Consider the following 124,548-nt stretch of genomic DNA (forward strand, 5'->3'; position numbering starts at 1 on the left):
TTGGATGGATTTTAATGTTGTCCATTAGAAAGTTTATTCCAGAAAAAAAAAAACAAAAAACAAAAAACCAAACCAACCAACCAAACAAAAAAAAAACAACCACATCAGCCTCTGTAGTTAACATGAGTTATGGTCTAGTATAGTTGTCTTAGGGAGTCTTAGCTAAACCTTTAGCTACATAGCCCAGAATGTTCCTCTGGACTTCTTCTTTGGAACTGGGTGGGAAAGAAGATGCGTCTCACTTCCAGAGTTCCCCTACCCCCAGGATATTCACTGAGTAAACACAAAAAGATCAAAACTGGGATGGATTGTCATGAGTTCTACACACTGTCTAGTGATGAGAGGTCCTGTTTTTGCCTTGAAAGTGTAATTTCCCTTTTCAGGAAAATGCAATTTGCCTTCCCATGAATGGGGAAAGTGTTGTAAAGCAGCAAAATTCACCTTCCCTCCTCTTTTGGCTTAGCATTTCTCTGCAGTGACAGAGCATTAAATACCAATCTGCCACAATGCCATTTTAAAATTTCTTGGTCCACAATCCCATCAAACCATAAGTGCTTACTAGTAAGTTGTTTGTAGCCAGGACATTTCAAGAAAGACAAAAGATATGAAAAAAATATAAGAGCTATGATGAGACTGCTCATCAGATGTTGGAATTTAACTTGAGGGCCCTTAGAAACTGAGAGTATCCACAGTAGGTTTTTAATAAGACTATGTCAAGTAAGCTTAGGAAGCAGAATGTACAGGAAAATCTTTGTACATGAGATTGCTGTCTGGCAGAAGGAAAGACAGACCTCACATTATGCTGTAGAACGATGCTGAGTAAATGGTAGCTACTAAACGACCATACAACAAGCACACATGGTACAGCAATCTAAAGCAACATTATGCAGCCATCTAATTATGAAAAGTTCAAAAAGCATCAGCTGAAATAACTGAATCATGCGAGATGATAGGACAGACAATAGGAGAACCTCCAATTGGATGGATAACAAGATCTAGCAGGCGTAGCACCAGGACATTCAGAAAAATATGGTTTATGAAGGAGGATGGTATAATCCTAGTGTGTAAATCCAGAAAGAAATGGGTGAAAGGTACAGGAAAAAACTCAAATGGAAGACAGAACAAAAGTGCAATTCTGAATAAGTGAGTTTGGGATTACACTAAGGAATTTAGTCATCTAAACTGTTTCTGCTGCTAGAACTGCATTTTAGACCTCAGTCCCAGCCTCTCTATGCCTCTTTTCCAGTTACAAAGAGGCTAATTTATCTTTTTCAAACTGACATGGTAGGGTCCTCAAATACTAAAGGAATTTCTGAGAGATGAAAAAACTACTTTTGTCAGAAAAGCTGAGACTAAAATGATCTTAAACAGAATGCATCTTATTTAATGATATTCAGTGAGGACACTGGTCTTGCCAGCACACTGCACCTTTTTTACTATTAAACCAGACTACCTGCAAGTAACCTTATTTTACTATAGGTTTACTGAAAAAAGCTGTTAAAAAAACTAATGAAGGTTGACGTATAGAGACAAACTGAATATTACTCATGTATAAGTATTTATGACAGGATGTGATAAATGCCTTATTTCTGGTGATAAAAGTAGGGATAGTTTTCCGAGCTTGAAACCTTCTGGTTAGGTATTTACACTCCAGGCTACAGACATGCTTACCTGATAGAGATTTAGTCTGTGGAAGCGTCTTCCTGTGAAGTATTGAGCCTCTCCTCAAAATTATTAAGAGTGGTTAAACATAAATGCCAGATAGGAAACATCAATGGGGGAACAAGATGCACAATTTAATCTTTAATGATCATTGAGTAGAGACTCAGGACTATCTAATCTGAGAGACTTTCTGGCTACTGGTAGGATATTGATTCATTATTATCTCAACAAAAAGAGCAAATTCCCATAACACCATGTGTGGCAATGTGGGATAGTAAAGTAGGAGCTAAATATTACCACTAATTACTCAGTGAGCAATAAAAAATATTACTCACTGGAAGTATCTATTGATGGCTTCAATTTCACTGGAGGTTTATAACATAACATATATGAAACAGCAGTAGGAGAAGTTATGCTGTACTGCACATATCAATTAGAGAGTGAAACAAGTTACATCAGCAAGGGTAATTTTGAACAAACATTCTTGACTTGAAATTTTAAACAAATATATTTTAAAATAGAAAGAATTATCTATAGTCATAGTAGCATAAATGCCTACTAATGTAATGTAATCTGCTTATGTTATATCAATACAGATCCAGTAACATTTTCAATTGCCTACATTTATGCAATAAAGTGTTCAACATCAGTCAATTAACAAAGTTTACTCCTGGCAGACAGGAAGAAATAAGGAAAGCAAACCTTAAAAAGGCTGAAGAAAAAAGGAGAAAGGCTTCACTGGGAGGAAAAAAGGGCAGACAGCAGGAGAAGAGTGTTTTCTGCAGAGTGGGACTGTCTCATAAATACTGATTGCAGAGAGCCAGCTAATAAATTCTTACCTGTGTTTCTGGAACCTGTAATTACAAAAAAAGATGTCATGTGGGGAAGATGAAGTGTTATTCCACAAATTATTGATAGTGACCTTTTTAGAGGATGAAGTTCTACATTAGATAAGGTGAGTCAAAACTCAGTGAAGTCACAGAGAAATTTCAGTTTTCCATCTGCTAGTGACAGGCCATGCTGTTATCATCACCTCCATATGCACACCCATACTACTGCTCTGTCTGCTTCCTCACACCATTTATTATCTCTAGCTTTGCATAGCTCCAGGGTCCTTGCATAAAGTTTTTGGTCACGTTTTATAGGAATCAAGTTATGGAGTACCTGTGCTGGGAACATCCCATAAACATTTTTTCCAACCATTTTGAGTCAAAGGCAAAAATTGTCATTGCACTTTTCATAATACCTGCTCACATATTTAGAGAGATCTCTAGAGATTTTTTTAAGAAAATCTAAAAGGTTGAACTTTGATCTCAATTGCTAGAAAACACACTGAATTAAAAAAGAAAAAACCAAACAACCCTTGTTTGTCATAAGTGATTTACAAAAGGACAAAAAATCACCTAGAAGGCCAAAAAATGTTTCTAAATTTAGGTATACATTAAGGAAAATGCACACAGTTTTATGAGGGAAAGAACAGGAAAGTTTCTGCCTCTTTTGTTATATCTGATGGGCTAATTTTGTGAATGTTTCCAAAGTTTGATTCCTGTTTTTAACTTTTAGGAAACTAGATCCAAGAACATCTAATTATTTTACTGAAAAAAATAGGGGTTTGCTCATGTAAGTTATGTTTTCTCATGTGATGCTTAACAATAAATTAATACTCTCTGTTTGAGAATGGATGTGTCTTGTGAGCAACCCAACAAAGAACTCAAAAGAATCTTCTCTTCAAAGTGAGATTGCAAAGGATCTCCTGAAGCTAGGTTCCTCACCTGAACCACCCAAAAAGGTGGGCAGGCCTTTCTAAGAGCTTACTTGCTCTGGACTTTCATCAGATACTTCCAGATCTCCATTTGTAAAAACTGATATACTCCAGGATATACTTGGAATTTACCCGTTTTTCAATAAACAGTTTGAAATTACCAATGGCTGTCATATCTAATAACATGACATTTTGGTTAATAGAACATTTGTTGGTATTCAAATCTCTCATATTTCTTATAAGTGCAATCTATTTGATGAAGTGAAATGAGGTACATATGCAATAAGATGTCACAGTTGGAAAAGGGGAATATTTTTAAGGTGCTCTAGAAGCCAAACACATTTATGAAATCTGATATATGTGAATTGACAGCATGCTACATTTACGAAAGACAACTTTTATTATGGAAGACACAAAAACTGTCTCCCACAGATACGTCTCTATGGTGTGCTAAAGCCATAGCCAAACAAACAAGGGTGGTAAGATTTTCTTGTAGGCAAAATGAATAGCTTGCGGCTGGTGCTTCCTGAAACAGTACACCAGGGATCTCTGTGCCACTGCTGAGTGGCATGTAGCAAAGCTTTCATAAAGTTATGAAATGCTTTGCAACTCACATGAATCACTCTTAAAATATTGTAAGGATTTGTATCTACTCATCTCTTTTGTCTGCATCCTTCAAACATTGTTAAGAGGAATGAACACTGGATGTGTAAGCATATGTAGGATTGGAAACATGAATAGGTATGAAATTTAGGATAGCAACGCCATTAATAAGTGCAAATCCTGACACAGATGACATGGTTCTTAGGCCTCCTGCTCCCTCCCCAACATCCCCTCGCACCCCACCCTCCTCCCCTAAACTCCTGTGTTATCCAAAGTCTGTGCCAAATAGCTTCAAAAAGACAGGAGTCTCATTGTCTGCTCTGGATGAGCAGGAACACCCATTTCACAAGGAGCTTCGAGCACTGGCTGTGCATTGCAAGAGGATGGCCCAGCTGCACCGTTTCCAGCAGCCTCAGGGCTTTGAAAATGGCAAGAGGAGCTGCGATTTCTGCAACACAGTCACACAGGGTCTTCCTGAGGACCTGCAGGGAGCAGCAGGGTACTCCTTATATGGGGACGTCACTGCTCCTGGAGGAAGCTTGGATACCTTAACTTTACTCCCTGTATGTGACATGGCAAGTCAGAGGTTATCAGAGAATCATAAAATAGTTTGGGTTTGGGAGGAACCTTAATGATCTTCTAGTTTTCCAACCCCCCTGCCCTGGCCAAGATCACCTGCCACTAGACCAGGTCGCTCAGAGCCCCGTCCAGCCTGGTCTTGCAGGCTAGCAGGAATCCACACCGTAACGTGTTGTGGGCAGATTATGAGGGTGTCATGCTCTGAGACTTCTTCACGGTCTGTCAGAAACACTGACCCGCGCACTTACCGAGGACGAGGAGGCTCAGTGAGCTCCAGCAGAGCCGGGGGGCGGCACCTCCGGCCATGCCCGCGGAGCTGGGCGCCTGTGCACACACCTGGGGCAGCCCCGCCAGCCCCGAGACCCTTCCCCCGTCCCGTCCCGTCCCGTCCCGTCCCGGTCCGTCCCGCCCCGTCCAGCGCACCCGCACGCCCCGGGGATTGGGGCTGCGCCTCGACCCGCCCCAGCCCGCACCGCGCAGCGCAGCGCACGCAGGGCGTGAGAGAGGTGCGGGCAGCTCCCAGCCCGCTCCTTCTCCTTCTCAGTGGCCGCTCCTTGTACTGCCCCGCTCCCGCCCGCCCACGGCCGCGGGAGGGCAGAGCCCGGCGCAGGATGGCCTCGCCGCCGGGCTGCCCGCTGCTCGGGGTGCTGCTCCTCGCCCTCTCCGCCGCGCAGCCGGGCCCCGGCGCCTCCCGCGGCACGGGGCTCAGCCTCCACCCGCCCTACTTCAACCTGGCGGCGGCCGCCCGCATCTGGGCCACGGCCACCTGCGGGGAGGCGACGGGCGGCGGCGGGCGGCCGCAGCTCTTCTGCAAGCTGGTGGGGGGCCCGGCCGCCGCCCCGCTGGGACGCGCCATCCAGGTAACCGGGCCGGGACCCCTTCCCCGCGCAGCGCCTCCGCAGCCCGCGCCGCATCCCCGGGGCGGGTGGGTGTGTGGGGGTGTGTGGGTGTGTGTCTTTCCGGGGGGGTCTGACGTGACCCTGCTGTGCGCGGTCTCGTTTCCTCCTGGTTGAGCGTGTGCCACGGGTATAGAAGGGGAGCGTGGGCCGGCGGGAGCCCGGGCAGGGAAGCGCCGGGTAGGATGGGAGGCTCTGCCCGCGCACCTGCCCTCAGGTGTCCCGGCACCTCCTGCAGCAATACACCCGCACACCCACACATCCACACACCCATACATCCACACACCCATACACCCGCACACCACCCCTCGGCCTCGGTGCCATGGGGCTGCGGCTGCTCGTCCCGTGGGGCACCTGGATGTGCTGCAGGGAGTGCCCAGGGTGGTGTTTTGTGGCCTCAGCGCGTGGCCCGTGGTCTGCGGTGTGCGGCGAGATCCTGCTGGGGGTAGACCAGCGAGCCTGGGGGAATGGATGGGACGGGACTTCACTGGCAGCTGCTGGCTGGAGGGCGGGCATGTATCTCTCTGCAGGCGGCCGTGAAAGAGGCTTGAGTCAAGTATTTTGTGGTGTTTTGGAAGCACTGAATGTGAAGCTTATCGTTTGTGCCTTGCCTCCACTGCTTGTGGAAGGAAGCCAGAGACTCTTTGGGACTCTGACAGGGAGTATAAGAGCAGAGGGCAGCGAGGCTCATTCTGTTCTTTCCTAGCATAGCACGAGATTACTACACGTGTTTTGTGCCAGTCACAAGAAAGATAACAATAAACTGCAAAACTTCTGGAAAAGGATTAATAGAAATATATCTTTCCTTTGGGAGAAACATGTATTTACACATTCATTAGAGGTTAAGGAAGGAGTAACAAATGCACAAAACTGTTGTACTGCGATAGATGCTTGGTATCTGTTTGATCAGAGCTTTGTTTAAAGAGGGGACTTTCCTGTAGCCTCAGACCTTCCAAAGTTATTTTAATTGAATTCTCACTTGGCGGGAGGAGAACCTGAAAGAAACCGCAATTTGAAAGGGATTTTGGAACTTTAAAGGTTCCACTGTCTGACTTCAGGCAATACAGAAAGCATACAAGTAAATTTTTAGCATCTTGAAAGAAGAGCTACTGTTTCAAAATCTTTTGAGTGTTTGTATGTTTAATAGTGAAATAACCCCTTAAATATGGTTTCAGAAGGGGTTGCAATGGATAGCAGAGTTGTTCTTCTCATTTTTAAATGAGAATAGGCACTCAAGAGAGGGGGGATGACTAAGAAGGTGCAGCATGTGTATTCCTTGCCATGTGCCAGAAGGGAGCGTGCAGCATCATGCAACCTGCCCTCACAGTTCATTGGGCAGCCACAACCAGCAGTGTGCTTTGCTCTGGACTTCCCTCTGCCATAATTCCCTGCCTCACAATGAAGTCTTCTTATATAGCTCTCTCTCTTTCTATTACTTTATATCTCTGTAGTGCTTTCAGTCATAAAAAAAGCTCAAAGTACTTTGGAGATGCTTACAGGCTGAGTAGTATACAGTTCTAGTAAAAAGGGAAACTGGGACACAGGTATTACATGCTTAAACTGAGGTTACCAAAAAAGGTTGTGATGATCAGGAAACTGCTCGGTTTGCTGTTTCTAACAAACTGAAATTTAGGCACCCATCCTTCCATACCGAATGCCAACACCCATGTGTAAAGTTGCCTGAAACAACCGTACCACCAGGTAAATTGTAAACCCATCAATCTCTCAGCGACTCTCTACAGCCCACTGCTGCAGTGAAATCTCAAGGTGACATACCTTGAAATATCAGAAATCACAGGGCGATAAAAATCAGCCAAAGCAAACATCATATAAACTTGTCAAGAAAGCGGAACGAAGCCTGCGTGTTGCTGCTGATGGTTTTTGTAGTTGTTCCTTTTATATACTAACACTCAACTGGAAATGAGGTTTTACTGTGTAAAGGAAGAGGGAGGCTAGAAAGGGGGGAATTCTTCTTAAATTTTAGACTTGCAGGTCCTAGGTTAGAGGGCTGTTTTGGTTCCTGACTGATTAAAGTTCCCAGAAGGACTAGTGATAGCTCAGCCCTGGCACAAGAAAGTGTGTTGTGCCTCTCGGAGTGCTTGTGTAAGCGCAGATACCGCAGCGTCTCTTTCCAGTTTTAACAAAGCCTCTTTGAGATACATAACATGAATGCTTCTGTGGTTTACCAGTAGTTGTTGTGGTTCAAGAAGGGCTGGAAAGTCTTTCCAAAGGCCAGGGAAATCCAGACGTGGAAAATGCACAATGTTCTCAAGCCGCCTCACCTCCCAAGTTCAAAGATGCTGTAAATAAGAGAATTCTTCTTTCATGGAAAATTGGAGAGAATTGCATTAAAATTTTACAGAACGTGAGCTTTCACAGAAGGATTTAAAATCAGCAGAAGTATTCAAGTGTTGTTTCTTAAGAGTGTGAGGGAAGGTCATGTGGCTTTTAAAAAGTGATAGATTTAATGGACACTGTGTTGTGCTGGTTCAAGTTCAAGTGATACCACACACTTGAGTCGCTCTCTTTTGGACTCTCTACAATGCTGGATTGCAGGAGTTGCTCTATGAATAGGGGAATTGGAAAGGAGGTGCAGAATGTAATCCTCATTCTGGCAAAGGGAGCAGACAGCTCTGTTGCCAGTGCTATCCAAAAATAAGGCAAAGAGAAGAGCAACCCCAGCATCATTTTCATCGCTCTGACTTTGGTTGTTCTTGTTCAGGTTGTCATTTAGTGACGTGTCTTTTAATGAAGCCTGTAATATCCAGCAAATTCAGAAAGAGCTTTTGGATGTTGTTTAGAGGTGGTCAGTGGAGGGGCCAGTCCCTTTGTGGGCAGCTCAACCAAGGCTCTTAAGGCAGTGCTGGACATACACTGTGGAAAGAGGTGGGTTTCCCTTATGTAGCACACTGGCATGTGGGACAATGACTTAATAAGAACGGTGTTGAGTGAAGAAATGCACAACAGTATAAAATATTTCAGCAGCTGATAGATAAGTGGCATGCCTGGTTTTGCCTGCCAGTCTGTCCACAGTGGTGTGCAGGCATGAGTTAAAGTCTAACTGCATACCTATCCTGCCCTGCCAGTGGGCACAGAGCTGCTAGGTATGAAATAGCGAACAAATCCTTCATTGTTGTCACTTTCTATACCTTACAGGTGAGACATTTTTGTCCCTCTGTGTCCCTGGTCCACACTAGCGTATTTCAGCAAACTTTCTTGCAGTTCCTGGTCTCTCCTTTGCTCAGGGGAAGCAGGGGAAAGGAGGGTAGCAAGGTCACCAGCAAATGCACACCTGCCTGTCTGATGAACTGCAGCCAAAATCAAACCAAGTTTCAAGGCCCAGTCTACTGGAATGGAGACGTGTCCTGTAGCAGCCAGGCTGAGCACGATGTGCCTGAGATCCTGCCAGTGAGAAGGAAAGCTGCTCTGTCCAATAATTTTTTTTCTTTCATTTTTGTTTTGTTGCCTAGTTGGCAGGGTTGCTGGAATGTAATTTAAATAACTGAAACTCCAGCTGTTGCAATGAACTTATTTGAATTATGTGCCCAAAAAGAGAAAGATGGTATCTTGAGTTCAGATCAAGTGCTCTCGTATACTGAAATCACATAAGTGCATGTAAATTAAACTCTTGTGTTTAATATTCCCCATTGTTTTCTTCTCATTCAACCTTTCTTTGAGGTTGTTTCCAGATCAGAGCTGAAACTGCTGTAACAGCAACTGTTTCCTATGTACTTACAGCCTGATCATTGTGAATGTAATTTAGATCTAAAGACTATGTTTCAAGCCCATTATAAAGCTATTTGGGGAAGCTTGCCCTGTTGTAACGTGTCAGAAGTCAGGTATGCATTTGTCAGAGAAGATGCTCTGATGTGGTAGCAACTGCAGTTGCCAGTGCATAGATTGATTTCTCAGGGCATGGATTATTTTGCAGATAATGACATGATGTTCTTTGTCGTCACTGCAGAAATTGGCAGCGTTGCCTGTAGCTAGCACGGGCTGATGTGTATCTGCTGCAGCAAACCACCTGAATCAGACAGAGTCCTGGCATATTGTAGTTTGTATTAAAGTCAGCCAAACCATCTTCTCTAACAGAGCTGGAGGAGAATCGTGTTGTAACATGACCCCAGCTGTAGTTAACCAACTTGTGTATATGAGTGTTTCGTCTCTGAATTGTCAAGAGTTAACCCCCCAGCCTGACTGGCATCAGCTGTACTGAATCAGAGGAGCTAATGGTAGCAATATCTTCTGGAAACTGCATCATATTCTGGGCTTTCTGGAAGAGAAGGATGAGGGCTATTGCTAGATGCAGATGCTGAAATTACTGCTATTGATGCAGAAACAATAAATTCAATAAACATCTATGTTTCATATTTGACAGGCACAGGATGGTATATTCATATCATATGAGATTGATGAAGTATTTTCCAGTCTGTTAATAACTATGGTCAATGTTGAATAAATTCTGCTAAACATCTTAAACTCACCGAGCTTGCAAGACTGCACCCAGGAGGAGTGTGAAAGTTCTTCTGTTACTTCTCTGTAAAGAGCAGACAAGTATGATTGCTCCAGTTACTTTATGCTGGTTAGTCTGACAAAAGTGACAAACATAACAATGGCTCGTATATAGGAATCTGTTAATTCTTAAAAGGTGGGGATGTGTTTCATGCCAGGAAGTGTGGATTGTGGAAAGAACAAAAGATTTGTCACATGCTTTTGATGATAACATATGCTTAGTTGATAAGGGAACATTTGCCCCATTCCCATTATTTTAAGCAGGAGTCTAACACAGTGTCAGCAGCTCACAGACTGATGGTTTAAGCAGCTGTCCTACTGAAGTTGCCATGGTGGGTGTACTGCCATTCAATGAAAATGTAATTTTTCTACAAAGATCTGTAGCTGGCACAGTTTAGCATTTTCACTGATTATCTCCACCTAGTGATTGGAATAAGAACTGAATGGAAGGCTAAAAAGATCCCTTAATTACTAATTTCAGCACTTCAGCACTAATCTTAGTAGACTGTAAAATGTGTTTTCTTGGAGATAAAAATAGTTTGTGGGGCAAGCCAAGATATGAAATCAAAAGACAATTAATTTCCCTGAAGTTTCTTCGTCATTGTTGTACAAAGAGCTTAAGAGACTCTCAAAGGGCATCTCTGGGTTGTGGCTTTAGTTGTGGACTGGAAATTGGGCAGTAACTTCTTCAAATGAAGATACAAGGGCATTCTTTAAAGGGAAGTTTAAAGGGAACAGTCTGTTGCATTTTCCACAAGTACGTATTGTTTAGAAAACTCTGATTCAGAATGTATTATAATGGCCTGAAACAAAATGAAAACAGTGTTATAAAATTCGAATACCAAACTTATAGCCAAGTAACAGAGATTTTTTGTAATGGTTTTATTTATACCAGGCTATGTGCATATGTGGATATTTCATGGTGTTTTAGAAGAATTGAGGATAATTTTTTGTTGTTCCTAATCCAGTTCTAAGAATCCTTATTTCACAGATTTCCTGCAGATACCGTTGTAGAAGTAATATAGGTAATTTCGCTGAAGTGCCAATAAATTAATAAAGATTTACTGTAGTTGCCTTAATTGAGATTCCTGAAGTTTTAGTTTGTAACATAAAAGTTAGTGTGCAGGAGTGTGTGTAGTTTAATTGCTTTTATTGCATGGGGAATAATTAATACATTAACAATTATGGTATATAAAGGAACAAAATTTAGCCCTATTTTTAGTCAAGATTCTAGCTCAGAATCTCCATTAACAACCATACGTGTCATCAGTGTGTAAGATGTTTGTCTGACACCATGTTTTTGATTGCTTGTGTTTCAGGGCCAGTATTGTGATTACTGCAATGCTGCTGATCCCAGCAAAGCTCACCCAATAACCAATGCCATTGATGGCACTGAGCGCTGGTGGCAAAGTCCCCCTCTATCCATGGGCTTGAAGTACAATGAAGTCAATGTCACTTTAGACCTGGGGCAGGTAAGTGCCTGATCTTTGGGGTGAGGTGTGATCCTTTCTTGCATTTGTGCATGTGCTTTGCAGTTGGGAGAGACTTTTGAGCTGATGATTTTTACTTCCTGACATCACAGCTTTTTTATCTGGTTTATGTTCTGTATTTTTTTACCAAGTTGACTGTATACTACATACAGTGATTATTTTCCTCTAGGAATTTTTATGGTGGGGGTTCTTGGCACCAGGTTCATGCAGATGTAGTGATGGTGTACTTTCTTGCACAGACCCTGTAACTCATTAATTTGAAGTGACATGGGGGAACCTCTTCATTGAAACTCAAGATCTGCCTTCTGTTCAATATTCCGCTTTTCCATGAGCTCGGAGAGAGAGATGCTTCATGATCTCTGTGCATGCACACATTTTGAGAATAATGTTTGGAGTCTGCTTTTGCCTCGGGGGTCCTTCTGGTTTCTCTGTCATCCAACAAGATCTTCAAGATAGACAGAAAAATACTGATAAGGTGGTCTAAAAGGGAAGGGACAGCAAAACCAGTGTAATATGAATTAGTAGTGGGACAGTAACAGGAACACCCATTATTTCCCTGCAAGTGATAGGCAAGTAGTTAAGAGCTAAGCCTCTGTATCTGTTTTTAAAGTCACAGGGATGGATTCTCAGCTGTCATAATTGGGTGCTGATCCAGTGAAGTTAGTTACACTGTGCAAGTTCACACCACATGAAAACGCGTGTTTATAAATATGTGTGTGGGCATTTGGACTGCCATAATTGTTTATTGATTGATTATATAAGACAGGATTTTTTTGAGTTGACCTTCAATTTAGTTGACAGTAAGGTGGGGGATAACTAAGAAAGTATTTCTTTGTGAGATTTAGCTGCCATTTTGCTGGGGATACAGGTATAACTTATTTTATATCTTGTCTTTCATAGTGTTCTAATACTCTGGTTCCTCCCATGGCTGGAATGGTTCTTGTTTTGAGGATATCTTTATTCAGTGTTTCTGTATCCAGTAGAGCTGCAGTGTAGAAATGCCATACTAAATTTCTTTTCCTGCTGTGCAGTTTTTACCTTCTTTGGAGGACCTGCTGACAGACACTTTACTTTTTATGTACTGAGTAGTTTTCTGAGAAACCTCTTTCCTTGAGAGAAGGGATATGAACTGGAAGGGATATGAACTGAGTGCCTTCTTTTCGTGGCACTCCTTGGACACCAGCAGTTATGTGTTAAGATTCTGGTAGTTGTTAAAGGATTTCTTAGAGAGAACATGTGTGTTTCTCATTACTCTGGTACTACTTGGAAAGATGACTCTGAATCCTCTTTCTTAAAAATGGATCCAAGACAAAGGTGAAAATTGCTCCTTGTTCTGTGATCAGGAATAAATCATTTTAGCTGGTGAATGGATGAGGATTTGGTAAGATTAATAAGATTTTTTTTCCCACTTCACAGACATTATCTCATATCTGCTTTCATCCAGTTAAACCTTAGCCTCAGGATTTGTTTGAAATTGAGAGTCACTTTTGACATTTTACTTAGTATTTTCACTCCCCAATTCATACAGTAGCACACAATTCTAATAATGAAGACCATTAAGTACTGTGACAGAATAAGTCTACTCAAGTGAACAGGTAAGCACTGAGACCCCAATTCACCCTACCCTATTTCACGGTCCTAAATATCAAGAACTTGGTGTGTCTTAATGATGCAGACATTCTTAGTAATTGACAGAGACAATTTTTCAGAGTGCAATTCCCTGTCCGTTGAGCTGAGATGAAGGTTTTTGGTTTTAAGGAAAAATAAATCTTCTTAAAGTTACATATGTATCTAAATACAGAACCACATACGGAAATATCAAAAAGATAACAGAAATGTAGTTTTCCTCACTAATTATTTGTTCTTTGTTTTGTTTTGTTGTTTTGTTTCTTTTTAATACAAGGCACTTTATTCTTTAGAAGACCAAAAAAAGGAGAAGTTTTTGGGTATGCAGAACATGACCAAGAGTAAGGTACAAATGCATGCAGGGAAGCAATGACTGAGTGTAAGCTGGTCATCAAGTATCCACAATTAGAGGAAGCAGGACATAGTGCAAAGTCAAAAGCTTTTAATTTTCTGCATTCCTGCCGTTATATCTTTATGACTGAGAGCAGAGTCCCAGCGGAGCCTCTTACCATGGTCTCACGACAATGTTTAATTGAATAGCTGGACCACAATGGAAGTTTTAGTGCTCATTACAGTGGAGTTGGAACAGAACACCCACCTGGTGCTGTTTCTGTATCACAAGGGCTTGGGTGATCTTGAAAGTCAAAATGCCTCCTGGCTGTTAAATCTGTTTGCAAGAAGAATGCTCATTTTGCTGTACTTCATAATATGAGAAAAAGCAAAAGCCTTAAAGCAAAACCCCTGCTTTACTTCCCTTTCTGACTTTCTGTACTATAGTTACATTTCTAATCAATCACACTCCTTCCGAATAACAATTACAATGTTGATCCCTGAGGCAGCCTCTTCTTTCTGTTAACATACCTGCTTACACTGTGGCTATTCCTGACTTGTTTGAAATATTTGTATCAAATGAAATCTCAGTTATTCCTCTAATTGGATATGTTTTTGCAATATGGTTTTCAACATATTTTAAACTTCTGAATCCAATATGTCTGACTGAATTTCATTGCCCTTCCCCTGACCCTTTGGATTGCTTAATTTCAGCAGGTGTGTCCTCATCTTTGGCTTGCTTAATGCCCAGCAGATACTACTGTAACACTCCTCCAGGTATTTTTCTGAGCTCTCTCTTCAGAAGAAGTGAAAGTTCAGGATAGCATATGATGAAAATGAAATGTCCAGCTACAAAAAGTAGTTCAAAGAAGTAGAGCCTATATATTTTATTGTTGCTTTTATTATGTATATTTTTTTAATGTTTGCTGTGCTTTTTGGCAATAATGTAGTGCTGAAAGACTCAGACTCAGTGAAGTCTTGTGCACTAATATGTTGAATAGTTTTTATGTAGTGATATTAATAGTCACTGTTGTAAATTAAAGGTACACAGTGAAATGCAACGTCCAAATTAGTACTTTTATTAGGGAGGAAGGGCAACTCAACCATAAATTTAAGCTAAGTGGTGTGGCCAGTGGAGAACTTAATGCTTTTATGTTTTCTACGTTAGAGTGCATAAACATTTCATAGATAGCCTCACAGTTTGGCAAATCTCTTGAGTTGTTTTTATATGGTAGACTCTAATTTTTATATTTGGTAGCAATCCTTTGATTTACAAACAAAATTTGTTATTTGGAATATTATTCAGCTTTGGCTGATTGTTGTGAACTAAAACCAATTGTTCTTAACTTATAAAAGACTTGCTTGATAACTCAAAATGTTTTTGAAGTTACATTTAATTTAAGTGTCATTCTGAAAAAGATAAAGTGTCCTGTGCTCACTTCTTCCATAGGGAGAAACGCTCAAGGTGGCGGGAAATTTATCACAAACTGCGTTGAAGTGGGCTCCCAAAAATAGTCATTGCACTCATTGTGCTTGGCTTCTGAAGACTTTGTATTGTGAGTGACCTTGAAATCAGACCCAGCTCTAGTGTGAAGTTGTATAACCTCTATAATAACACCTGGAAGTCCTACAGATCAGGGTATGAGAACCACTGCACAAGGCTTCTGCTGTGCTACAGAGCTGTACCTGCAGTGAGACAAAGCTCTTCCTCTGGAACTCCTTCACAGCTCTGAATCCACAGCAGCACTGAGCCCTGCTCTGCTGTTTTGGTTCACACTGGGGAGAAAAAGGCCTTTTAAGTCTGGGGAAGGTGCAATATTGTCCCTACAGCACACAAAAATGGAGATGCTTACAGCACAGAAGTGTTCCTTTGTATTAGAGAACTCTGGTTCTGAGTATTTCAGTGTGTGCAGGAAGCTGATTTGGGATCATGGTGCAGAACAGTATGCTTTGAAATTAGTAGTGATTTTTGGTTCATATCACAGGAAGGTGCATCTAGTTGTGAACTCTAGAGTTACACAACTTCATCTGATGAAATAAAAGCTGTCTAATAGAATCTTCTAAAAGTTGGATCACGTAATGCATGTTTCATTTATTCCTAGGTCACACTGCAAGCAACTCATTCAGAGTTGAGTTACCAGCCTTAATAAGGGAAATACCTAAAATACATTCTTTCTCGCTTATGTGTTTTCCTTTAAGTTGTAGTCAATGTGTTGTGATTTTTTTTAAGCCTTAATGAAAGACCTTTTCAATGGCTCAGCATTTTTTTTCTTGTGTTTGCATTAGCAGTTGCACATCATTGGTTTTAAAATGCATTTCTGATACTAATTTGATATTTTTCTGAAAATATATAGGAGAAAAACTTATAAGTCTTATTCTTCTTTGCTTTTCTGACTCTGTCTTCCTCTGGCTCTTCCTCAGCATCCCTTTGGGAAGGTCTTGGTTCCCACTTCCTGATCTCCCTTCCTTCCTTTGTGTCTGTAGTTCTGTTTCCCCCATCTTCCTTTCCATGCTCATTCCTACATGTTACTTAAATTTTGTGATATGTTGTTCTAAATACCTCTGTTTCAACCCAGTGTAGGAAAAGCAGAACCTCTGCTGGTTGCCTCTAATCCTTTGCCTCTAATCTTCCCAGTGCTGACAGTCCTACTGTGTTCCTTGTACATTGAACTGCAGCCCTCATAAGGAGACATTTATCTTCTGGACAACTGAGGGCTGAATCATAGAAATCCTTTGCATATCTCAATAGCTTCAGTGTTCTGTGGAGAAATAGGCCATATGTAAGAAATAATTACAAGCATTGAATTGGTCTTTGTCCAAATCCTAATGGAAAAGTGGCTGTATGAGAAATTTCAGGAAAATAACCAAGACTAACTGAGGTAGCTGCCTGCAGCCTTGGCAAAAAGACCAAAAACTGATTAAATGTGGTGAATGGACTATGCTTTCATCTCTGAACACAGTTCATCCTTCTAGAGTACTGCCCAATCTATGGAGGAAGAGCTTTTCCCTTCTGGTTCTGCCATCAACTGAGACAGAAAAAAGATCTCCAGATGTGTCTGGAGAGGCTTATTCACAGGCACTGACTTAGCTAACTAAAGACATCTTTCAGCATCGGTGACTAGTTAAAGGAAAGCATGGTGTGCATATAGCATGGCCAGGGATAACTGAACAACATTGAAAATCCTGTGCTTATTCCTGACTTCTGCACCCCAGACTGGGAAGCTGGAACACAAGGAATGACTTCAGCATGCTGTGCAGTAGGAGGGGACCTCTGCAGCCACTGTCACTCTCCATGCAGTGTAGTCATTGCTGTGTATATGTGTACTCAGTTGAGCTGGGTGGAACCCATTCAGTAGGTCTGATGCCTCTCAGGTACTACCCACGCAGGATTTTCTCTGCACCTCTGCTACAGCTATTTTTCCACATGCCCAGAAGAGTAGCTGGCAACTCCAGAAATGCTGGTCCAGCTCTCTCTAGTTGGCATTTTTTTGCCTCACCACTTATGTTACAAGATACATTATTGGGAATTGATGAATACTGACTGTCAGGAGTGCTTCATACAATATCTGGATCTACCAGTGTGCCTCAAGTCCTAATGAGATGTTTGAATAAAATGACTTCTTCCCTCTTTGCAGCATCAAGAAGTCAAAGCATTTAATTTTTAGCCAGAATATGAGTGATTTTTTCTTCATTTGGACAGATTGATGCTTTTGTGGTTTGGTCTCTTGAGAGAAAACAATGTTCAAGACCTTAAGGTTTCATTACACCAAGAAACCAATGGGCATTGCACATGCCAACCCAACGCAGTCGGTGGCACTAAGGTATGTTCTGGAGCAGGTGCTAAGCACAGTTCACATCCTTGAATCCCTCTCGTGCATCAGTCTCCCTTTGAAAAGCTTAATTTGTGTACTGAATCATATCAGATTTCTGTCTCTTCTGAGCAATCTGCAACACCAACCACATTATTCAAAATAATGAAAGAAACCTACAACAGCAACCATACCCTGTTGAGGGAAGTTTTGGTGACGCAGCTGTATCTACCAATAACAATCTGAGGAAACTTCACCCTGCTGGAAACAGATTGAAATTACATGAAGAAAGATCGCTGTGGTGTCTTTTTGAATGCATCTGAAGATCTACAGGATGCCTCAGATAGAAGGTCTGCCTGGATTGAATTCTTGCTCCTACCACATTAGAGGACTTTTTATTCTTCATGAGCCATAAAGGAAGAACAATATTTTCTTACAGAAGCAGCACACACAATGTCATGATTGTTTGGAACATAGTGTGTTTTTTTCTTTTGTGCTAGTTTATGTCCAGTGCTCATCTAACAAGTCATTTCGCTGTTTTAGTATTCTGGTTTGAGTTTGTGGTGTCAGGAATGGAGGAAAAGGTGCTATACTTTTATATATGCGTATCTAATTTTTATCCATTTTTAATGCTTTCTAGGATTCAAAAAAATCTTGGAAATTTCTCTACGTAAAGAGTTGTTTAAACCTTTAAGGAGAAAATAGAGAAAACATTTAAAACCAGTATTATTGAGAAATTTAGCATTGTCATGAGAATTCAATGGGTAGCAGGAAGTTTTCTTTCTGTTGGTTTGAAATAAGTAGTGTGCATGCTGTTAGATATCATTAATATTGTATCATTAACAATGATGTTATATTGTAGCTCTCAATCAATTTAAATGACCTCTTTTAATATAATCTTAAGTTCACCTGAAAGAGCTTTCAAAGAAATCTCTCTCTTCATAATGTAATATTGTTGATACGTAACAATGAATTTTAATTTACTTTCTCAAATGAGGAGGGCATTTTGTTCATTGTACTGGATGAGTTTTAAAAACGTTTTCTGGGTTTTCGTGAACCTTTAAGGCCATCAGCTGCTAGAACATTTTAAATCTGAATGAAACTGAATGAACAGGGAAAAGGTCATATCAGTGTGGAACTGATGAAATTCCAGCTGTTGATAATCAGTCAGGTTTGACCTATGATGCTCGATTACAGCATGATATGATGTTTGACTCTTACAGTAATACATCCTCATTCAAGCATGCATTTCCATTGCTGGAAACAAAATGCTTTTTCCACTTTCAAATTCAGTTCTTTATTCATACAAGAATATGGTCAGAATTTTGATTAAGTCCTATTTCTGGGATTTTTTATAGATTTCTTTTGCTATTATATAGTTACGCCAAAATGCTTACTTACAGTTTTAACATTCCTTTTGAGAGATGGTTGTTTTTTTAATGAAACAAATTTGGCTTAAAAGCAACCAAATAAACATTTTTTTAAAGAATTAAGGCAGTTTCTTTTTTTTTTCTTAGAACTAAATCACTGAAGGAAAACATTTATTTGAGTTTAGTCTGCCTTTTTTTCAGGGTAGGTCTTAGGTCAGGAACAAGATTTAAAATAGTGAAATGCCACCTTAGAATATGTGATTAAAATTGGCTTTAATGGTTGCTTTTCTAGGTCTTACGTCAGCAGGGTTGCTCTTTAATCTACAGATGGGATTTATTTGCTAAGACAAGGATTATTTTTTCTTCTGTTGTTGTCTGATAAGATCTGGAGAGAGATTATTCATCAGCTTGGTCAGTATTTAATCCTAGTGGAAGTTTAGATATTCAAGTGCCATTCTGCATCCTTGATCCAGGCCGAAACCAAATCACAGGCACAAATGCAAAGTCAAGAGCAGGACAGATGATAGGCATGGTGATTATGTTTTGGTGATATGTTTTCATCGACTAACACTAATTTAATTTTTATCAGACCTGTCCCTTTTACCGTTCTGAATGTGCCAGTACAAACCTGAGCAGTATTTCAAACTGAGAGATGTAAGGAGAGCATCATACAAATAGAAGGTTTTAATGTACAACAGTGCTGTGAAGTTGCCATGCTATTTTTTTTTCTTCCATTTTTTACTTGCATGGAAACATGCAAGGAGTGGTGCTGGGTGGCAGTTCTTTAAGCACTGGCAAACTTGCAGAGCTCCTGATATAATACACATTTTTAGGAGTACGTATATCATTGTTGTAATTACTCCACAATGTGACTACAAGAAGTGGAGTCCTGGAAAAGGCAGGACATTGTCTATATGCTTCCTTTATTTCCTCTTGAGCTTCTAAACCACTTGTCTTGGTTAAATCTGTATCAGTCAACACATGGAGTGTTATCAGCACTTGCTGACATGTATGTCAAGATGGGACTTCCAGAGATCTTGAGACAAAGAGGGAGTATATTGATGTTGCCTGCCAGTGCAAACCTGGTTTGAACATGTTTGCCCCTTGAAGAGGAAATGCCCCTTGAGAGATTCAGCTGAGAACACGAAGAACATGGGAACATGAAGCACTTCTTATTATTTTTAAGGAGTTTCAGAACTACTATGCTTTCCTAGAAGGATACTAATCTTTGCACTGAGTGGCTGTACCAGATGACAGGTAATGTCTGTATGGCCAATATCTCTACTCTGAAACTTGACAGTGAAGTAGCAGAAGTTACCAAACAAAGAGTATCAGAAACTCAGTAAGAGCAAATCTTGTCACTGTCCCCAGAGTATTTACCTATTAGTGAAAATGGCTAAAATCTGACTTTCCATCAGCAATTTGTGGGCATTACTCCACCTGTGCAGTCACAGAGCATAGGTTTGGGTTTTGCCATGGCTCTCTCAACAGAATGGCTGCCACTTACTGTGCTCTGTATGGTTGTCTAGTAAGTAATTTTTCCTATGGAGATAATGTCTTTTTCCTGATGTACCTGATTTAGTATCTCAGGAGGTGAAGCTGGTGCTTGTTGGGCTGTGTTAAATAACAGAGTAAATTTCAACACGAACAGAAAAGTTGGGTTGTTTTCCTCCCAGTTCTCTCTGCACTGACCTAAGTCAGCAACTTTCAGTAAAGCAGAAGTTTCTGAAATAGGTTGCAAGGTGCTGTACCTGCTGCAGTGGTGCCTTGGTGTGTGTGTAGAACAGGGGTTTGCCGTGGAGAGACGTTATACATACTACATTAAATGAATGCACAGCAAAAAATTTTCTCCTGAGATGTGAGGCATACCAGGAGAAAATGCTCCATGAAGTCACTGAGTTCCTCCCATTTTTCCAGGAGAAGGTTTTTACTTTCTACTGTGAATACAGTATGCAGATATTCAGAAGCTGATGTGTAAAATAGATGTGTGAGGATGGGGTTTGCATGTAGCCATAGGATTGTCGTGCAGAGCTTATTAGGGACAAGTATTTCCAGCTTTCTGTTTCACTGCATTATTCATAATTTGTATCTGCCTCTTGGTGGTCGCTGTTGGTGTGACAGCTATTGAATTGTTCCTGGCTGACAGCTGAATGGAGCAGGCATGCCAAAAGATGCTACTCCCAGTTCGTGGTTGAGAGCTTGTATGCACTTGTGGTTTGGAGTCCAATAAACTTTGCAAAGTATTAGCTTCAGGGTTCTGACATTTGTGAGGTATGAGCAGAGATAAACTGCTTGGTTGTATTTGATGTGGGGGCTCTGGCAGCAGTTACTTGACAAGCTGCTGACTGCAGTCTCCCCCATCAAAGTGAGAATCTCCTGCCAGCAGATGATCCTCAGTTGAGGTTGTTGGGGGGGAAATTCCAGTGCAGCTTCACTTGAATATTGAGTGTACCTCAGTATTGGTTTGCTTTTATTGACAGCTCCATCCATGTCATGGCTTAATTTCCAAATGGCCTTTAGAATCAATCTGTAATTAGCTTTTTATGTAAAGGTAATTTTTATTGATGTTCTGGTTTTTATGACTGTGGACTATCCCAAGAGGCTTATAGTAAGTCTTCCTGTCTGGTAAGATCCATTTCTTCTCTAGTGTTTGGGAGCCCTCTGTGTGATACACAATAAGCCCCTGAAGAAGCCAGATGAAACTCTTGGCCTTGGGAACCTTGAGCTGATGGAGCTCTTTAAGCCATTTCAGACACTGAATGAGCTACCAGTTACAAAAGTCTCTCTTGTGCTATTTGATACTCACAAACTCTGGGGTGGCTTCCTTCTGTTACTTGTAAAGTCTGTCAAGTAGCAAATTGTCTGGAAATAATCTTAACATGAAGGAGTGGGTGGCTGGGATTATTATCAATCAAAGGAGTCCCAGTGTAAAGGGTATTTGCATTTTTTTCTCACATGATTTTGGTATCCCTTAATTATTCCAATTATGTGATTGGAATGCATCACAAATGTACCAGGGTGCTGCAAAAGCAACTTGGTTGAGAGATATAACTTTTTCAGGTTGAGTACTGTACCCTTAAAACACCCAAGCAATCAGTCAGCTGCACAACAGACCTGTTCTGAAATGTAGGAGAGGGCATTTAACACAGTCCTCTTGCAGATGTCTTAATGTTCTTGAGCACATTGCCAGGTGAAATAGCCAGCTGAGAATCTGGCCTCTTATTTAAATGGGAATGAAACTGCAGAGAATACCTTTCTCCCTGTACACTAAAGAAAAAGTGCTTATTTGCATTAGTTTCATTATTGCTGTGCTTTTATAGAGTTCAAAAAAAGCTCCTGACAAGATCTATGTCTGTTCCGTTACCAGCTCTTCCATGTTGCCTATATTCTTATCAAGTTTGCAAATTCTCCTCGTCCAGATCTCTGGGTCTTGGAAAGATCTGTGGACTTTGGAAAAACTTACACTCCCTGGCAATATTTTGCTTGTAAGTATCAATCCTTGTGTCATTGGTCTTTTGGGGACAGGTTTCTTTAATAACTTTCTTAGTAGCAGCAAAATCAAATCGTGGGGCTTGCTGAAGATTTCACCCGTAGAGAAGGCAGTGAATGTTACATAGATTTATCTTTTCTTACATAGCCACTAGTGCTAGGAGTATGCAGGTATGGTATTTCGAAAGTGTAACTCAGCACATAAATATTTTTCACTTTCTTATAAATTTCTGATTTGTTTTGTTTCTCTTGTTTCTTGGATATGTCAGAACTTTGGTGTCCTTCATCCCTTGGGACCCTGGATTTTCTTGCAAAAATCAAAATGAAATGCAAATGCAAATTCTTAGAACATCTATATAGCTTTTTTTTTCTAGTGATGACATGAGGAATACTGTACCATGTCTTGTCAGGCACCATTGAATTGTTTAGGAAGAGAGATTATTGTTTTGAGGAATGTCTGTTACTCTGTGCTGAGTGACGCAATCATTATTATTACTCTATTATAGGGAGAATTTACCTGAAAGCATAGGGGATATCTCTCTGTTAATTTAAATTAGAATGATAGGGCCTATTTTATATAAAATTAATTTTGTTCTTGCTTGACTAGACTCGAAGGCAGATTGCTTGGAGCGCTTTGGAAAGGAAGCAAATCTTCCCGTGAGGGGGGACAGCGATGTCCTCTGCACCACCGAGTACTCTCGCATTCTGCCTCTTGAAAATGGAGAGGTGGGTGCTTTCAGGAAAGCCATGTGTGATGCTGGAAACAAACATCATTGATTTCAGAAGTTTGCTGGAGATTATTTTTTAGCTATGACTGCTTTAATCTCCCATCTAAACTTGAATCTCCATCTCCACTCTAAACCTCAGTGAGATTTTGGGAGCGTGACCTGACTCCTCCTAATTTTCACCATTCCCTATGGGGGTAGGGGCTGCTCAGGGAAACTTCTGTTGATATTTATCATAATCTGTGTACCTCCTATAGCCATGTGCATTTGAAGGTGTTGACTGAATTTTCTGAGTACTTCCAATGTGCGTGGAAAAACTTGGTACACCAGAATTACTCATGTGAGTAAAGGCTGCAGAAATAGGTATTTACCATTCAGGAATAAGTAGCTTTGCAAAAAAATCATATATATATATATATATATATATATATATATATATATATATATATATATATATATATATATAAAAGAAAGCTACATGTTTATAATATAATAAAAGCATTGCTTTGATTTTAGCCACTGTGGCTTGTGTTACTTGTAGGAACGTTAAACTCCTGGATGTGCTGATGGCTTCTCCTGGCATTCTGCTCTTATGCCTGATGTTCTTAGAATCCAGATCTGAACTCCTCAAGAGTTATCCAGAGTCTTGAGCAGATGTATCTACGTTTTCATATTAAAATAGAACTTGTTTGTTAAAGTATCTGTAAAATTTTCCTAATCAAATATTGTAAATAATAATTTCCACAGAAGAACAGTGCTGGTGCCATTCCTTATTACATGCTCTATGAGTTTTCCTGAAGGAATCATGCTGCATTTGAAACAATCATCATACCCTTGTTACATGCTTCAGAGTATAGGAGCCATTTGAAAATAGAAATCTGTTATTTGGATGGTTATAAATAAATTAAAGTCTTTTACTGAGCCCTGTACATACAAAATAGTTTGTTCATTCAATAGAGATTCATGATTGCTGAGCTGCTGGCAACTCTTTCTTTAAAAAATAAGAAAGTATTGCATCCCTTGTTTTGGAAGTCAGACAAACTTGCTTTTGTGTGGGGGGATTTTCTAAAGCAACACTGTGTACTTTCTTCCAGAGGACCATTAATATGCTCGCAGGCACTGAACCTGCTAACAATAATATTTTCCAGGAATGTTTATGCCTTGACCCAAAAATAAATGTGCTTTGGGAAAGAGCCAAAATCTGATGTTTTTAATCAAGCTAAACTTCCATTGACACTGTCAACTGTTCAGACAACTACTTGGAGCTATTCCTATTGGTTTTTCCTATTAAAATGTACTTTTTGCATGCTATACCCACTGTTTTCAAAACAGACAGGGCACATTTTTTTTTTTGTTTTTCTTTTTTTCTGATGTGTTGTATTGGTAATGAGAATACAGGAGACTAACAAGGCTAACACTATTTTTCCCAATATCCTGATTCCAGTATGAAATGCCTAGTTATTACTGCAAATATGTTCAAAAACAATAGTAAGTTTTTGGATTATTTTATTAATTCTGCTCTGTGCCGCTATTGACACTTCCAGTTGATATATTTTAACAAGTGTGCTTACTTTTTTGTTAGGTTGTAGTATCTTTGGTAAATGGCCGCCCAGGAGCAATAAACTTCACTTATTCCCGTGGTCTTCAAGAGTTCACAAAAGTAACAAACATCCGCCTCCGTTTTCTCAGAACTAATACTCTTCTTGGACACTTGATATCCAAGGCTCAGCGGGACCCCACTGTAACTCGTAGAGTAAGTACTGTTGTCACTGATGTGTAAATACTCAACAATCATACCCAGCATGTTAGGGACCAAAAAATGGTCTGAATGCTTTAAGTTTGCAACATCCTGACAATGAAATTTGCATTTGCCCTCTTTGAAATCCCAATATTTTTCTCCAGGTTTGTTTGAGGCAGGAAGGTAACTGGGCCAGCATGGATTTATGGGGGCAGTATTATTATTTATTTATTTAGGCAGTAATCATGAATGATTTTGTAACAGACCATTTTCATTCCCTGGTTTCTAATATGGGAGGAAGCTGAGTGCATCATGGGAGATATAAAGAGCCAAGGCAAAATTATTCTAAACTATCTTATGCAAAGCTGAAGAACTAAATCTCTTCAACTTTATTTGTCACTACTTCCTGATATTTATTCACAAAAGGTTTTCAGAAAATTGTACCTCTGAAGGAGCAGAAATCAAAGGCTGTACTTGAAAGTTGCAATCTTTCTACAAATGATATGAGATGCTTGGGCGTTTTCAGTGCATTTTGGGCTATCCAAGAGCTTGAAGGCCAAAGTTCCACTCACATTCAGTGGGAAAGGGATATAAGGAAATGCAGGGAACACCACACAGAAATTCATATACTTACAGAGATTTCAGACTTCATGTTGTATTGCTATTTTTAACCTTTTTATTTAAAATGAAGATTCGGTAACAATTGGAGGAAACCCTGGGGTGAGGCACCACACAAATGTGTGTGAGGGTTTCTGCACTGAAAAACATAAAGCTATTCCAGTTATTTGACAGCTCTCCCAGCAAGTGCCCTTACTGCCTTAAGAAAATTTTAAGACATTGCTCACAGGCAGATGTAAATGCAGTTTACCTGGCAAGCAGCACAGCTGTAGTGTGAGGAATTTCTGGTGTTATCCTGGCCATGGGGTGTAGGACAGATAAATGAAATCTCAAGTGTTTTATTAAATTCCTAAAGGAGAGTGCAAATATTTTATCACAGACACCTTCTGAGTCTAGCAAATCTGATGTTGATAATTCTGCAATGCACAATGCAAGCAAGGGAAGATCTATACATGCTTCTTGTGCTTGTTCCACAGTATTACTACAGCATAAAGGACATCAGTATTGGTGGTCGATGTGTTTGCCATGGCCATGCTGAAGAATGTAGTCCAAGGAGTGCTGAGAACCAACACCGGTAAGTAAATGGAGCCTGACATTTATCTGAGAAAAAGAACACAGGAGTGCTTGCAAATGACCTTTTGTTATTATAGAATTATGTAGTTGTGCGGGGATTTTTTCCTTTATATTTAAAAAAAGTAGAACCTGCTAATGGTTGCCAACAAAACATGTCAAGAGTGATTGTATGTGAAATATAATAATAGAAAATCTTTGGTTTGGTTTTTCATTTTAATTGAAATACAAGTTTGACAGATTGAGTAATTTCTTATAAACACATAGTTCTTTGTGGAAAACATGAGTTGGTATTGCCTTCTTACAATTAGAAGTCCAACTCAGGAACAAAATCAGTCAACTTCATGGAAATATTGCTCACTGTAACTGAGCTCATGAAAGATCCAGTGGCTTTAGATCATTACTGGAAAAACATAAAAACAAACTGAATGGGCTATTCCCTTTCCCTGTCAATTTTGTGACCTCTACGTTGATTTCACAGGGAGTTAGATCAGGCTTCTTGGCTTGCCTGCTACAGGGAAGTAACTGAATAATCAGCCTGTCTCAAACATATTTTAAAGGTTTTGTGAGAGTTGTTGCTCTTATCCATGACATCATTAAAACAAACTTTTATCAGGAAGATGCAATATTTTCAGTTGTGTTTTAATGAAGAATGAGTGGGGGAGGTGGGTGCCTCCATTCCATGTCTCTGTGCTAGAGAAAAATAAGTAAAGAAGGTGAGAAATCTATGCAAATAAGATGATGATACTGGAAAGTTTTATTGCCCCAGTGTTATTAGTCTACATACATAAGAGAAAAATGTTGTAAAAGGCCTCCTGAGTCCCAAGGCCTTTGCTGCTCCTGGGATTCAGTTGCTATGCAGGATGTAAGATCTAGTTCATAATTACAGCCTGCCCTTTAAGTAGGCTGTTCAGCTAAATAAATCAAAAACCTTCTTACATTTTATTGGTGAATAGTGTGCACTATCTTAAAAATAACAGGATCAAGTTATGATCTTGTTTTATTAAAAACATTGATAATACCATTGTAAACAAAGCATAATGGAAAAATTATGAAGGCATGCATTCAAAGGTGATAAATATTTTGATTGCTGCAGGCCAACAAACTTGAGACTTGGAATGAAATTAAAACAAGATACATCCTAAGTGATTGTATATCAGCTGGATTTAATAATCTACAATAGTTTCATAACCAGTCTATTGAATCCAATTATAAACATTTTCTATAAGTAATATGTTCTAATAAACTCATAATCACATGATTAAAGTAATCAATCTTGAAGAATTTTAGGGATGTGAGGTTTATGTCCTGTCCTTTTCATACATAGTCTTGGACTGCAGTAAAACGAAGAAAAACCAATTATTTTTTATTTAAAAATTTAATAAATTTTAAGCCCAGATTCATAAAGAGACTTTTATTTCTGTAGGTTTCAGTGTGAATGTCAGCATAACACTTGTGGGGAAACCTGTGATCACTGCTGCCCTGGATATAATCAGAAACAGTGGCAACCTGCAACAGCTGGGAGCACAAACATATGTGAACGTGAGTAGCCAAAAAGATGATGGGTTAAAAGAGGTACTGACAAGAGCATGGGAATTAGCTGTAGCACACATGTTCATGGAACATAACCTGCATGCTTTAACACCTATTTTTTTCTGTATGGAGAAAAAGCTTTCCATACAGAAATAAAGAATCAAAAATGCAGTGATTATTATTTATGTGCTTCCTTCTTATTAAACAGTGAAAGTAATATGTTGTGTGAGAATATGACATGAGAAAAGTAGAAGACTTTTTGTAGAACATTGAGTCAACATTTCTCCCCAGTCATAGCTGTCTGCTGACAGACTGTGGATCTCCAAGCAGAGCAGAGGCCACAGGCATCTTGTACAGTTACAAAATGTTCCTTTCCATCACCTGGCCTCTTGGTGCTCAGATTGCAGAGAGGTTGCTCAAGGCTGCCACTGCTTACAGGTGCTTGAGGTGCCCTCCCTTCTCAGGCTGAGAGCTGCCCCTCACTGACCGTGTGCCAGTGACACAAAGCCACATTGTGGTGGGCAATCCTGGTGATTCCACACTTGTGTTCCACACTTCCTATCCTTTTATTTGGGTGTTTGGAGGACGTTAGCCCTACAGACTGAGTAGTCAAGCTGGAGAAGCCCATTCATTTGCCTTTCTCCTACTTTCCCTGTGTTTCATTCTTAATAAAAGCAACAGCATGGACGCTCCTTTGGTGGTGGGTTTGTACTGTCACACATGGGTGTTTTGCATTCCCCTGGGCAGAAGCCAGGTGGGGTGGTACACAGCTTTGCAGCCTCTGTGCACAACCATTTCCTTTGTGTCTGGCCCAATCTATTTTTCTCATCTGCCTTTCCTGAGAGTAGCATAGCCAGTGGGTACAAACTCTTGACAGAAGAACCTTATTTGAAAGCCAGAGAGGTGTACTTATATAATTACTCTGAGGAATAAAGAGATGACTTGTTTAATTAAGACTTGGGAGGGGGGAAGGAGGTTATGTGTGATTAAAATGTTTGATAGGAGGTAGGCATGTTGGGACACAATTTTTGAACCATATTTGAAACCTCATTTAAGTCCCCCTCTTTAAAAGGAAAACATTTTTTGCCAGAAGAGAGACAGACAAAGAGCATAAATAATGTCATGCTTTTTAAAAGAATGAGTGTATAGAAGATCTACAAGATTGTGAGCCAAAACCACTTCATTTCTAACTACCTCTGAAAATATATCCTTTTTAGTATGGATTGCTCCTAGCGGTTTGAGGTAATTTGTTGAGAGCATTTGCCAGGTGCAGGCCTCTTTAGCTGGCAGCCAGTAGTGAAGGAATTAAAACAACTTTATTCAGCTTTCCAGATGCCTGAGGTTCCTTGAGAGAAGCTGGTTGAAAGAAGTTGGTTGAAGCTTGCAGGGATCAGCCCAACATTTTGCTGTGAGCTTCCCAATATGTATTGATCAGCAAATGGCCCAAAGTAGTGAAAAAGTGCCTGATGAAGTAGAAGGAGTTTCTATTCCCCTATGACTGAAAGTGCTGTTACTGTAATCAGAGCAAATAATTTCCCATTGCTGTTAGAAGACATAGCTGAGCTGTAGCTCACAGAGGTTTTATTTACATTGTAATTATACATATATATTATATTCTCTTTTTTTCCTTTTCAGACTTAATATCTTGAGCCAGCATCTCATTTGTGTAATGTTTTATTTTCTTGAAGAATTTTATGAGTAATAAAACCCAAAGGCTTTAGGTTAAGGAGGCTATTAATACATCCTGGTCAGGGAACCCAGTTTTGAACCCAGTCCAGTTCTTGTCAGCAGACCATAGGGAGCCGGGTGGCAGGGCACCTCCTCAGCTGTGTGGTTGGTAATTTCTAGTAAAAGGCTTCCTTATCCACAGCTCTTAAGACAAAAAAGACATAGAGAGAATGCAGACCATGATCCAAAACTGGATCCAAAACTGAAAAGAAACCTTTTCTCTTGTCTGTATGATCATCTAGCAAGACATGGAAAAGCAGTTGTCTCTGAGTTGTGCTCCCAGTTTTGCCAGGATATTGGAATAGTGTTTGGAAGAATTACCTCCTATATGCTTCCCTCATCCTGAAGAAGGGCCAGAGGCCTTAGCTTCTGTAACCCATTGCCTTCCAGAGTATTGTGATCCATGATCCAGATGAAGGGAGTGTTTCCCTGAATGTGAAGTAATAGGTTTATCAAGTCATATCTTCAGGAATTTCCTGGGAAGGTAATTTCCTGTAGTTAAAAGATCAGCTAGCGCCCAGATTCTTGGGAAACCTTTTTTTGTTACCTGCATTCTTTCAAAAAAATTCCCATTTTCCCTTCCAGTGAAGAAGAAAGATCTGATCAGAAAAAAAAAAGAGGACATGGCATGAATTTATGACCCTTTGGTTTATTCTATTTGTTTGTTATTATGGTTGCTTTCTACTCAGAATTGTATTGTAGCCAAGTTTGCTGATATATTTGTATCTACAGCTGAATGAGAGCTCTTTGGTGTAGGTCTTTCTATATACATTTAAATATACACATTTAAATGTGTATTTCTTATCTGTAATTGTTAATTTTAAATAAAGGTTTAGTGCACATGGCATCAGTCCAGATGTATTTTTGAGACATAAAAAACCCCATTTGTACATATTTTAGATACTTTGAAATAAACTGTTGTGGCCATTCTTCTGGAGCTTCCTAGTTCTGCATTTATACCTAACTATATAGTTTTGAGATGGTACAACTGTTACCTTCTCTGGTAAGACTAGCTGCATGTCTTCTTCATGTCTACATTAGTGTACTATGTTTCTGGTATGAAAATCCAGTTGTTTATAGTTACATATGTGTATTTGAGTATACTCCAGCATGCCTGAGTGAGATAAGAAAAATCTTACCTTCTTTTGCACCTCTGCTGGAGGTAAGTGGTGGAGATTGCTGAATTCCAGCATTATAAAGAAAGATGACTTGGAATTTTACTTTTTCAGCCTGCAATTGCCATGGACATGCCACTGATTGCTACTATGATGCTGACATTGATCAGCGTCGAGAAAGTTTAAACATCCATGGGCATTATGAAGGTGGAGGAGTCTGCGTTAACTGCCAGGTAAAAAGGTGATCATTTTGATCAGTTTTAAAAATGTTCACACCAGTAGTTTTGGGTCTGACCTGTCCCAGATAGGCCCATTTCTCTGATGGTGTTACTGCTTGTACTCAAAGTGTGGAAAAAGGTGCATGAAAGTAATTTACCTTGTTCAACATTGCTTGGTAATGTGTAAAAGACAGAAAAAAATTGTTTTTATGCTCAGTCCTGTGTGATCAAAATAAAACCACACAATCAAAGCAAACAATTTAATCAGCTATAAAAATTCCCTTTCCTATTGTTACAAACTCTGCCATTTCCCTGCTTAACAGAAGGAAGTAAAATTAATCAAATAAAATGCCAGCTCAGGCCAGCTGGTTCCTTACTGCAGCAAAACACAGAGGGCTCTATCTCATCAGCAGAAAAAGAAGGAGGATCTAGACTATACCAAGATGAAAAGTTATAGATACTGAGAAAGCACAGATCCACAGAAGAGCCCTCTGGAATCCTTTAAGATTAGTGCTCCACTCAGACCAAGGCTAGATGCAAAATTATATCTGGTTGCACTGAGAAACAATCAGTTGAATTCTGCACATTTCTGAGGATGCACTTTTACACACACTCTGGGTAATCTTTAACAGCACTTAATCACACTCCTGTTCAGTAGGAATTTTCCCAATTGCAGCTTGTGATAGTTGGCTTTTGGGCTTGTGCAGTGCTTATGTGAGAAGAGTTGGTTCTGACTTTTGTGTAGAGGAAAGATGCCTTAGGTAGAGGAAAACGGCCATAAGCACCTTCCCCTTCCACACCTACCAGTCATTCCCACAGTTTCCCCTGAAAACTGAGGGGTTGAGCTCCATAACTATCTTAGAGGCTCCTTTGGATTGAATCAAAAGTTGTAAATTTGGAATCAGAGACTTTACACTGTGTCTGTCATAAATGGAGAACACATTCTTGAAAAGAACAAGAATTTCTTTCATTCTGATTTTGTTCTGCTCTGGCAAGGGTTATGAGGAATGATCAAATAAGACTCTAATAAAGATCTAATCTTGGCCTTATCTCTGCTTGTAGTAGGACTGAACTATTTGACCTCCTGAGGTCCCTTACAACCTGAGTCATTCATTAGTTCAGTGATCTTGTGGTTGAATAAATCCAGAGTAACTTGGAAGTCTGTCTTCCTTTTGTTGTCAAGTCATCTGATGCATGACAAGCAGCTGACCAGAATTTTGCATTACAGGAAAATTATAATCATTTCTATGTTCCTGTGAAATCTATGAGCCATGATTTATGTATTACCATGCTGTGTATTTTAAAATATAGCTGTATTTATGCAACAAAAAAGGTGAATATCCAGTGTAGAGTATGTTTTCCACATTCTTGCCACAATATAATCCAATATTGTCCAAAAGGCAGTCAGAAGAGAGTAGTGTTATTTTTACTAACATGAGTAGAAGAAATGTTCTTTGTCTTCCAGCTGACATTTTTGTGGAGAACTTTGTTCATGCAGTCTAGTAAGATTTACCATGTTGGTCCTTTCTGTCAGCTCTTTGTTCATGAAAGAGCATTTATTTTAATACTGCTTCAAAGACAGAAAATAGCAAAATTAGTCTAAATCTACAAATCCTAGTTATATGACTGATTCAAATTGTTTGCAATTAATTTTGTGGAAATTGAGTTTGATTAAATAGGTTTACCATAAATCCAATTATAGCTTTATTTTTGTTTGTTTTTTTGTTTGTGGGTTTTTTGTTTGTTTGTTTTTTGTTTGTTCTCATTGGCAAAGTGCATGAATTCTAGTTTACTTTTTTTGTTTGTGTCAGGGGAAAGGAAAGTTTTAGGAATGGATGCCTGAATGAGGAAGTGATATAACTGAAGTGTTGCATACAAAGATAGAATCAGTTTCTTTAGAGTATGATGACAAAGGAGCTCTGGAAATCATGCAATCCTACTCAGAGTAGGTCTAATTAGATCAGGTTGCTCAGGAACTCGTTCCTCCAATCTTTGAGCACCTCCAGAGATTGGAATGCCACAACTACTCATGGTAACCTGTCAGTGTTTGACTGCCTGCATGACAAATTTTTTCCCTAATATATAATTGAAATTTTCTATGTTCCAATATGTGCCTGTTGCCTCTCATCCTTTTGATGTGCACATCTGATAGGAGTCTGAGTCCATCCCCTCTGTATTCTCCGATCTTGTAGTTGTTGGTAGCAATAAATTCACCCTTCTCTTCTTAAGGCTGAAGAAACCCAACCACTTCAGCTTCTTCTTGGATGTCATGTGCTTCAGTCCCTCACCACCTGTGTGAGTCTGCCCACAGCACCTGTCATTGTATCACAGAGGTCCATGAGGTTGATTTGGGAATATTTTGCCCTGAGTAAACTTCGCTGGATATGTCCCATCACCTTCCTGTCCTTTTTGCATTCTAAATTTCTGGATTTCCTTTCTTGCTACTCCTGTACTCCTGTAATCTTTCTTTATTGCACTTCACTTTCCTTGCTAGTTTTAACTCTGCTAAGCTTTGGCTTTCCTAACTCCACTATTGCATATCTGCGCAATGTCTTTGTATTGCCACCAAGTAGCCTGTCCCCACTTCCACCCACCACCAGAATTTGAGATCAATCAGGAACTCTACATTTCTCTGCACTGGCCTTCTGACATGCTTGCATGTTGGAAAAAACTGTTCAAGTTCTAAGGAGGCTGTCCATGAGAATCAGCTGTCACTCTTGGTCCCCTTTTCCACCCAGGACACTTTCACACAGGATCTTGCCAAGCAGTTTTCTGAGCAAGGACAAACCTGCTTTTCAGAAACCCAGAACTGTAATTCTGCTATTTGTCTTGTTTGCTTGTCTTTCATACATTCAAAATAACTTCTGGATTACTTGCACCCTGCTGCATTGTCCTTCTGCCATCTTCCCCAAAGCTCTCTCTGGGCTGGGGCCACTGATGTGCCACTGGAGTGAGCAGTGATGAAGAAGATGCAGAGTCCTGAGTGCCCTGCTCATGAACTGCTCACCAGTCCATCCAGGAAATTCTGTGTCCCTGCTCAGCCCTGAATTGCAACACTCCCTAAGGAGGAACTAAACAGGGAGTGGGAGCTGGGGGAAATGTTTTGGTTGCTTCAGGGCAGAGCTTCCTGCTCTGGTTCCCTGGCTCTCATGTCTGTGAGCTCATCAGGGTGCCTCATGACCATGACTGACTCTACTTGTGCTTGCCATCACTTCTATAGTTCAGATTACTTAGGGCTTGTTTTTGTTGTTGGATTTTTTGGTTGTTGGTGTGGTTTTTTGTTGTTTTTTTTTTTTTTTTCTGGTGTGCTTAAACCACATATTTATAGAGACTTGCATACTTTTCTAGTGGAAAAATCTATTTTGTTCTGGCTGTTCAGTTTTTGGTTTTTTTTTATAAGGAGATATTTTTCCAAAGATTTTTTTTTAATGGGAGGAGGGGTTTATAGTGCTTTAGAGAAAAAATTCAGCTGCTTTATGTGAGAATGCCATGATTTAGAACCCTGTAGAGAACAGGTGGTTAAAGAACACCACATGATGATTGATTCTTTATTGCGGTCATATTCCATTTCCCCCCCCCCCCTTCTTAGCTGTATATAGAAACAGTGTAAAGGATGTTATTGTTTCTTAATTCTTCCAAGTTCCTCTCTTTATCTTGTATTATCCTTTTGTTTTGCTTTGCACAGCATAACACAGCTGGGATTAACTGTGAGAAGTGTGCCAAAGGTTATTATCGTCCTTACGGGGTTCCAGTGAGCGCTCCCGATGGTTGTATACGTGAGTCCTTCTCTGTGGAGTATCTTCTCCTGGTGGCTTGAGGGGTTTGGGCTATAATCAAGGCATAGGATGCATCTTTTAGGGAGGAAGAAATGAAAGAGTGGGCAGAAGATGTTGGAGAAGAGCTACAAACTAATTTCTGTGTCACTTTAAACATTTTAAATGATATTCTTCTCAATTTATATGTCACATGGCCATATTCAGAACATCAGAAAGATAGATAATAGGCTAGAAAAGGGTACAGAGGAGATAGGATCATGGAAACCTGGGATGCTGCTACACACCCCACAGTGGGGAGGATCTCAGGACCCCTAGGAAGCCTTTCTCATCTCCTGTTCTCATGATCTTGTTTATCTTAGCTCTCTGATGTACATATGAACTATCCTTTGACCTTGGTCACTTGAAAATTTTATTCTGTAGCTCAAGAGGACCCAAGGATCACTACTCTGATCTTAAGCGGTGCTGAACCCATTGACTCATAAGTGATGAAATAGAGTAATTACTAATAGAACATTTGAAAAAGAACTGAGTATAGGTAAGAGGAAAGTGTTGGATTACAAACAGGCTGAAAGAACTGTGTGACAGGTAGGAGGAAACTACAGTAATGTTGTGTTTGGGGATTGAAAGGAGTGAGAAGTCAACAGTGCTGTGGTCATAAATGAAAGTGGGTAGTGTGGTGCTTAGCCTAGGCCATGGATAAAGATGAGTGGTTCCCTCAGAAAAATTGCTGTAGGGCTGTGGGAGAACAACATGCAGCATTTGGAATTACAATCTTCTAAACGCTCTAAAAAAAATAAAGGGCTTTGCTTTTAAGGGACATATTGGTGATATGTAAGTACTTGGGGAATGCTAATTCTTTAAATAACGAGTCATTCACATCTACAGGTTTGTTGTTATAATGCCATTGTGTGCTGCTGAAAAAGGCAGATTGATTATTTTCCGAAGTGTGCCTAATTGCTGGTACTTTTACTTAGCCTGCAGCTGTAACTTGGAGCATGCAGACGGCTGTGAGGAAGGGTCTGGCCGCTGTTTCTGTAAGCAAAATTTCCAGGGAGATCACTGTGAGCGCTGTGCTGATGGATTCTATGGTTATCCACTTTGTGTCTGTAAGTATACAAGTAAAACTGCCTCTTTTTCCGTATTTTAAATGTGCATCAAAGAATTAATGGTTTTCATTGCTCTTGGTTAAAAAAAAAATCTGGTATTTCAGCTTCACATGTTTATGTGTTCTCATAATCAGTTGTTACAATACCGAAGAGAGTCAGGTTTATTTAACCAAATGATAGTGACTTGAAAAACAGAGATTGTGCTGCATTCTCACAATTCTGAAATAATTTGAGATTTCTAGTTTGCAGCCTATCCTCAGTGAGTCGTGAACTCCTGTCCTAAGACCCTGAACAAAATGTTTAAATGTGTCAGGATTTTTAGGGATAAAGACCACCAGCACAGAGAAGTAGAACATGACTGCAATGACAGAGAGGGTAGAAAATGGGTATGTGTTTTCCTTGAGACCTCCTAGGATTTGGAACTTGCATTCTGATAAATAGTGTTTTTACCATAAAAAAATACGTATGAAATTACAGAGCAGAAAATGTAGCATTGGCATTCCTGGATAAAAGCTTCCAACTCCAAGAAAAGGTTGTAGAAATGCATCAGTGGGATGCTTTGTGCCTTCATGAAATAGACATGTGTTTCAGACCGCTGATAAAAAGCAAGTGTTGATCTGGGACAAGATCTGATGTCTGACTAGAAGAGAGTACCACAATAGAAACACGAGAAGAGGGAAAACAGTACAAAACAAAGGAAAAGACCCCAAAAAACCCTGTGAAAATTGAATGTTGTTTGAATTCAATAGCTGTGATATAATACTATCAGTACACTGCATTCTAGATTGTCACATCTCATACATCTTCTTGGTTGAAATCTGATATTTTTAAATTAGTTTAGCTCAGGCAGGCATTGATCTAAGTCCCACTGATGTTTGTAGCTCATTGATTTCAGATCCCATCTCAATGCAAGAATGTTTAAGAATGGGAAAGACAACCCAGCAATCTGGAGGACTCTCAAATAAAAGCTCCTAAGATATACACGTCATAAATTATGGCAGTTGATGTAGCAAGAGGTAATGCCACAGAGAAGGAGATGGACCTTCAGCTGGAAGCAGGAAATGTGAAATAAATATGAAGATCCTTAGATAATTCTCACAATGCTGTGTAGTCTAAGAAAGCATTCCACACAAAAGGATAAGGAGCAGGAAAGCAACCTGGTGGTATTTCCAGATGGTGTCTGGCCCTTCATACTGTGTTTTCAAGAAGGGAACTTTGTATCTGAACTGGGAATCAAAAGTGCAATGTCTCTTACCTCTTTCCTAAGAAAACTAAGCTGAAGTTGGTTATTAGAGTTATATGAACATAATGCTCTCTGTGTTGATGGTAGATGACTTCATTGTCATGCTTTTCGATTAAATTAATGTGCTTATTTTCAAATGCTCCTCATTATTCCTTTTGTTTTAAAGATACTCCTGTATATCCTTCTACGTCTTCAGTTCCAAGTGATGCTGTGGCTGGTGACATAATAGGCAAGTTCTTGTTGGTTTTTCCCCATTTCACTGTTTTTCCCTATGTTACTATTTTTCACTGTTTCAGTGATGCCTGATTTTGCAGAATCAATCATAGAATCATTAAGTTGATTTTTAGGTAGTAATTTTGCCTCTGTTGGTATTTATCTTTCAAGAGTACCTTTGTTCTTGCCAGAAGTTTATCATATTGTCATGTTTATACCAAGCACTTTAGTGGGCTAGCTCCAGAAAGAGTTATGGATCAAAATAACTTCGGCCAGCCTCCGGCAAACATCTGCAGGGAGGGCTGACCATCTTGTTTGGTGCACTTAAGAACAGATTCATCAAGACTTTCTGACATGTACAACTTTCTGACACGGCAACCACTGCTTTATGGTGTAAATCTCTTTCTTGATGCTAACTCTGGCTCTGCCTCTGGATTGTCCTCTCTCACCTGGCAAATTGTACATTCCCCTTGGCAGTGAAGGACTTTGATTTCTAAGAAAGCTTCATATTTCTTGCTTAGCCCACTGCAAAGCTGCCTGAAATCCATACAATGATTCCCTTGGCAGGCTTATATTTTTTAGCCTAGATATATAAATATATATCGTACTGCACAGTAGAGGCATCATCACAACTAGCACTTAATCCCTTGCATTCTTATAATGCACTTCACCTTTGTACAGCATCCAGAATAGTTCTCCTGATAGGCCTCTGGGTATACTGTGTTGCATATCCCCTTCTCTCACAAATTTTTAAAAGGAAGAAGAAAAAAAACTCCAAAGGAAGGTGAATAAATATAACAGGAGAAAACAGATCTTGAGCCCTTTACACTTTCAACGAGCAGGATCTGAATTTGAAGGCATAAGAAAGGTAGCTGCCTCTAAGTGGAAGTTTCAGTAGAAGTTGTAAATTTGTGCTGTTGGACTAAGCACAATTACAGATTGTGGGGTTTTTTTGAATGAGGTTTTGCACGTAGGGCTCACACAAGGTATTTTTGTTCAAGATTAATATTTACTAAATACTCATCTGTTTTTCTCTGAAAAAGACAAGGAATTTTGGGATTATATGCACTAACTTTGCTTTTTTCTTTTCCTTTCCTGTTTTAAATAGAAGGAGGCTGCAAACCAGGGTATTTTGGCCCCCAGTGTCTGCGTAAGTGATGTAGTTTCATTGACACTTGGAGCCTGTGGTCCAGGATAAATGCCAACCTTTGGCTTCCAAGGGAAATAAGAACTTTTAGATCATAATACTGCAAATGTTTTCTTTGCAAATGTGCTCTTCAGCGTGCCAGTGCCACGGTGCAGGAGTGCTGGGCAGTGACTGTGACGGAAGTACCGGGCAGTGCAGATGTCGAGCTGGGTTTGGGGGTTTTTCCTGTGATACCTGTGCAGCTGGCTATTTTCAGTACCCCTTCTGCCACGGTAAGCCAAACATTGCCTTTTGGCAAGCATATCCAAAACAACAAAACCCCAAGTTTTTTACTGAAGGATGAAGTTATTTTGCCATGGAGATGTATTCCTAACAGGCTCTACCAAAATTCACACAAATCAAAGAAGAATAATGTGATGAGGGGAGATTTTGATCTAAAAATATCTAAAAATGCCCGTTTCCTTGGTTGCTGTCTGCTGTTTGATGTAGCTGCCAGACTCTAGTTTGTGTTAGGATTTAATAACATTGATTAAATTTAGAATAACTTTGGAAATATTTCTGTTACTTAACCTTGTTTTTTGTTTTTTTAAATTACATTTAGTATGAGTTTGCAGCCTCACTTTGATGCACCAAGCTACCCTATCTAGTCAATATTAGAAAACTGACTGGTTTTGAACATTAATAGCTGTCTCCGTGCTGTCTTTTTAGGCAATTTATTCTCCACTCCCACCTGAGATTGTAAACCTAAACCATAAATTGTTTTACTTCAGTCCCAGAAATTATGAAACAACTTTCAATAGTTGGCAAACCACTTGGGATTGATAAATCAGATTCTCAGTGGGGCCAGTGTAGTGCTTTGACACCGATAATTGAACTTTGAGCCAGCTTCATTGCTCTTTCATTAATGCTTTCCTTGTTCCTGAATTGTTACAGATGTGAACAGTCAATAAAATTTTTTATGAATCCATATAAATACGTTGGGAAAATTGCCATCCTGTTGAGCATCAGGGAGCAGGGAGTTGCTTTTACAATTCTTTTGTTTTATGTATTTTTATTTCAAGAAAGATAAAAGAAGAGAGCCTGTACAGAGGCTGCCTCTGTAATACCTTTTCTCGTTGGCAGTGTGTGAATGTAACTTGCTGGGTACCCAGCCCGAAGTGTGCGATTTTCTTGGGAGGTGTCTTTGTCGTCCAGGGGTCGCTGGATTTCAGTGTGACAGCTGCCAGCCTGGCCATCACTCCTTCCCTGTCTGTCAAGGTAAGGTTGCTGATTGAGTGTACAGCATCAAACAGTCCCCTGGAAAAGCAGACAGCACTGCTTTCCAGGACAGCAGCCAAAGCAATGTTCACAGCAGCAAATGGGCAACTCCCTCTTGTGCTCTACACTGAAATCCTCATGTATTTTAATTCTCCAATTTCAGGCCTTATTTTTCTCTCATGGTCAGAATGTTTGATGTATCCTCAGTCAGCACAGCTGTCTTACTAGTAACCAAAGCATTTGAGAGCTGTTCTCACATGGAGGCCCACAGGAACAGGGGACACTTTACTGCTGAGGATCCAGCACAGTGGAACTGTGAAGCACTGGTCTGCTCTTTTTTCTGCTTTTTCTGCTTGTTTGGTACCAAAGTTTGGTACCTTGTAAAAGGTGTGTTCTGTAAATCTGAAAATCTGAAGCTTTCATTTTGGTTTCTCATGGTGGTTTCTCACTCATTTTTAGATCATCTGACAGGAGCTAACCCAACCCATGTCCACATAGGGATGAAACATGAAAGATCTCTATGGAGTTTCCCATCAAGGACTAGCCTGCTTTTTTGCAAGACAAGGAGATTAATGGAATATAACTTTTGAGTATTAATAGTGGTCCTGTGTGTATACAAGGACTCCCATCAAGTCCTACTTGGCCCTAGGTTTTGTCTGCCTTTAAAGTGAATGAAAGAGGGGCCCCTTAATCCTTAGTGATTTTTCCAATGAGAAAGAATAAAGAATGTTGCAAGTTCTGGTATGTGCTTTCCTGTACTGATTAACAAGATTTATGTATAATATTATTATTTGCTTTCTTCTCTCTAGTTATTTTTGGCTGTTGGCTACATCAGTCTTCTTCCTTTGGGCTTATACAGTTGTTTATCTCCTATAAAGGGACCACAGAATTCTTTTTTCCCTCATGCCCTGGTTTCAGCTGGGGTAGAGTTAATTTTATTCCTAGTACTGTGTGCAGTGCTGTGTTTTACCTTTTTTCCCAATTCTTCTCCCCATCCCATGGGTGGGGTGCGAGTGGCTGTGTGTACCTCTTTGCCAGATGGGGTTAAACTGTGGCACCTTGCTAAGATAGACTGTGTTGTGTTACCAAACACAATGGGTGAAATGAAGAAACACCACATGATTGTGGGTTTTATGGTCTGGAGTAGATTAACATTTTTAATGAAAAACATAAAATTAGGATTCTGCATTGGTACACACTGTTCAGTGGTTTTAAAATAAACTTTATTTTTTCCCTAGAGCAAAATCAAGTAGTGATCTTAAAGCAAATCAAACCCATATTGAATATGTTTGATCTTTGAACACCAAAAGCTGAAAAGAGACAGAAAAGCTTAAAAGAGCATACAAAAACAAATTGTAAAACACAGATAAAAATAGTTGAAAACACAGTCAGTGGGATTACTCAGAACTGCTGCAGTTCACAGTTTGTTCAGTTAAAATGAGCTGCCATGGGTTTAAACATAAATTAACACAGCATGCTGCAAGCTGTGGGGGAAAGTGAGCATCCCAACCTGCTGCTTCTGTAAGGAATTGTCATCTTCAAAAGGGAGACAGATCTAAAGTTTTTGGGCTGTTTTGACTAGAACTAATCTCTCTGGTCTTGACTTGTTGAACTCAATAGAAGCTTTATTCAAATAAACTGATATCAAAACAAAGCCTTTAAACAAAACACTAATGCTAAAATTTGGAGAGAATGCAATATAATAGTCAAATGATGGGGGATGCTAGTGTAGGTGTTGTTCTTGGAAGCTTCAAGTTTGTGTTTCTCTTATACTAACTTCCTAGCAAGCCCTGTGTCTTTCCAAGCATCTTTAAAGTAAACACAGCAAAGTCAGATGTCTTCAACTGCAGCAGAAAGAGGAACCAAAAGGGGGAATCAGAAACATGAACGTGTAACAAGAAGACAGCTTTTGCTTTATATTTCTGTCAGTCACCCATTTCTGCCAGTCTTAACATCCAAGTGGTTAACCACAGCACTTCATCTGGTACCTGGGACAGCTGCCCATTCCTGTACCTGTGAAGTGTGACCCTGTGGAACATTCCAGCATCATCTCAAGAAAAGAGCAGGTCTTGGCTTTAGCTGTTAGCCCAAGATAGTGGTAATTTAATGAGAAGTTCACTCTTATAGTTGACAACATGCTTTGAGTACATTTTTTGAAGATTTTTTAAAGTATTTTTTCATGTGGTGTTCTTCCCAAATGTAAGATGGATTTATGTCCCTTACATGTGTTTTGCAAGGCATCAAACTGAATCTCTTAGCTGTGTGTTACAGAACTGCAAGAACCAAGATCATCAGGGGTTGAGGAGACAACTACAGAATAACCATCTGTTTTGGGGTATTTAGTTTTGGTGGTAAAATTATGGTTTATCTGGTTTTCTGAACGTAAATGATTGATTTGCATTCAAAGACAAGTTTTTTGTCAATTTCTAGATTTAGATATGTATCTGGTTTTTTTCCCCCTTTGTGCAGAATGCAGTTGTGATGGTGTTGGCTCACTGGGGAATACATGTGGTCCTGGAGGGCAGTGTCTGTGTCGTAGTAACTATGCTGGGCTGAGATGTGATCGGTGTGCTCCAGGATATTACAGCTATCCCAACTGCTTGCGTGAGTAAAAGCCTTCCCTACTTTTTTAGGAAGGGAAATGGGAAGGGTTTTCCTTCCTATTTCTCAACACAGGAGAAAATAAATCTTCTCAAATATATTTCCACTTAAAAGATTGACATTTTGATGGCTCAGGAACTTTAAGAAGATATCTGTCAGTTCCATAGCTTAGTGTTCTATTTTTCCAAGTGACTGCTTTGCATACAAACCCAAATACTATAAATGAGGCTAAATACACATGTTAAAAATCATTATTAAAGGTTTCTGCTGTCTTGGAGTTTAAGGTATTTGAGTCTCCCCAAGGTAACCTTATTAAAAAGCCCTTTCAAGCTCACACCTGCTACACTATGCATCTGCAGTGCTGCATTCCACAGCTCTTTTTTCAGAAGATCTTTCAATGTGTTTGTTTTATAAAGGTATCGGCAACAAGTGTGACCCTGCAGGTAGCGTTGGTTCTCACTCTGTAAGTATTCTGCCACTGCAGCTTACAGTGCATGTTCATCATTTGTGTGCCTTTGCTGAACACATTCAGCTCATTGCTCAAGCCCTGAAGCCTGCAATTCTAAAAGAATTGCACGAGCTTGTTTGAAGAGTAGGAGTGGAAATAAGATTTGTGTTTTGTTCTTTGATCATACCAGGGCAAAACCTTGTCAAGGGTGGGGGGTTTTTATCTTACACATATAGAATATGGATACTGTTTATGTCCTTTTGGTATACTCTTAACACTAACACATGCATGAAGATATAAGCCTGTGCATGTCTCAAAGACCTTCTGGGTCTGGGTTGCAACAGGCCTTTCAGCATCAAACTATTGGAAAATCATTACATCTTTGTTGCCATTCCACTATTATTGTTATTAATATAATAATGATTATTAGTAGCTGCATATTGCCAGAAATTATAGGCACTGTTAAATGTGTAGCAAAGACCACCTAGCGGGTGAGTCTGATGGATGGTAGGGGTACCTGTGTAGGCTTCTGTATAGAGCTACCAATAAAGAAAAGATTAAATACAACAAAGAATTAGTATTTTTAAGGAAATTGGGGTTTATTCTTTGTGCAAACCAGTTAATGCTTTGGACTAGTTCTAGTAAGTCTATAAAAGAATTGGAAGGTACATCCTTTGGGACCCTTAGAATAAATCAGCTGCATAAAGAATATGCAGGGTGGAACAATTCTGTGCTGACAGTATGAGACAGAAAAATTTGAATTTCTGAATTTCTGAATCAGCCTGAGATCCATGTATCTGTAAACATCAGCAAACTGTATGAGCTCTTAACAATGTTAGGTTTTTCTTAGTAGAAAAAGAGCAGTAAGTTTTTTATGAAGCACATTAATCCATATTAGCTCCTTTGTGCTGACAGGGATATTGTCAATGTCTCCAGCATGTTGAAGGTCCTACCTGCAGTAAATGCAAACCCTTGTACTGGAACCTGGCCAAAGAAAACCCCGAGGGATGTACAGGTATTGCTTCGTGGCATATTTCTCTGGCTTATGAAATGTAGTCCTCTTTAATCTCTGACACTGTCTGTGGTGCTCTTTGTGACTTTCACAACCCTTGTTAACAGCGTGTTTCTCATGCTGCTTAATTGTAACACCAAATTATCATAATTTCAGGCTGTAATTTCATGGGTGTTTGCCTGGTGCTGAACGAGGGTGTGCTCTGAAGTTACAGTGATGTTCACTTCATATGGAGTGAAAGAGGATTTTTTACCTGTAACTCTGAAATCAGAATTTGACTCATTGTTTTGAGAATAAAAGTACTTTTTCCCTTCATACTATTTCATAGCTTGGAGTATAAAGCCTTCGTGTGGCCTCAGGGTGTGACAAATCTATTATGGTTTATAGCTGCATAATAACCTATTATTGTCAATGTTTTCCAACAGGGAGTGTGTGTTTCTCAGGCAGATAATAATAATAAATTAAAATTAAAAAGGGTAAAGACCAAAAATATCTTTAAAGGTTCTCTCCAACTGTTTCCTTTGGAACAGATTCCACCAAAACAGCCACTTAGGACAAGTAGCTTTAGACCTGATAATGATGTCATTGTATTTTTTACTTTAGATCTCTAAATGCTAAACAGCTCCTCAAATACTAAGTACTACACTTTCCATGTAATTCTCTGCTTTCAGTCACAGAGTCAATACTGTGTTTCTCCAAACTTCTGGGTCAGCACAGTTCCTCCCTGCAATATTTTCTCCATTTCTATTTCATCTGGAGAGTTGATTTGATCCCAGAGTGGCACTGCAGAATGGAAGGTGCCAGTCAGGCTGGAAGACACAGTTTTGTATCAATTGTCTGAATGTTTCTAAGAAAGAAAAAAAATTGTAAATTCAAACTCAATATATTGTGTTTTTGTCAAATACAAGTTAAATAACTTTAAAACACACCAGTAAATCACACATATTTCGAAGTCCTCACACTTTCTCCTCCTCTTTTTCTTCCCACCTTATACCAGTATCTTGTCTGCTGTTCTCAAGTTCAGAGAATAAAATTCACTCAAAATTACAGATTCAGGGTGGTGGGGGTTTTCCCTGTAAAGTATGACAAAAAGATGAAATGCAAGGTGTCTTTTTTTTTTTTCCATCTGTTCAGCATGCCAGTGTGATGTGAGTGGAACGCTAAGTGGAGTTGGAGAATGTCAGCAGGTAAAGTGAAATTAAAAGAAGGATATTAATTAAAATGATTACTGTAAAGATAAAGTATTCTAACATTAGTAGAAAATCTTACTAATGTTTATTGCTTTTGAACAAAAATAGCTAGTTTTATATATCAAAGGATCAATTTTACACATCCTAGGGATGTATAAAGTTTTAAAAAAAATTTTTCTTATTGAGTTTATATATTTTCTAGTCTGTTTCTGAAGATGATAAATGTCCAGATAATGTTGCTGTTTTTGTTGTTTTGGGGGGCTTTCTAGTTTGTTTGTTTGTTTGTTTTTTGTTTGGTTGCTTTTTTTTTTTAATTAAGAAAGTTTTTCCTCTTTAGAATTGGAGGGAATTCAGAATATTGAGAGATTAAAGTTATGGAAAGGTACTGAAACATTTTTTTATGAAATTTATTTTCTTCACAGGAAAGTGGGCATTGCTACTGCAAAACTAATGTTTGTGGAGATTTCTGTGACACTTGTGAAACTGGTTATTATGCTCTTGAAAAAAAGAATTATTTTGGCTGCCAAGGTAAAATGAATGAAAGACATCTCTAGTGGAACATTTGCACTTAGCACAGACGTCTTTAGAATTCCCTAGGCTGTACTCTTAGAAGGGGGATACTTGAATTACTCATGTGCACTGCATTTTGCACTGGTGCTGTTGCTGTAACCTTGCTTGTGACTCCTCTTTTGCCTTTCAGCAGGAGAAGGAACAAGGCAGATGTTACCACTGTGCTTCCCAGTCATTTTGTGCATGCCTTACAAAACAGGGTGCTTTTAGACTATGACATAAATCTTCTTTAGGAACACTTGGCCTTTCAATCCAGCTTGACATTTTTTTACATACTTGTTTATATTATTGTTTATATGTAAACATACATGTTTATATTATTATTATATATTGTTCTATCTCATTACTAGAGGTGTCCTTTAGTTTGTGCCACAAGTCCTGTCTCCTGTAGAAAGTCATTCAATATTGTTGTCCAGTGTCAATTGGAAATACGTATATTATATGAACACATACGTTGCAGTTTTGTCAGATAGATTAAATATTGGGGTGCCAGACTTAAAAAAATTAACATTTTGCAATTTTTATAAGTTAGGTTTTAGATTTTGTTGTTTGTGGGTTTTTTAAAAATAATTATTCTTTGTGATGTTGCTGCAGAAATTCTGACTTGCTATAAAAAAGTTTGAATAGCAGTTCTTCAAAACATCGGACATGCATTTAGCAATGTGGCAGGATGTATTATTTGAGGGTTTTTTTAAAGTTAGTTTTGTCGCATTCTAAGGAGAAATTCAAAAGAAAACGGGCACAAACACAGGAAGCTCAAAATAATTGCAGGTTGTGCAGGTTATTAAGTTGCATTGGAAAGGGAGGAGGAAACGAGTCATTAATGGTGCTTAATTAGGTGAAGCCGTGGTGTGTTTTCTGACAACTTTTATCACTCTTTATCTGACTGGGCTCTGCTCTTGGCCTGCCAGGCTGCCAGTGTGATGTTGGAGGGTCCCTGAGCCCAGCCTGCTCCCAGACCTCGGGCAGCTGCCGGTGCCGGGCGCACGTCGTGGGCACGACTTGTCGGGAGTGAGTCCAGCTGGAGCTCCTGGCACAGCTTCAGCACACTTCTCTTCACACTGCCCTTATGAGTCCCTTGTTACACTTTCATGTGACATTCTGGATTGGTTGATAGCTAACTTGGTATTAGTTTTCCTGGGTAGTTTCCTTCCTATACTTTGGTAAGATTTTCTGACTTGTTTCCTTAGATAACCTATACTAGTTTTGCAATAATCACGCGTATGTATCTATATATCTATCAAGAGTTGTATAGGAAGAAGTATGAAAGCTGTAAAAGCTTCTGGAAAGAAAATTCTCCTTGCATCCCTCTTACCAGCTGTCTTGAATCTATGAACTACTGTCAGAATTCCTCAGTCATCAGTAGATCACCTCCCTTTCACTGCTTTTTGCCCTTAGATGTAGGTAATAAATGACTGGTAATTCTTTGCTGATTTGTTGTGGGATTTTTTCCTCCTTTAAAGGCCTGAACAAAACTATTTTTTTCCTGATCTGCACCACATGAAGTTTGAGATTGAAGATGGTACTACTGTCCAAGGAGAGAAAATTCGGTTTGGCTATGATCCTCAGGAATTTCCTAGCTTCAGTTGGAGAGGATATGCACAGATGTCCTCTATACAAGTAAGCTGGTATTTCACTCAAGACTTTGGGGTGAAAATGAAAACAGAAGTGCGTGGCACATATGTCTTTATAATACTGCTATGTGTGTGGAAGGTCATGGAAAAAAGACAGAAAAAAGGACAGGATCTGACTAATCCAAACCCTTTGGCACTATGTTGCTATTTGAATTAGTGAGAGTTGGTGGTTTTGTCAGGTCATTTGCACGTTGCTTATGCAAATACTCTTCTTCAGAAATGGTCTTTGAGGGGTTTTTTTGTTTGTTTGTTCATTTCATTGGGGTTTTTTTTGTGTGTGTGTGAGAGAGAGAGCTGTGAAGAAGGAACTTAGAACTTTAAGGTCTGTGATACTAAGTGCAGAATTTCTCTTCATGCCAAGAACAGTTGGAACAGCAGAAGTTTGTTGCTTGGCTAAATAATTTGAATTGCACAGCTCCATGACATTCTGTGTCCATTATTATGAGTGACATCTTCACATTACAGCAAACAAGAAAATGTGTGGTTCAGTAAAGGAAGCTGTGAGCAGGGGAGTACTGGCTACATTTATTTGAGTTTCATGACAGTTTACGAATAAACTAAGCAACAGCTGAGGGAATAAGTAAATCACAGGTAGAAAGTCACCATAATTTCTCTGAAAAGGGCTTTTCTGACTTTGGATTGAACTGCTGATCAAATGAAGCAGAATTTTGAAACAGTAGATTTGGATAATAAATGGAATTTGTTCACTCATCTTGAAAGTAGTGCTTTGGTATAGCCATGTCCAGGGTCCTTTTGTCCAGGGACTAATGAATCACCATAGCATGGGACAAAAGCACGTCACCATTGCACAATGATTTACTTTATGTTCTTCATTTTTCAGTCTTTCCTCTTTTCTTGTTTTGGTCTTGGGTTTTTTTTTTAATCCCTGACAGTTTTTGAACTTTGAGTATCACTCCACATTCACAAATGAAGGCAACTCTTCAGTATCTGTGATTTCTTAATGCCTGCTTTCTAATTCAGCTGCTTTTTGCATTTCTTTTCTAGGGGCATTTTGTATAGGCTTTTTGTTCTGTTCTCAGATGTGGGAAACAGAGAAAACATTTGCATTTGTGGAAGCAGAGTGGACTACAGTGGTGGGGAGGTCACTGTGCCACAAGTAGCTTGGAAAGGGACAGCAAGTAGATTGTGATGGGTGAACTGGTGGGAACTGGATAGTGAGGAGAGCTTTAGGATTTAGGATGGAAAGAAAGAAACCAAACCCATGAGAATGCACCATGGTGGTGGTGGGAAAAACAATCTTGTTTTTTCTTAATCCACCACTGACCCTTAACATGTCTCTTTAGTTTTTCGGGGAAAAAAAAAACTGCAGAGAATTTTGTTGATCTGGAGGTGTCAGTTCAGCCCCAGGACAAGGACAGCATTCCTGGTATTGCAGCTCTAAGCAACTGTAGGATCTGGTAGAGGAACAGAAGTTTCAGTGGCAGTCTGAGGTATCTGCGTGATGTGGGATCTCAGACTAGCATCAATGACTGTGGCCTGTTCCTTGGAAAGGCAGGGATATCGACAGCCCTTGATACCATATGCCTCCTTTATGGCATGAGTGGGGAGAATACCAGTAAAATACTGTTGGTGTGTCACACTAACATGTTAGTTCAGCCATTCTGTGTCCTTCTGGGTCAGCTGGTATTCAACAGGAGTTTTATTTCACTGGAGACTTTGTTCTATGCTCTTTTGTAAGCTGCCTATGCCTTTTTGTCTTTGCCAAGTGGTTTTTCTTTCTCTGGGTGCTAGTAACAAGTAATATACTTTCCATTCCTCCTTTTCCCCTTTCTTTTTATTTTTCCCAGCCAGAGGTGGTTGTGCCTATCACTGTGGCTTCCGCTAAGCTCTTCCATCTAGTCCTCCACTATGTCAGCCTGGGCTCAAAAAGCTCTAAAGGGAAGATCTCAGTTGCTGAGGGAAAACATTTGGGCACTAATTATACTTGTAAGTGATTAATTTTCTCACTAGGCTTGCCTGTCTTCCTCTGTCATACACCAGCATTGCCATTCCAGTATATACTTATCTGCATGTGCCTTTTTCTTGTAGGACTTTAGTCTGGTGCTTGCATGGCTTCTAAGTGTTCCTCAGCTCATCATTTTATGGCCGTTTTTGTTTATTAACTTCCATTTTTCAGAATGAAGTGAGGATAACTTTGAATGTGGAAAAATCCAACCTCTACTTATTTCGTATGATCCTGAGGTATATTAACCCTGGAGATGAAACATTACCTGGTCACATATCTGCTTGTCAGTCTCAGCCTGGAGCAGGTAGGTGCAATGCAGCAATGCAACAGCTCAGATGAATGTTAAATCAGAGAAGGCTTTCCAAGGTTCACCCGAGTCAAGTCTTTAATGTTGCTTAAAAGGCATCACTTTTAACAGTGACAGTGCTTTTGTGCTTCTCCTTGTATATTTTTGCTGTCTAATTGATGTGGTTGTGTTTGCATGAAACCCCTGCATACAGCAGTAATCAACATTTGTTTCTCCAAATGTTTGGCACACTAAGTACTCAGTCCTTTACTTTCTTTGGTTTGCTTGCCTTTAATATTCAAGTTTTAAATGTGGCTTTTCCCTTCATTCAATGAGTAAGATTTGTTTAAAATTATGAACCCAGTCTACCAAGTTAGTTCTGATTACAGACCTCAAAAACATATGATTCCCTTCAGGCCCTGATAAAAGATAAGTACTCCATATCCTTTGTATGGTAGGGGAATACCAAGCCCATATGCAGAATTATGTCTTAACTATTCCTGCCTTGCTGAGAGGAGTAAAGTTATAGATCCCTTTAGAAATTCAAGTAAGACAAAACTGAAGACTTCACAGACACCAATCAGCAGAGTAGCAGAAGTTTGTGGTCACCACTGGCTTCTAATGACTGGGAGACAGGGTACCAGACTTTGTCTGTGTCCCAGGTCTTCAAAGAGGAAACCTTTAATATTCATAACAGCTGATCCTCATGACAAGTATTTGACAAAGCATACCACAACTGTTTCTGTAGTATATAGAGTCATAGAATGGTTGGGGTTGGAAAGGGTCTTAAAGATCATCCAGTTCCAACCCCCTGCCATGGGCAGAGACACGTTCCACTAGACCAGGTTGCTTAGGACTCCATCCATCTTGGCCTTGAACACTGCCAGGGATGGAGCATCCACAACTGGCCCATCATCTCTGCCTAGAAGTTATCTGTCTGTAAGTAAACATTTTAGATGCTACTGAGAACCTCCAATACATTAAATATTTGACTTAAAGTCACAAGAGAATATGAAATGTGTCAGCTGAACATATTGAGTCAGTGAAGAGAGAGGCTGAATGGAAAATTATGGAAGGGGAAACCGAAAAACTGACCATTTTCAGAATATTGCAAAACTCGTCATTACAGGGGCAGAGCTGCTTTTCTGTATCAATTTGCTCAAGAGTAATAAGAATGAAAACAGCAACTACTGTGTCTTGTTGAGTGCATTGCTAATGCATATTGACTGAAAAGCATTGATCAGCTCCTGCTAAAGTTTAATGGACCAAATTATCAGTCCAGCTCACTAAGCAGGTGGAGAAATTTTACAGTCACGTATGTTTTTTACTTGATTTTTTTTTTTTTTCTGGCAGGGGCTGCTCAGAGCAAAGAGTTTGTCTTCCCGCCCAGCAAGGAGCCAGCTTTTATCACAATCCCAGGAAAAAGCTCCACAGAGCCTTTCGTACTGGCTCCAGGCATGTGGACTGTCAGCATAATGGCAGAGGAAGTCCTCTTGGTAAGAAAACAATTGAGGAAAACAACTGCTTGAAAATTGTCATGAAGTTACTACTCTGGAGTTGTTTACTGGGAAGAGCCCTGCAAGCAAGTGAAATTCAGCATTAGTGAAAGGAACAGAATACAATTATGAAAATTTACACTTTGGCCTCTTATTTCTTCTCCAACTTTCACCTGCTCTAATTTTTCTTCTCCTCACAGACTTTCAGTCTGTCTGGAATCTGTACCTTCAAATGAAAAGGCATTATTAACATACAGCACCAAGCATAAATGCTCACAAAAATTAGTAATTTTTACATATTAGATGTGGTGTATAGAGCTTAGTTCAGCCAAGGCCTTAGTTTCTTGGCAAAAAATCATCGTAAGAGAATTGTAAGATGAGCTGCATTATGAGCAGGTCAATTTCTGACTGCTTTTATCCTCCTATCTTTTCTCTCCTTTCATTCACTGAAAACCTGAAAAATTCTCTAGGAGCAGTTCTAAGAAACTGCTAGAGAAAGAGAAATTGTTTGAGAAATTATTTGTTAAATATGTATGATCACAAAGACAGCATACTGAAATTCTTATTTTGTACAGGGATAAAAAGTAGTGTCTCTAGTCATTAAGCCTGGGGCTGTGTTAAATTTATGGAATATCACATGAAGTCTTAGGAAGGAGCTTGCAAACATATTTCTTCCTGAAAGTGACAGTATTATTGTGCTGGGTTTTTTCACTACTACCTTTGAAAAGCTGTATGTTAATTATCTTAGCCCATAATGTTCTCACATTAACAGCTATTATACTTAAGCTCTAATTTATTAATTTAAGTAAGCAAGGCAAAACAAAAACTTACCAGCTTTTGAAGCACATCTTAATAGGTTACATGGAGAATTTTAATCGAGTCACCTGGGATACGTGAATCTCCTGCGTGGAGTCACCCAGAGTTGAGTTGTGTGCTTGTGGATTGCACTCATGGATGAGAGCTGCAGGCACCTGGCTGTGTGTTACTGAGCTGCAGGGAAACTTCAGTGCACTGTCTTGTTCAACACGTGATGGGAGGGTGGCTTTAGAGTTTCCCTGAACGCAGGGCAGATGCCTTCATACCATCTTTCACAAATTACAGGGTTAGGGAAACACATTCTGATGTTTCTGGCCCAAGTAGTAACAGAAAAAAAGCCCCACCCACATCTTGCAGATACCCTCTGTACAAATTGTTTATGTGATTGATTTCGTTCATTGTTACATTATGAAAGCCTGGAGATGTTCTTTTTGTAATTGTTCGCATGCTTTAGCATTTGTTATCTTCTTTGTTTTTAGGATTATCTGGTGCTGTTACCTAGTGATTACTATGAGGCATCCCTACTGCAGATCCCAGTTACAGAGCCTTGCACACATCCCAGGCCTGCTTCAGCAGAACAGTCAGTAGATATGCTGCAGCATAAACCAGATAAACCAGTGCCTTGGTTTATTTTGTTATCAGCCTGCTGCACTTGAAAACAATAATAATCCTGTGTCTTGTTTTTTGGTTTGTTTTCTTTTTTTGTTTGTTTGTTTGTTTGTTTTTGTCTGTAAGCTGCTTGCTCTATCAGCATTTGCCTCTGGGCAGATTTTCCTGTGTCCTTGGCTCAGAGGCAGTGCATTTCAGACATGGGGGAGAATCCAGAAGAATACCTGTGCGACAGCCAGCTCCCAGTCAGCCAGTGATGGCCCATATCAGTGGAAGAGAGGTCAGATTCCTGCCTGCTAACTGCAGTCCCATATGTGCTGTTGACCATAAACCTACCTGACTAAAATTGTTGCAGATTTACAGTGCAAGATTTTCAGATCTTTACACATACCTAAAACTGACTCTGCACCAAGGTCTGCATTTTACACAAAACTATGTAAAAGTCTCAGTTTAGGCAGATTTACACTGTGACTGGAGTGGACATTCTGCTCTGGCAAAAGCATTTCATTAAATAAAAATCCTTCTTCTTTTGGCATACTTTAGGCTTGTTCAGAAGAAATGACATGATGATTTGTCAGCAGAAATGGCATACATACATCACTCTAAATCTTTTTTTTTCTTAAGTAGCTACAGTTAGCAAACAAAAATGTTTCCTTTACCGAAGAACAAACAGAAGCTATTATGCCACTACTGTAGGTCCTTTGAAAGCAAAACATGTTTTATGAAATGAGAAGATCTACTAGAATTGTGTTTGGCAAAAAGGAAGGTATTTTATCAAGTATGTGATAGTGATGTAAAATTATTATGGCCTCTATTACTGTGCTTGGATAATTCTTTTAAAAATATCATGTACAGCAAGAATACATGCCACAGGCTCTAGTGCTTCATCACTGATGCATGTGCAAAATTTACTGGTACGAATAATTGTAGTGAAGTCAAGAGGGCTGTTGACAGAATTATTTACACATTTAAGTGTAGCCTAAGGAAATAATGAGAAATAACTGTTTAAATTTGAAAATAATTATGTAGTCAACTGAAGCAAAACCTTTGCAACCACAGCAGTTAACTTCTTAGAAGTATTTTGCATCAAATATTGTGTTAACCACTTTGTGCAAGTAACCTAAAAGAAAATCTTGATGCTTCAAAGTGTTATTATTTGCTGGAGAAGATGCTTTCAGTCCTTGTAGGGAATCAAAATACAGCATTACTATAGTTTCCTGGAAATATTTTTTTGGTGGAGAAGTAAAAACAGTTTTTGTATGTTGTTAAGGATAGCTTAGAGATTATGGCGACTAATATTTCTTCCCTTTCTGCTGGGGAGAGGAGAAATAATTATATAGTAATTTCCCAGGGTTATTTTACAGCTTTCCTAGAACTGTTATAATGCAGCTGTTTCTTGAACTTGTTTGACTCTTGTTAGAGGACGAAGTGATATTTTATAAGCATTGCTTGCGTTCTTCTGGGTGTCTTCTGTTGAGACACTGCAGGACTGGCCCTGGACTAATGCTGACCACTCAAAAGAGCAGGAAATGGGAACTTCCTGCAAGAAAGAGGATTGAAAGATTTAACTGGTTTTTTTATATTTTTTCAATTATTTTGACCCAGGTCAATTTAGAGATGACCATAAGTGTTCCTCAAGTTGGTCGCTATGTTCTGGTTTTTGAATATGCCAACGAAGAGGATCAGATGAACACAGCAGAGGTAACAGTGCATAGCCCTGGACCTGTCACCGAAGGCAGAGTGAGAATATACAATTGTAAATACAGGTAAGAAATTTGGGAATAGTCACTAAATTATTAAATAACCATTTGGAATGTAATTATACTTTTTATATATTAGGATCCATTTTGCCATGTAGATTGCTCAAATTCTAGGGTGATTTAAAAGCAAGTGCAGGGTTCTGTGGATTTTCTAGAGGTTTTTAATTTTCTTTGTGCAATCAGCTCATTATATTTTGCTACTGCTTCAATGAATTGTTTTCCTATGCAAAGGGTTATTTTTTATATACCTTCTTAAATCCTTATAAACTATTAATCTAGAAGTCCAGTGGAAGAGCCTCACTGTTGGCTGCAGATGCCTACACTGTTTTGCTTTAGTTAAAAGTGTGTCCAAGGGCTTTGGCTATAAAAAATGTAGCAGCCAGTTTTACAAGGGTATTCCCACTGTTTCTAACAAGATTTGCTGAAGCAGAAGTATGAAGGTCTCTGAAATTCTGCCTGTAGTCATCCTCTGGCTGTTAGGCTGTAGGCAAGGTCTTCAGCCAAATAATTCTTTATCCTTGTTGACTGATAAGGTTACTGCAGATGTTTCCTGAGTGAGATTGTCTTTAACACTTGAGCATCTCAGCTTATTTTGAGCCCTTGGGAGAGCCTATGCAGTACCAGGGGACTACATACATGCATCCTTTACTCCCATGAGCCAACTGTTTGGCAGAATGGAGGCTTACGGATATTCAGGATGAAACTGCTCAGTAAGAAAAGTCATTTTCATCAGCATGTTTGTGATACAGAGCACAGCCATGTGGAGCAGTGACCTTGTCAGGTTATTGCTGGGGAAAGCTCTTATTTTAGCCTGTTACGTAACACTTTGAGCCCCAAGCTTCTTACTATAAATCTTCCATTTTATTGGTTTTTTGGTGTTTTTATTCCCACCAAAACACCCACATTTTTTCCCACATTTTATGGACTGGTTTTGAACATAGTTGCTCATTTATATGACACATTAGAAACATGTTCATGGAAAGAAAGCCTTTGCTGCTTTAATGTAGCAATGCAGCAAATCCCTTCTGCAGACATTCTGCAAGAACTGAAGGGTCACATTGTGAGTGAGGTGCTGTGTCATCTTTCCCAAACAGGAAGGTGCAAGTTTCTTCTTGCATATAAAAAATAAACCAAGCAATGACATAGTGAAGTGCATGTAGATAACAGTATCGTAATATATTGTGCCAGACTTTCTGACAGCTCAGTGAGCTTGAATATTCCAAATAAAACATGGTAAGAGAATAAAACATCACAGGCTTTCAGCAAATCACGAATAAGGGACCAATATTTCTCTAGAATTACATGTCCCTAACCCTGAGCTGACCTTTTTTCTGGTCTATGCTTTAAACAAGAGCAAAACTTCCACATTCTCTGGTTTGTAGAGGAGGCAAACCTGTTTCTTCCACTTGCATTGAGGAGTATCTCAGTGTACAGAAAAACTTCCTAAGATCAGGCCTTTCCCAGTTGCCACTGTGTGTGTGCAAGAGATGCTGATTCACATCCTCAGTGGCACATGGCAGTAGGGGAAAGGAGCAACTGGTGTGTGCTGGCACCTCAAGGAGCACAGCCCAGGCAGGAGATTGTTACTTACACACCGTGTTACACAGTGAGAAAATGTCTGCAGGTAGCATCTTTGTGTAGCAGTCTGTCCACATCCTGCTTAAGCCAGTAGATCAAAGGGGTGTCTTGAGCTGAGCTCTGGAGGCTTCAGCTCCAACCCACCCAGGATAAGCAGCGTTTGCACGTGGTGGATCCTGTGTCTCTCTGGCAAGGACAGTGCATGGTCTGCAGTGGCCACAGGCAGAGCACACACAGTTAGTTGAGATCCAACAGGAGGGCTAGGTGCTGTGGCTAGCCAACAGCCAGGCAGTGAAGCTAGGTGACAGCCTAAACAACGTGGCAGTACCAGCAGGCTCATCCTTAATCCTGCTTTGTGTCTCAGTTTCCTTTGTCGCAGCGTTGTAGTTGATGACAAGAATCGCATTGCGACCCATGACCTTCTAGCAGACACAAAGATACATCTTAAGGCATTATCAAGTAATTTTCTCCTGGTAAGTTGACATTTTCTTTTCCCTTTGGTAATACTTGTTCCTTGATTGGGTAAACAAAGATATTTGCATCCCTATTTTCACATTCTGAAAGGTAAAGTGTGAAATTATATATATTAGATACTTGACTAAACATGCTTTTTACATATCCCAAAATGCTGAGGCATTGTCAGTGAGTTTCAAAGACAAACAGAACTTTGCCTGTATTGGCAAGATTTTTTCCAGCTTTCTTGTGCTTTATTTCAGCTCCCCTTTCTCTTCTACAAGTAAACTTTAATAGCTTTTATACCTATTTTTTTAAATTTCCTTTTTTATCTTTCATTTTTCCTAAATCCTCAAAACCCAGGGGTTTCCTGTTTCTCTTACAAAATTCAGGTAATAAATGCACTTACTAGTCATGTAGCTTTTAGGTATTTTAAATTAAAAGCCTTCACTGACCTCTTTTGGCCACACCAGGAAAACACTTTTCTGGAGACTGAATTTTCTTACATGTTGTTTCTGTTTTCTGTTTTAGAAACAAAAGGTTTGTTAAAATCTAGAGCTCCAACCAGCTAGTAACAACTATTAGGACTAACATGGTTTCTTCATTTCATGAGTCAGTGTAAACTAATACCTTTTAGATTTTCTGTTAGCTTTCAGCAGCAACTGCTGTGCTAACAAGAACCAATCTTCACAATCTTTAATTGTCAAGGCTGCACTTAGCAAAAGATGGGAAGGGGGAAAAGAAGTGCTTTTGGTATGTAGACACTAAACATGACATCAGTGGCAGCAGTTTTGGGGTTAAAGACGCTCATGTGTTCCCTTCATGCAGAGCAGAGAGGCAGATGGGAACCACCTCTAGTGCTGGAGACATCTGGCCTGAATAAAGGGGAAAAGGGGTTCTTGAGGCCATCTGTCAGGAGAGGTTCTTACAGCTTGATAGTCTTTATCTCACACTGGTGAAAACAAGCACAAGCTGTCTAAACCAGACCACACTTGGCTCTCACCTCTTAGCCACTCGTGAAGTGCTGTTCAAAGCTTCAGTGTGTGCCCTTGTTCTGCTGCACTGGCCTGGAGCCCCTGTGGGTTGTTACATACAGGACAGGCAAAGTGTTGGCTGCCCAGGAAAAGGGATTTTTAGCACTCTGCTTTGTAGCTTGTAAAGGTTTTTTCTGCTGCTTACTACTTTTAAAACACAGGCTGAACCCCCTTAGGACATGCTTCAAAATTAAATCACATTGCATTATAATGAATTCTCCTTATATAATTTTTACTTACGTTCCTACTTGGTGCTAGCTATCTTATTGTTTGTTGGACATCTTCATCTCCTTCTCAAGTAGTTCATAGATAAGTTGTGTAACTTTTGCATATTACTGTACTTTCTTATATTAGTGGATACTCTTGTGTCTACCCACAAGCTTTCCCTTATGTCCTTACCACCCTGGGTACAGCAGGACTACCACAAATTCATTTGTTCATATCTACTTTTTTACTTTTAGTTAAAATAAAAAATCCCATATGAGGTCTTGCTTCTTTTTGAAGTGAATTCTGAATCCTGGGAGAGAAATCCTGGTGTCACTGAAACTCACTCCCATGGACTTTGCACAAGTGTTTGTGCCTGTATTTGATAAAGTCTGGGAGTTCCCCCAGGGTCCAAAAGTGTCTAACACCACAAATGAGGGCTACCTCTCTACATTCCTTGCCTTGCTTCTCAGCCTTTGAGCTGGTCTTCTGTCTTTCCCTTTACCACACATATATACTTACCTTTTAGTTATTTCCCTGCTGAACAGCTAATATTCCCTTGACAAGGATGGAAAAATGCTATTTAACCCAGAGGTATTGAGGTGAAGGAAGGTAAAGGGGTCCAAAATCTTGTGGGAGGTCCATGACAGAACATGGCTTTGGTTTCCTATCTCCCCATGCTAAAATTAGGCTTCATCCTTCTTGTTCAGGCCTGGCCCTGTTATTTATGATATTAATTATTAATTGTGCCTTGTGCTTGCTTTTCAGCACAAGGTTTGCATTATACCAGCTGAAGAATTTTCTCCAGAATACGTGGATCCTAAAGTACAGTGCATAGCTGCTTACAGGAGTAACAGTGATGGAAGGTAACTTGCTTGGTTTTATCTTCCTGTTATCTGAGAACAACCTTGAAAGGTAGAATAAATGTTTTTTTAAATTCTTTTGAGTGAAGCTTTGCTTAGTGACTCACAGGTGATTTGTAGGCCACTTCTGTAAAGTAGTCTTTATAAAGAAGCTAAAATGTTAGTATTAATCTAGACAGTCTTTGCACAGAATTTAGATGATAACAGCATTTTCCTGGCCCATCTGAACTACCCAGTGCTGATGTGTAAGAAAACATGCATCTTTCACATGCCATCCAGTATGATAGGTGTCCAAGCTGGAAAATCATTCCTGCTTTAGTGGCCTGAAATGCTTTCTGTTCTATGTAGGATTTTCTTCTGCATGTTACTGCTTCAGCTGTCCCAAAATGTCTTTGTGTGGGATGTGACTGCTCTTTTGGTCACAAATCCACCCGCTCAACTTGGCAGCATCAAATTATTCAACATGTAAACTCCTGCTTCCCAAACAAGCCATTCCCTTTTTCCTGTCATCATGAGGCCCTTAGGGTAGGTGTGCCCTCATCATTCACATCACACAGTAATACCAGCTGATCCTTCTTCTCCATCATACTTTATAGGGCCAGTAATTAGGGGACTCATGTACTGCTTGGTTGATCCAGGCTGACAGCTCTCTTCTTGCTGTGAAGATCTGAACCTGGACCTTGCCTTCCCAAGTGGTTTGGGTTCCACAGAGCATCTTCTCTGTCCTGCTGAAGCTCTTCCCCTCCCCATCTTTTGTTCTTCGCAACAGAGAGGAACTGTCACTGCAGTTTCCAAATTAGGGACCTCCACATTTCAGTGCCTGTTGCACTCCCCAGAATGTGCCTCGTGATGCTTACTCCTAAGGTTTTCTTCCTACTCATCTAGCAGTGGGAAGGGTCTCAAAATAAAAGTAAATGTAATTTGCAGGATTTAAGAGGCAAAAAGAGTTGGTGATTTGGTCTAACAGTTTTCCAAATGGTAGCTTCTAATATAATGGCTGAATTGAAACAGAAAGCAGAAAAATCTGAATAGTAAATTGGATAAAAACATGTGACTGTGCTTGGCTTCCAAGAATGCATAGCATTGAATCACAGCTTTAATTCTCCTGTTCAGTGTTACCACCAACAGCAGCTTTTTAGACTGAAGATGCTTGTCCTTGCACCCAAGTTATTTTGCAAATACAGGCATTTATATTTTGAGTAAAACAAGGAGAGAGGATGGGTGAAAAACATGATTCAAAATAAAACTAATGTAGAAACTTACTTATTTTACTTAGGGTTTGTGTTGGGTTATTTTTTAAAACTATTGTTACATTTGCATAGTTTACTGTAGGTTTTTGTTTAGTTTTGTGGATTTAATTTTTTTTTTATTGCTATCTTGCTGCATTTTTGCTTTCCTGAAAGTGTTTAATTTCATCAAGTTGAAAAATGCAAAGGTTTGGCTGAGATGAACAGTATTGTAAATGGATGCTGCACCTGCTTTCCCACACAGGCCTGGCAAATACATCTCAGTTCTGGCCCTGAAACATACTTGGCATTCCAGTTCTGGGCCTGTCTTGAGCAAAGATTAATCATTGTCTGTTTGAGTACTTACTAGAAGTGAACAAATACAACCAGAAAACCCAAAAATGTTTTATCCTGCCGTCTTGGAAAATTCTTCTCTCAATCCCAGAATTAAATATGCCAAGGAAGAAATAGTTAAACACAGCAGTGAATGAATAAGGATGCTTTCAAGGAGTACTGTTATTTATTTTGGCTCCAATTCTACAAATATTTGAGTATATACTTGACTTCTAAGTACTTAAGTAGTCCCATTGACTTCAGTGGGAAAACTTGAATGTTTAAAGGATACACCTATGTAAATATTTGTAGAATAGAGAATTCAATATTAGTACAGGTTCTGGTGAATGTAACTAACTGGATTAACTAAAATGTATTTAATTTTTAGTGCTCCAAATTCCCTTAAGTTTCCTCTTCCTTAGCAAATTCTTTCCACTGAAACTTAAAGTTATGGAAATCTTGTGTGAATAAAATCGGTTAATACATTAAAAGTGTAGACACTTTCCCCTTAATAAGTTAAATTTATAAGTTAAATTGTTTTCATTTACTTTCTGAACATTCACAAAGAATCCAAATAACCAAACAGGGGTTATTATTGCCTTATCAATTTCCATACAGTCTAATACACTGACTTTTGTAAGTCAGCAGCTTTTCCTGTTATGATTAAAACCTTCTCCTGGCCTCAAGGATAATTACTGTGGTTCTGTGTTTAGTGCAGCATGCATTCCCTCAGTTTTTGAAACTCCACCAGGAGCTTTGGTTTTGGATGCATTCATAGATGGGAAGATTTCCGAAGTACAGGAGAATATACTCCATGATCCATTGAGTGACACTTTACCTGCTGGTTCAGTTCATGGAGTCACCTTGACACCATTACAGGTACCTCATATTTTGAAAACTGTTTGGCAAGTCACAAGGTATGTCCTTAGTAAAATTAAATAGATAAAACACTGTAAGAGAATCAAAATTGGATGATGTGATATGATGAAAATGTTGCAAACTGAGTAAGCCACAGAGACAATTTAAAGGTAGGGGCAGGGGGAGACCCCAAGTACCAGCTTACCAGCTTCTTTCTGAGCTACACAACAGTCTCACAGACTGCAGAATGTTAAATGTGCTTGGCAGGCAAACAGAGCTTGCAGTTGGAATGCCATGTTCCTTGAAGAAACTGAACTTGCTGAGAGATGCTAAGCCCCCTCTCTTTCACTGCAGGTAGAGGGCAGTGAGCACAGCTGATAAGCCCAAGAATGTTTCACAAAACAAATCTATTCTGTGATTCAATACCAGAGCTGCTCTTGTTTCTCCAGAGCCAGATCACCTTGAGTGGCAGAGTGCCTCGCTTGGGCAGATATGTGTTTGTGGTACATTTCTATCAGCCGGCACACCCAGTGTTCTCTGTGCAAGTTCATGTGACTGCAGGACATGTGTGGTCAGGTAGGCATCTGAATTTGACCTTAACCCTTTACTTTCTCAGCATTTTGGGATATGGGATATGGAGCTGTTGAGCTGTGATATGAGCTGTGTTGGGTTGACCCTCGATGGACACCAGGTGCCCACCAAAGCCGCTCTGTCACTCCCCTCCTCAGCTGGACAGGGGAGAGCAAATATAGCAAAAGGCATGTGGGAGGAGATAAGGACATGGAGAGATCACTCACCAGTAACCAATATGGACAAAACAGACTTGATCTGGGGAAATTAGCTTAATTTATTACCAATCAAATCAGATCAGGATAATGAGAACTAAAGCCAAAGCTTCAAACACTTCCTTCCACCTTTCCCTTTTTCCTGGGCTCAGCTTTATGCCCAATTTCCTCCAAACTCCTCCCACTGAATGGCACATAGGTACAGAGAATGTGGGCTGTACTCAGTTCATCACAGGCTGCCTCTGTTCCTTCCTCCTCAGTGGGGAACAGCTCACGGTCTTCCCATGCTTTAGTGTGGGATCCCTCACATGGGAGACAGTCCTACACCAACTTCTCCAGCATGAGTCATTCTCCTGGGCTGCAGTTCTTCACTAACTGCTCCAGTGTGGGTCCCTTCCACGGGGTCACAAGGCCTGCCAGAAGCCTGCTCCAGGGTGGGATTCTCAGAGGTTCATAGACCCCATTTGGGCATCCACCTGCTCTTGTGTGGCTCTCCTCCACAGGCTGCAGGTGGATCTCAGCTCCAGCACCTGGATCACCTTGTCGCTTTCCTTCACTGACCTTGGTGACTGCGGAGTTGTTTCTCTTGCATGTTCTCACTCTTCTCTCTGCCTGTACCTGCTGTTGAGCTGGGATTTTTCCCCTTTCTTAAATATGTTATTCCAGAGGTGTTACCATGGTCAGGCACAGCCTTGGCCAGTGTTGGGTCTGTCTTGGAGCCAGCTGGCATAGGCTCTGTTGGACATGGCAGAACTTCTTACAGATTTTCATAGAACCCATCCCAGTAGCTCCTACAACCAAAACCTTCTCACATAAACCAAATATATTTTTTCTTCTAGGTATTTTCAATGCTTCATTCTGCCCTCATAATTCTGGCTGTCGGGTTCAGGTGATTGCAGCAAACCAAATTGAGCTTGACATTTCTGATCCCCTGGTCTCTGTTACAGTGATGATACCGGATGGAAGAACACTGGTTCTGGTACGTGTATTGCATAAATGTACTTGAAAATGTTATTCTCAGTTTCACCATTCATTTAAAGATAAAAGCAAAGATAAAAGCCAAAAAGAATAAATTTTTTAATGTTGTGTTTCAGATTTTTAGGATCTTTTGCACTGCTTTTGGTTTTATTTAAAATTTTTTAGAATCTCTGCACTGTTTTTGTTGTACACTGCTTGTAGCATCACAACTTTAAGGGCAGCATGCAAAGTTTATTTTCTTATTTTTTATTTTAAAATCTCAGATGTTTTGACAAAATCCAGAATGTATAATGAAGCAACATTTAAATATGTAAATGCATTAGCTTGTATATTTTTGTTTTTATCTGAAATGTACAATTTAGCTTTCTTATTGTTTTAAGGAAAATATCTTAGTTGTTCCAGCAGACACCTACAGTTACAAAATTCTTGACAAAAAGACAGTGGACAAGTCATTTGATTTTATCAGCCAATGTGGAGGAAACAGTTTTTATATTGAGTAAGCATCATTTTCTGAAAAAACTGAACATTGACAACAAACTGGGAATAATATTACTTTTAGTCTGCATTAAAGAGCTGTCTTAAATCCCTGTAATTGTGCTACATTGAAATGCTTTTCATGGCTTATACTAGCCCATTGAATTTCCATGAGTCATTTTCCCATTACTTTCTATTGCAAATGCAATGTAAAGGTAGAGCTTTATTGCTCACAGTACAAAAGAGGAAAGTCTATGTCATCTTCCTGTCTTTGGTATTTCCACCTTTGGTATTTTGCTTGGCATGTCTGAACTGATACAACTAATACGCACTTGCTATGAAAAACACCTCTTACCTGCATGTTCTTACCTGCTATTGACCCCAATTTAATTAAAGTATATCCTTGCATGTGTGCTGATGCCATCCTTATGTCAAACTGTTTGAAAGACAGAGCCCTAATTTACTGAACTGCTGCAAAGCGTTCCCATAACAATTCCCGAGTGCCAGCACTTACATGATTTATATTTCAATTTAAATAGCCCAGAACGATCCTCGCCCTTCTGTAAGGACTCTGTAAGGTCACTGGTGGCTTTCTACAGCAACGGAGCCCTGCCATGTGACTGCCACAGTGCAGGTGCCACGAGCCCTACGTGCAGCCCCCTGGGAGGGCAGTGTGCCTGCAGACCCAACGTCATCGGCCGCCGGTGCAGCCGATGCCAAACTGGCTACTACGGATTCCCGTTTTGCAAGTGTAAGTATGTGCTTGCACTCCTTCAGCTCCTGACCCAGCCACCTGCTTAATCCTCTGAGTTTACTGCAGATATACTGCAGGCTGACTTCTCTTTGGAGTGCCTGATCTGGTGGGAGGCTGGTCAAGCTGTTTTAGCTTCACATAGCATAGCTTTCAGTTTAAGGCAGAAGAAATCCCATTCTCCTAAAGCTCACTTAGCTCATGGTGAAGTCTGCCTTTGCATGTGTTGTCTGATCAGGTGTAGTAGGCTTACAGCTGGTTAAAATCCGTAGTGCCACTATTTCACTGAAATGGATTTTTTTTCTGCACTGACTGCTAAATCATTTCCAAGTTATTAATGTTTAAACCATTTTACACCTTCAAGCTTTTCCATAGATAATCAGAGACACAGCATTCCAAATTCCTCATATTCTGATGTTAGTAATAACAGATCCATAGATTACACCAATAGTCCTCAGCTGTTTTCAAAGATACTATACTAGATGTTTATAAACATTGCCTTATGAAAGTGGTACCCTTGACACCAAAACTACTTGTTTAATCCTTGGCAGTTTTGGCAAGTGATAAACAGTGTCTGTGGTGAAGTTAAGCAGCCAATCTGTGGAAAAGAACCAAACACTAAACCTGCTATTTGAAACTATTGTTGCAGTCACACAGTTGGTTTCTGTGACCCTGAACTTAAAACTAGTGAGAGAAAGGAGTCATGTTTTCTATACATAAAGGTTGTGTGCATTTGTTGCATATTCAATGAGAGCTGATTGTTGTAAGATGAAATGTGATTGATTTGTAGAACAATTTCTTTGATCTAGTATGCAACTGTGGGCAGCGTCTTTGTGATGACATGACTGGTAAATGCATTTGCCCTCCACGAACTGTGAAGCCAAAATGTGAAGTGTGTGAAAAATATTACTTCAGCTATCATCCCCTTGCTGGCTGCAAGAGCTGCAACTGCTCAGAAAAAGGAATTGTTGATGTGGCAAGCCCAGAATGTGATAAAACCACTGGGCAATGCAAGTAAGTTTGGGTTATATGTGTTATAAACAATTCATGAATGGTTTGCTTCAATGCTCTTTTCAGGTGTTTGGAGAGGGTATGGGAAATTTAAGTTATTCACTCTTCAGTGAGGAAAATGGATTTTATCCATTGTGAACAGTTGTAAACTAACCCAAGCTTTGTGGGTGATTGAGGTCTCTGTAATTATTCACATGCTTGCAGTTCCCCATCTTTCTGTTACCAGGTGCATGCCTTGAGTAATGCCCAGGTACATTTTCCAGCTGTAAATCTTCTTCCAGCTCTGCTTACCCATGTTTTACACCTTGGTGTACAGAGGGAGTAGTTCTGCACTGAAAGCAGAAAGAATAGCTGCAGAAGTCTAGTTCTATTGTGAGCATTTTTATCATTCAAAGTCAAATTCATTCCTGGTCAGTTCTGTGGCACTTTAAACTGTCACACTATTCAAAATCCGTGAACAATACTAACCTGCTGGTTCTTCTTTTTGGAGGTCATAAAGTTGTCTCATAGCCATGCAATCCCTTTGACTATCCACCTGCCTGCTCTTTTATTTTCCCTTCTTCTGCTCCATTCCTACCTCACTTATTGACTCTGTCCTCTGTGTTTGTTGATAAAGATGCAAACCAGGAATAAAAGGACGTCGTTGTGATCAGTGTGCTCCTGGAACTTATGGTTTCCCTAACTGTGTGCCATGTAGCTGTAACAGAGATGGAACAGAGGCAGATGTCTGCGATCCCCAGACAGGAATTTGTCTTTGCAAGGTCAGATAAATCAAATTACTTCTGCATTCACAAGCATCATTTGCACACCAGTGACTATTTAAAGTATAATGGGGTGAATAAAGTGAGTTTATCATTAAGTTTTCAGTAAAAATTAAATGTAGCTGTACAAAGCCATGACACTTTGCAGTATGTGCACAGATTATTGTGGGAATATTAAATACCATCTTTTAATGGCTTCAATATCTATCATTTGTACAGGTGGTCTTAGGTTTTGCAGGATGTTAGAGAGCTGCAGAGTAGATGCCCATTGAATCACTGAAGCAATCTGTACTCTGCACAGATCCACTTTATCCATCTGCATCTTGCCTTTTTGGATGTTAACCAAGTTCCATGCTTTTTTTAGCCATATTATGTCAGTTGACATTTTACCACATCATTATAGCTAGGAAATATTCTTTTGTTCTGATCTACATAATTAAATGTGATAAATGTGAACTTTCACAAGTGACCTTTTATATTGTGGGTTTGCAAAAGCCAGCAGGAGGGTTTTGGCAAGGAAGTTACCAGCTGTCTCTGACTAATATTTATTACTCAGTGGTTCACATTTCACATTATAAACTGGAAAGAAAGCTCATAAGATAGCCTCCAAGACAGCTTTGTTTGCATTTGGAATATAGTCTGTCCAGAATATCACATATTTTAATTTGTATCTATACATGTAAATACATAGTCTTTCAGAAGATTTGTTTCATGTGCAGGAAGCTTTGGGGACCTCAGCAAAGCAAAAAGAAAAGCACTGAAATTTTTTTGAACTATGACTTAACAGGAAAATGTTGAAGGTGCAGCATGTGACACTTGCAGACCAGGATCCTTTTATCTGAACCCTTCTAACCCCAGGGGCTGCACACCTTGCTTTTGTTTTGGGGCAACCAGCAACTGTCGTAGCACGGATCGTCGCAGAACCAAGGTGTACCAAAGATTTTTTTCTTTTCTATCATGGACTTTCTTTCTATCATGAACCTGTTCCATTAAGGAAATTCCAGATTTCTTCCAAAGTTGAACATGTATTTTGTTAGTTTCTAATGATGCAAAATATTCTCCAAGCAATTCTCCTAGTGAAGATTTAGTGCACCCTTCTTAAGATTAGGTGCAGTCTGAGAGTGCCATTCAGCAGAAATGGCCCTTTTCACTTGTTTGTTTACAAGTCACTAGTTGGACTGAAGTTGAGCTGGCCTTTATCTTGCTTGCTTTATCTTCAAAATCTGTGTCATCATTGAAGTCAATGATCTCCTTCAAGATGCTTTGATAAGCACATAACATTTTACGTGTCTGTATTATAGATGCATTCTTAAGAACTGTGTGACAGTTTCGACAGAGATTGTAAAAATTGTCTTTCTTCCCTCCCTGTAAAAGAGACATGACATCAAGCGTGAGAGACAAAGATTTTAGTAGTATAAATGGACGGTAAAAATGGCTGAAGACTGAAAAAAACCAAACAATAGCTGCTAAAAATAAAAGGCAAGAGAAAGGAAAAGAGGAGAGCCAGAATGGTGGATGAGAGTTTAGTTAAGGTTTAGACATAGACTAAATGAAATCCAGATTGTGCCCTTTACTGTTTTGAAGGAAAAGGCGAAAATGTGGCCTGAGTGAAATCAGTTGAAAATTTCCTCTAGTCATTACTTGTCCTCACCAAAAACTGTTTATGAAAACACTTCTATTTTTTTTATTTTTTTGCTCTGGCCAGTCAAAGGCAATCCACAAGAAGCCAGAACTGTTCGGGTACTTCATGCACACTATGCTGTCTTTCCTCCTTGATTAATTATTAGTCAATAATGATTAAAAAAAAGAGGCGTGGTCTTTCATGAAACAACAACCGTAAATATAAAATGTGCATTAAAGAGGCAGAATATTAGGCTACATTGCCTGCCTCTCCAAAATGTCATGCCATGTCCCCTCCCACACAGTTAACCTATTCCAAGCTCTGTCTTTGAGGTTGGTGCTCTGGGTTTGATTTTGTAATGGACTTGCTTTAAAAAGCATCTCCAAATTCTGTCCTTGGGTTTGTGTGCACAATTCCTAGTCTCTTGCAGAAGGCTGTGTCTTCCTGTGGCTGAAGTTAGAATTTAGTTTGGAGGTGACAAACCAATTGCCTGCATACCAAGTGTTTTTGGCACGTTTTCACATTTTCACTCTTTTTCTGAGGTCCTTGGAATATCCGTTGTTCAAAGGCTGGCTGTGAAGGGGTTGGATCTCATGCTAAGGGAATTACAGAGTCTAAACAATTTCTTCTCATTACTCGGTGCTGATAAAGTTTTAATAAAGAATGAGGCAAACTTTTGTTTCCTTTATGTGTTTTTCATTAGTTTGTGGATATGAGGAACTGGCGCTTGGAGGCAGTAGATGAAAATATGGATATTCCAGTCACTTTCAATCCAGTCAGTAACAGCGTAGTGGCTGATGTTCAAGAATTGCCAGCTTCTGTGCATAATTTGTACTGGAAAGCACCACCATCCTACCTGGGAGAGCGGGTAAATGCCACCTAACTCTTCTGTTCTAGTAAAATTTAATCATTTTTTTACCAGAATCATGGATAAAAAGTCTCACTCTTTTTTTTAGGTAAGTTTCTCTCTCTTCACTTGTTTCCATTACCTGTCATGCTAGGAATCACAACATTTTACTTCTGAGTACAGCTTTGAAATTAACTATTAACACAGAATTAATCCTATTTCTTGGTACCAGACAGGTCTTAATGTGAACAGCATGATCAAGAGCTCAGTGGTTCAAATGGCTCAAATGTCTCAAGCAGCTGGTAGCTTCAGCTGCTTCTCTGAAGCCTGGAACATGTAGAACTGCTCTAAAACCCAGAAAACATAGGGCTTGTCAATTCTTTAGATTCTCTAGAGTGTCTCCTGGGCTGATTTCCAAAAGAATTAAAGGTGATTATGTGCTCAGTGGCACACAAAAATCCCCCAACCCTTTGCTTTTGATATGTTGCTTGGGAAGAGCATCGACTGTTTTTCTACTCTTGTGTTCTTTGGGCTGCTTGCTGCTCTATCGACCCGTGCATGGGAGCAGCCTCCTGCTCATGGTTAATGCCATCAGCATTTCAGCCTGAGGATCACACCAACCAGGGGACTTTGTTAATGGTGACTTGCAGGTCCAGAGCCCCAGGTTCTCAGTCTTTGGAACTCTGACAGTGTCAATACTTCCCAGCCAGTTGTAGGACACACAGGCTTTTCAGATGTAATCCTGCTGACACACAAGAGAAAACAAATGGTGTAGACACCAAGACATGAAAAGATGGTACAATTTTTGAAGTTTCTCCTAGTCCTCATTTTAAAGACTAGAACAGCAGTATTTTTCCTCCTGCTGTCCTATGCTCAGAGCTGTATATATATATATCAGGTGAACAGCACATTTAGTTAGGGTGCTTTTCTGGTGATGTTATAAAGGCTCATATTTCAGTATCTACAAATAATTTTTGAAAGAAATTTCGTGTTAAAGCATACATTATCACCTGCAATGTTGAACCAAAAGAACTTTTATTGTTCCATAACAAGATATAAAGCCGGTAATAAGCCTTTCTAAACACAGCTATTAAGATCAGTGCTGAGTTTTATGTTGCATGGCAGACTATCTACCTAGGCCTGCCATTACTTGCTGTTATTTATGTTATGACAGCACTACAAATAAAATAGTTCTAGTTTAGGTCCTGCTTTTGCTGTATGCTATGTGTGTGTATTTTAGCACAGGCAGTACTGCAGTAATGAAAGTCCCACCAAAATGCTATCTAGCTGTGAGTTTACAGGTTCGTAAATTTAACAATTATTCTCGTTATTGTGTTTTGAAAATGTCAGGGTTTGGTCTGCTTCCAGTGATAAGATATATTTTTGAAAATATGAACAAGATCACTTCAGCTATTTTTCATTATGATGAGGTTATAAATACTGTTTTCCATTATCTGAAACCTTTTCACTGGTTCCACTGGAACATTTATATTTAGCAGAGTATATTTTCTATCTTTTCTCTGTCTTTTGTTTACGAAGTTAGAAGGTAATAAAATGTAAAATGTATGGCAGTATAGAAACTAAGAATAACTGAGACATTTGGATTGTGTTGTTCCCATTTTATTTTATATTTTAACATTCTGTTTAATAGACCACTCTTGACTTCAGAAAATAAATACAGAGGGTAGTTTGTAACACCAGTATTGTCTTAATAAAAAAAAAAGAAAAAGAAGTAATTTAACAGCCTCTCAAATGGTGCAGTTCTGAAACTTTTTAAACAGGAAATCAACTCTATTTTGAATTTTCTTATGGTTTTTTTAAAATAATTTATTTATACAGGGTGGTTTGATTGTGTTGGCAAGCTACAGCTAATGTTCCAAATGATGCTTTTGAAAATGCAGTTGGCTAAGGAGAATAGCATTAATTATGGAGCTGTGATCCAAGGAACAAATTTAGTGCTGAGATGTCAGTATTTTGTTTGTAATTCATCAGAGATGAATGTGCAAAGGGGTAGATTGAAGGCTGGTGGTTTACCTGTAGAAGAGCAGAACCTGACAAAGCAGTTCTTCCATGGCAAAACCAAGGATGAGATGTGAGGGCACATGAGAAAGGTGCAAACCAAAACAGGACATCCATGGCCTGATTTCACATGGTATTTACAAACCTTCCTTTGAGACTCTTCTTGGAACAAAAACTAGGCTGTGCCTGCAGGTTCCTTTGCTCCCAGGGTGTTTTGTAGTGGGTCCCTCATACGCACCCAGGGACATGCTGTGTTTGTCAGGTGATTCAGCCACATTCTGTCTGTTCTGGACAGCAGCTCCGTGTTCAGTTGGGTTTGAGGCCACCTGTGGTCACCTGTAGCTGGTTTTAGCTCAACTTGCAGGTTACAGACAGAGCTGCTTACAACAGAGCTGATACCAGTAGAAACCCTGTCCTGAACATAGAGTGAAGGAATCCTGAATGGATTCATGTTTGCAGTAAGTTTAGAAAATGCTCTCTTTAAACACAGGTAGTCTGCCTTCTTTTCATCCATGGCTATTCATGCAGTTCACTACCATTTTCACTGTCTGTTCCTGATGCACCAAATCTGTTCTGTACACTCAGGAAGAGCAATGTTCACGTAATGTGATTTCTCCATGACACAGATGGTGTGAACACAGGTATGGAAAAAACCCCCATGACGGAGGTAACTTTTCAGTCAACACTATCTGCTCGTATGACAGATACACACAGTAAACAAACTAGAAAGTAACTTCTTCCAAACAACGTTTTCATATTTTTTCAAAAGAACAAAGAGAAATGTATTATTTATAGTGCTGGAAGATGAGATAAACTGGAATTAAAATTTAAGTTAATATCAAGTAATAGTGCAGTAAGTATCTCTGGTCTTGTGCATTTTGTTACAGCTTTCTTCATATGGTGGCTTCCTAAGTTACCAAGTGAAATCTTTTGGCTTACCTAGTGAGGGCATGGTTCTTCTGGATAAGAAACCTGATATACGACTAACAGTAAGCTTTAAAAAATATTTTTTCTTATTAGCAATATGAATACCATGATTTTATGTTACTTAACAACTATTTTTTTTCTCTTATGATGCACTTAACTATTAAAACATTAACCTAACTGTTAAAAACATTAACTACTTCTATAAAAGTGATTTTACTGCATGTTGCTCAAAGCCATCAACACATCTGTCTCTGTTGCTGAAATAACATATCATTAGCATAACTGATTTGAGAGCAAGTAAAAAGATAAAACAGGATTTTCTCTGTAGAATATGCCTGTGTGAAAAAAAAAAATAATGCATTGCACACTTGTCAACAAGTATGGCCTCATCTCTGCAAAAGATGTCCTGGATTTCATGTGTAATTAATCTCATTTTCTGTGAGATTTTTTTTTTCAGCATAAAACCAGGCATAATTGTAAGGCTTCAAGGGCCTGAAATAAAAATGCAATTTAAGCTGACAGTTTTTTAATTTAACCACTTTAGAGCCAAAATTGAAATATTGAGATGTTTGTTGAAACTCTCAAGGGTGTGTTTTGTTTCCTCACACCATTAGAAATACTAATTCAATGTTCTAAGATTCTTATTGAGAAATGTACCTCGAAAGCTACTACCATAATACCTATAGTTGCTGGTGCATCAGGATGCAAAGGAGAGTGTTTCAAAATGCAGAATTATTTTAATACTAAAGTAATAGCTAGTTCTTGTGGAAGTTGATCAGCATTAATTTGTTTCTCTTGGTGTTTTACTTGAAAACATGGTTGGTATTAGGCAAAAGCAGTGAAAACCTTGCCAGCACTAGAACACAGTGCTCACTATACCACTTTCCTGAGAAAAAGACGTACAGTTTTCCTAGTATTACTTAGTTTTGATCCCCCAAAAACAGGATTAATGTGCTTCACCAAATTTTATTGCATCTGAACGCTTTCTCATAGCAAGCAGTGAAACAGCAATGTTATATCCTCATTCTCACACAGGGCCAGCAAATGGAAGTTGTTTATATGGATCCCAACAACCCTCTGCCTGATCGTCAATATTATGGCCGAGTGCGGCTGGCTGAGGTAAGAACTGAAAAAGGAATGGCCATTTCCTGTCCTTCCAGAGTCACATAAAAATACAGGCAGAATATGTGCAGAAATACCAAATACTTGGTAATGGTGATGAATATAAACTTAGCCACTGTAGACCTTAAACATAAAGAACATTTTTTATCTCTCTTTACTGCCGCATTGAACCTGGATTCTGACTAATGACACCTAATTTTCACACCTCTGGGTTGGGCATCTTGCCCAATGTAGCCCTTAGCACTCCCTCCAGGGCCAGTGGAGTAACACTGAATCAGTCCTCAATAAAAGGTGATTCATTGCAGCCACAGACTGTACTTAACAGGGATGGAATGTATTGTTACCTGTTTCCCTTGGTGTCTAGGTACCTAGTTTAGAATGGGATGTCCAACATTCAGGTAAGTGAATTCAGCAGGGATTATTCCTACCTTAAACCTGTGCTCAGAAGGTTGAACTGGGTTATTTATGTCATATGCAGACAAAAAAGGTGTTTCTTCAAGCCAAATTCCATTTTCAACAATGCTGTGTTTATTAGCAGTGAGAAAGCCCTGAAAGATTGAGTTTCTAGGACTTCACTTACTCTTAAAAATAAAAGCATTTTCCTTCACATTTTTATTGTTTGGTGGGTGATATCTCAAAGAAATTTGGATGACTGAAGAAGAACCTACAGGCTTCTTCACTTTTCAATACCTCAAAGCCATACTTACCTTGCACAGTCAAAGCTACATCCCTTTCTTTAAGCTCATTATTCTTTTTTCCACCCATCCTGTGTCTACTCTTCTGGACTCCACTACTCCACACCAATTGGCACTAGACAAATCTGTTCCATGGGTGTTTTCTCCCTTTTCCTGTCCTCTGGTCTTCTTTGAAGCTACTCTTTTAAGCAGCTACAGCGTTGTGCTCATTCTGTACCCCCCGTAATGCGCAGGGCAGCTTCAGACACGCCAGCAGCGGTAAACTGGTATCCCGAGAAGAACTGATGGTAATCCTGTCCAGGCTGGATGGCTTGCACATCCGAGCCCTTTACTTCACGGAGAGCCAGCGCCTGACGCTTGGGGAGGTCGGGCTGGAGGAAGCCACCAGCGAGGGCAGCGGCAGCATCGCGCACAGCGTGGAGATGTGCGCCTGCCCGCCGCAGTACGCTGGGGACTCGTGCCAGGTAGGGAACATCCTCCTCTGTACCGGGCCATTATCTTCTGTCTTTTGCCCACAGCTATATGTACTGGGTTAGTTAGAGGAGCAGCATGGTTGTTGAAGTAATTAAGCGTGCTTCCTTGTAAGACTGTGCACTTTCAATGGCTCAGGTGCTTTTCACTGTCTAAGAAGCACCGTGGGGTTATTCTACTCGTGATTGCTTTTATGGAGCTGCAAACGTGATCTTGCATATGTAAGGCACTATAATGAGGGATTCTTCTGTGATGCTCTCTGAGAGGCTGAATAATCTCTTACTTTAATGGAGAGAAGGTCAGAATTGACTTATTCGAAGTCTATGAGACCATACTCAGTAGAGAAGATTTTGACAGGGTCCAAGGGAAGTATCCTGAATCCAAATAATTCATGATACAATTTGTGTAGAAAAACATGTGAAATCTGAAATTAACATATTTGCAAAAAAATATTTGGACGTATGTTTATGAAAGATAGCGTAGGCTTTGCAAAGTAATACTATCAGCTGAAGACTGGAAATACAGGTGTATATACAGTCCCTGATGCAGTTCCTGTAGGTGTAATTCTTTTGGTTGTCACTTTGCTTAGCTTGGCTGTTACCATGTGTAAGCGCCTAATGCAGCAGAATAAAGCACCAGAGAGATAAGCAGTGTACAAAGTGCACAGAATATGAGGAATTACTCTCAGAAAATGGTTGAGCATTACCATGAAGTAGAAATTGCTGTACTAACCTTGCAAAAGCTTTTTGAATTGAGAATGAGTAATATCTAGGCTGGAGCAGCTGCAGAGAGACTGAACAAGGCCATATATGGCTGGCTTACATTTCATGTGTGCATCCATTGCTCAGGACAGATAATTCATCATCTGCAGAATAACTATTTTGGAATTTTTTTTATTTTTTCACACTTTTGTTGCTTTGTGCCACACACAAATTGATGAGCATTGACTGAAAGTTCTACTGCCATCCCATTGCTTTCTACATACTGCCTCGGTTAAACTAAGCTGTTGGGGCTTTTTTTTTTTAATGTAACCTGGTGAAAATACAAAGCCAAAGGAAGTGATCAAGACACTCACAGGGAAGCTCATAAGCCCTGTATGTTTATGCAGCATTACTCAGGCAGTGATTTACTGCTCTAATCACCAAGCTCTGTCTGGCTGCCTTAGGTGGGGAGGAGGTGATGCCTGCCACACCCCAATTTAGGTATATATTGAGCTACAGGAACTGCGGAGTTACTTGTTAACCTCAGGAACTGTACTGTGTGCTGAGCAACTTGACGCACAGATAAAGTTTAAAGGTGGGGCCCATCACAGCACAGAACCTCATTAATCTGAGTCAGAAGCTGGAGAAGAAGGGGGCGTAATAAGAGAAGGAGCAGTGAGCACCAAAGGGAGAGCAGCGAATGCTCACAGGGAAGCCAAAGTGTAATGATGGCCCAAGCACAGAGGCCAAGAAATGTAGGTTGGCTGGCTGTCACTTTAGTGTCCCTTGGGCATTGTCTAGCACAAGCTGTACAGCAGAGGCTCTCCAATCCCCACCTTCAGCAGAGAAGTCAGTGGCAACAAGTTCAAATGGATTTTTATCCGAGAGAGGTAATTTGCTCATTTTTTCTTCCTCGCTTCCTTCCTTCTTTCACTTTGACTCTAAATGAACTAATTTGGTAACAACTTCTATATTACTTAATGTAAAAGTAATGAGAAGATTAATCTTTTGTCTCAAAGTATTTTGCTAACAAAAGTGAGTTTAAGAGATTTATTTTAAATTGTTGTTTACTTAAAAACAATTATCCTAAAAAGCACTTGAAAGTGCCTAGAACTTTATCTTCATGTGGAATCAGTTTATCATTTGTGGGGAATCACAAATACTGCTTCATAAACAAAGCGCCCACATACTCCAAATGTGTCATTTTAAAGACAGCATAAATAGAAAAACAAAAGGCTATACAGATTTTTTTTTTTCCAAATGCAATTCGATGTGTTTTTTAAATGTCTCATTTATTTTTCTCTCCAAAAAGAGACTCTAAGTAAATGAAATTTATGTGCATTAGAGCATATATTTTACTTAGTCATGCTCTTTAATGTACTTCAAGCCCTGGTTTCTTCTGAAATTGTGTATATTGGCTCCCTATTGTTCAGGGAAAATATTCTCCCTTTAAAATATGTATCTGAAAACCTTCAGCTGTCTATTCTAAATTTAGTCCTTGCTCACACTGAAGTCAGTATTCAAAGCTGTTGATTATATTAGTATTCTGCATACTTTTTTTTTCTAATTATGCTACATGTAGAGAACACAGAGGTGCCAGTAGTTATTGTTTCGACAGCAGTAATTCAAATATTCCTTTTGAGATCTGCTTTGTGAGAGATGAGTATTTTGTTTTCCCTGTGGTAGTTCTATCACTGAAAAATTCTCTGGTTAATCCTGCCTCTGCATAAATACTTATACCTCCAAACGCTGAAATGTGATTTGTGACACAATCCCACAGACCCTTTGCTTTTCAGTTTGGTTCCATCAGTCTTGGTGGTGCACTTACTATGAGAAAAGATTTATGGCTTTAGAGTTCAACTGTCACTTGTTTTCTGAATGTTGTTGGGGCCAGACCCTGCCCGTGAGGCAGAGGCAAGGTACAGGTACAGCTCACAAGAACCTTGCTGGAGGCAGGAACCTGGGAGGTGCTGGCTTCGTGGGGAGCATGACTTTCTCCCCACTTCCATAAGCCTTTGATCCTCCTTGCACCACACCAGCTTAGTTCCTAGGGGGAAAAAGCTACAGAATAGAAAGGATAGACTGATGTCCAGTCATTTTCAGTGTGGTTGGTGCGCCCAGAGTATTCCAGGAGAAGATGGATGTGAATTTTTGATCTATATGCAGAAGGGCTTCATGTCCATGAGGAATTCCTTGTGATTTCCCTGCTCATGCCAAGCAAGAGCCTGGTTTTAACATATTAGTTACTTCTTCTCTTCTGTAGGCGAACAAACTTGACATCTCTTGCTTCATTCAGAATATCCCTCTGGTTCAGCTCCCTATTTAAATCCAGCTGTGATCTGATAGGCTGTGCTCATGCTCCTGTGCCCTCAATAGTTGGAACATTCTTCTCATGCTTCCCAGTCTCCAGGGCAAGCCTCTACTTATAAATTAGACCACTGTATGTTTTGTTACATCACCTAGTTATGTCTAGGTGTGGCTTTAGCTCTTGGTAAGACTAAACTGTGGAAGTCATGCTGAATGTATATAAAAGGTATCCAGAACTGTTTCCAAGGAATACACTGTAGTGAAATTATTATCAAGATACAACCACTAATTAGTATGTGAGATTTCCAGATGTTCTTCTTTAGATTCACACTAGTGTTCTCATACTCAAATATTTTTCTGTGGTTTAGAAATCATATTCTACACCTTTGTACATAGCCACAGGAAATGTATTTTTCTCTAAGGTTAGAGTCAAAGTGATTAAATCATCACTGTCAAAGTGTCTAAAGCACAGGGTTCAGATGAAACTTCTTCGTTTATGTTAATTGCTATTTACTGCATTGAAAAATTTAAACAACATTATGAGCTTAGGAGAGCTTGAAAGGAGTCTCATGCCTTCACTACTCATTGGAAATGGCAAACAGATTTAAAATACACTTCCTGTAACATGTAAAACTTTCTACCAATGCTCATCACTTTTTTTCCTTTCTTTTTGCTGTCCAGGAATGTGGCATTGGATTCTATCGTGAGAATAAAGGCTTATTTGCTGGACGCTGTGTGCCCTGCAACTGCAATGGAAATTCAAATAGATGTCAAGATGGTACTGGAAAATGTATGGTAAGTAATGAGCAACATTCAGTAAATTAATGGGAAGAAAAGGAGAAAAAAACATTTATCTTACTGCAGTATGGACCATACAGTATTGTTGAATTTCAAGCAACTAAGAATAATCCTTGTATGTCTCATTCTCTAAATTTTATATTGTTAATGAGCATAAGATGCATACACTTAAATGTACATTCAATGTAACTGTGGTTGATTGGAATAATTTGTGTCTTTGTCTTCAATTTTTTCTTTCCCCTGTAATTTTTGTTAGGTCCTGGTTACAAAAAACTCACCAAACTTGTACATAAGGAAACATTTGTAGTTATTTATAAAGAACATGGGTCTTATCCTGGCATATGCAGTCCTGAGCTTTATACAAATGTACTTGGATATGTTCATGTAATGATGACAAACAGCATGTTCATGCACAGCATAGGCTTTGCAGAATCTTGTTTAATCAGCTTCAGTGCATCTCCACTAGACATAGTCTACAGCTAGATGGGTTAAAATTATTGAATTAAATAAGATGAAATAAAAGTAATAGAAGTTAGATTAATTAGAAGATTTCAGCTGTTACAGAAGGTGTGGTGGGGTAGATTTTGCTCCCTGGTACAATGCGTTTAACCCAAAGCAGCCCCATGGGAGTGGATCAGCCCTCAGCAATGGAAGTGTGACATTTGGCTGACTGTGCTTCTCCAGATCATATCCATGATGCTTCTTTGAATAGTTTGTCCTGAAAAATTCCCCCTTAAAAATTTTCACTAATTTTTCATTTGCTGTGTAAACAAGAACCTTGCCAACATCTTTCCCAGCCCGTCTTTTCTGTTACTTCTTCCTTGTTTGCAGTGCATCCATTCTGCCTGCGGTGCATTCCTGTGCACTATGTCATTTCCCCCGACTTTGTTTCAACCAACCATGTTGCTTTAATGGAAACTATAAAGCAATTCAGCCCATTCTGGGAGATGACTTACAGGCTGCTGCTTTGGAGGGGCAGGACAGGCCGTGACAGGAAAGTGCTGCAGCACAGCAAGAAAGATCAGGAAGTTTCACTTCAGATTAGAATTACGAAGGCAAATTTTACTTTCACCTCATAAAGTATTTGATCTAGGTTTTTATTTATCCTGTCTTTCTCACAGCTGGATTAACTTTCAGACAAGTAGAGCTAAATCAGCCATTGGTCCTGAGCAAGCTAAATTGTCCAGAATAATGTGGTGAAAAATGAAAGCCCTTGAGGGACTTTATTTCTATCATGAACTTCCACATAACTAAGAGCAAGTTTGTCTGTCTGTAGAGGAGCCATGGGACAAAAACCTGACATGGTGCAGAGCAGACAAGGAGATAAGTGGAAACAAGGCTCCACTGTGGAGCCATCAAGTTCCACATCCAAAATGCAGAGCTTGTTCACTTGGCTTCCTGCTCCTCACCTGGCAACCCAAACCCGAGTACCTGCATTTGTCAGTGTCTCTCCAGTGCCACCCTCCAGAGGTGGCTTTGTGAGGGAGGCTAAGCCCAAGCTGCCTCCTTCCCCTGTGCAGCAGCACAGCCCTCCCTGGCTCTGGAGTCATTCTCCTGCTGCTGCATGCTGGTGGAAAGACAGGAGTGTACTACCGTGCTGCTGGAAACAGGGAACAATGGAGGGCAGGAGGAGGCAGAGAAGACAGAAGACCTTGGTTCTCATGTGAAGGGAAAAAGCATTTCTCTGCCATTAATCAGGCTTTGTGTCCCAGTGGTCCCTGCCCTTCCTCCTGGAAGGCACATTCCCTCAGCAGCAGCATGGTGCCTAGACTTGCTTATCCCATGGCATGTTGCTTCATGTCACGGAGCTCCGTGTGTTCGACGTAACCTCGGTGGTGCTGCTGTGGCCCTGACACACTCTGCTCTCGCTGCCTCGTACCATATGAGGCCATATGGAGTCAGCTGGAAGCTTTCCTTTAGGGTTTGGAGATGCTGTGACTCCAGGGTATCTCTGATCCTGTAAAACTTGAAGGGACACCCATGAGGGAGTTACTGCTCTGGCTTCATTGCACTGTGCCTAGGGAGCTCCAGCCCTTGCGTGCCATGTAACTACAGGAGCAGCATGGCACCTTTAGGGTGATTTATATGGGAAATAACTGACATTTTCTTTGTAATTTTAGAATTGCTTCAGTTTCTATCAACAGAGTAAGCAAAACAAAAACCAGGAGATAAACTCATGGAGGTTGCTCTAAGGTGAAACCAGCACATATATATCTTAAATACATCACTTTTACTCTTTCTGCAGTTGAATTTATTGTTCAGGATCATAAAAATTGACAGTAGTTTTTCAGAAACAATCTGAATTTTCCATTAGGCTTTTGCAGGAACATACACACCTGCTTTTATAGAGGCCACATTTTAAAATGGTTTCTTTTGCAAACATAGTGCCTTTGTGATACTTGGTGTTTAACTTCATGTGAAATGGCTCATATGGGAACTGGAGCTTCTCCTGATCTTCCCCAGAACTTTTTATCAGTGAGACACAGATTTAGTTCTTTAACCAAAATGAAAACAGATTAGGGGCTACCACCTGAGGGAAAAGCCCATGGCTGAGGGAATCTGGTGTGAAGAAATGTGAAGGAGAATGGAATTTTAGAGAAGATGGGAGAGACAGAACTTTCTCATGTGTAGGGGAAAACAGCACTTTTCTGCCAGTCATGATAGTAGGGTCTTCAAACATAGCCTGAGCCATCAAGGTCCCTGAAATGGAAGCACAGTTTGCTCAGTGACTGCTTCCAGCTGATTTCCCACTTTCTTTTTTCCATCTTTTGCTCTGTTAGTAAGCCTTCAGCTCTGTGGGACATTTGATCAGTATGTTTGCACAGAAGACAAACAGTTGTACAACTTGGGAGTGTGAATGTCTTATGACTGTTAGTCATTTGGAATTTTTCTTATGGCTGCTTGTGTGTTTTTATGCTGCTTCTGTATCTGAACAATTTCTATTTTAAATTAGCAACTCTTTAGGTAATGCAAAAGCAACTTCCTCATTCTGTACCCATAAAATATAAATGTATGACAATCAAACAGCACTATAATTAAGAATGTTTCTAAACCAAGATACAATTCCCAACAATTTTATTATGGAAAAAGGGGCTCAACTGCATCAGTTTCAATTGTATTCTTAGCTTTTGCTTTCTGTTATTTATTACAGTTACTATAGAAAAATACAAGTAACACATACACTGGAGAAACTACATGAAACTAATTTCTGGTCTGAATCTACAAAGAGAAACAATTTTTTGTATTTATTTAATGAGATTTTTAAAGGAATGTATTTGGGCTCAGTTGCATGCTTTTAGATTGTATCTGCCTTCTAAGTAGCGTTAGGATGCAAAATTTAAAGCTTTATATAAATGTAGTGATTTTTAATTGTAATATGAAGACAGAGAGCATTAATGGAATGCTCCTTTACTAACTATGCATCTGGCTGAGTTCCTTTAAAAACATGTTGAATTCAACTCACTTATTTATTGCTTCCCTAGAAGAGGGAGGAAATTGTGCTTTGTACAGTTAGAAAATTGACTGGAGCTGATCTACCCTGGTTGTGAAGGCAGCTTGGCAATAAATTCTTGATTATGTGGAATAAAAATAACATATTCCCCGAGTAAATAGCCTGGTTGTTTTTTGCTTTTTGTTTGTTTGTTGTTTTTTTTTTAAATAATAGTAGAACCATATTGAGTGATAAAGCACTGCTAAATGTCTTGCTTGCTTCCTTTCCAAGGACTGTCAGTATAATACTGCTGGGGAGAAATGTGAGCACTGTAAAGATGGTTATTTTGGAGATGCCACTCAAGGTTCCTGCCGGGAATGCCCTTGCCCATATACAAACAGGTACAGTAAAAACTTTTAAGAAGAGTCAAGCAGGGGAGGGAAGAAGAAAAAGGGGGAAAAAAAAAAAGAGAGGGAGAGAGAGAAAAAAATCCCAAACTCTGCTACCTTGGGAATATAATGATCTTGTCTGTCTCATATTGAGAGCTTGGTAGTCTGCCTCATAGCATTGCCTTTTTTAATAAGCTGAGTATCAAATTCTCATTCAGATTCTGAACTTCAGAGGCACACTGCTCATAGCCTTGGGGAGCCAAGAAGTAGGAGTGGCTTTTTTTCAAAACCACCAGTACTTCCCTCATAGTGAGAAATATATGATTGAGGTATTTTTCCTTACTGGGCATATCCAGAATGTCTCTTTTTGACTGGAATGCAAGATGTTTAGCACCATTACTCTGGCTGGGAGATGAGAGAAAACAGTGAAAAAAGCTTTTTATAGGAATTGAGATGAATTATTTAGATGCAAAAGTATTACAAAAACATTTAAGGTCTTAAGCACATATCTAAAACTCTAAAAGAGTATGGTTGCTTTTCCTGTGGAAGTTCTGTTTGGAGTGCCAACATACTGAAATGAAAAGTGAAGAAGTGAAACTTCCTTAGATCTAATGAGGTTGCCAGGCTTTTGAAATTGGGCAGTTGATTGCATTTTAAATGCATGGTGGTATGTTTAGCCAGATTGTCATCACTGGTCAGTTCTGAAACATGGTAAATAAAATAAAATTTAAAAAAAAAATGAAAGCTATAAATTGCTAAAGGCACCACATAGTATTTGCCAGGTGCATTAGCACCCACTATGTAACCTTAAGTAAGAGATTTATACCATGAGACAATAGACAGGTTTATCATTTATCAGAGAACTCTCTGATAGATCTGATTTTGACAGCCTCTTTTGCAGGTGCTTGCCTGAGGCTGACTGAACATGGTTTTAGTCATCGTCTGCTTTCTAAGTTCTGAAATACCTAGGGAGACCATAAACCTGTGCAATTTCATAACTGCAGATTAGGGTGGTGGATATCCTTCCTGACATAGGAAATGCACCCCACCTGGCATTACTGAAGCTGACAGTTTTCCATCCAGTGAAATTCCAGTAATTCTTAGTGCAGACCTCTGCCTTCGATACACAGACTTGCTTTATCCAACTTTTCATAGATTAAAAAATGAAAATAGCAAACATGGCCCTGCTTCACCTCCTGTCTTCTCCTTCACAGGCATTGAACTTTGAATCTAGACAAATCTGCTTGAAAGAGCAGAGAAAAAAGTTCATTGTATTAACCAGATACTTGAGATCCCAAAAACTGTGCACAGCTCTACTTTGCCTTAGTTAAAAACCCCCTAAACAACATTAGCCGCATAAAAACATCCTTTAATGTTTTCATCCATTGAAAAGAAAAAAGGAAAGGAAAGGAAAGTTTAGGAAAGGAAAGTTTAGGAAAGGAAAGGAAAGTTTAGGAAAGGAAAGTTTAGGAAAGGAAAGTTTAGGAAAGGAAAGGAAAGTTTAGGAAAGGAAAGTTTAGGAAAGGAAAGTTTAGGAAAGTTTAGGAAAGGAAAGTTTAGGAAAGTTTAGGAAAGGAAAGGAAAGGAAAGGAAAGGAAAGGAAAGGAAAGGAAAGGAAAGGAAAGGAAAGGAAAGGAAAGGAAAGGAAAGGAAAGGAAAGGAAAGGAAAGGAAAGGAAAGGAAAGGAAAGGAAAGGAAAGGAAAGGAAAGGAAAGGAAAGGAAAGGAAAGGAGAAAGGAAAGGAAAGGAGAAAGGAAAGGAAAGGAGAAAGGAAAGGAAAGGAAATGTACAAACTTGAGGAAATGTTGTCTAGCACACATTTTTGATTCTTGCCTACTAAGATAAAATACCCAGACTTGTTTTATGACATCACTATTAAAGTTTATTTTAGGTATGCCTTTGGGCAGTGAACTATTATACTCAATCCACCGGGCCTGGAAATTATAATTTTTTGAGTCTAAGGAAATTATTTGCACAAAAAAAAAGAAACTTCAAAGAATTAGTCACAGTAAGTTATCTAGAGGCAATTAAATTAGCTGAGAAGTAATTTGGTGATGTAGAAACTTTTTAATCTGAAAGTCATTAAACTGAACCTCTAGAGTAAAAAACCTATTTGATCATGTGCTCACAATAATATTTTTGCTTCTTCTCAAAGATTTGCAGCTGGCTGCATAGCAAATGGTGAAGAAATTCAGTGTCTCTGCAAAGAAGGCTACACCGGAGCTCGTTGTGAGCAGTGAGTTTCTCAGAACCAAGAGTTTTAAAAGACACGATAAAATGAGTGCTGTCTGTATTGGGACAGACACATGTGGACATATGGACATGCACCTGTGCACAGCATGCATGTACATAAGGAGTAGCTATTTATATGAATAGCTGCTAAAGAGTGGTGCTGTGGTGTAATTCCAGTCACAAACCCAGTGCTCCCTGGGGAAATGTAAGCTGTTCTCCACAGACTAGTTACTGCACCATTTTTACCAAAACGAGGTTTCTGCCTCTCTGCCTAACTCCCCTATGCCTTGCCTCATCCTGTACTCTGGTAATAATGGCTCCCACTTATTTCACCCCTTTTCAAGTTAAAAACATTTCTCCTTTTCCTCCAGTGTACAAGATGGTGCCTCGATGGTCTTATCCAACAGCAACCATGTAACATTTAGCATCATACACTTCATCTCAAATCATTCTGATGTGCTTCACAGCTGAAGCTTACATACACCAAGATGAAGCCATCTCTTTTGTTGGAACATTGCAGCAGTTTGGCAAAGCAAGACAGGAACAGCATGGCAGTTTCAGGCAGGCAGAGGAACCAATTTCACTGAGTTTCAAATCCAGACAGAACTGAAATGCAATGGAATAGTATTGCCTGGTTTGGAGATTTGAAGTTAATAAGTCATGTTGTCACAACTGAAGACAGGACCTGCAGTAGGAAATGGTCTTGTCCTTCAAGACTGGTGTCTTTGACCCTATCTGATCTGCAGGTTATATGTATTTTCTCTTCCAGGTATAGCTGTACCTCAGCTGCTCATCATGGCCCTTTGATCCTGCATTATCACCTCTATAGGTCTTACCACAGAGTGACTTCTAGGAATGTTAGCTACCCAGTCTGAGCAATATATTTTAGCTTTAAAATATTTAGAGACCAATCACTCAGCCTGCTTTGCTGGCAGGAGGCAAGAGAGGATATCATGCAGCAGAAGGGTGGTGATGTCATTCAGTGCTGTTGCTGTTTGAAATCTCAGCTGTGCATGCAGCGTGATGGGAAAAAAGCCAGAATGCTATGGTTTGCTTGGTTAAGCCTTGTCAAATTCTCTGTGTATGTATGTATCTGTGTGCATTGGTTTTTTTCGGAGTAAGTGAATTATTCCTGCAAGAGCACAATGAGAGTTGTTTTATTTTTAGAAAAAAAAATCTGCAGCGCTCACGGAGATATTTTTAGCATATGCAGAGGAAACTGTAAACCAAAAATATATTATTTCTGTCTTAAGGCATGAAATCAAAAGTTCTTGAAAGTTTCTTCAGGAGAATAACTGGATTTTTTTTTATCTCAAAGGAAAGTATATTTCACAAAATTAGCTGCAACTATTTAATAAAAACTACTTGTATCTCTTTATCTAGCTGTGCTCCTGGATATTTTGGAAATCCACAAAAATATGGAGGCTTCTGTCAGAAATGTAACTGTAATAATAATGGACAGCTGGCTAGCTGTGACCACCTGACTGGAGGTATGTTGAGAGCCTGTGAATGGAGCACTGTGCTGAATGAAAGGCATTGTTTTCTCTTTGGGAAGCAAAGAAGGAAGGTACTTGGATAAGAAGGAAAGATCTAGACTTAAAAGAAATGTAGGTAATTTTTTACAAAATGTAAGATTTATGGAGACACAACACCATGGTAATAGAAGGACTGTCCTGAGTCATCAGGTTTACCCTTCTAAATGGTTTTGTCTTGTATTTACCTTCATAAATGCTGCCAACTTGATTTTGTTTTTGTTTCATGGCCGTGTTTTTAAATATATCATGGTTCCTCTGCTGACAGGGTTAAATCATATCCTGCCAGTCTGTGTTATGATTTAGGAAACTGAGCATCCTCAATATGCCTTTTTAAAATGTATTTGGCACAGTTTAGTGAAATCTTCAGAGTCTGCATCAGGCACTGCTGTCTTAGGTATCCAAGCTGTGTGCATTTAAGTGGAAGTTAGAATCTGACTCAGGAGGCTCATTTATAAATCCTGCTACACTGCCCTTCTAGCTAAAACCTCCATGATTTCCCAGAATCAGTCACCCATGTACTTCACTACTCGTAAGCTCTTACATAATGCCGTGGGCATATGTTTGGTTTATCTATTAGAATTCTGAAGCAAAGGGTCTGATCTTATGTTCCTCAGAGTGTCTTTACCTCGATTCACCTGAGTCCTTTGGGATAGTCCTTTATATTCAGAAACACAGAAGCCACTGATCTTGAACTGTCCTTGATTCTCCCATATTTTCATTCTCCAATAAAATTTCACCTTTCCTTCTCTGTAGACAGATTTTCTTCCTCATATGTTAGTGCAAGTTTCCAACTAGTAACTCCAAATATTTCTAAACTCTTCATTTCTCTGCACTGCTGTTCATCCTGCAGTCTAGTAACTGCAAGGAGACCACTGTCTTTCCTTGGCCACAGAAATTAGAAAACCAGCAAGTGATGTGAACTGCTCTTGGAAACTGTTGCAGTTCAATAGCTTGTTCTCATTTAATATTTCATCAATGAAGTAATACATCTCTATTATACCTTGTATGGAACAGATCCAAGAAGTGTTTGATGTTTTATGATTCCTTTCTTTTTTGAGCAAGACTTTGCTAGGACAGACTAATCTGTAGGGCAATATTCAACAAGCCAGTTTGTTTTCCTACACATCCTGATCAGCTGTCTCTTCCTCTGCATTAGAAATAAACCCCTCTGTGATCATTGGCACAGCATGTTCTAGCAGGTTCCTTTTGCGTGATGTTCGGCGCTTGGCCAACACTTCACCATTTCTTGGCTGATGTTGGTGCACAAGCTGTAATGATAATTCTATTTAATTGGTACTTCACAGTGACAGCTGAAATGTGCCTGCTTTTAGCTGAAGTACACAACAGCAGAACTTCACAGATGTTTGAATTTCAGAGGAATTTCCTTCATTCTTGTAAAAATATATTCTTTATGATTTATCTCCTTTTGGCAGCAGCGATCACTACCAATCCCATTTAACTTCTGGATGACTTAATGTGCAAGTGCCAATGGAAATGGCACAGCTAGGCAGTTTGTTCCAAGCTGTTTCATGCTGCTGTAAAGTTCAGGTCCAATTCTACCTCTGTATTCTCTCACAAGCTGCAAGCTATTGTTAATTCTTGACAGCAGCAGCCTATACTGAGTGCATCTTTTTCCCTTGTGGTAAAAGCCATAGAATTATTAAGGTTGAAAAAGACTTCCAAGATCATCATGTTCAATCTTTGAGCAAGATGCACGGCCCTTTTCATTTTTAAGAGGAGATGAGAGCTTGTCAGTGGGGCCAAGCCTGTAAAAGGAACTTGGGCATCAAGATGGAGAGATTCCTGTCCTATATGATGACACTTTTAGGAGCCAGTTCCTCTCCTGCATCCTAGAAATTAGGATCCTAAGATGTTATTCCACATGCACCTGGAGACTGTTAAGCTTCTTTTACAGGGTTTGTAAAAACCAAACAAGAGAATGCATTGGACTGGAATTCACCTGTGCTGGCTTGTTGAAAAATCTGACGGCAGTGTTTTTTATATACCACCTGCATCTTTGGTCTAAGCTGCATGCCTTGTCTTATGTACTGTGCCTCCATCCATGCACACACTGTGGATTTATCTCAAGCTTGGTTAATATCTTAATCTTGCAACCTGTGACAGGCATGAAGGAAGACACAAATATTTCTCAGTTCCTTGTGGGTAAGACATTCTTTGGGGAATCAGAACCTGTGGTTTGAACCTGGATACTAAAGTAGATAAAGGGCTTTGAACCTATGTCCTGGGTAAAGTACTTTAGCAATATAATCTTGCCTCCAATCCTGGTGGTATTATTCTAGGCAAATTCTAGCAATGCATTTTGCACACTTGATGTGAGGGGGTCTCCTGCTCCTATCCAAATACCGTATATTGTGGGATTACAGTAGGTTTCCTTTGAGGGATGGAAAAGATGTTGCTTTCAGCAAGGCATTACTGGAAGTTGAATGGCATGCTGAAGCTTTCTGAGCATTTCAGCTCATTCACAGTGGGTATGGATATATGAAAGGGCAGCATCATGTTTTAATGGCTGCCAAACATGAGAAATGCAGTAGTATTTCCATAAGAAGACTTTGGTTACTAATTACAGTCTTGTGCTTTCAGAATGTTTCAATAATGAACCAAAAGATGTGGATCCCAATGAAGATTGTGACGGTAAGTGATAAAATAGAACTGTACTTGGATTACTTTCAGCTGGCTCTGAATACATACTGCTGACTCTTTCAAGGGTGACATAGTTTATAAAGGACTGAGATATCTTGCAGTGAATGTTTTAAAAGAAAACATTCAACCAAATACTTGGAAGAATTATTAAAGAGGTGCTTATCTAGTCAGGTGTAAATGGAATCTCCTCCTTATTTCTGGCTTAAATCACTTTCCGTAATGCTGCAAGCTTTGTTGTTGCCTCTGTTCTTCAGGCGGCACCAGGTGACAAGCTTTTCCACCATTACTAATGTGTTCAGTGAAATGTTCTCTGTGTTCAGTATCAATTATATGTATTGATTTCCACTGCTCTCTCCAGCCTGCGATAGCTGTGTGATTACACTGCTGAACGATTTGAGCACAATAGGTGACGAGCTTCAGCTCATCAAGTCTCAGCTGCAAAATGTCCATGCAAGTACCCACACTCTGGAGCAGATGAGAGACCTGGAAACACGCATCAAGGACTTAAAGGTAGGCACACAGAAACAGAAATGTGGATTTCAGATTAAGTGGGTAAGCAATGAACCCAGGAACCTTTGCCATAGTTTTGTCAGTCGCAAGAAAACATGCTTCAACCCTGGAATCCAAATACCAGATGCTGGCAGCATTGGCTTCACCTGTTAGACAGTAGCTGTAGTTTCCATGTCGTGCTCTGAAACAGAATCAGTATCTCTGCTTTTTCTGAGGCCTGCTTACCTTGGAAGTTATACCTCTGAGGTGTCCCTCTAGCTATGTCTTTTTCAAGCACTTCATGTCTCTCCATTACTGAAAACCCCCAACATTCCACTTGCCATTACCAAAATTCTTTCTAAAAAAATGTTCTTTGATTGGAATAGCAGTTGCTATATGTACAGATAAAACCCCCAGGTTTCAGGAAGGAATTGTTCAGTTTTCATATCAGTAATTCTGCTTTTGTTTACCTTGGGTAAGAGTTTAATCCAGTGAATTTTTTGCTTTTTGTCTGCTGTGCAGTGAGTGATTTATTGGATTTTTTTTTTCCTTTCTTTTCAGGTCTTACTGAACAACTACCGTTCTGTTGTTCATAATCAAGGTTCAAAGGTAGATGAGTTGGAGACAGAATTCATTAAACTAGATCGTGATTTAAATGCTCTCCAGGAAAAGGTGACTTAGAAAATCAATTTAAAAGTACATATCTCCTGACTATGTATTAGCATGCTGTATCCAGATACTTTTAATCCAATAGTTTTTCTTCCTTGCTAGGCTGAAATGAACTACAAAGAAGCTGAGAGATTATTTAACAATTTTGGCCAAACGCATCAAAAAGGAAAGGATGTGGTTTCACAAATACAAATAATGGTCAACAATATACAAGGTAAAAAGTAATTTCTAACTCATGTTTTATTTTATAGCACCTTTTCATCTTATTTACAATATTCTTAATTATGCATAAAAGTTTTCTTAGAGAACGACTTCATAAATCATAACTTAGTCACAGCTGTAGAATTCACTCTTCCTATTAGAAATCTAATTAATATATAACATTAGTTTAGGACTCTAGCTTCCCTGTGAAGTGAAAAGGGGCAGAGAAGCTCCACTACAGAGACATTTTGAGCAACAAATTTGACTATCCTGACTCAAGTCTAACTTTGTTCTGGGTTGTTATCATGGGCTCTTTAAAGTTAGAAGCTTAAAATTATTGCTGTGAATTTGGTCATTTGTGGCAAATTTCAAGGCCAAAGCCATCTTACTCTCTCTGGTTGTGTGTCATGGGATACTTTTCATCTTAAATGATTTAATGCAAAATGGATCTGCTTCATTAAGGAAAAAGTAAGACATTCCTATTCCTGAATTCACTAATGAAGCAGATCCATCTCAGAAAAGATGCTGGCCCCGCCATTTGGGCATTTTGAATAGGCTTAAGCTCATCCTGTTTTTGACTTTGACGGTGCTTTTTTTCAGCGCTCTTGGAGCAGATATCTGGTACAAACACAGAAGGCAACAACCTGCCCCTGGGAGATGCCTCGGAAGAGCTGGCCGAAGCTCAGCGCATGATGGCGGAGATGCGGAGCCGCAACTTTGGCCAGCTTCAAGCTGAGGCAGAGAAGGAGCGGATGGAAGCTCAGCAGTGTAAGTGTTCTCTCAGCTCTCTGACTTTCTTGAAGGATCAGTCTTAAATCTGAAGAATTATTTGATTGGGTTGGAGTAGAAGGAGCAGCCTTTTGCAGTGTGTCCCTGAGGTTTGTGGCTGTTGTTAAGCAACAGGAAAGTGGTCATTCTGGAGGGGATTTAAAGGTATTTTTAGTGTGTTATGGAAGAAAATGGGTTGAACTGGGGAAGAGACCCAGTAGATCCTTCTTTTGTAACTAGATCAGTCTCAGGAAAATAAAGGTGTAGCCAGTCCTAACACACCTATGCAATACTTCTGTGTATTTTAAGAGATAGGCAGTGGTACATAGAGTTATTTTAGAGGAATTACATGTTTAATTTAACAACAGAGTTTCAGAAGCTGCTAGAGTAGTCCAAGGGCTAGGTCCTACAAGGACAAGGAAGTTCAGGAGTTTTAGTAGCTCTAGTTGTACTCCCTGTCATGTGCTCTGCAAGTGTTTGACTGGGACATTCAGAAACTTGGTTCCAGACAGTGGAGACATCAAGAAAAGTTGTAGGCTTATCTCCTAACCAGGGGCATAATGGAGTAATGTGAAAGCCCAACCTTGAACACTGATACCTACCTCCCAGTGACTCTTCTGTATCCTGTTTTGTCGGTAGTGAAACGGGCATGCTTAAGAGTATGATGGACTTGACATCTTCTGTGTTCCTATAGTCTTTGAAATTAAATGTGTCCATATCTCTCAATTGATTTTAGAGGAGACTTTGATAACTAGTGCAGTTTTAGATGTCTACCTTGTAGATTAAATTGTTGATGAAATTATGTTATTTCCATATTAAGAAAATTAGTATTTTCATATCAGCCTCATCCTTAATTAATAGGACATTTATCTGTTCTCTGTGTCTGCAGCAGCAAACTAGTGAGCAGATTTGATCCAGTGAGATGCTGAATAGTATCTTTGCTATAGCAGCACTGAAATTAGCACTGCAGAAGATGTTCAGTTCACACAAGTGAACTGAGCTTTAAAATCCTAAATGTCAAGCCCTTTTTAACTAAGTTTGTTCCAGTTCCTTTCTTCTCTAAGCAAAACTTTTCTTTCTGGTCCTGATACTCCAGTACTGGCACGTGTTAAGAACGAACTACAAAAGCACCACCAACAAAATCGTGGTCTTATTAAAGCTGTGAGGGATGCACTGAATGAATATGAATCCAAAATCACTGACCTTCGTGCAGCTCTGAATGATGCAACAGGACAAATCAAACAGGCTGAAGGCTTAAACAGAGACAACTCAGTTCTGTTAGAAGACATAAAGGTAATGTTGGAGTTCAGGGGAAAAAATTAAATCTCAGAAGATAAAAACTTGGTTTGGTTTTGGTTGCTGCTTTTGGCCTCACAAAGCCAAGCAGCACTAATTCTTTAGACTTTCTTCAGGGTCTCTTTCCATCTCTTGATGTGTGTATGGACAGGTATTAATGTAGTGTACTAATACTTCTGGCCTCTTTGTATGACCAGAGCAGTGTGACCAAGACATAGCTCTGATGGGAGGCTCTCTTCCCAGCACTTCTTTCCAGCTGCCACTAGTGCTTTTGTTTCCTTTTCTAGACCAGATTCCTGATGCTGATACACTTTTCATAAGTTCTATCAAGTATTTAGCTTTAGCAGCCATGAAAGATGGGAGTAAAAATGTACTGTTAAATTGTTTGGGATTAATTTTCTACAGAACAGCTTCTGAGGTCTCATCAGGACAAGGAACAGCTTACAGAGCAGTGTTTGAATTTTAGAGCTGGTAAAATAGTACAAGGAATAAGTGTGTGCTGCAGGACATATTCTCTTAATTGTGGTCTTGCTGAAATGTAACACTGGTTTAGCACATTCATGTCCATATTTAAGAAAAAAAATTGTGACTGTATCCTTGATAAATCCTACTGCCAGCTAGGTTAGGTTTGGGCTTGTTGTTTTTTTTTTGTTTTTGTTTTTGTTTTTAATTTTTGTTTCAAGCTATGGCTTTTCCCCTTTCCTTAACTCAATCACATGTTGTTCAACTTCTCATTTTTCCTCAGAAACGGATTGAGGAGACAAATATGCAACAGAATGGTGTCTTGAGTATTCTGAGCTCAGCCCAGTCTTCCCTGACACAAGCTAAGAGTGCACTTGGATTATTGCAAGAGAGAAAAGAGGTAAAGTTTACCACCTTAAGAGAGGGTTAAAAACCCCAATATCTTGTTGGAGATGAGGCTTGTCTGTGCCAGTCAAGAAAGAAAGGATCACACACCCCATCCTGGATGCAAAAGGAGTCTGCCTGCCTGCACAGGTTTCTGTAAGAGAAGCTTGTTGAGGGTTGTGGTGTGTCTGAGGAAGACACTGAGCTGCAGATATCAGAATTTGGGAGAAGTACCATAAGCAATTGTGCTATTCTTGTATCTCTTTCTGGTTAATTGCTTTTAGCCACTGTCACAGAGGCAAGATACTAAGCTAGAAGGGTCTTTGCTCTGACTCAGCTTTTATGTAATGGGTCTGGAAGAATAATGGAATTACTGCCAGTTGTTTCCAGTAAACTGTAGAGTGAGTTGGAAGGGAATGTTTTTCTCTTTGGTCTTCTCAGCTGCAAGATACATATAACACTGAAGTAGACATGGACAAAATGAAACATGTACAAATACAAATAAACATAAATACAAATAAAAACATAATAAAATTATATCTTTTTAAAACCATAGGAATATGAAAGTTTGGCTGCTCAGCTGGATGGAGCGAGGAAGGAGATGAATGAAAAAGTGGCAAATCTCTCATCAGCAAGCAAAGAACCACTGGTGGTGAGAGCTGAGGAACATGCCAAATCTTTGCAAGATTTGGCAAAACAACTGGAAGAGTATGTTGCCATTCCTGTAAATGAGTAATTTTGTACAGAACAAAAAAAGTGGTTGTTATGGTCTGTAATTTTACTTGCTTCTATAACCATTTGCAAAGCTAGAGAAAAATTAAGTTGGTCTCTTTCTGCTTCTTCATAATGTACAGAAGTTTTCTCCAAAAAACAGATCTTCCTGTATTTTTCCTAATTTTTTCCCCCAGAAGTGTGAACTCACATAATACTGTTTTATACTACTGTACTAACACTTCAATAACATCGTACTACCAAGAAAACATCCTCATGTACAGAGTGGGAAGATGTTTAGCATATTTTTTGTAGAGTTATTTCAGGTACTTGTACTCAGGGATGCTTTTATGGTATCAAAGAATTGAGGCAAATAATTGGAATAAGTGCTGCCTTGGCAGTCTTCAGACATGCCTCCTCAGCACTGTGGAGGAAAAGACCTCCTCTAGTTTTCTCATCCTTCAAGGAAACGTCTAGAGAGGCAGAAACATTATAAACTTGATAGGAATCAAGTGTTTCTCTCTCCATTATTTGTACTTTGCATTGGAATTATGGTTTTGGAGTCCTTCTGTGATAAATCAGAACAACATGGAAAAGTATGAAATCCTGGTTTATTTTTCCCTGTGCAAATTGTTCACATTTTGTTGTTGCACCAGTTAGAAAGTCTCAGAAAGTTATATTCCAAAATACCTAATGTGGCTGGAAAATTCTTGGGTAAAAAAATCCACATTTTCATTACATTTTTTGTTAGTTTTCAGTATGATTTTTTTCAGTGAAGAAGGCACTGTTCTCACAAAAACAAGGCAGCTAATACTAGACAGTTGTATAGCTCACAGGGCATGAGTAGAAGAGATTTTGTCTGCTGTTTCTGATTCCAGAGCTGCAGTGCTGGTTGTTGGGGAAAACACAAAAGGTCTTGTAGTTGCTAGATGATCTGATATGTACAGTTCTCTGAGTTCCTCTTAACTGAGTTCTGTTTGGAGGGCTGTCATTGAGGTGCGTTATTACTGACCAAATGCTTGGGTGAATTCTCTCCATCTTAATCATTTGAAGGCTGCTTTGGAGTCTCAAAGCTATGCTTTTCCACACACCTGAACTTATCCTGCCTCCTGAAGACTCTTTCCATGTTGACCTGTCCCCAGATTTGATATTTTTGTAGAATGAAGTTGCAGATCTAATTGAAAAAAATCTTCTGTATTGGCCTTACTTAGAAAATACTGAGTTCAGATCTGTTTGGAATCCATCTCACAGCCTTGGCAGAAGGCTGCATTTTTCACCCTGTTTCCCACAGGATCAAGAACAGTGCCAGGAAGGACAAGTTGGTAGACTGTGCTGTGGAAGCTTCTACTGCCTATGACAATATTATTGGTGCCATAAAGGCAGCAGAGGAGGCAGCCAGCCAAGCTGGGAAAGCAGCTGACTCAGCTTTATCAGTAAGTGGCCAAGTTATGGTAAACTTGTTACAACCCGAGTTTTACTTTCTTTAACTATCACAGAGGCCCCAAAATCAAACACCTGTGTGTCTTGGAATGCTTTCATTTTTCAGTTACCTTTCATATGAGTTACTGTTCTGCACATTGATTAATTAGTCTTGGCTCAGCACATGCCCTTCTAATGGGACTGCCCATATGAGTTCTGACTGTTGCTTTCAGTGCACAATAGAGATCTTACAAGGCAAGCCTGGTAATCACTGCAGGTGATTTCAGGTATTCTCTTTTACTCTGCACTACTAATACCCACAAGATATTCATCAGAGACATAGCATCCAACAGCTGTATGCTAGTAATTTCCTCCTAATGCCCTAAAATCTGTCTGAAGTTTGCTGAAGACCAAGGTTGCAGTATGCATAAATTAACCTTGATAGTTGCTACTAAAGGTGATGTTCTTCAGATGAGATCTCTGCCCTTGTAGGCTTTGGGGTTCTTTAAATTGAATTGGGCTCTCTCTTTTACTCTTTAAATTTTAATGTAATTATGAAGTGATCTTACAGTGCCATGCTTCTGTTATCAGACTGTGAAGAGAGAAGACTTATCAGGAAAAGCTGCAAAGTTAAAAACTGAGAGCAGTACACTCATGGATCAAGCACAGGACACTAAAAGGAAATTGCAAGGTACTATGTGGTAAAGAAAGAAAGAAAGTGGTACTAGAAATGTTGACACAGCATGAGAAGCTTTTCTTGAACCATAGATTTTCACATCTCAGCAAAGCACTTCAGCACTTGTTCCACAAAAAAAGCTAGTTCCATTACAGTAGGACTTTTTGTGATAGTTATTTCCCATGGCAAAAAGGCAAGAATGTAATTTCCTGATTCTGCTATGCTATTCACCTTTGCCGTCCTCCTGGCCAGCAAATCCTTTACCTTGTACTTGTTTTGCAGTGGACTCAATGTTCAGTGGCAGCATGAGCTGTGTAAGAGTGTAGACAAATGCTGCACCATCTGTCCAACAGAAAATTGATATTTTTCTTTAAAATTCTCATGGGGCTTTCACTGTTTTGCAGCTATTGGTCCAAACCTCGAAGACCTGAAGCAAAGACTTGATGTTGCTGATGGAAAGACGAATACACTGAAAATTGATCTTGTCACTGCTCAAAACAATCTCAATGGGATAAACCGAGGTTTGTTACTTAGCAGTCACTTCTGGCCTGCCCCTTTCATCTGTTAGTATAAGAATCTGCATGTTCATTTCTGTGTGTTTCAGGTGACATCGACAGCATCATCACCAGTGCAAGGAACATGGCAGAAAATGCCAACTCTGTCACCGACAGTGTGTTGGGTGAACTGGTCCCAATTGAAGCAGAAGTGGAAAGAATTAAGAGTAACTATGGAAGCACACAGAGTGCCAGCTTTAATAAAGCACTCATGGAGGCAAACAATTCAGGTACTGCAGGTGCTGTGCAATGGGACCTGCCAAAATCACTGTAGGGTAAACGTGGCCAGTTTTGAAGCAGAAGCTGTAATCATTCAAAAGTTAGGCACATACCCTAAGCTAGTATCTGAACTTCTTTTATGGCCAGTAGAAAGGGACAGGCACAGCAGAAAGTGACTCAGGCCATTCTGTGGTATGTGTTAAAAGCTAGTGCCATGACTGGTCTCTAAAGATTAATCACAGGAGGCCAGTGATTAATGGGGGACCCCAGGGGTTAGTACTGAGTCTGATCCTGTTCAACACCTTTATTCATGATCTGGATGATAAGGCAGAGTGTGCCTCAGCACGTTTGCTCCTAACACTAAACTGGAAGGACTGGCTGATACACCAGAGGGTCATGCTGCCATCCAGACAAACCTCAACAGGCTGTGGAAATAAACTGCCAGGACCCTCATGAAGTTCAACACCTGAAGAGAAAGAAACCCATGTATCAGTATAGGCTGAGCAGGTGGCCAAGCTGGAAAAAAACTTTGTAGAAAAGGACCTGGGGGTCTTGGTGGGCACGAAGTTGAAGATGAGCCAGCAATGTGCCCTTGGGGTAAAAGGTTGAAACATAGGAGATTCTCTCTGAACATGACAAAGCAGTTCTTTTACTGTGCAGGTGACTGAGAGTACTGGCACATGTTGCCCAGAGAGGTTGTGCAGTCTCCATCCTCAGGAATATTCAGAAGCGTGTCACAATTCTGGGCAGCTGCACCTAGGTGGCCCTGCTTGAACAGCAGGGTTGGAATTGTGGCCTGCAGAGTTTCCTTCCAACCTCAGCTGCTCTGTGACTATGTGATTTTCTACTACATTGGCTAGTGAAGGGCCCTAGACAGTCACTTTAGGCTACATGTCTGCTAGCTGAAATTAAGTGAAAATGATTGCACTGAGCTTGTGCTGAATACAAAATGAGGGACAATCATATTCCCAAACAACTTTATTTTACATCTTCTCAGCAGCTTTATCTGATAAAGTCAAGTAAGAGGAAAACATTTTAAATATTATAAATACAAGAGCTAGTCCTTCATGGTATTGCAGGGTTTTAAGTCATCCCTGCAGTTACGAAACTGGTTTATAGGTCATATTTAGAAAAACAAAAGGTCTGGATTTCATTTTATTTGCCTTCTGCATCATAGAGTTGAAGTCTGCAAATACTTTCAGGGTGGGATTTTTTGTTTTGGTTTTGGCTTTTTGCAGTCACAGGAGATGAGAAATTGTTTCCTGTTATAACAAAAGTTTAAATTCCTATCATATTTTCTTTTCTCTGAAATAAACCTGGCCAGATACTGTAAGACTCACTACTAAACTGTGCTGGGTAGCAGCCTTGGCACAAGAATATAATTCATGCCCTACTCAGTCAGGCCAGCAGTCTACCTACCCCATTATTCACACTCTGACAATGGCAGTAGGAAATGCTATGAGCCTGAGTCCTGTCTGCTGTCCTTTATCCTCATCCTCCCCTAGCATCCACAGCCACTGGGTAATAATGTCAGAGACCACATCGCTGTTCTATTTAATTCTTTTTTCTGGACCTTTACCTAAAATGTTTTTGGAAGCACTGATTCTGACTGCTTCTGCAAATTCCTTTGCCCACTAATTGCAGGAGTACAATAACCTCTATATAAACTGCTACTTTTAGTAGAGACCTTCTAATATTGTAGGACCAGTCAAAACAGTTCTGTAATTACCCCACCCACTGCTTTTCTGATAATTGTGTAGTGATACCATATTTTTGCATCTTGTTTTCCTCCTCCTTTTTAATATCAATAATTTGATTTCTTTCATCGCAGTAAAAAAATTGACAAACCAACTTCCAGATCTGTTCAGCAAGATCAAGAGTATCAACCAACAGCTGATGCCAATAAGCAATATCTCTGAGAATTTAAATCGCATAAGAGAGCTGATTCAGCAGGCAAGAGATGCTGCAAATAAGGTCTGTCCTGAGCATTGCAATCATGCTTGACCTCAGTGGTTTGGATATAACAGTACTTTTATTCCTCTTTCTAAATAATTTTATTTAAGTGTATGTGAAAGACCAGACATAAATTTACTTCAACAGCATTACCCAGCAACTGAAGTAACTGTGGTGATGGGAAGCATAATAATTAATACATTAAAATGACAGGATGCAGTAGCATCCTGCTGCATCTTTCTCCCATTAGTTTGTTGTTTTGTTTTTTTTTTTTCTCCAGGGCATCTCTGTAATACTTATTTGTACAGCAGCCTCTTGCTTTCCAAGGTACATTGTGGTGGCTTAGGCAGTAGGGACAGAATTGGCTCGGCTGCTTAGAGACAGGGCTCTGGTCAATTGAGACACTGCCAAAGAACTTGTGCAGCCCTGTGTTCTCGTTACTCCAAGATGTTAGAAATTGTCTGCTGGCACCTTATTAGACTGCCCTTTCTCATTTAAGTAACTACTGTAGTAGCTGAAGTGATAGTGTGGTCTCAGGTACTAAGAAGCATCCCTAAGTCCATCACAAGTAGCCTAGAGTTCCAGTGAATAAGAGGAATCAGTGATCATGGTGTACTTAGCTGTAATAGGATGTCTTTATAATATCAGAGGTGCGTTATAATTCCCAAAAGACAGTCAAGTCCAGCTAAGTGAAGCAACAGGATGTGTTTGTAGACATCTAAATAATTCATAGACTTGCTCTTCAGAGCTGCAGGGCACATCCTTCCCTGTCTGTGTATTGAAGGTAACAGTTACTTGACAGAGGCACAGTAAGGGTTGATTAATTGATGTCTGGAACAAAAAAGTGCTGTGTTAAGTATTGATAATACAGACTACTGCATTATCCAGTCTGTTTCCTAATTATTTTGTTTGGTAAGATCAGAGTCCAAATCTAATGGTAATTAATGGCTGAAACACGACCAGGATGTGTAATGGGTTACTTTGCAATTAAACACACCAGTGAAACAGGAGTAGTAGCAATAGTTAATTGTAACATTCTGAACTTTTGTTCTCTTAACAGGTTACTATTCCTATGAGGTTCAATGGCAGCTCTGGTGTAGAAGTTCGACCTCCCAGCAACCTTGAAGATCTGAAGGGCTATACTTCACTTTCCTTATTTATCCAAAGACCTCAGCAAGACTCGGACACCTCCCAGAGGACAAATAGGTTTGTCCTGTACCTGGGTAATAAAGATGTAGGTATATTTTGATATTTAATCTGATTTTTAGACCACACAACTTGTTTTGAGAAAAGGTGGGAAGTGATCTGTTCTGACAGAAGTTTGTAGTTACTGTTTGCCTATTTCTTTAAAATTGCCTTTAAGTGGAGGTACAAGTGTTTTTTTTATTCCCTGGCAAAGTAACTCACGAGCGGCAGAGCCTTTTCCTTTGATGCTTTGCTCTTTTGCTCCTTTGGAAGTTACTTCTCCATCATGGATACCATCACATATTCTTACCAGACCTGTCAGTTTCTGCAGCAGTGAGCACAAACTGAGCCCAACTCCTGCCTCAGGGCTTTGATTCTTCAAAATATAAGTTACTCTGAGTCTCTCCATTGGTTATAAAAAGAGTGATCATTTCAGTATTAAAATTCAACCCCTCAACTCTTATTTTTTTTTGTCTCCTGAATATGCAGAATAATGCAGACCTGCTTGTGCATTCAGGTTTGCTCAATCACCATCAAACATTTTTAAAATTTCCTGCATGTGGTTTCTAGCCTTGTTATTTGACAGCAGCTGTATCTGTAGTGAACCTGGTGCTTACACAGAAAGCTGTTTAGAGGTATTTGTTCTACGCTGGATTTCATCTTTCTATCCTCTGAATAACTAGCCAGGACATCCGTTGAAAGCATTTTAATGGTTGCTTCTGAAATAGACTATCTTGAAGAAATAAAATGTGATTTTCTGGGGAAAACGACTGCTCCCAGTCACCTCAGTAGGAACCGTTGTCCTTCACTGAGTGTTGTTCAGGACATCTGTTTTGTGTTACAGATGTTGAGTCTAATTCTTAGTAAAGGTGTCACGTTTTCATAACTTAAGCTGGGAGATGTTACAAGTGAGAAAAATATTTTAGATACTGTTGTTACAAAAATAAAAAACCACACATGACTATTCAGTTAATTTATAACTATGTTCATTGAATCAGTGCAACATACTGGATTACAGTTTTTTCCTCCCAGAACTGATAAACTTAATTCTCATCATTAGGTGGGTGGATTTCTTATGACTCAAGTGCAGCATGATGATGTCTCTAAGGAAGTGCTGCTGTATTTTACCTTCATTACAATTAATCATTTACTAATTATTATTTGCTTTGCTATTTTTAGGCTTCCAAGGGCTACATTGGTATGGCTGTGAAAGATGGTTACCTTACTTGTGTCTATAACCTGGGAGGTGGTGATGGAGAAGTGAGCGTATCGGCTTTGGTGACCCAAAGCAAAACTGAGGAAGCTGTTATGGACCAAGTAACATTTGAAAGGTATAAGACCCACAGCATGCAACAGTCTTCTTGAAAGTCTGCTAATAACATATTTTATTACAGTGATGTGATATTCTGCCTAATATTCTGTCTGTTTTGGTTTTAGGATTTACCAGTATGCAAAGCTGATATACATCAAAGCAGCAACATCAGCTTCTCCACGTATGGAAAACTCTAGCAGTGAAATCAGTGACATTGACATGCTCCTCAATCTTGATCCCAGCAGTGTTGTCTTTTATGTTGGAGGATACCCACCAGATTTTACGGTACAGAGTTTCTTAGTGTTTTAAAGAGATTTTGTGTTAATCATCCCATTGTTCTTACAAGTAAAGATTTGAACTAGCAGTCTTTCAAAAGCATGTGTAAAAGTGTATCTATGTCAGTAGGAATAGATGAGATGCAAGGAGGTACTACTTCCTTCAGAATCTACCTGGCTTGTAACATGCTAGAGTTCAAAGAAGGGAGCAGGATGATATTTCACTTGCCAAGTAAAGCATGAAACCTGTCCAGCCCTGCTAATTACTGTTCCAAATCCATGTGGCTCTACTTTAAATTGTGCTGCAGTACACCGAGGGTCATGCCAGATGTTTTGGATATTGTATACAAGCATATAGTATCTATTTTAACATATTTAGAATGTCATATTCTGTGTCGTAATAATATTTACAGTAAGTCTTAGCAGTTAGATAGCAATGTAAAATGTTGATGAAATGGTTTTAATGACACTGTTTTGCAGCCTCCACGTAATCTCAATTATCCCCGTTATGAAGGCTGCATTGAATTAAACAGCCTAAATGAGCGTATTATCAGCCTTTACAACTTCAAGAGGACTTTTAATCTCAACACCACTGAAGTGAAACCCTGCAGAAGGTATGATATGAACACAGAAGTGCTTCACAGTTCTGCGATTTTTATCATTATGAATTCTTGTCTTTTCACATCCAGAAGAATAACCACTGTAGCTAAACTGGTGATTTTTCCTAACTCTTGGTCATTATTACATTTCTTAGAGAAAATACTCAGTAATGACACAATTCACATCTATGGCAATCTCAATCTGTTTAAATTTAGGTGTTATAAAATTCAGACACAATTTGTAGACTAATGTGTTCACCTGCTTTATAAAGTAAATATTACATTAAGTTTAAAAAAGTCAGTCATCAATGATTTCCCTCTAAAGACCACTTGTGAATCTGATAGAAGCCAGTGGAAGGTTTTCTCCCTGCTTGGGTTAAATGAGAATCTGACCCTATACAAAACACTTAAACTTAAGCATTCTCAAAATTATAATAGCAGTAAGTCCACATGGGAGAAGTTTTTGCTGTCATATATTCACACCTGTGATGTTGAATTATTACAGGTATAAAGAGGAGACTGACCAAAGCTATTTTGAGGGCACTGGTTACGCCAGTGTCACAACAAGAGAAGGAAGTGCTGACCGAGTACGGTACGAGCAGGCAGTGAAGACAACTGCAGATGAAGGCATTGTGTTTTTTGCAGCAAATGGGGTAATGTGTGGAATGCTTCTGTCTGTTTTGTAGTGGAAGAACGTCTTTAAAATCTTGCTTATTAAAGAACATGTTAGATATAGTAGTAACTGTAAGGAAATGTCTTTAAAGTGTTATTTCCATCTGTGTGGAAAATTAGTAGATTCTGCTGTATGTTTAATGTCATATGGTTTAGTCTTAGGTAGTTGTGCAAGAAACAGGGAACTGGACTTATGGGTCCCTTCCAGCTTGAGATATTCAATGATTCTACAATGGTTGCTGGATACTGACTTTGTCAAGGCTGAGTAAAAAGTCATTCCAAGAAGCTCCTCCATTAGGCCATACAGAGAATTCAGAACTGGGGGCAGGAAAGGAGGAACGTGATTGGAATCAAACTGACGTTGGAATGTTGAAATCCTCCAAAACTGGAAGTGCACTCTTCCCAAATCTAGATATGTGTGGAAACAGAGTAAGAAAGAATATAGGAAGTGACATGATGACTTATACCTGTAAAGATGCTGAAAACCACAGTGCTGCTACTTATCTAGTAATCCTGTAGGCGTATCTGCAAAAACTGGTTATTCTGGTTAATTTTTCAATGCTGAAAAAAGTCAGTAGACATTTGAAATGACACAAAGTCCTTTAGAGATTTGGAGAATACCTGGAGCTGATACCAGATCTGTTTATAATAGTTTAAAATAATTATGTCCCTTCCCCATAAAGCTTTCTTGAATCAACTAGATAACTTCATTAAAATTATTCATATGACAGTGAAACATATATCTGAAATTGTGGCATTTTAATTGTGTTGGTGGTTTTTTTTTTTTTATTGCAGGATCAGTTCATCAGTGTGCTCATTAAAAATGGTCATACAGTTTTTAGATACAAACTTGACTCTGAAACTCCAGAAGAAGTAGAAGGCAAAAACACTGTAAATGATGGAACATATCAACAAGTATGTAATTTTGAAGAATCAAGGGATCATTATTTGAAAAAATACACATTAACTGAAACTGTCCTGTTGTAATGTTTAGTTGTGGAATTTTCCTTTTGTGTGAGGAAATTAAGTTACTGGGAACTAGTTTGAAGATGTGAAAATTAATCTTTCTCTTGTCCTGCTTTAATTTGAAAAGTTAACAGTGAAATCACCGAAGGAAAAAATTTTGTCAGAGCAATGCGTTACATAAAGATAGTTGTTTGCATTGCAATTATTTGCATTAGTTTCATACTTAGATTAATGCTTTTACTTCCTAAGGGTTTATTTCTTCAGGATGGGCTGATCTTTATAGAGATTACTCTTTTGCAGTCTTTGTTGTTGCTTGTCTCCTTAGCTTCAGTCCAGTTCTTTTGCAGCACTGCCAGAATGAAATCATCAAGACATTGTTAAAAGCCTGTGATTTCCTTGTTGGTTAGTTCTCTCTTTTCCCCTTAAAATATTTCCAGCTAAATGATGTAAACTGCAGGGTCTGCTGCAAGGAATCTTTATGCTCTACTGGGTGAAGTTACCTTCAGCTGGTTGAGTGACTCAGTTTTTGTATCAGGCAGCAGCTCCTGAATCTTAAGCTGCAAAGACAAGACAATATCTGAATCATAGGTGAGGTGTGTTTTAAGGGCAATCTTTCAGATAAAAATAAAACCTCACCTTGTATTTGGATAGTTGAACATTTTCCTTGCTTTGACTAAATCCCCAAGGTTTGCAAAGTACCTTTAAACTACTGCAGTTATCCTCAATTTAAGTCACTAGTAAGCAAGAGGAGGGGGAAAAAAACCGTCGCTGTGTCCTGCTCTGTGGGGGTACTTTTAATTAGGTAAATGATTTTTGTTTCTGCCAAGTGAAATGGTTCTCATTATTTGTGTATTTCAGATTAATTTGGTGCTTGACCGAAGAAAGAAAGTTGTGTTTGTCAGTCCTGATATTAAAGCTTATAAACATGTCTTCAATTTCACTGAGTACTATCTAGGTGGAGTTCCATCTTTTCTACGGGAACGGTGAGTAACTATAAAAAGACTGTAATATACAGGCTTTGTAGGGAAACTCCATCTAAACTTCCATACACAATTTCTTTCACACTCTGTGTTGACTATCTAATGTGACATAAAAGAAACAAGTGTGTAATACATTATCATAATCGTGATTTTTGGCTGATGGTGAGATCTTTGTTGCATCCTAAAGACTGGGTTTGATCAGCATGAGTATGTGTCTGCAAGAACAATTGCTCTCGTTTTCTTTTCCTATTTCTTATATTGTCAGCATTTATAGGTTACTATAGTGATGTGTGCCTTGAAATGCCAGGCTACTGAACTCCTTTTCTTTACCCTCCCTGAAAACAGCTTCAATATATCCACGCCTCCATTCTGGGGCTGCATGAAGAACGTGAAAAACCCAGCCAGAGCATCTGTTGTTTTTGATAAGACTTTCGGTGTCAGCAAGAAGTGTTCAGAAGACTGGAAGGTAACTAATAAATTTCCTCAAAAACTTGTGCTGGAGTTCACAGATTCTGGTTTGTCTATAAATCCTGCATCATTATGTTTTGCTTAGTTCTAAAATTTTATTTGGTTAACATGTGATGGCAGTAAAAGAACCTGGATTGGGTGTGAAGATGTGGAAGTAGAAGAGACACCACCCCTATTGTGATAGCTTGTTATAGCATGTAGTCCACCCTCTTATTTAATACTGTTTACAATTAAGTATTCATATTTACCATGTAAGCTTGTTGGCTTCCAATCGCTGTTATCGATTAGGCTGGAATACTTAATACTACTCTGTCTCTTTCCTCTTGCCAAGGTGTTTACGCTTTGACCTCTCAGCCTTTTTTCTTAAAAGATCTTAACAGACTACTTCCATCAGTGTCTCTCATTCTAAGGATCCACTCATCTGATTGTTTTGCAATTTTCTGTGTATCCTTGAGTTTTACCATATTGTTTTTAAGATGGGAAAACATGAAATTTCAGCGCTGGCTTAACTAGTGCTTCATGGAGAGATGAAAACTATCCTTCTGCTTCTACTTACTGCTGCTTACATGGTGCATGATCTCATTTACCCTTTTTACTACAGTATTGCACTGAAAATTTATGCTTATTTTCTTTTACTTATGGCATCTAAACTTTTCACAGAGCTATTTCTTCACTGACTGTCTTTGGAGAGGATCTAATCTCTGTATTCTCTGCATTCTCTGTAACTGTAAAGCCTCTCATGTATTAAAAAGTGTCCTATGACTCACACAACTTCAGTTATGTAGCTCATCTGCACAGCTTCATAGTTATGAACTATTCCTCCAGCTACTCAGTTTTGTGTCCCCAAATGTGAAAAGTTTCAAAGTAGCTAGATATGAGCAGCTCATTATTCTCAGCAAGCCTCCTCTCTCTTTTTAGTTACTCAGACCATAGTGCTGGCAAAGCCAACACTGACAGTCTGTTCTGTGCTGGAATAATGGTTTTGAGGTTTTCCTTGTGCTTGGTTTTGACTGGTGCTGATCACAATTATGTTGAGTGGGGCAGCTGTTGTCTCATACTGGCATTTCTTCTAATTAAAAGGAAAATCACTGAAATCATTATTTCCTCTTTTCAGCTTGTCAGATCTGCAGCTTTCTCCAAGGATGGAACACTAAGCCTGAGTGCAGAAAATTTCTTATTTCCTAAGGATTTCCAAGTTGGCTTTGGCTTTCAGACCACAGCTTCGACTGGAACACTCTTAAATTACAATCTGCAGGTACGAAACACATTCAACTTAGCATATGTGATTTTTTTATTCTCTCTGAATGAGTAATTTCAATTTGTGTCATAAGTCTCATGTAGATTCCTGTATTTTAAGGTAAGAAATGCCTTTTTTGAGTGTAGCATCTTGCATGTCATAGGCCAGAGAAATGCATTCTGGCAATTTCTTCACATGGCCAACAAGTAGTTCAATGAGCTTTGAACTAGAGCCTTCTGAAGAGTAGCTCACAACTGGCACCACTATCCCAGTAAGAAAACTATTGCTTGATTGGCTGGAAATTTTCTCAAGGAAAAATGGCGCTCTGTCCACACCGAAATCTTACCATGTCCAAATAGGCAGAGGAAAGGGATTGGTTCTGGCTATGATCCCTCAGAAAGTAGGGAAGTTTAAGTAGAACCCCATTCTGGCTGGCTGGAGGAGCTAAGAAGTGAGTGCGCACCAGACATTTGAGACGTGGAGAACTGACTCCTCTGTTTTTTGTAAAAAGAAACAAGTATTTTAAATAAATATTTGCTATTCAGAGTGCAGAGGTATTTTGAAATGGAAGCTATGCTCTTAATGCAGAACTTGGAACACATCTAGTACTAGATGACTGAGAAATGTGGTTCTAGTGTAAGGAAATCTGTTGCCTATGGACACCCACTGAGAACTGTACTAATGGCTGTAGCAAGAACTAAAGGCTCTTGCATTTATTTAGCCAATCATTTTGTGGGGTTCTTTTGTAGCCTGATGTTCTTTCCATCTTTCTGAGTCCTGGCTCTGTAACTGCAAAGATACAAGATAAGGAAATTAAACTGGAAAAGAAATATGAAGATGGTTCAATGCATTATGTGACAGTAATAAAAACAGGCAACAGGTGAGTCCAGTTCTTCATCTAGTTCTTATATGTTGTGGCTGGAGAAAGGAAATTCAAATTTTGTGGGACTAGTTCTTTGGATAAATAGCTTAAAATGATCTCTTCTAGCAGAGGATAGGGAAAGGAGATAATGAAGGCAAAGGAGATTTTTGTTCTATGAATGTGTATGCTGGTACCTGTGATGTTTCAGCTGTTTCACCCTACTATGCATTTCTTTTATAGGTTGTGTGAGTTTTGAATGCTTGTGTAGCTGGAGCTTTGGAACTCTTCCCCTTCCCATAACCTTCATGTGTGTCCCTGTAACACAGGTGGTTAAAGGACCAGGGAAGAAGCAAATGCTGTGTCCTATTTTTTTCAATAATGATCTGTTATGCAGATATTAGCTACTAGAAGAGACAATGTACTGAAAAGCTCCTAAATCATACTGATTGCTGTGGAATGTGTGGAGTGACATAAGTGTTAGTTGAAATGCAAAGTTTTGAATGGTTGGCTATAACTTTAGGTGTTTATAACTTAATATTTTCCATTTCATTTTGACACAAAGAATTTAATCCTGTCCCATAGTTGACAAGAGCTTTTTCATGAATTTCAATTGCACCAGGATTTCACTGTAGGACTGAAGTATGAACTTCAACTCTTGCTCATTATCTAATATGGAAAACCAAAGCAATTTCAAAGCAGTCAAGAAGCACATACCAAAAAAGTCCCAGAAGTAAGCTAATGAAGCTCTAGCATAATCACAATGTAACAAGGAAACACATGTCAAATGGTTTTTTATATATATAAATAAATATATATATATAAATATATATATATATATGATTTATAGTTTCCTAACTATTTCTTTATATATCATGCTTATTTTCATTCACTTTTTTCAGAGTACATCTGATGGTTGATGATGAGTCAAAAGAAGCTGACTCTCCCAGGTCATCAAACTCACAGGAATCAAACACAGCTATAAAATTTGGTGGAGATGATTTTGAAGGTTGTGTCTCAAACATCTTTATTAAAAGGTATTTGGCCTTGAAAGAAGTATGTTTTGTGTATTTTGGCCTGTTCTCCTTCTTTCATCATATTAAAATTACATTTTGCTAAAATGCTTTTCTTCTGCATGTGTGAAGCTTTCATGACCGCATAACTTTGCTGCCCTCAAATACTCTTTCATTCAGGTATATTGTACATGGGATCCAGTTATAATTAAATCTGCTGTTCAGATGTAATGGGGTTTTAGTCTGAATCATACCTGTTTAGTCATCTGTTAGCCAAAGAATGAACTCTGCAGAGTGAATTGGATATTTCCCAACAAGACATGCCAAAAGATTTGCTAGATTGTATTATTATAGCTCCCCAGGGAACTAGGTAGTGAAGGGAGCAAAGCTACTGACAGGACCAAAACAGTTCCACAAACAAGTGAGAGCATACGTGTAGAAACCATCTGCCTGATTTAGGCTGTCTCCTTTTTCATGTGTTTGATTATTCAAGTCACCTTACAGGCAAAATTTAGGAGGAAAAAAATGCTTAAATATGTTTCTAGAAGAAACATATTCCATGAGTCATAAGTCATGTCCCAGTGGGGCTTTGTATTAGCTAAGTTTTGATGAGTATTTATACATGTGTAGAGTTTTCAAAAAATAGTGTATTTTGATATGATTTTCAAACAACCACAGAGTGGGATGGGCTGGAAGGCTCCTTTAAAGATCGTCTAATTTTAGCCCTCTGCAATTGGCAGGGACACCTTCCATAGGCCAGGCTGCTCAAACTGTGTTTTCATTTAAAGCACTACAAGGCAATGCTAAGATGATTTTTTGCATTTTCTTTTATATACCTTTTATATTCCTTTTATATACCTTTTATGTATCCTCAGTACTCCTAGCACGCATACTTGTAATTCCTTAAATCTGATAATTTAGCCTAGTTCTAGTATTCTGTTAGGCCAGGAGACCAAACATCCTGGAGGCTTCGTAGTAGGAGGCTGGAAAGCCCTATGCTATCTTGGGAAACCAAGGTCCTCTCTAAAACATATCCTGTAAACTAAGAGGGGGGAATTCCTCAGATGGGGGAATATCATGCCATTCATCAAGGCCTCCCATTGGAGCATCCTTGTTAGATATGCTGACTTGTAAGGTCTATAGATTGTATACACGATCTATCGTGGATGTTCATTGCAGCACATCCCACCTTGGTGAAGTGGTGCACCATAAGGATCCTTATTAAAATACTGAGGGAAAAACCCCTTATCCTTTAACTGTGTCTGGATCTCAGGTTTTTTTAAGACTAGGAAACGGTATTAGAAGTAACCTAAATATTAAATGGCCATCAGAAAATAAATTTGGGAAGTTTTTGTGCCAAAATAGATGAAGAATTAATACTGTAGCTGGTCTGATGGAGTGAATGGAGAATGACCAGCATTAAAGAAGTTCAGGTTCTATTCACAAATCTACCACTCTTCTCATAGAAAACCACAAGCAAGGAGCTTTGCAGCTTTTTTATAGTCATAACATTTTTTGTATTTACTGATTAGAGATGCTTTGTACAACTTAGAAAACTTTAGTATTATTTAATATTATTCTTTATACACAGGGTAAATTGGCTTTGTCTGTCTTTCTTATAATTTAGTTGTAATACTAGAGCTACATATGAAGTTGTGATGGGCTTTATCCCTTGACAAAACTCATTAGAACATCTTTTTTAAGGAGAGAGTGAAGCAGAACCTGATGATGTTTTATTTTCTTAATTTGAAACTGGTCATGTATAATTGCCAATCAAAGTTTTGTAGTCTGATTCAGAAATCTTAATCAAGGCCACTGTCATATTTTTTTGTTTTTTCGAAGGCCATATATGTTTGTGGTTTTTAAATAGCTTTTAGAAAAAATTGCTTTGTTTAGAAAAGATGAGAGCAAAACATCAGTTTTTCTATAGCCAAAAAGAAATGAGCAGAACCAGGGAAAATATGATTTACAGCATTGAATGTACATTTTTCATTGAAAAATAAAAATTGGTACTTTACTATTGTGTCACTGGGAAATATATTTTGTGCAGAACACAGTTTTACAGTATGTTTGTTGTTGATTGTACTAAAGTAAAGGAATGCTCAGTCATAGCACTTACTGCTTTCATCACTACAGGGTAGGTCAGATCCCTGAGGTTCAAAATCTTGTTCGTAATACTGGCAAGACTGGTGTATCCCTTGGAGCTTGCCAGGAATATGAAAACCTTGAACCAATGCTGCTGCAGGAATTTAAAAATCCTCTCAGGCTTAAGATGCTCAAGGTATGCTTATTGTTACTGTCATCTTTGCGCCATATTGATGCCTAGGCTTTGTCTGCATAGACATCATTTCTGGAACTGAGATTCAGATGTTCTTTCTTTCCTTCCATCTCACATCTGAATCAAGTTCTCACTGTGTTGGAGTTTCATGGTAAACCCTTACCTGTCTAGCGTGACAACAGCTTTTCTGTCTTTTTAGGGAAGGCTGTTGACTGCTTTGGATGCCAGCTCTTAAATGTGGTGGTTAAAATGTTTCTATTTATGTGAACATATAGTAAATGTTTCAATTAATTCTGTCGTATGTGCACAGAATGAAAAATACCATGACTATTTGAGAGCTGCTAACCTGCAAAACCACACTATACCAGCTCTGCTGCATGACAGCAGTGAAGCGCATCTCTTTGGAAGCATCCCTAACAGTTTCATATCCTACATGTTTTCTCCATTGTTATCTACAGACAGGTAATAAAAACATTCTCTGTTCTCCTCCTAGTACTTGAACTGTCAAAGCTACCTGACTCTTTGGGTGCTGAGTGTAAGGATTTTATTCTTGTTTATGTCTTGGGCCACAACAAAAGGTGGTTCTAAAAGTTCAAGCTGCTTCTTTTCTTTATTTTTTTTTTGTGCAAACGTGTGGGATGTGGTGGACAATTATGCTGCATGTTAATGCCATTTCCTAAGCCTGAATGTGTCAAGTTTCATTCACATTCAGAAATGCAGTGTATAATGCCATGATTCCACCCAAATGCTATTCTGCATTTCACAAATAGAGTTTCACTGGAGAAAGAAAAGATAAACAGCTAACAAAATAGACCTATACTGGAATATTCTTACTTTCCACTACAGGTTACATTTTTCTGTAGATGTACGGACTCAGTCATCAAGAGGATTAATAGTTTTCATGGAGGAAAGCTCTGAGGACTCTTATATGGCTCTCCACATTTCAAAAGGACATTTTGTCTTTTCACTTGGCTCTGGAGGAAAACAAATCAAAGTCAAAACCAGTATTAAATACAATGATGGGCAATGGCACTCTGTAAGTAGTATGGAACCACAGTGATAGCATAATTAGCATTCAGCAGGCACAGCCTATTGCATTTTTAAGAGAGTAGAAACTCCGTTTTGGTCATCAGAAATTAATTCCTACATGCCTGCAAGTTCATGTGGTTGACAGGTCTCTGAGAGACCTTATTGAGACTGATGGTCCCAGGATGTTATTTTCAGTTTAAATATTTCAACATGGCGATTAATTTAAAGACAAAGAGAATCTGCAGGGGCTTTCGTTGTCTTTTGGGTTTTTTATTTTGTTATGTTTGCCTCCTGGAAAGGTGGTCTTCAGCACAGATGGGAAGAATGCCCGCCTTGTTGTTGATGGTCTAAGGGCCCAGCACAGAAAACTGGCAACAAATTCTGCCATCAGCATTAAGCCACCAGTCTACCTGGGAGGGCTGCCACCACTGAAGAAACAGGTAAATAATTGACACGTCCACCCACACACACTCCCAATGCTGCACTAATTATATGGGAAAGTCTTTCATATGCAGGATTTCCGTGCTGAAAAGCTCTGGGGGGATTTCCAAGGAACAAGTGAGCAGTGTCTGTGACTGGTGTTTGCAGTGGTTCGTGACAGATCTTTTTCCTCACCTGTTCACACAGCCTTCACCTGGACCCGTATTTTCAATATGTTACTGAGGCACTGATGACAACCATGTATTCCTTTCATTTTTATTCCTTAAAAATAGAGAAGACCAAGTGACATTTTTAATTCTGGAAATACCATCTTTCTGCAGAACATTTACCTCAGTGGATGAAGTGATAATCAGTAGAGAAGCAAAATAATTATTCTCATTAAGGAATTATGGATGTGTAACTAGATTTTAATCTGAAATATGTGTGATTTCCACTTAAAAAGGGGACAGTTAATGATCCAGGGTATTTTATAAAATCAGGTTTAAATAAACAGACTTAGGAAGGGAAGGGCTGCTTGGGATTTTACAATTCCTCTTGCATTGTCTTTTTGACACATCATTGGGAAGTATCTGTTTTACAAGCAGGAGTCATGTTAATTCAAAATCAACTCTAACTGGGTTTCAAGCACTTTTTTTAGAATTTTTGAATGCCTTTTCACTGCATCAAAGATGGGTGTTAGGTGCCTTTAGTGCCACTTGGCTTTCTATAGTCCAGTAGTCGAAAAGAATCAATGTTACGTATTATTTCTAAAAAAAACACACAAACAAAAAATCGTAATGCTTCTGTATTCATGTTTTTAAATATGCTTTCAGAATATACCAATGAAGAATTTCAAGGGTTGCCTGAGGAATTTTAAGGTGAATGGAAAAGTCATGAATGCACCTCAACAAAAATATGGCGTACTTCCATGTCTGGATGTTCCCATGGACACAGGGATTTACTTCTTTAATGAAGGAGGATATCTCACCATTGGTAAGCTGTGTAGAGATTATGGTACATGGAATTATGTCTGAAGCATGTAGGTGTACGGGTTACTCGTTTTTACATGTTTTTTCAATTATCTTCACTTACGATCATTCCTCTCCCCACTGTTTAATTCTCCACAGGTAATTTGCTGATGGGATTGGATTTCAGGATTGTATTTACCATTCGACCGAGGAGTTCAACAGGTGTACTTCTCCATGCTGGAAGCCGGCAAGACAACTACTTGACTGTTTACATGAAGGGAGGAAAGGTGGGTACAGACTGTTTCCATTCCAGCTGTATTGCCCTCATTCAGCAGGGGGAATTCTGACCTTCCCCTGTTGCTCCTGTTCTTTGCCACAGTAGCTTAACAGGTAACTTCTCTACAGGTCATTGCTGCTGGAAATAGTGGTGCTGGAGAATTCCAAGCATCAGTCACACCAAAGAAACCTCTGTCTGATGGACAGTGGCATACCATTGCAGGTACACTGAACATACCATTTCTTCTGAAGCTTTGAAGGGACGATGGGCAGAGAGCATTGCAGCTCCAAATTTATATTAATCATTTCACTTCTGTTTAGTCTGAGAGTACTCTTTAAAATGATGTGTCTTGTGTTAATCAAAGGCTTTACATAAAGTTTTTTTGGTAGGCTCTGTTAAGCCCCAGATGACCTAGGCTGGTCAGTCTGACTCTGAATTAAAATAAAATCTGTTTTATCTGTGCCTTAATTTTTAAGGTAGTGCTAATGATATCTAGCTGATTCCTTAATATGGTTGAGAAAGAGTTCTCATTTACCTGCTTCTTTGCAGTCTCCCAGAAGGAGAACACAGTGCATCTAAAGGTGGGCACACAGAGTAACTATACCACTGACCTTCAACCCTCACCTCCAAGACGTGTGTATCAGCCACTCTACTTCGGCAAAATTCCAGGTAATATTATTGCTTCTTATTTTTTCATGTTTTTTCCTTTCCAAAACAAAGGTCCCATCCAATCATGTACTCCTGTATCATTTCCCCTCTTTTGAAAGCCTTGCCATAATTAATGTTCATTAAAATAATTCTTGTTAACTTGGTCTTTTCACCTTGTTTTTTGTAGCAAATTTGGACACCCCATGGCTTCCAGTTGAAGACCCATTTTTTGGCTGTCTTTGGAATATTACCATCAATGACAAATATGTCTCCACCAGGAGAATTTCAGACGTTCATGGTGTAGTGAATTTGCACGGATGCCCAGAGAAGTGACCGTGCTGTTACAGTCGTCATGCACACATTGGGCTGTGTCTGCTAAAGAACTGTGTGGATTCCCCTTTGTTTATCAGCATCAGGCTGCTTGTTCTGAACAGCTGGTGAGCAAATGCATCCTCTGGATGTGGACTGTGCCAAAGCAAACGAAAAGTATTTGCTTTGACAAACTTCCTTTTAAATGTTATTGATTTCCAATGTAATCCATTGTGCCTTTTGAGACATATGCAGAAAATATAATTGCATATACTCTACTGGGCCAAATTCTGCTCTTACCCACAAGAGCAGAGACTTGAGCAACTTCAGTGTCTTAATTTTAGAAATTTTCCTTAATGTTGGCCATCTTGAGAGCAAATTTGATCCATTAATATAAAGAATTTTATAAAAATATAAATCTCTTTGGATTGTTGCTTATACAGAAATGTACATTGTTGTTAAAAAAAATAATAATAATAATATAAATGGAGTTTGAAGCACTTTAAGGAGTGAAACTCTGGGGGTTTCTTACAAAGTTAGGAATTGTGGGACCAAATAAATGCAGTATGTTCCTAAAACCTTTCATTTTTGCCTTTGGTTGTTTTAACGTGGTGGGTTTTTAATGTACTTTTTAGAAGCTGGTAAATCCTGCTTGCTTTGTGCAAATATTTCTGTAGGTTTAAGATGCTGGTTTGCCTGAATAAGCAGGTATCCATCATCTCTGCATTTCCACTTGTCACAGTTTGATTATCTAAATATCTCAAAAAGAGGGTAATTTTTTTGGCAATCTTCAGGGCCAGAGAGTCTCTTCCATAGGCATTTTTTTCCTAATGAAATGAAGAAAAGTTTTATTAAGAACAGCATCTACATCTGCTACAATTATGTAGCACGAATTACAGGACTAACCCAGCAAAACTGTTTTCTTCAACATTCAAATCTTTGTTTTGTACCTGATTGTGGCTCACAATGGAGGGCAGGGAACCCACTTTGCTTTATTCTTCTGAGTTGAGGGCTGGACTGTATAGACTTGACATGGTTTCTTTTCCCACTGTCATTCAGAGTCAGCATTTTGGTAATTTTTTTTTTAATCCCCAATGCCCAGATGCCAACCTTGTTTGGCAAAATGAAAAAACTTTCCAAGGTTGGTCCTTGATGTAGGGAGGCATGCAGACAAATTCTCCTTCACTCCTAATGCTCCTACTTTCCACTGCCTTCTTCTTAATGTACAGCAGCTGTCCTCAGTGTGTTTGAAATGAGGTGCAAGCTGGACTAATAGAAGCAGATGCCAGACCAGTAGGCCTTATGGCTTTGGTCATTAATCCCTTGTCACATTTTTGCAGCTTTGCCAGTCCTTTGCAGCTTTGCAGGGTGGCAAAAGGGTCAGAATGCTGTTCACACCAAATCTTATGTTGCTTTCTCTTTTATGGCAACTTTTTCACTGGCAAGTTTGCATCCATGCAGAGGTTTCTCAAGTGTGAAGCCATTTGTGGTAGGAATAGGATGTGTGCCAGGGTTGAGGGCTCAGAGAGAGGAAAGGATTGACATGTATTGGCAGAGCCCTCTCTCTGGGGGTGCTCTGCAGAAACATATTCTCCTATACAGTAACCTGCCACATGGGACAGAAACATTCATCAGGCTGGAAGTGATGGATTCAGAAATAATCTCCTGTGATAGCAACAACTGAATCCTTTCTACTTATAAAAGCTCAAATACTGCTCAAATACTCAGTTGACCAAAACTGAAAATATTCATTCATTTACTGGCCTGAGTTGATGCTAAAAGTTTCCAGAAGGAGAAAGGAAGAACAATTAAATTTTATCATGCAGTTCTCAAGTAACATTCCCTATCTCATGATCATCAGGTGGATTTGTCAGGCAGATTTTCCCAAATCACAAAATAAAAGCCTTTTCATTCTTCTCTTACCCCGCCTCAGTTAAAAAGAAACAAACAAATAAAAAACAAAACAAAACAAAAACATGGCAAAGAATTTTGCATCACAACCTGGAGCCAGTCCTGGATTTCAATTCCCTTCCATTTGATTCGATTTTATTATAAGTAATTTTAATGCAGACAAAAATACATGAAAAATGTATAAAGACTTGAGTAAATGTAAGATATATCAAGCAGTAAGTATTAATTCCAATACAATACTACTTTTGCACAACAAAAAAAAAAGGAAAGTCTCTTTAGTTTTAAGGTTCTTTGTGGTTGTTTGGTTTTTTTACCCCACAGTTTTTTTCAGTTATATTGATTCCACGGAGTCAGGCTGTTATACATTGTTGGGACAATGGAAAAAAGCCAACTAGAGTTTCAGATTCTATACTTCCATATAGGTAAATTTATATCAGGCTGAGGAACACTTAGTAAAAAGGTTTTTCACAGAATATTTTGAGTTGGAAGGAACCGTCAATAATCATCAAGTCCACTGGATGATCTTTACACGAGGAAAGAAGTTGTCCTGTTTCAATTGATGAGGAATTTTTATTATTGAATAAATCTACGTAGACACTGTGTTATGGGATTTTTTAATTGTTAGAAATAGTAGCTCTGAGACTTACATCATCAGTGTTGCCATTTGACAATAACTTGCATGAATTGTTTGCCTCTTTTAGCTGTAGCATTTCAGGTGTGCCCCCAAAACTAGCAATTCCCATGTTAGAATAAAATACTCATACGGGAGAGGCTTTAACTGTAACATTTTATTAAATAGTCATTTTTCTAATCAAATACCATGTTCAGTACACTGAGAGTGCATGGCTAAAAAATGCACACTCTTTAACAGCATGTTAGACCCAAATCAATTACAGAAATAGAGCAGAAGATTTCCACTCTAAACTAAACCACATTGGTATTGGTAGCATCAAATCTCTCTCTTGTCTGTATAAGTATCAAGGGCAAAGGGTTGTCATCCAGTTAACTTGGCTTAGATTTAATAGGATCATGTTATCTGAGGTGGATGACACCAAGGTCTGTCAGTTTCCATTTATTGTAACTACAAACCAGAGTCAGATTATTGGCAGCTGAAAGACAGAAAGCCTAACACTGAGAACTGAGAGCAAATAAAATGAAATAGATCACAGGGCACTGTAGAAGGAAATACATGTTCATTGTAGGAAAAAAAAGTGTATATATAAAAAAGGAAAACAAACTGCCTTTTCTCTAGTTATAAATGACTGTAGCTTAACTTTCTAACAACAAAAGCTTCCAATTAAAACTTTTAACATTCTTTCTATACCTGAGATAAGGGTTTGTACTTCTGTTGCTGTTAGAGTTTTCATTTAAAACACAGAGCCATTGACGTTTTACATTGTCACCAGCAACCTGAATTGCACGAGCTAACTTTATATGGTTTGGTAACCACTTTTTTGAGTCACCTGTGAGCCATTTCATTTTATCTTTCCATCTTCTTTCCCTCTTCATAAGTCCTCCATGGGTATTTTTCATATATGGTATTTTTTAATTATTTGGGGTATTTTCTCCCTTCTCCTTCCTTTCTGCCCTTCATAAAATAGCCTTGAAAATGCAGTCTTAGTGAAAACACTATAAATGCGTTATGGTTTTGTAATGGACTCTTGCCATACTTTTTGCCTCTTACCATTCTCTTTGTGGTTTCCTCATCTTAAAAAAATGAAAAACTGCCTTCATCTTTCTCTAATGATGTAAAGAAATTTAGGACGTAACCTTCTGTAAATCTGTCTGCATTTTCTAAAAATACATTAAATAGACATCCCTTGCAAAAGGGATGTTAAAGGGGATGGTGCTATAATAGCTTCACTGGAGGCATTAAGGCTGCAAGGCAGAAACATAAACATCCTTTCTCCAGCTGGCCCAGACATCTTAAAATTGCATGAGGCTGGTCATTGCCTGAACTGCAATGAAACACCCACTGAGTATAAAGAATTTCAAGCAAAATAACCAAAGAGTTTTTACTATGACATGTTGCTCATATTGTACCATTTCTCCTGCTTTGCAGCTGATAGAATAAGATCTTTTTTTAAACACACTCCTATCATTACTTACACCTCAGCCAGTTACTGTTTCCTATGGGTTGTTCAAAAGGTGAAGCACATATGAAATGTTCCATGAGAAATAGTTTCTTTGTTAAGGCGTCACTCACTCGTTGAGAAAGATGGAGCACTGCTGCATTATCACACAGAATATGAAGAAAGCTGGTTGGCATCATGGCCTTTTGTCTCTGTTCAGTTGTATTTAAATGGGGAGCAACAACAGATTTCTCCATTGTGTGGGAGCCTATGTCTGAGATTTCTGTCACAGGAGGACTATGCACTGGTAAGAATGAATAATTACATTCATAGTTGTGTCAGTAATTTTTAAAATAATATGTGTCATGGTTTAGGAATGGTGCTTCACAATTCAGGGCACCCACTGAGATTCTCCCAAACCATACCAATACTTGTCCACTCCTCCTTTCCCCTGCCTCTTCCTGGTCCAGTGGGGGAAATTGAAAATTGGGGCACAAAAGGTGAAGATCACAGGTTGAGAAAAGAACAATTTACTGGAAACGGCAATGAGATAAGAAAATGAACAGTAACAGCAACAATATGAATAATGAAAATACACAAAGAGAGGGTGATTCACATGCAGAGATCCTCACCAGGGACCCCTAAAACAATGAACCATGACAAAGCTGCCATGGTTTTTTTAACCAGAAGCCCTGTCTTGCCCCACAGAAGCCAGAGAGTCCCTTACCCCTGCTCCTGGTACTGACATGAGGTGAGATGGAATAACCTTCTGCCATGCCCCTTCAGCCATGCTCCCTCAGCTACTGCAAAAAATTAACTCTGTCCTGGCTAAAACTAAGGCAATATGGAAAGGAACTGTTAGAATTTCCATCCAGAAAGAATTGTTCAGATAATTTTTTGATGCCTGAAGATATAACAAAGAAAAGCTTTTTAAAGGATAGAGAAATGATTTTGTGTCCAGCCAGCTCTCGCTGACATGGTTTTAATTAACAAGGTTAATTATTAGCATAATAAGCCAAAATCTGTCAGCGTGAAATATCACTTAATAGAGAAGCTGTATAGCTGGATAACAGCACCTACCATAATTTTAGATCCTGATTACTTCCCGATCAGAATTACTGTCCTGATACTACAAACCTGGAGAACCAGTGATATGCCCAGGTACTGACTCCTCTGGCAAGGTCAAGGGCTTCAGCTAATAAAATTTACCTGAGAACGAGGTGTGAGATCAGTAATAAAGTTCTAACTTTTCCTTTTCTGTACTCATTTGAATCAAAGGTAAGGACGTATCCCCAGAGCTATTAACCTAAGCAGTAAAGAAGCAAAAACACTCTGAGCAATTCTCCAGGGAAACACATTGGCATAATCCAAAGTTCAGTGGCTTAGTGGAAAGATTGAACCAGTTCACAGGACTTTGGTTCATATACCTTATTAAAATGTGCAGTAAATCTTCCCTACTGTTTATAAAATATGTGTTCTAAGATATTGCCAAGGTTTATAGAGAATTGTTACTGCAGATTAAATCTGTTTGTTATGTAATAAAGGGCAGGACACAGTTTCCATAAATCCTAAGATAATCCATCTAATGCAAATATACATAAATGGAAACTACACAAACACAAAGGGTATTTGCATCAGCAAGAAGAGTGGAAGCAAGGATACCAGGCAGATAAACCATGCTCCCTGAGGAGTGTCAGTGGTGAAGGCAATGCTGGGAGGTCTCAGAATACCTCCTATGAGCCATTCACCCTCGATGCCAAAGACCTCAATGAGGTTCAGCTTCTCAAAATCAAAAGTAACTGCAGTCATCCCACTATGCCTTTACCAGGCTAAAAGGAAAGAATACTCTTCTGGCAATTTCGTTATTCTTGCATGCAGAAGAGTAGTACCAAATTTCAGACTGATTGTTGTATTTAGTCAGATTCTTGTAACTTGATATTGGCATGTTAAAGGAAGGTAATGTTCCCAAAGCAGAACCACTTAAGAGGACATGTGATCCCTGAATCTATGTATATTGCATTTATCACAAAAGATAAAACGAATCAACATGACATATATGCTCAGCACAAATTTAATTCAAAACAGACACCACAAAACCACTACTGGTCATTACTGTTATTTAATTAAAATGGAATGAATAGGTTAAATCTTTCAAAGAGACACTGAATGCCATCAAACAGAATAAAGGCCAGGTGCCTGATTGGGATAAATCAACATTACTCTAGTGTTGCTGGATTTGAGCAAATAGGAGAAGAGGATCTAGTGTTTGTGTAGCTTTATGTGTTTTAAATGTTTGGGACACAATGCATGGACCTTATGAAAAGGACTTTGCTGCAAAAAGTTAAAAATGTTACAGTTCACTTTCTATGATAAAACAGAAAGGTTTTTTTATCAGTGAAAAAAAATGGTTAAAAACAAGACACAAGCCTAGAGGATGGATAGAAAGAAAAAGATAGTTGAAGAAGAAAAGGCATGCAGTAAAAAGCAAGCCTTGGTACTCCTCAGAGAGTACTTACCCCTGCCAAGGGAAGTGTCTACAGCAAAGAAGCTGTTAGAAACTGTTGTTAATTTGATTGGGCAATTTTAAGTTACATGGTTACGACAAGGAATGCAGCCCCTGACCCCTTGAACCCCAGACTCAGTACCACTGTCCTGGGCTGCTCCTGCATGGTGGGCATCCAGGGTGTCCCAACCTCTTCTCAACCCAGGGGAGGGCTGTGGGGCTGAGTGCCTGCCTGCACCCCTTCTTCGGAACTGAGGGGAAATGTTTTTGTCAGGTTCCTCCTCTTTCCTGACCAGATGCTCAGTCTGTGAGCTTACAAATCTCTGTCTGTGATGGGGAGTTCAGAAAAATGGTCAGCCAGGCCTAGTATATGACAGGAAGGAAAACATCACGAAGCTGCCACTCCTGGCCCTTTTTATTTTGCTCTCTGACCCTTTTCCTTTTGTTTGTTGCAGTCACTATAATGAAAGGGAACATCTGGACTCTAGTGACAGCAACCAAATTTGCATGCACATAGCAGATAATTAAGCACGTGTCTATCTGCAGCTGCAAACAGCAATTAGTCATAAGAGCTTTGCACACCCCTTCCTGCCTATTCTTCTGCTCCCCTCAGAGGGCCCTCTCACGTGCACAACTCTGAGAGGCACTGGCCTCCTTTTTATTTCTGAAGACAGTTGTGCAGCTGAGCTTAAAGCCTTCAACATAACTTTGAATGGGATGAACTTCCTCTGATCTATCAATTTCCAGTAGAAATGGCTTTCTGCATAAGACATGATGTGGTGACCCAAATCAAAACATCCGCGCTTACATCCCAGCATATCTAAGACTATAAACAGATTTCATTCCTAGTTCCTCCTCTTAGATCTGAGGAAACTGAGCTCTAGAGTCACTTCTGACCGCTGATGTTTTGTGTGGCTGACTCTTGCCTCTCCACAGTTGCCCAAGGCAAATACTGCCTTCCCTGGCTCCTGCAGCTAGGAAGAAGTTTACAAAGTTTACATTTGCCCTACAGCCTCCACCCCAGGGCCATGAAGGGCATTTTATGATATCTCATTGTACCAAGTAAATACAATTCTCCCATGCCTGTCTTTTCAAAGAGTCCCCTGACAACAAAACCATAGATAGCATTTTGTTGTCTAGAACAGGTGTCCTCATTTCTCCTGTGATAGAGTCAAATTTTCTAGACAGGTAAAATAGAAGCTGCTCAGCACTGCAACTAGGAGACTAAGAGTTTAGCGCAATTTACAAAGCAGAGTAAATTTCTAGCTTATTGAAAACCAAAGACTGCATTGCAAATTCCTAAATTTCAGGCTCTGGCATCATATCTTTGAATTTATCTGCATGCTGAAATGGACTGTAGCAATAGGGTGGGCTTCAGCTGGGGCAGGCTCAAATTGGAGAAGAAAGGGCTGGAGTGTGATCAAAGAGACCCCTTGTGCCTCAAGCAGGGATTAGATTCCATTCACTGGAATGACTTCACAATCTGGACAGCAGTGATTATTCCATGTGGCTCTTTGCATTTCTCATTGTATGACCCAGCTGCTGGACCAAGGCTTTTTCTGAGGTAAGAGTCTACATAATGCTCTCTGCTGGGGAATTCCTGTGCATGTTTGAAATAACATTTTTGGATATCATTTGCAAAGTTTCCACTGGAATTACTTCTGTGTGTTAATAAAATGTAGTCATTCACAGTTATAACAAATTCACACAAATTGCAAAAAGTGTTTGCATCAAGTAGTCATTTGAAAACATAGCTGCAGTTTTAGAAACTTATTAAGGCCTAGAGATCTGTCATAAAACAAAAGTTTGCTTTGGTATAGATAATATGAATCTCCTGTGTTTCAGTGGGCAACACCAATGAGGATTTTTGTGAATGCCCTGCAAGAACAATGAACGAAACAACCCTGGCTGGCACCAACAAGCACTGTAACTCTGTCACATGCATCTGCGTTTCATGCATAGCTGTGCTTACAGGAGCACATTCCATCACCAAATCCAGAAAAAGATGTTAGGGCTTTTAATATTAGGATAGGTGAAGTCATTATTTTTCATTTGGGAACCCACAGAAAGCTACAAAATATGTGGACCTATTTGATTTTAAGCAAATGGAGTGGCTAGACAGACTTGGGTGCATACGAAATCAGCCAGTAGCACTGGTAACGCCCACTTGATTTGAGTAATATCCATAGCATTTGTGGAGTGCTGTGGTTACTCATCTCACAATTTCAGGTGGACAAAAATTGGTTGTCTACTCTATGCTCTCCTTCTGTAATTAGTGGAGGAGGGTTAGTTATCCCCAAACAAAACCACACCCAGACACCATCTCAAACATATGCTGTAAGAGCACATGGCAGCAGCCAGCCCAGCTCTGGGCTCCAAGCAAGAAACCCACTGGACTTATCCCCTGAAGATGGATGCAGCATTTGATTATACTTCAGTCCTCAGGAATACTCAGCCCACTTTTCAACCCAACTATAGAAATATCATTGTGTGGTATTGTGCAGGCCACTGAGAAAAGAAAAGAACAAGCCACAGGAAATTATCACCTGCTTCCAATTACAGGGAAAATTTGATATTATAAGTGCTTTTGTCACTCATCCTTTTCAATACTGAGTCACCCAGACATAGCATGGTTAACTTCTGGCATCTCCATATGATGAACTACTTTTGTCTGTGCTTTGTATGATTTGAAGCTTGAGAATCTAAGAAGAAAACATAGGTTGAACCCAAATGAAAGGCACATAAAGAGACGTGAGAGGTGAGATAGAAGGCATATTTAGGTGTGCTTGTATATGTACAACCACTCTAAAAATAGGTGAGTGCAAGAGCTATCAAAATGAAAGGAATGAAAAGGAAAACAGAGGAATGGTTGCTGGATGAATTGCAGTAGAAAATAGCATTTGAGAAGAAATGCTAATGAACTGAAAAATGGGAAAGTGTACGGAAAAAAATAGAAGATTGTTTCTCCTTGTGCTGTGCCTGGTAGATGAGCTCTGAAGAAATGGCCTGCAGTAAAAGCACAGCTTTTCAGACTGTATTATCCTGGTTATTGCCATGCATAACTCATAATGGCTAAAATTATGAGAATGAGTTTAAGGTACTTGCCTTGTACGTAGCTCTCAGCCTCACAACACATGTTTGTAGAACAATTAATTCTGAGTCAGTACAGGATAAGTAACCCAATGCATGGTTTTAAGGCACTGTGCTTTCAGAAAGGCAGGAGTGTTTTCAGAATTCAAATACACTTTTAAGAAGAGGAGGCTTATTCCATTTTATATTAGCTGTTACTTTAATAAAAATCTTGTTGCAACTTACAAATCTTAAGTTGCTCCTTTGTCTCCCTTTATCTGCAATGCAGTGTTTTGCTTGCAGAGCTGCCACTTCCTGTAGTGGGAACTGATTCTGGTAGTCATTGCTTCAAGGAATCTGTAATTGTCAAGAAGAGTGTTTCCCAGTTCACATCCCTTGATTAACAAGTGCCCAAATAGGAACATATAAATTAGATTTATATATGTATATATGTATGTACATATATATATGTATGCTGAATAAATGGCCCAAGTTTCCAGAAGTAAGTGGAAGAAAACCTAATGGTAAGCAAAAAGAGAAATCACTTCCTATTGTAGTGAATAGGAACTTCTTTAAGTACCAGGAGATAACATATGCATTCCTGGGTTTGCTAATTTCTTTACAGAATTGTCAGCTCGAAGTCTAGTTGGTCAAGCAAAAGCTCCCACTTAAATTATCTTTAAATGTTGGCTATAGAAAATAATCTCACCAACTGACAAGAGTATATTTTATGTCTGCTTTACAGTCTTACACATCAAAATGTGAAGAATCTTCCATTCATATTAACTTGCATCCCATTCACTTAAATTAATGTTCATGACTATAGAACAACAAATTAAGGCAAAGACTAGAATGAACATTATTTAAGCATGTGGCTTTATTTAGTTGTTGTCTCCAGATAATGCTGTAACCTGAATGTATCTAAATATATATATACTTGCTGAGTACACCCTTACAAGATGAACCCTTCACTTCAGGTTTATACAGACACAATGACTTTTGTTGCAAATGAAATGGTTCTCTAAATTAAATTATACAACTAGTTATTTTCTTGAGTGAGCAGCAAAAGTTGTCAGACCAAAACATGTTTCACAGATTAAAAGCTAGTATCCAGAAATAAAAACTTTGATATCTGAGGTAGCATCTGTCTCTCAATATGATTTCTAGTTTTTTTCTGACTGGTGATATATGCTGCAGATCATACTGCTTCTTTTAAAAGGCAGTTGCCACCTCTATGTGTGCAAGCCTCAGAGAAGAGTTTTATAAAGAACACTGTGCTCCAGAAGACATGATTAAACTCCCAAAACATAAGGAAGTGAAATAATTGGAGACAAAGGTATCAGTAGCTGAGGAGGTGTAAATGCAAAGGAAGGAGCTCACCATCTTTGTAGGTATGGTTTGTATGTACACAAATGAACATGTCCTGTGTGGTCTATGCCAGTGACAGAAAGTCAAAATGCTTTAGTGTGAAGCAGTTGTAGATCACCAAATATCTTGATGTAGCATAGCCACCAATGCTGATGCACAAAATTATTGGGTATTACAATCCCATCAACAGATATAAGAAGCAATGCATGGACAATTTAAGTGGCTTGATGAAAAGCACTAGAGAAGCAAGTTCCTTCATATGTGACTGATATATGACTGTCAGGGGAAAGTGGTTTCTTAGACCATGAAGTAGTACTTCTATCTAAAAATATGAAAACAGGACAAAAGGGACATCTGCACAATTCATTGTTTACAGTTTTCACTAATGCCAGGAGTGGGAGATTCACAACTCTACTGTGGCTGCTTCATAACTTCCTGCTGAGTTCTCATCTGCCTTCATGGGTTGTACCCAACCATCAACCCACCAGTCCTTTTTTTCTCATGCCTTCCTTTCTGTTTACCTCAACTACTAAGCATTGCAGTTGTGACTTTCATAGCAAGGAGTGGTAAAGCTAGGTCTTAGTCTCCTCTAGATGACTATCTGGACAATCTGGCTACATAAACTTGTGTTTCATGTCAGAAAAAATACTGAAATCTTCACCACTGGAGTCTGCTGACATCTTTGTCACTAGAATTTTAAACCAAAGATTTCCCACTTCAAATCTAGGAACAAAAGGAGGGGCAAGAAATGTAGACTTCAAAACTGAAAAAAAACCATGATGCCTAGCAGCCAAAATAAAGCCTCTGCAGCTCAATTCTCTTGAACGGCCTTTCCATTTCTGTAGTGAAGGACTACAGGAAGAAGAAAATGAAAACTGTTGAAATGCTACCCGTAGAACACATATAATGCCACAAGTCCGAAATGGAAGTAGAAAAGTACAAGTGTTGCTGACAAGTGTTCTTTAAATAGTCTCACTTCAAATCACATTATACATCAAGCTGCTTAACACCTGTGAGAAAAATATTTACTGCTAAAACAGTGAAAGAAAAATAAGCCTTAGTAACATTTTATCTTTATTATGTTTCAAACAATTCAAAATATGTTTTACAAGGGGTTTTGATTACTGTAAGTGACAAGGATTGGGGAGGGCACTAACACAAAGGGTGTTTATTGAGGCTGATATGTTTGCCACAGGTTATCTATGGTGCTGCTGATTACTTGCTTCTCATCACAAGCTTGAAGTACAAAGGCACATTCTCACTATCTGGGTAAATGATATGTTGACAAATGCTATACATATAATTAGTAACATGTGCCTGTATATAGAGGAACATGCAGAAAAAATCCTTCACAAATGCAACTGGTCTGTGAAGTGGCTTCATGCACAAATGAATAATGCAGGAAAACTGGAGGACCCCTCCAAAGCAGATCAGCAGAAATGATTAGAAGTTTAAAATTTATGACCCGCTTGTGAAAGGTCAAAGATGCTATTTGTTGTAAAAATTGAAAGACTAACAGGGCCTCAATCAAGAGCCCATAATGTAGAAAGAAGGGTATTGAGTGGAACAAATAATGTTTATATGCTCCAGTTTGGGCAAGACATCCTACCTCACTTTCTATACACAAAACCATTAAGCTTACCTGTTTTAATTTGCCACTAAGCCCCTGCTTCTGTAAGAAAGATGCATATAATTGTTTTTCTTGTTCACTGGAGCAAGAACATGAGGGAAATTAACCTACAGGCTCTCCATAATCAGAGTA

General features: G+C 39.2%; 1 protein-coding gene across 1 annotated transcript; it reads left to right on the plus strand.

Moving 5' to 3' along the window:
• Positions 1–5,217: 5,217 nt before the first annotated feature.
• Positions 5,218–111,887, plus strand: LAMA3 (laminin subunit alpha 3). The gene is made up of 76 exons (XM_062501212.1): positions 5,218–5,466; positions 11,334–11,486; positions 22,007–22,124; positions 22,736–22,854; positions 24,436–24,606; positions 25,686–25,783; positions 27,206–27,321; positions 30,270–30,388; positions 34,059–34,149; positions 35,124–35,255; positions 36,665–36,727; positions 37,820–37,861; positions 37,993–38,130; positions 38,981–39,115; positions 42,133–42,179; positions 43,080–43,179; positions 44,311–44,363; positions 44,789–44,894; positions 45,848–45,947; positions 46,400–46,556; positions 48,379–48,517; positions 50,176–50,318; positions 51,614–51,714; positions 51,870–52,023; positions 53,349–53,509; positions 55,446–55,554; positions 57,541–57,638; positions 59,908–60,073; positions 60,502–60,628; positions 61,677–61,816; positions 62,196–62,311; positions 62,829–63,040; positions 63,850–64,054; positions 64,668–64,812; positions 65,600–65,740; positions 67,137–67,301; positions 70,187–70,288; positions 71,262–71,345; positions 72,277–72,507; positions 76,204–76,317; positions 80,042–80,151; positions 82,295–82,375; positions 83,755–83,861; positions 86,508–86,558; positions 86,926–87,077; positions 87,618–87,728; positions 87,828–87,939; positions 88,527–88,694; positions 89,791–89,987; positions 90,736–90,852; positions 91,393–91,544; positions 92,839–92,980; positions 93,558–93,657; positions 94,047–94,163; positions 94,247–94,426; positions 96,247–96,389; positions 97,429–97,602; positions 98,733–98,884; positions 98,991–99,150; positions 99,621–99,754; positions 100,245–100,392; positions 101,207–101,326; positions 102,236–102,360; positions 102,703–102,823; positions 103,940–104,080; positions 104,812–104,942; positions 105,824–105,958; positions 108,071–108,215; positions 108,523–108,674; positions 109,059–109,248; positions 109,541–109,681; positions 110,495–110,654; positions 110,789–110,916; positions 111,035–111,128; positions 111,456–111,575; positions 111,742–111,887. The coding sequence occupies exons 1-76, from the start codon at positions 5,218–5,220 to the stop codon at positions 111,885–111,887; spliced, it is 10,017 nt and encodes a 3,338-aa protein (XP_062357196.1).
• The last annotated feature ends 12,661 nt before the right edge of the window (positions 111,888–124,548 follow it).

The sequence above is a fragment of the Cinclus cinclus genome, chromosome 1 (genome assembly GCF_963662255.1).
Source record: "Cinclus cinclus chromosome 1, bCinCin1.1, whole genome shotgun sequence".
Lineage (NCBI taxonomy): Eukaryota > Metazoa > Chordata > Aves > Passeriformes > Cinclidae > Cinclus > Cinclus cinclus.

What these genes read in the sequence shown, in the direction of transcription:
- LAMA3 (XM_062501212.1), top strand. Translation starts at nt 5,218, where the DNA reads ATGGCCTCGCCGCCGGGCTGCCCGCTGCTCGGGGTGCTGCTCCTCGCC. An exon ending in GCGGATGGAAGCTCAGCAGT is followed by an intron (nt 88,695 to 89,790) that starts GTAAGTGTTCTC and finishes CTGATACTCCAG; the next exon opens with TACTGGCACGTGTTAAGAAC. An exon ending in TCAAACATCTTTATTAAAAG is followed by an intron (nt 105,959 to 108,070) that starts GTATTTGGCCTT and finishes TCATCACTACAG; the next exon opens with GGTAGGTCAGATCCCTGAGG.